This window comes from Larus michahellis, chromosome 3 (genome assembly GCF_964199755.1).
Source record: "Larus michahellis chromosome 3, bLarMic1.1, whole genome shotgun sequence".
In the NCBI taxonomy this organism is placed as follows: Eukaryota; Metazoa; Chordata; class Aves; order Charadriiformes; family Laridae; genus Larus; species Larus michahellis.
In genome coordinates this window covers 82,721,809-82,859,883 of record NC_133898.1, presented here as the reverse complement: position 1 = coordinate 82,859,883, position 138,075 = coordinate 82,721,809, and the positions used below count along the sequence as shown (strand labels likewise).

Below are 138,075 nucleotides of genomic sequence, written 5' to 3'. Positions count from 1 at the left end.
GTTCGTAATGAAGCTTTGGCAGAGAAAGAGAGACATGTTGTAACCATTAGCAGAGTTTGCATTTAGAATTTATCTCAGAAAAGGACAAAGGATAACTCAGCTCAATAGAGTTTTTGTGCAAATTCGGGTCTCCACTTTCCATTGCAGTACCAGTCCTGGTCTTCACCACTGTCTTCCTCTGACCCAGAAAAATTTGATCACGAAAATAATGTTAGTTAGAAAATAATGGAACTGATAAGTCATTGCAGGCACATGTGCGTCTCATTATACATCAGTTCGGTTTCACTATATATTTTACACTATGTAACATAAATTTCACTATGCGCCACAAGTATTTCAATATGTGATAGTCAGAAAGTGGCAGTTTACACTAAAAGTTTCAGTATGTGGTAGGATATTTCAAATACTATAAATTCTCCTTTTAAACGAAATGCATTGTGTAGATTAGTAAGAAATGCAGTTGTTTTAGTTTACCCAATGTGGTTTTCTTTCAGAACAGTATTTAGTACTGTGCTGTTCAATTGCCATGTTTATTTTTATCGTACATATTAATGGATGATTAAGTGAAAATTCATTAAACATACACCACACAGGACTCAGGCAACCCGAGTTCCGTTTCTTAGATCTTTTACCTCAACTCAACTTATACCATATTAACAAATACACTATATTTATGAAGACTATATTAATGAACAAAATAAGCTTCCTGCATGAGGCTTGTGATCGACCTGGGTTTTTTTGTTGTTGTTTTAACATGAATTCTCTTTGAGCGAGTAAAATTTGAGGGGCCCGAAATCCCCTGTAAGGGTGAATTGTTAAAGCAACGAACAGGTATATCAAGGGGCTGCACTGAATCACCATTTATTGCAGACGATCACCATTTCAGTCGCACCCAGCAGCAGAGGCATCTGCGCTGCCAGCCCTGCACTGCTGATCATGGCTTTGAATCTGTTGATCAGTTACTACTACACCAAAAAGCTCTGTCATACATTAGAGTTACCAGGTCATCATATTTTCACACGTGACATCCTTCAGCACCAGAGGTTACAGATTACCATTAAAAGATACTTGTCATGAACCGAGAGCATTTCAAAAACTATCATGTGGCTTAGTAAAGCCAAGGCATATCTGCAGCAAGGACCATCTGCAACCTTGGCCAAAGCTATACTAATGCTCCCACACTAGTGCAGCGAAGCAATTTCCCCACATCCAAAATGCAGAAATGCAGAAAGAAGAAAAAACATTAGGTTAAATTTTGGTTATGAGTCCTCCCTCATTCTTGTCTCCTCTAAACACACGCTACACCAAGAACAGCTCCATGCAAAGTTCTGTTTTATTCAAAAAGCAGCCTCAGCAGACAGCACGTGGCAATGCTGAACTCTCGCCCAGGAGAGAAACATCAGCCAGTTTTACCTCTGCTCTGGCTTCTGCCCCTCAAGATATAATCACACAGATAATTTTCTAGCAATTTTCAACGGATAATTTCAAAATGCTAATGATCTGTACTAAAGTTCAGTGTTTAGAAGAAGTGGAGGCCTCATCTACCCCATCTTGCACTCAGAAGACAGGAGTGACCCTGCACCCGTGTGACTCTGGGCAAGCCACTTAGAGAGTTACAAAGGCCCTGGATTAATTAGAAACTAGGTCCTTTAACGTAACTCCTTGCCCCATCGCAGGCCTACCAGACCTCTCTGGCGCCCTGCCAAATGGTTCAAGCACCTATTAACCAAGGAAAAGGTAAAGAGCTTGGGTTGTAATGTGCTGGATTTCAGCCCAGCAGTTTCAAATCTCCTAACCCGCAAGAGCAGCTTATCTATGTTTGGAGGTCAAAGACCTCAGCAAAGCCCTGTCAACAGGTGCGTGCTGGCACTAACTCAAACGCTTGGCTCTTCAGATTACAGTGATGCTTTGGTTTCTTACAAGTGGGGCAAAAAGGGCCACCAAAGCTGCCAGTGACACACTTGGGGGTGGCCTAAGTCTGCTTACGCTAACTTTTTTGGCAAAACACATCACCACAAGCGCTTCCTTGGCTCACAGGAGCCAGAACTGAATGCATCAAGTAGACAGCTCGGCTACCCTACTCTTCCAAAATTTTAAACCAAGACCCACTCTACTCCTTGTTTGTACTCTCTACCTACCATAAGAAACAAATTCTGCCCCAGACACATCACAAAGCAAAGCCCATGAGTTGCGTCAGATGTTTCTCAGCGACTGGGTTGAAGGAAACAGGAATGTTTGTGTCAGACATGAGGCATGGGGACAACCTGGAGAGCGGCGCTTTCATCCCAGATGGGGGCTGGGTGCAATGGTGCCTTCCCATACCCAGCCTGAAACTTTGAACCATGGAGTTTCCCCTGTCCCTCCTCCAAGGCAGCTTGAGAGCAGTCCTGCTGTCTGCCAGACTGTCCCTGCGTTAGACCAGATAAAACATGGGCTCGTCTCTCCATTCAATAGGATATTTGGGATGAAATAAAGGCAATACGTTTACCCTTTAAGCGCATGTCTGCTTTCCAGCATGACCATGTTCCTGTTTAAGAAAAGGAGAAGAGACAACAGTGCAAACTTTCCCATATTCGCTTACTCCTGTGTTAGATCTGGGCTGAGATATGTACAAAGCAATGTATTTATGCCCTAGATTCCACTGCCGATACTGCCAACAAAAGCTAAATTACAATTATTTTCCTGTAGCCAGGTTGGTAGTCCAACAAGTTTTGGAAGGAGGGAAATACATTACACACATCCTCCAAGTCCCCTCCTAAGTACTGTCACGCTATAATTTTAGCTTACTCTTATTACTGAGCATGTATAATTGATGTTGAGCCATCCTTTAGCCATCATGAAAGTTACATTATGTAAGTTGTTGCGTTACTTTCACTAACCGGTCCAAAGTTTTTCGTATTTCTTGACTGAAAAGGCAGAACACCAACAGAAGTTCATCAAATACATACCAACTCATTTATTGCATCCAAACCTTTGACTTTGACCTGATTAAGTTTCATTTGTAGGCTAAAACACATGATTTCAGGAAAAGAAATTGCAGGGTAGCTTGCAGTGTTTGCTGTTGTGATTTCAGAAGCAGTTCGCATTGGCTTGAAGACTACTGTTTCGTGTGTACTAATAACATCTAACAAAGGACTTTTCCACCTTTGCTGACTGAAGAAGTAGGACCATTTGTAGTGTACAATTACGCTGTTGAGTTTCCGTTGTTTTGAATGTGACCTACCTTTTTTCCTCTTTACTCAGCTATGGCTGAAGCTAATATCCGTTCATCAAAATCCTTCTGTTTTGAATCAACGTATCTCCATTTATATGCAAATCTGAGAGGCGAAATGCTCACAACACAGTTCATATTCCTGATAGCTGAAACATTCCCGTGGAACATCTCTGCCACGTTGGCGTTTTATGGCCATCTTTCTGTTTGAAGTCAACTTCTACAGGTTTTCACACAGAAAATTTTCATCAGCCTCATTTCCTCCAGCTTTAGCAGCAAAACATTATCATCAGCACGCAATAGGCAAGAACCTTGCAAAGTGACACCCTAAAGAAAAGGTTGTCCTGGCACAGTGTGAATATTTTCCACATCGGCAGCTTCCTGCATTATTTCCGTTGATTTTCTTCAAATCAGCCTTTCTTTCTTTTTTTTTTTTTTTAAAAAAAAAAAGAATAAGCATTGGTGTTTCTTTTAGCTCTGATTCATAACAACTGAAGATTTCAACAACGTACCGTGGCAAATAGTATTCTGCTGATCTTATGGAAGGAAAAAGACCAGTTAGACCAAACCTTCTCATTCATTCGTTGCTGCAAGTCCCTGCCTCTAACCGATGTTCTCTTCAGGACAGGGGGAACAGCTTGAGAGGTTTTTCTTTTTTTAAGATTGCTTGAGAGTTTTGATGGGAAAAAGGCCTTCCCTCAGTGTTCATACTCTGGCTTTTATGCTGCGAGACACAAAACAACTGCAAAATTCAGCATCTGCTGACTTCTGCCTGCGTGGACAGGGAGGCATTGCCCTGTTCTGGAATTGGGGTTTGCAATATTGTCTACAAGGATGGCAAACCCCCTCAGCTTTCATTTGCAAAATGCTCCATAAATACAGATGAAAGCCATGAAGGAGACTCAGCAGTCACTTTTGTTTCTTAAGCAGGATGGCTAAATTAAAATAAACAGCTTGTTGATTTAAAGAAGCACTCTTGAGAACTCCTCTGCGGCAGCACAATGCATTTTACCTTCTGGACAACTGCAGAAAATTAACAAATGGCTTGTTTAATGCTGGATTTCTGTACCTAGATATTTGCTGGTTCCCATTTCCCATAAGCATAGGATAAAACTGAGGATAACACAAATGTCACTCTACTATAGTAACAGAAAACAGCAATCAAAAAGAAGGCAGCACAGAAAGGCATACTGTAATCAGCAGTTGTCTTCTGAGGTTGGCATATCTAATAATTTCCTCATGTTTTAATTTTTTTTAATTTTTAAATTTTAACATTCTATTATATCCAGAGAGGTGGCAAACAATTGGAGAGGAACAGAACAAATAACTTCATACATGCAGAAGCATCAGAGGATGCCGCAATCCCGGAATATGCTTAGGAAACTCAAGAGCTGGGGAAGGTTTCTGCTACATGGGGGCTGTGCCTGGGATTAGGCACTGAGGCACGGCCTTTGGAAAGGACATTGCTCAAACGGCACAAACCAGCAGTGGTGTAAAGGAACCTCACTGGTCTGGACAAACCCCCCGAATTAGCACAGCCCATGCAAAAACCAAGCATTAAAAGTAAGAGTACTCTGAATTCATTCCCAACAAGTGCCATCACAGATCAGATTCATGCCTTCCCTGGAAGGTGACATTTGGAATTTACATTTATCCCTTAACAGCTTATGTGGAAATAATGAAAAACACCAAAACGAAACTCAGAAATCATAGAATCACAGAATGGTTTGGGTTAGAAGGGACCTTAAAGATCACCTAGTTCCAACCCCCCTGCCATGGGCAGGGACACCTCCCACTAGACCAGGCTGCTCAAAGCCCCATCCAGCCTGGCCTTGAACACTTCCAGGGATGGGGCATCCACAGCTTCCCTGGGCAATATGCGCCAGTGCCTCACCACCCTCACAGGAAAGAGTTTCTTCCCGATATCTAATCTAAATCTCCCCTCTTCAGTTTAAAACCGTTACCCCTCGTCCTATCCCTCCACTCCCTGATAGAGAGTCCCTCCCCATCTTTCCTGTAGGCCCCCTTTAGGTACTGGAAATCAACCCAAATTCTCTTTGCACTCCAACTAGGCATATCCTAAACCCTGGGTGGAGAGAGAGGGAAGCAGCACTGCCTTTTTTGTGTTCAGATAGCAATGCCCCAGAGCATACGGAAAGCAATTATTTCCATCTGCCACACACAACCCAGGAACCTGAAAATTGTTCTGCTAGTAGAAATCTAATGCACCAGTGAGTAACCAGAAGCAACTGACTGCTTTTGTTCGTGAATGGTCACAATGTTCTGGAGATGACACAAGTGCAGTTCACTGTTCTGCTATGCCTGGTAGGGTGGGTGTTTATTACTGGTCTCCAGAGCGAGTAGTATGTCAAGCAGCAGGTGGAAGAGAACAGAAGTTCTTAAAATGCTGACCCACTGCAGAAATTACTCTTTCCTTTCAGTCTGCATTTGAAAAGTATTAGATCAGTCAATTTTTCCCCTTCTTTTGAGGAAAAGCTGGTAATGACACAATTAACTACTTGCAGAAAGATAACTGCTTTGAGATTATGAAGTTCTTTATGTAAACAGCCACCGTTTGTAATAAAAAGTAATTTCAGAATAAACGTGTAGGACTTCAGCAGGTACAAACATCAGTTTAAGTAGTGCCGTTGCCATAGTTCAGCCCATAAAATCCCCAGGTATTTAGCTGGTCACTGATACTGAGATTATCGACCACTACCAACGAGAGCAGAGGTGTCACTCCATCAGCACACCAGCCCTGCCCCTCAGTTCTATACATCTGACTTTTAAGCTGCTGCATCCGCATGTCTGCACCATCCACTCCCCTTTCCAACAGGAGCACAGTGCTGGGTGGGGAGGAGAAGGGCAAGGGAAACTAGCTGTCAGCATCATTTCTGTGGCCATTTAAGCCCTAACTATGTGTTAAAAAAAAGACCAGCCCAGTCTCTTTGTGCAAAACACTACAGGAAAAGCAGAGTGTTATTATCTGAAGGCACAACTTAACCTTTGAACAGTGTGCTAGCTTTCTTCTTAAGCATGAATATAGGACTACGTACACCCATCTCTGTCTTCCATAGCATGGTGAATAGCTATGAACATTGTATCTTGATCAAAAGGCCAAGGACAGCTACGCAGACTCCAAATCATTATAAGACACAAGCATGGGAAAGAGGGAAACAGGTGACCTTTCTTCAAATGACATGGATGAAGTCTGGTACCTGGCTTTCTATACCCAGGCATAGACTCTGGATGCACCCGAATTATCAGTCACCCAAGCTACGTGGTGCGACCAGCCAATCCTCAGCAGTTAAGACTCAGTCCCATGCACAGAAGACGAGCTCAGATTTGAGTTACCTGGCAAAGCGCGAGTTGCTGGTTTAGGAGGACTAGCAGAATTTTAAATTAAAGATAAGATCACACACCTTTTTTTTTTTTTTTTTTTTTTTAAGAGCAGAGTTTCAGTAGCAAATGCATAAAGCAAAGCTCTCATGTTTGCTTGAAAAGTGATTTTAAGGGATGAAAAATCTGCAGTTACTAAAGTTGTCACAGTATTCCCCATGAATTTCTCAATCACTGAGGACTGGACTGGCTAGAAGCAGACAGGCTAGGCAGCCACTCTCCCATTGTTAAAATAATTGGGATGTCTCAAGATTCTCAATTAAGATAACAAAGTAACTCTTGTGGTCTGATCTTGTTGAAATATTTTGGATATTCTCTGTTTCCGACAGTCCAAGGAATTCTATTATTTTGTTTGACAAAAGAGGCAAAACCAGTAGATCTGCAAGATGACTCCCCATGTAATCACCCTCCGAGTCAGATCAAAGAGGAGCTCTGTCTCAGACTGCAATTTCATCCCCCTCTTATTATTTATTAGGAGATGCATTTGCCAGACCCAGTATTTTCCAGAAGGGAAAGTAAGATCCAGAATCTAAAATACTAGGAATGCTGCCTCCCCCTAACCATACAGACTAACCTCAGCCTTATCAAAGCAGTTGAGAAAATCTGAGGGTGCTCCATTGCATTGGTTCAAATTAAACAAGCCAAGCAAAAGATTTTTTAAATTTTATTTATGAGATGTGAAAAAGTTGCCTTCTACTCTCCAAACCATAGTGCTAAATACCAAAGACACTGTGAAAGGGGCGCCTCTATTATTCAAAAAATATTTGTGTGCTTTTGGTAGATTAATTGCATTTAACATTTTGGTTAAACACACAAACAAGCACAGCTTTTTGTTGTTGCTTCAAATGAAGCCAGAAAGAGAACAAAAGGCATTCAACTGAACCAATTTAGGTTTATAAACATATTAATTTTAAGAGCGCTATGTGTACACTTAAAATGAATTTAAAGCAGTCAACCTTTGCAGTATGATGCCCAGTTTCGCTGTATCCAAATAATCCATAAATCCAGATGCAAGTTGTCACAGACACTTCTTTGGAGAGCTCGCAAAGTTAAAAGTCAATGTTTCCTATTAATTAATAATTGTTTTCAGCTGTTTTGGCAAGTGATTAAAACAAAGTGTCTGCCTTTAATGTTACAATATAAAAGTTTTCTTCTTTAGAGGCCCAAGCACCAAGCGGGAATTACCTCATTGGCAGGAAGGTGTCATACTTGATTGCTTGGAACATTTGTAAGCAAATAAGATGAAGAGATATTGTACCTGCCAGTGCAACGATTTCCATACCGCGTCCATTAAAACTACCCACTGAGCAGTTTCAGAGGACCATCAGCTGAGATAATTAAAACGGTACTTCTCATGTTAATGGCGTACCATGCTATGAAGGACTCGGCACAAAAAGAAACCGTACGGGCTGTGCATCATTTACCAAACCGTGCTGTCTTGTGAATTCAATCACACGCCCTTTAAACTTTGCTCTGCAAAGCATGACAGCACCTGACCCTTCGGAGCTCCAAACCATCACCAAGATAGTACTGACAGGCTCGCTCCATCTATCAGCCGATGGTTCAACATAACCGCAGTTGTGGCCAGTGTCTGCTCCACAGCAGGGTTAGACTCGGCTTTGGGAAGGACCTTCTGCCACAAGTAGCCTTCTAAGCATCATCTTTTATTCCCAAACTTCTGCCAATTCATTCTGCCAGTAAAACTGAAATAACAGTTCTCCTGGAAGCCGAATTTCCACATCCCTTTAAAGGAAGGACAGCAGATTTCATGGCACAAGCTGAGAAACTCTGCTTGCAACACGGAAGGTACTGACATTAATATAAGCAGCAGTTTGATCCCCAGTTATCTTCCCTGTCTGGAGACCGGACAACTCATTGAGAAAACTTTCTCTTCTGCTGCATTGAGATGCTTGTGAAGTGATGAAAAGTGCAGGACTTGAGCTCCTTTCTTTCTGGTACATCATGGGAGTTGCTGCTAGCTCCTCCTAGCTCTTGGCTTCTGCCTCTGGTTTTAAAAACTTTTAAGATATTCTTCCTTTGTTGAGGTAGGATTTTTTTTAGACCAAACAGCACACTTTATCTCTGCAAGGCAATGCATCCAGATAAAGCTGCAGACTGTGCTGAGCAAGCAATAATGTGGCTGTGCTCAGGGAGCGGATTAGCGACAGAATTCAGAAGAACCACACTCTGGTTTAGGTCAACCCTTATTTTGGGGAAGGAGATTTTTCCACCGATACAACACCCTTACTACAGGATCGGAATGGCAGAGGGATACCTCAGCGCTCCAGGCAAACAGTGACCCACCAAAACACTCAACAGAAAGACAGCACAAGCAGGAGCGTTCTCTTGTTCCCGTGATCCTATTTGACATTGCAAAATAAATTCCAATAATTCTCAGGAACTTTCCAGCCGCACCATTCACTCTTAATTGCATCTCATTGCACAGTGAAATGAAATAAAAATCCCAGCCACTGATTTGCTTCAAATAGTTAGCACCAATGCTAGTCAATGAAATGATCCCTGAAAACCCTGTTTGATATCAATGACAAAATCACTCAGAAGAAATCCTGCAGGTAAAGATGACCACTGAGATTCATTACTATGCACCTGTGGTTACAAAGCATCCGGCAAATCCACAGCAATTATTCATCCTCATGTTCTCCCTCACTGGCCAGCGGCAGAGAAAGCACCCTGCTGCTCTCAGAGGCACAAGCAGCCTGTTTACCCTGGGACAACAGGAGGTAAAAGTTGCCTATCTCGGGGCAGCTCTGAAAAGCTCACACCCTTGTTTATTATGTGGCAACTGCGGCACTTGCCCATACGTTAAGATGTTAAGGATCTTCTCCTTTATCGATGGTATCTGCATCCATTTCAGCATAGTGCCTTACAACCCATTAGGATCAAAGCAGAACACCTAAATATGTTACATTTCATTTCAAGTATATATTAAAGATGAAGAATGTGGTTTTATCCCATCCAGACAATACCTTGCAGCAAAGATCTACTTGCTGATGCTGCACACGCAATGCCTTTGATTATTTCAGCATCTTCTAATGATGAAGAATAAACTCCCTTTAAAAAATAAACATTTTTTTTTTCTTGAACTTGCAAGCCTCCTGATACCATCAAATGGTGTTTTGGAATAGGAGCCACATGTGGTTTTGAAGCACTGTTAATTGCCTGCAGTGACACAAGCAAGGATTGACTTGGGTGCGGGCAGGGAGAGGAGAGTTGTGCAACAGGCCTCTTCCATACGCCATCGCACAATCTCGATTAGGTTTGATTTCTGAAAATATACAGAAAGCTGATTACACAGAGACAGCAAAACAAGTGTGAACGAAGGTAGGTATCAGCCTTTGTGGATACTTCCATTTACCTGAGCGCCAATTTTTAAAGAGAATTTCATTTACACCTTGAGTCACACCTTGAGTGGTTACCCCAGACCAAGTCTGTGTTAGAGGTGTGGCTCAAAACCCTGAAAGACCTAAATTTCAGAGCCCCCTGAAATGATAGTTGAAGAATTAATCATTATTTTATATGATGTAGCTATAATTCATCTGCTTCATTGTTCAAAGCATGCCACAAAAAAAGGAAGGTTCCATTATAGAAAATTGTGGCATCTAGTCTGGGGAAGGAGGGAGGGAAGAATGCAAGTAGGAAGGCTTCAGGGCACTGAAATATTTTGCCCCACACTCCCAAAAGACACCGAACTCAACATGATTTATGGAGGCCAGAGGGGACACAACTCCTGCTGCACCTCCCTGAGGAAGCCAATCACAGCAGAACTCTTGAATGCATTCAAGTTTCAGTAAGAGATAAAATAAAAACCAAATAGTTCCTCTTATTGGCATATTAATTAAAATATCACAATATATTTCAAGGAAATGGTAAGCTGGCCCATTAGGATTGTGCCCTCTTACCATCAAAATAATTGAATGCACAACCCGAAGCAGGACGTCACTAATTTCACTAAAAACTGACATTATGATTTCTTAGTGAAGGACATTCCAGCAATAAATTAAGCTGATTTTTTTTTTTTTTTAATTGCCATTATGGCTATTGTTCCAGTCATTTCCTCAACAGCTGTCAAGTATAAATTTATATACAATAAAACAAAACTGGACGGTCTCCATAAGGGAGCAGATCCCCCAAATCAGTGGAGAAACTGCCTGGGTGGTTCAGCAAAAACACGCCTCAGCAGAAAGGTAAAGTCCTTCTTGTGTCTTCCTACTGATGGGTGTCAAGATGTAAAGTGCAGAAACACTGATGATTAAAAACGACATGTCCTTTTTCTCCTGCCTAATAAGACCGATTATGAATATCAACATATTTTTCTACAACTAAGCCCAATACAATGGAATCTTATTCTGACTGGAAAATGAAACAGAAAAGCCTTGTGACCAAAACTGGGTTTGGTATTTATCCCACACGTTGAAAATGTATTCTGCTGTTCTCTACGAAACATTCATAACAGTATAAAGCAAAACTTCAGAACCATGTAACAGCAATTTTCATGACACAAAGGTGCTCGAGTGACTCCATCAGCCATTCCCTGAATAAAAAAAGCAATGCCGGCGACTCGGCTTTCCACAGCACGACGTATGAAAACAGCAAGGAGAAGCGCCCATGAAACCCCACCACCATTTTGCACAGGGCCTCCCGACGCCTGGAGGCCCAGGCCTCGGATGTGCTGCAGAGGAAGATGCTCTGAAACAATTCGTGTAAATAAAGGCCTCCTGAAGCAACGTGCTACAAGAACAAAAGTAAATAGACCCTTTGAAGCGTAGTGGCTCGCTCCAAGGAGAAGGCGGCTATGGCAGACGGTGACACCAGAGGTGCCAGACGTTTGGCTTTGCAGGTGAAAGCTGGTGCACCGCCCCGTCCATGGAGAGGATGGAAAGGAAAGCACAGGGTGGGAGCCACAAAGATGATGAGTGAATGAGAAACCTGGGCGAGATCAAGAATCCAGCTCTGTCATTTCACTCCCCACGAAGGGTTTGTTTTTTTTTTTTCTCTCGAGCCCCACCTTCGCTCTTCGCTGTTTCCCTCTGCCCTCCTCCTCCGCACCTTGCTCTCGCTGTTTTCCTACAGGCCTGCCCAGTTTGCGGTAACAGCCAGCAGAAACGAACTCACGCCTCAGATGTCGAAGGAGAAGCTGTGCGAGAAGGGTCACGGAGTCCTCCGGCGACGGGGACATTAGTCACCCTCGCCTCAAAGGCGAGACAGGGGCCACAGGGCCCAGCGGGGGCAGCTCCAGCCTCGCCTCCCCTCAGCTGAGGATCAGCTAGAAAAAGAGACGCTGCAAATTAAAACAAAAAAAGAGCTTGCAAGTAAGGGACAGAACTCGTAAGATAAAATTGCGGCGGTGGAAACAGTAAACAAGCCGTACAGAACTTCCTGGGTCATGCCGGGACTTCGGGGCGTGAGGGCTGCTCCCACCGCCTGGTCTCTGCCTCCCATTTGCCCCGTACAGACTTGGATAAACTTTAAAATAAAGGAACGCCAGCCTCTTCTGCTAATTTTGAACTGTGGAAAAAAAAATTCAGTGAGGGTGTGTGTACATATGAGTGATGGAAATCAAACCTCTGAAGTGCAGATGACTTTAATTACAGCTAGAAGAGCACGTAAGGTGCAAGTTTCAGCCAGATAGTTTCCATTCTGATCTGCAGTCCTGTAGTGATGAAAATCGCCTCTCTCTATCTGAAAAAATTACAAATTGTCTTTTTTATGGCAGTGGGGACACCACTGACCCTCAGCAACAAAATCTCAATATACACTGGGAGAAATTATACACATATTCTGCATGAAATAATACATCACCAGCTTTCGTACATGCACTCTCTCCACATGCCTCTCACTGGAAGGCACCCACTGCAGGGAGAGGATTAGTGAACAATGCTATGGATTTTTATTATTTTTTCCCCCCACCACAGCCTGGTTTTCTTTGAAAGAGGACCTGACTTCTAGGAGCTTTTAAGACGTGCATGTGAACTTGCAAAACGCATTCAACAAAGTCTAGCAAGCGATCCTCCAGGTTCTGGCAGATACAAACTATATCACGTATCGGCTTCACCCTTTCCACTGTACAATACTCACACTTACTGTGAATGCTAAGATGAGAATACAGCGTGTATTACTAACTAGATCACACATTTGTTCCCACAACGTATTCATTTTATTGTATCTGTTGACCTATATTAGTGAAATGATGCAAGGTTTAAGGCTTTAAACCTCTTCAGTGGAAAGTGCTATTTTAAAATCTGACGCATTTTGGCAGTTTCAAGTGCAGTAAAGTCAGGCTCTTCCAATCCTAACACAGTGCTTGACTGCCTCTCTTTCTACCTTAAGTGTTTTTTATCCTTATAAATACTATTAAAACCACGTGGAAAACCATACCTTTAAACTTCATATGATTCCTAGTTACTTTATACGTACAAAAACCTGAACTCCACAAAACTCCTCTTCATGTATCTGTTTGCATATAGCTGTATTTGAAAGAAGTTTTGTGTTCTTTTGTGTTAATATATTGTTTAGAGAAACTGGTGTTTCATTTCACAGTTAAAAGGACTTAATTACTCGAATCGTGGAGACATGAAAGGCAAAGGAAGGAAAAAAACCCCATCTTTCATTTTAAACTCTTCTTCCACAAGCTAATTTGATAGTATAACTTGAAAGTACAGAAATCTGAAATCTACTTCTGAGCATTTGAAACTTCACATCTCTTTACCTCTGTCTCAAGAGATATTACTCAGGTTTAGTGTGACATTTTGAAATGTCACCATCCCTGTTTCAAAACCAGAAGTTTTAACGCAGAATAGACACCTACCTGCTTTAATTCAGAAATCTATTCTATATGTGATGTCTATATTCTAAGAACCTCTGTGCATACCCTTTCTCATCCTAAGGAAAGAAAATAATCTCTTTCCTGTCCAAATAAATAGGGACTGCTAAAATCAATGGCTGAAGTCACATTCCAAAAGCCTTACTCTTCTGATACAGCCAGAAATTTTGAATCAAAAACATTTTTTTGTGGGGGAAACATTTTCCCCTGAAATACGCTTTTGCCATGTCAAGAAAATAACATCATTTTCTCACTAAAGACAGAGAGTAATTTTGGTTTTGCTGGAAGGCTGAAGTTGGAAAAAGTGGTAGTACTTGCCAGAGATTCACTCAATCTCCACATTTCATCCACTTGCAGCTCCAGAACCGCAGCACCCACAGGAGCCCTTGTGATCACTAACGTGGTTCTTTCTAGCATCATTTGATAATCATCGCTATTAATATTAGACTTATACAAGAATGCAATCAGTTTTAACATCTACATACGGTAGCAGATGAATAAATACATTCTGTAAGCTACTGCTAAATTTGGAAGCAAACTAATATCTAGGTTTCTTTGGAGAGTTTAGAATCATTACATGTAAAAACGTTCGATTTGGAAAGTACCTATGAAAGGGATTAATCTATCATTTTCTTGTCCAGTCCCTTGGTTTGGCAAATTATTGGTGGCGAGCTGTGAATTTGCTATAAACATTCTCTAATATGAATAGTCATTTTTTAGCCCTAGAAGTCTTCTAAGAGTGTGCTAATACACTTGCACAGCCAAGATGCAGACTTTCCTAAAGATCGAAGCTGAAAAAACACCAGCTACCGTCAGTGCCATAAATAAGGAGCTGTCATTTAGACATCATGCACCATATAAGGAAATTCAAACAAACAAAAAAGGCCATAATTATTATGCAGGATACAAATAATAGTGGAAGTGATGATCAAGAGTCTTCATCAGCTGATCGGTATCTGGCTGGCAGAGCGAAACAAGCAGAACACGGAACAGACAAGACTTTCCCAGTCACGGAGTCCAATGAGGGCTATCACAGGCAACCAGCTCTTGCCCTTTTCGTTCGTAACTCGGCCTTCGCACCAGCTCGCTCCACAGCTCCAAAAAATCTAGTGGAAAAGTAACTTGAAGTAGCTGAATAGTTGTCCTTTCCATACATTTATTAATGGCTATTTCGTACTGCGTGTTCCCGTGCCTGACGTGTCCTTCGGATTTAATATTTCATCACATTCCTGCGAGATTTCCCAATCACACTGATACACGTTCCCAGCAGTATTTGCATTTCTGCCACTAAGGCAGCGCAGTCCCTATCCCAGCCCAAATCTCTCCTTTCCGCACATGGGCGTTCAGTCCCCCCCAATATTCCACATGAGAACTGCTGCCCCTGTGGACAAACAATTCCCTGCTCTTTCCTGAATTTCCTGTACCTAAGGGGAACCTAGGATTGTAAGTGCTTTAGCAGCATAATGCACCATTGTACGAGTTCTGTTTATTTCCTAGCAGAGATCCTTCTCCTTAGTCCTTCTGCCCACTCCATATATTCCACATCTTTTCCCATTCTCCAGGGTTACCAGCCCTTCAGATGTCAAATTCACATTCTTCCCTGTAGTGGCAATATCATCCGACTTTTTACCAGTACAAATTTATTTTATGTAGTATGCTTCTATTTTTTTCCCCCAAAGAATTAATGGAACTTAATTTAAAACCAAAAGCCCCAATTTCTATCTCTTAATGAAAGGGCATCACCTTGTGTGCTGACTGACGGCCAGTGGTATCAAAGAAATGATTGGAAAATTAACTTTCTTTACAGAACACTCAAAAATGGAGGCAGACATTGATAAACAACATGAAATACAGTGATGACAGCAACAAGTTCTGTGTTTTGCACTTTTTGTAAACTATCATTTAACTTGCTCACCAGATACACCAGATTCTCAATGCAGAGGAGTGTGTGTGTGTTTTTGGCACTTTTCCTTAGCATTGAAATTAATTTACTGAGCACTATGTTACATTCTGACCAATTTAGACCAAGTCTGTTTTTTCCAGAAGTTACAGCTTTTCAAAGTGAAGAAAAGTATTTCATCAAGCCACAACCGCCTTCTGTTGCTATTGTTATTCACACACTAAGTAAAAAACCCTACAAAAATGTGATTTAAATCAGGTAAAGCAAAGGCGCCACTTCATTTTCGTGATTATGTGCTTTTCTTTAGAGGTATCACCCAACCAGCTCTTTAAGGAGCTCCTACTTCTTAAGTATTAATTAAATGTTTTTGTCACTCCATGACAAAGATCCTTATTTAGCTAGAAATAAAGACAGAGTCAAACTTTGTTTTATTTTTTAATAAAATTTAAATAGTTAAAATAAGAGGAAAGAGTATGTTTTAAAGCCAAGCTATTCCTTTGTTCCATGCTAGGCCTTAAAAGTTGGATTTACTAGGAAATACGGGCCACGAGAAGAGAGCTATATAGTTAAAATGCTGGTGTAGAATATATTAAAATAGCCAGTGACTTACTCCAGCTTACCTTAAAGCAAAAGAAACACAGTCTTTTCAGTTTTTTAAATGTACTGTCTCTTATCCTGATTAATGGAAAAATTATCCATAGAAAAGACTTTTTTTTTTTTTTAAATAAGAAGACTCTACAAAATATTTGCTTTATCCATTGGCAGGACTTTGAAATTCTCCAGAATATTTAGATGTGCCTGCCTAAGAAAGTTTATAAGTGCCAATCCAACACTGTAACAAAAATTCTAAACAGAACTGGAAATTAGAATAACTCAACAAAATCATCCCACTATAAGAATATTATATTTCAGCACGGTTTGTTTCGTTTTAAAAATTCTTCATGACCAGCAGAATACAGGATAGCTTTATTTTAGTATTACCTTTACCCTTCCATTTCCTTAATGCTATTTCCTCATTTACATTTAAAACACGATCTAATTTGTTCTACTGACTTCTTCTGCCCTCAGGGCTTTTTAGCCTCAATTCTATCCTCACCCAAGGAGATCCTTCCCCTCTTGCTTCTCAAAGAGGTTTTTGTTTGTTTGATTGATTTTCATTTTCTTCTTTTTCAGATACAGGTAAGTATCAGTAACAGCACTGGGAGTTACCAGGACATTCGCAAGCCAAGACTTCGAGTAGGAACTTCAACGGCTACTATATTTGAAAGAAAAATATCATGCTTTCTTTATATTTGATAATATTTGACATATTTGATAATATGTCTACTATAAACATAGTCTTGTGCCACAAACCACCACAAACTGCAGACAAAGGATTATGGCACACTGATGAATTCGGCATAACACAAAAAAAAAGGTAAAGTCCTAGTAGCAGCTGCAATGGTAACAAACATTTAGAAACCAAAGCAATTCAATAACCTAAAAATACATCTGCTAAACTCAGGGGAAAAAAAAAAAATATAAAAAAATCTGTGTGATGAGATTAGAAGCTTCCAAATTTCAGACTGATTGCTCAGGCACCACAGTAGAACACTAAACTAAGATCTAAGGAAGTATTAGCTTGGAAAAGCTTTAGCCTTCCAAAATTCAAAATTATTAAAAAGCAATACATCTGTTCATCATTCTATGATTTAACTGTTTTCTAGTCTATGGGAATAAACAGCAGGATACAATAGTTTGCAACATCCGTTTACTTTTTTTTTTTAAAAACCTTTTTAAACTAAATTAAGAAAATACTCTTACAGAAAAAAGAAATTAGATGAGCACAAAGAAATGCCGTGACAAATCCTGAGACAAATTATCCTACATCATTGCTAGTCTATGAAAACTGGTTTGAATAATAAACATACTGTAGTATTCAGTGACAGCATACAAATCGAAAGTATTTGTAAATTATTAAGTTGTGCATGTTTTTAAATGACAAAACATGCTCATGGGTTTACTCTAAAATCTCTCACTGCTTGTTATCAAAGTTAAAAGATCATTTGCATACCAATACACATACTGTAAACATGAACTTCTCATTAAGGAAAGATGGGTTTACAGTAATTTGATCTTTTACAGAAAGCCATTGGTAACTGAATCTCTCAGTGTCTAACTTTCTAGAAAATTAAACCAATGTTTCCACTCTCAAAGTTGAAACACTACCGCTTTAGGAAACAGCCCTGTTTATTTGTTAATCAGAAATACAATCAAGTGGCATATTTCCATTTGCTCTCCGGCTGACAGTTTCAGCTTCATTATATTTTACAAGAAAACAGCAGACTTGCAGAGGTCCTGTAAATTCTTTCATATTGCAACTGATTTAATTACAGCGGTGAAGAAAAGCAGCGGTGATGCAAAATAAGATCAGCCCAATTGCCCTTATCTGATGATAGGATCTCTCTTCCTGTTTGGCTTGCAGCAGTGAGGACTTCTTGTTTTGTTTCAGTTTTTGTTGGTTTTTTTTTTTTTTTTTTCCTGGTCAGGCTGCCTCCGTCAAGACTGACAGAAGCAAGCAGTTGACATGCCCTTATAATTCCAGCTTGAGAAGGATCCTCGTACCCATATAGCTGAGTTTCAATCTGTAGGTCGGGGAATGATACTAATGTGGAGAAAATTATCTGGATAGCTCATATGTTCACTTAGCCACTGTATGGGTGTTTCCAGCATTGGCTCAATTCCATGAATCATCACTTGAGTCTTCTGCTCTCCATCTAATTCAAAGAAAAAGAGAAACCACTAGTACACCATTCAAAGTTCACAGAAAGATTAAACATTTACTTATACTTAATTTACAGTAGATTTAATTGGTGTTACAGAGTTTAACATTTAACAGAACGAAAAGCAGGAAATATTGGCATGGAGAAAGCTGAGATTTCTATCATCTAAAACAGAAACTATGAGTTAAAATTAATTCCAAGAAAATACTGGGTTAAAATGAAACTTAATGAAAGTGCCACTCTTCTTTTCTTTATTAGTTACGAGGTTTTTTTCCTCCAGTGATCACAGCTGGGTGTCACCGCAGTTACGGCATATCCATCTCACCGGCCACAAGCCATATGAATTTTACACAGATCATGCTTAAGATGTTAAGCTTCCTAAAACATACTAGTAAAGTTGTATTGTTAATACTGTGATCTTCTGAAAGACCTGGACTATATGTAACATGTCACACATATAATATATGTAATATTCCTGAAGTAATTTTGTCATGCTAAGAATAATTTACTGAAGTCTTTAGCAATACCTCAGAGTTACTCAGAAAGCCGAGCTGGCACCAGGCTTTTTCTCACTTAGTTTCATCTCTTGGAAAAGCTAAGTTAGCAAATGATTCCCAGTATGACAAGAATATTTTCTAAGAATATTTCAATTCTTTTTATTTATACTTGTCCCGGAGGATGCAAGTACTTTGATCCTTTGATTCAAATGATGGGAACCAGCTAAAGCAACTGACATAACTGTCATGAAATGAACTAAAAAAAACAAAAATGAAAATTTATTTCAGAGCCTTGAGATGAGAAGAGCATCTGAAATATGCTCCAAATAATGGCTGGGGGGGGGAAAGCAGGCAGTGAAGTTTTACTGTTTTTATACCATACTCTGGCATTCACACATGGACCTACCACAGTGAAATCCACATTCAGTGCTCAGAAATATCACTGCCTTCTCTAATCGGCATTTTATCCCCCCACAACTGTCTATATTACAGAACAAACCACCGCGCTGCCCAGGAGTTGCACGGAAGAGAGCAGAATCTAGAGGTGAAGGTACCATGACTGGCTCTTTCATTCAGCTCCCCCGGTTGTAGCATATTTCCTATTTTATAACGTAGATAAAATCTTGTTTGTCTGGTAATCAAAATGATTTGACAGCTGCCTGAAGAAGTTTGTATTATACCCGGGTATCTATGCCAGCACTGTCTAAATTAGATGAGGAAGAATCATCCTTGAATATGCTGTTGACTTTAGGCTAGTAATAATTCTTCCTGCAGAAGCAGTCAGTTATGTTTGCCTAAAATAAAGCATTATACATTAGTTACATATTATCTACATATGGTATCATATTGTGTACGAGTTCTTGATTAAATATAAAACTTGATTTTCTAAATAGCATAGTATGCACATTATCACAGTAAATTATGCACAAACAATTGCTGGTTTCTGGTTTTATTGCAGACAGGTCCGAAAAATGCAGCACATCATTTAAAAATAAACTTCTGCTATATCCAAGCAAAGCACGTATTTACTGAGCTGAAACATTGCCAGTCAGATCGTCAAGAGTATAAACTCCAAAAGAAAAGATCTCAGAAACCGAGTTTTTATACCGAGAAGTTAGGGAACCTCTAAATATTTTTAATATTAAAGTAACTTCCAAATATACGTATTTAACACTTTCAAATTAAAATCTACCTATGGTATTCCATAAATTGGCTACAGAGTTGGTGACATTTATTTACATTTCATAATATTATTTAGTTTTCAGAAACAACTAATTTGCATACACAGACAGATGGCAGAACACTGTTGTGGCATTAGTACTGTGTTATCCATCTCCACGTAGCCGACTCTTCTTAGCAAAAACTTGTACAAAAAATAGATTAAAAGCTTTAGAACCTCATTATCATTTTCGTGTCATTGGAGGAAAGGCTTATAAATGATAAACACTTTGACTCTTTTACTGTAGGACAGAACATTTTTGGATGTATGTGCAGGTGCGTACTAACTTGATGCCTCTTACTTAAAAATGAAATGCAGTTAATCTGAGTGTCCCTGTTCCCTGCTCCCTACCCAACTTTGTCCCTTTCTTATACAAATCTTTTATTCTGTTCCTCAGCAAACTGAGAAAGTCTCAGAGGTCAATGAAGAATTTACGGTTTAATTAAAGTCTAAATCTCTGCATTAGCATTGTTTGTGCCTTAGTATTATCTCTGACAAAGCATCACTTCTCCTTAATTCCTTTTCCCCTTGAGGCTTGACTGAAGAGATCTTATCTACCAATTCTGTATTTACTGTAGCCTTCTTTCACAAAATCCATTGTTTTTACTTCAGCATTCTCCCCTCCTTTTGTTACTAGGGACCATAAACTCTCACTTAAGTCACATTTACCCAAACTTTCCTCAACTTTCATGTTTTCAGTAACTTCCCCATTTTGAATCACATACAGCCTCTCTCTCCTATAGATAGCTCCTCCGCTTTATGTAGCAAAAAATTGCCAACAAACACACTAAAAAAATTACTGGAAAATATTCTTGTTTTCTCAACAGCTCTCTAATTCATATCCACCATTACCACTGTGATCTGGGTTCTTGATGATTTGCTAGCTAACATGAAAGCTTCATCCACCTGGTTTATAGATATAATAGATTTACATAATATTTTTCCCTCCGTTACTGTTTATAGTCTTAAGAGAGTTGTAGCTTATTTTGTACGCATTTTGACACACTAAGTGGTGTCCTCCTCTTCTCCAGCCCATATTCTACGGTAACAAAAAGTCTTTTTACACTGACGAAGTGCCTCTGTAAAAGTGTGTAAGTTGCTAAACACAACATAAACGTAAATGAATGGCGTAAGATTTAAATGACTTAATTACACAAGAGATTACTGCCATGTCCTTGGATGAGGCCTATAAAAACTAGGGCAAATAACTCTGCTCACCTGCAGCACATGGGGTCCAGGCCTGATAATATCATTACTGTCAGTACCCATGTTACCATCTTCAGTTATGTAGTAAAAAATAGGATTTCGTCAAAATCAAGATCAAATTTTACAGTCATCTCACTGACTTTTTTCCTTTTAAAATCATGATAGAACTGAGTTACATGTTAGCTATCATATGACCTGAAGACAGTTTCTTGTACTTTGTTGCATATAATTCTCAGGAAGAAGATAAAGTGGAAATATTGGAAAAATAAAAGCATAGCAATACATGTTTCATAGGAAGTTTTTTATAGTGTGTACATAGTAACTATAAAATCAGAGTATTTTTATATTACTGAAGTCATGCACAAATAATAAATATTGTTTTGGCATTTACAAAAAAAAAGCCTCAAGACCAATGAAGTCATCTCCTATCTGAGTGAATGTCCCAGGATTAAATAATTTTTCTTCACTTTCCTGGTGGAAATCCATGAATATAGAAGGCACCATATCCCCCAGAAATCACTAGTGGGAAGTGATAAGCACAGATTATAAAGCTTTTTGGTAAAATTTAACAATATTCCATCTTCAAAAGGCAGACAACTGTGCTTACATGTTGTGTACTAAGACATATTTGCAACATTTCAGATCACTTAATTTAGACACTAAGTCAAAGACAGCAACGCTTAAAGTAGGTACCCAACCCAGGCTAATAAATCATACCACATAAAGTCAAAAGAGTTGTCCAACTCTGTACAGCAAATGGAGAGGAGCAGGCAGCTCTGAAGTGAAGGATTCAAGAAGAGGTCTGCTTCTCTATCATCTATGGGGTACCTCGGCGTTCCTGATCAGGAAACCACTTTGATCCAGCCAAAGAAAGTACTGACAAAGGACTCTTTTGCAGATAGGCATCTGCTGGAAGGAAGCCAGAGACAGTGGCTGTTGCATCTCAACAGAGTCCTTGAGGCAGCGGCTCAAAGCCCTCCTCAACCTGAGGCAGCTTGTGCCCACTCTCCCTTCTTTATGGAGAATGCCCTACTACAATATTTGCTGTTGCTAATCCCAAGCTTCCTCTCAAAACCCTCAGTGTTCAAGAATCAGTGAGATACAGAGAAAGAACAAAGAAGAGAAAAATCTGTAGTCTTCAGAGATGGTAGGAACATGTGTACGTCATCATATCACACGGTAAGTTTTTTTTTTTTATTTCCTTTAGCTATGTGAGTTATTGCTTGCAAAGTAAAACACTCAATAATAGGAAACTAATTAATTAGCTTATTCAGCACCAGAGTGTTACACATACCCCTGATGCAATCTAAATACATTTTTCTACTGAATTATTTTTGTGTTTAGAAAGGAAGAATTAAAGATGGAGGGAAAAGACGACTGTTTTTGAGACCGATTCAAGTGCCTACTGACAGGGCATTACTTCTGGCAAAAGTAAGCATTTCAGACATTTCTCACTCAGATTAGCATCACAATACTCACCAATGTTGCAGCTGCATCCTTCCTTTCACCTACACAAGATCACCTTCTCTAGCCAGACTACATCTGTGATGCGCCACTTAAAATTCCTCAGTGGGATGAAACACCTTCTGATTTGTGACCTCTAGCAATCACCTGTCAGGACAGTTTAGCTGGCTTAAATTCTTTCACTGACAGACAATACAAGATATTCAGGATCTAGCAAAAATTTCCCTGGAGTACTTCAATTAAAAATCCTCTGTATACAAGTCCTCTGCATAGCAAGTCCCAGAATCTGCCTGTAGTCATCAAAACGGACAATGCAGAAACCACAGCTTCTTATCCAGGGCAGCACCACTTAGAAAATTGTCTTTAAAACCCTAAAAAGGGAAATAAAACCTTGTGCTACAAACTAGGAGCAAACAATGAACTTCTTGCATGATACAAGGCCTCAGGACTATATTGAACAAGGACACTAAAAAGTGTAAACATAACCACGGCAAGTGTCATGCAGTAGCAGCCTTACAAATGATGTAACAGACCTAGTTTCCATCTTTTTTCAGCTGTGAAGTGGTTCATAAACGTTTTGCTTGCTTGTCTTCAGAATACATCGTATGTTCTGGATTAGATGATACTAAAGGTATTCCTGACAATTAGTTATATCACACTGTAGGAAAACTCATCTTGGGTCAGCATCACAAGAAGAAGAGTCCTCCTTCTGTGGCTGTGGTGGGCTGCTTTCCTTTCCACATCTCCTGCTCCTCCGATTGCCAGGCAGAAGAGGCCTTTAGGTTCATGTGCCTTGAAGCTGCCAGAGCACTCCTTGACAGCATGTGCGCTCAGCAGCTGGTGCCTCGGACATCTCTGAATCTGAAGAGACATGTCAGTATCTTCACCAGGAAGATTTTCATCTATCTCTTAAGGATCTCTTAGGAAATTACAGATACACAGCTTTCAGTAATGTGCTTCACGTGTAGATGCAGCCACCAAGTTCATTACTGACATATTGCTGACTCAATTTTTAAAGCCTAAAGTCAAAGCTGGGTGGGGCTAAATCCCTGGCAAGCAAAGGTGAAAATTTCCTTCTTGAAAGCTAGACTTCTGGTCTAGCACAGCGGATTGCATATGAAACTATGCGCAATTATTTACAAAAGACTACACCGTATTAGCAAGCAAATTCAAAGACTATGGTCTAACCTGTAATCACAGGTGGTAAAAAAGAAGCGGACCGTATCTGAAATTATCCTACCCCTCTGTAGGCACCTCAGGTTGGACATTACAGGACATAGAAGAGAGAGCCCCACACAAGCCTCATGGTCTAAAGAAGTTCTCCAGTGACTTCTGCACCAGTAGTAGAATATAAATAAACAAGCACTTGATCAATGTACATCACTTTTCACACTTTTAAGTAGGTAACATCTCTAAAAAATCCCAAACCTCAATATTGTCAGTAATGGTTCAATTTTATACAGGGATCTTTCAACTGCTAGTGCTGAAATTAATCAATAGCATCTAGTTCTTCAACAGCAGCCTGTCCAAAACTGAAAACAACTCCAATGTCTGATATTAAAATTGGCAATGACTGGCTATCATTTACAAAAAAACCAAGCTTCGAATTATTTTCGTTGTATGTGCTACAAAAATCATGTGCTCATAAAATATCCATAAACATTTTCACATCACTTTTGTAATAATTACTTTAGCCAGTTACCATATCTTTTTTAATTTATGGCAAAATATTTTTTTGCTTAGTGAGCAAGCTTAGCTACAGAATTAATTCAACACATCTATATATCAAATATTCATGCTTTGCTTTTCTTAAGTGTCTCTTTAAAAAATATTAGAAGTTAAAACATATTATTTTATGCTTTTCCATTCATAAACTCAAATCTAATTGGAACATTGCTGCAATCAGTTTCTGGCATGTGTATGTGTAATAGCCACCAAAGTACAGAAATATGACAAGATGTTCTGATTCCACAGTAATGATGAGCTCAATATAGAGGTCTCAAATAGAAAAACAAACTTGTACTTTAAGCAAATCTTACCTACTCAGCTGAGTACTAGCAACTGCTCAATACCTATGCAATTTTATAGGAAGCGCATACAAAAAAAGTTGAGCTTGGTCAAATCTCTTGGCCAAATGATCACTTGCTCTTTGAATTAACTCAGCACAAGTACTTCAGACAGTGAATGCTTCAGTTCTCTTTACCAATACAAAATATTTTTTATTTAAGAAAGGTCTATGGTTACTACACATTGTATAGAGCAGGGATTTTTTAGTTAAAATTTTTAAAATAGGAGTAAAATCTTAGTATGAGTTTTCAGAAGCTTCACAGTAGCTTCTTTCAGTCGTCATATCCCAGGCTTTCCTTATTTTTCTACAAATTCCACCCTATTGCAAAAAGCACCCTGCTTGTCACAGTAGTAGACTCCATTGCCAGAAGTGGCTCATTTTCCATAGCAATCTTAACATATTTTTCACCGCACCTCACTTGACTTGCACATAAACTACCAAAATCCTTATTCCCTTCCTCTCCCCTAACTTGGAATAATTAGCAGTTTAAACAGAAACACAGATGATACACTGGATCACAATCAGCAAGATATCTGTTCAGTATCCTCTGACCAAGAAAACATAAAAAATTCTGCAAAGCCGACTCTAAAATAGCCCTGCCACAACAAAAGATTCCTCTGACCTCGAAAATGTAGAGGCTGGTATGTGACACAAAAGCGCGGGAATGATTTTTCCTTCCTGCCTCCATAACTTGCCAGCCCTGGGGAAAGCCACTGATGCTGATTTCAGGTAAAGAACTCGCACACAGAAATACATAGTCAGTACAACACTTAGGACGAGTCTTGTCCCTCAAATTGATTCTGCATCTGGAATAAACATTGTTCCAAACACAAGATGTGGTTTGGACAGTAAGAACTTCAGTTCCTGGATATAATCCAACTGCCCAATATGAATATAAATAAACAATTAGGTACATCTGGTTAACTAGCAGCAACATGAGAATATCTCTCATTTTTAACCATTGGTAGTAACATGAGATCAATTGCTCAAACTGAAGGTCAGAGTTTTCCTAAATATGTGTTCTCAGCTCTGGATATTCTTGATATCCTTGATATCCACACAAACATCCTAGACAGCTTTTAACTGTGGCAAGTTCCTGGCACCAAAGACAACGGTAAATAAAATCCACAACTTCATATTTTAATTAAAAATCTCTTTTAAAATAAATGTTATTTTTTAATAGGTTTACTGACCGACCCCTTACAGATAAGGGAACAAGGGTGCTTAACCTATCTTTTCTAGCTTGTTACTTTGATTTTTTTTTTTTAAATTCTTCTCCAAAATAAACACTTCGAAATGTAAGTCTCTCCATCCTGGAGTGTTTCATCATCTATCTCGTCTCAATTTCACCCTTACAGCACCTTAATGTCATCCTACCAGAGCCCCTCATAAGAGCTACTGCTTCTCAGTCCAAAATGCTATGATAGAACTAGACCTGTATCGACCTCAGTGAAGTCTGTTCTTGCAGAATACTTGACTACAAAAGCATAACTCCAGGCAAGACAACTCAAGTACTCCTCTACTGCAACCCTGCTATGAAGCCCACATTCACTGATTTGGCTTTAATTACTGCTGTATGTCTTTACATGGTTTTGACACAGGCCAGTTGTCTGATCTCTACATGATGGTCTTGTGGTATAAACATCTCCTACCTGAGTTTAGACATCTGTGACTAAGGAGAGTAAAAAAGTTTGTCACAGATCTTAGTATGATTAGATTCCCTAGATTATATGCCAGCACAGTCCTAGCTTTGTCTGTCCCCAGAGTGAAAGTAGAGGAATATACAACATTATCATCTACATTAAGTATCATTAAATACTGAGATTAAATCAAATACTTGGCATCTCCCTTATTAATGATTTTCTTCTCTATGCAATTTTTCCTCTCTTGTTATTTCCTGTCATCTTCTACTTCAAGTCTATCTTCAGATTAGATAGCCACATTTCTGAAACATAACAAAAAATGGAGATTAAACTAATCACCTCAAGCAAACGTTTATTACACTTTGGAGCAGCTTATGAGAACTTGATTTACACTCTCATCTCATAGCAGCCAGAAAGTACATTGAAAAATTTTTTAGAGAAAGTAAATTTGGCTTCAAACACCAGTAAATCTAGGTTGCCTGAGCAGGCTATTTTTAACAATTCTCCATGTAGTCCAAAACAGTTAACACCCACGGTAATGTCATCTAAGACAACCAAGGGGATTTTTTCTTCCGTAAAAGAGTTCATGCAGCCCAATGAAAAACCAGATGGACAATGGAAATGAAAGTTTTACTTAACTAAACTTTGTTCATTTGTTGGTTTTTTTTTCATTTTATTTTTTATTTTTATTCTTGTATATTTCATAGGCGCTTTTTAATGGGGTTGTTGTCATAAGTCCCAAACTAATTTATGACAGAACCCTAAAATACTTTTCTTAAACATCTAACATTTTAGTAATTAAAGGGTTTTAGTAGATCTTACAATGACTGAACCTGAGATGCTTCCCATCAAACGTCTCGCTTCAGGCAGGAAGGAAAAAAAAAAAAAAGAGAAAGAAATTTTATAAGATGAAACTCCCAGGAAATACTGTTACACCCCTTCTTCCTGAGTGTCAGTGCCTTAGCCTCAGCCCTGAACCAGCAATAAACCTGTGCTAGTTTATAAAAGACTGGGGTTAGCAACTGAAGCTTATAAAACAATTTTCTGCAAATCGTTTCAGTTTGGCTATGCACATGTGAACAAAGTGGCAAAGTTCAATGCAAATCATGCTGCTGTTCGCTGTGACAAGCAAGCACACAACACATTCATACATACAAAGAACAGGCAAGGTGTGCATTAAAGAGATAAGCACTTGAGTGCATGACAAATTGAGCCCAACTCATCCATGCTATGTTTTCCATTGTTGAGGGAAAGTTAAATCACTTTTAGTTGTGTAGCTTTTTTAAACAGCAGGCATCTTGACTTACAATAAGTTAACCCTTTCCTGCACCATGCCCTCTATATTAGATTTGAGGTTTCCCTTCCCTCTAAACCGTGTACAACTGACCTTCAGAAATTAAGGCGCTCTCTGTCTACAGCCAGGGAGCTAAATGCAATCGATATGGTTCTTGAAAAAATGAAATACCTGATAAAGATTTTTCTCTGTAAAGACTGTATAAAGCAAATCAATTTGCTGCAAAAGACCTCTTGTTGCTGATAGTTTGTGAGAACTTTTATAATGTCATTGTTTTCAAAACACTGTTATGCCAAACAATTAAACAGCAAATTCTCTATACAATTTTATTATATATTCCCTATGCATATGCACATTCATACACTTTTAAAGGTTTTTAATGGCATTCTTGAACTTTCAACCTCTATTTTATTTCATTTTCAAGTTACTATAATTCACATCATGCCTGCAAATATTCTTCAATTCCAACGGCCGTCCATCTTTTATAATGAACTTTTCAGCTAATCAAATGATGAACTATTCCTAGCAAGGCAAAGCAAAGACGGATTACTGTTGTTGCAAAATCATTGTCAATACAGAAAAGACCAGCTAGTTTGTTTTCATCAATTCATAATGCTAATTTTTAGTTTAACTGCCCAGTTTAATAAATCAAATTCAAAAGTGAACATTCGGACATAATTACAGTCTAAAAACATTTGCCTGAAAAGTGATAAGCGATATGTACAGATCAAAGGCTTAATGGTTGCTATTTTGTGTTTTGTACCTTCCCCCATTTAACTGGAGAAAAACAAACTGGGTTTGTCTTTTTTTAAATGCTACTTCCAGCAATATTATTATGACGTTTAATGAAGTAAATAACTTCACAAGCAAACTATACATGAAAATGGAGGTGTGCTATATTCAATTAACCCCAAAGTATGGACAGTTTTGTTCCATGTCTGACAAATTCTTCAACCTCTGCTAAGTTGATCAGTAAAAACTCTGCTAATTGAATCCATCGATGTGAAAAACCACAGGCTCAAGTCTGTACTGCATACATCAAGCTGAAGGATTTCTGCTTCAGCCATGGCGGTAATAGTCAGTGGGGTCAGGTCAAAGAGGGTTAAAGTGAGTCAGGATATAGCCAAAGGAATACATCAAACACTGATTTTAAAAGGGCAATTAATCTTAGACAGAAATGCTTCCTGGGGAATGAGATCTCAATCTTAAGAGCACACTACATGATGTAGCAGTAAAAATGTACATATACAAGCTTAGAGAGCTTTCATCCTGTGATCACAAACAGAAGGGGAGTGCTGTTTATCAGAGAAATACAAACCCTTGCTAAAATACTTACATTAGCTTCTTCCGGGCCCTTACTTATTGAAAAATAAGTTCTTTAATGAGAAGGCAACAGAGTTTGCATACATGAAATATCTTTTTCTGTACATGTATTGTAAGTTCTTTTGAACAGCTACTAGATGACAGTATTTAGAGATTTCTACCAAAGTAAAATTAAATAATTTAGTCTTGAAAAAAACAGAAGGAGCAGATAAAGGAAAAATGGAATACCTGAAGGGCTCTTTACACTGAACAGTAACTTAAATTTTTTTTTTTAAGCTACCTGTTCAGAGTTAAGATTGAAAGTGAATTTTCAACTGAAGTTCATTTTAGTTTTTCCATTCCAAAATATGAAGTGTTAGCTTCAAAGCTGATAGATTATCACATAGTCTTTATTTTTAAAGAGTTTGACTAGTTCAGAAAGTATTTTTCCACTTCAGAAGAAAAGTGGATCCATAGAACTTACAACACATACATACAGCATTTGCAAACAGTATTTGCTAAGTTAGTATCATTAATTAGTTAGCAATGTTACTGGGAATCATCAGCTATGTGGACAAAATACTGCAGGTACATACCTCTGAAATAAGTTACAGCTAATTTCGCTGCATTAGTTTACAATTTTAAAGATAGCTAGCTTTGCAACCACTCTTCCATCTGAGGATACTGATCCCCAACATCACAAGTGGCAGAATGGCATCTATTTGTGTATCTGTTCCACACATCTGTCTTCTTTGCCAGTGAGTAACACTTTGCATTAAGATACTGGACTTAGCGAAGTTTCCTGAAGTGTAGACACCCGCTGCATTTTGCCAGTGTAAGTGTGGTGATGATGCATCAGGAAAAAGGGCAAGGAGCACAAGAAGCATTCCAATCTTCAATGGCTATAGCACCTCTGTGCACATGCCAAGCCTCTTTTGCTTTTACCAAGGAAAATTTTTACCTCTATTTTCTTACAAATATTCTCCAAATCGCTACAGGTACCAAATAAAATAGAAAGTACAATTTATCCACTGCCTGTGAAGTTAGCAAAATCTCAGATTAAAACGAGGTATTCAAGAAGGGGACAACTACTATTGTACAAGTGCTGCTGAATCCTTAGAGAAGAGAGTAGGACACAGTGTTTATCAGTGGATTACTCTGCTTTACATTATTCGTAAGGCTGCTACTTTTCTCCTAATTATTTTCTGTAGGTCCTTTAGTTTTGCAGGTTCTCTTCTTTTTAGCCCTGTAAGATGTTTATATCCTGGGAAAATCAGGTTATGCTTATATGCATCAAGGCAGAATAGAAAAGGACCACAAGAGAGAAGGAAGACGGAAATTATTTTACTCCCCCCCCAAAGATACAGTACATATACCTAATTTAAAGACCAGAACCCACTCTCTGGACCTCAGGGCAAGTGCCAGAGAACAGCTCATGCCTATTCAGCTAAATTATCTCCTCCCCATATTGCTTATTGAGCATAGTCCCCAGACCGTTAATCCAAGAACAGTGCTCAGATTTTCTGGGAATGTATTAATTGGTCTAGACCAAAATTATGCCAGAGAACTGCTAATAGTCATACAGCACAAACACAACATGTTCTAGCCCTCTTTTGTTTACTAGCATAAATAAAAACACTGACACCACAATGTCTAAATCAAGTTGTGCACTGCAGCGTCCTGGTTGAGAATTTCACATTGCAAGTCTTCACGGAGGTTTACTGCTGCCTCCTGAAAGCTTTGGTAGACCCACTCAAGTCTCCAGTTACAGTTGCACCAGTTACAGCAGTAAAGGTGGCAGTGCTGCGTATATAACATATGAACATTAACAGGATGATGACCCCTACTGAAAAAAGGAATTTTGGAGCATTCTCACATTTTCTACGAAACTAACCTTAAAAACTATCCCGTAAGTCTATATACTTTGTGTTCTTTAGCTGTTGCTAAAACGGTTGCTTCTGTGAGCAAGGATATATGAGAAACTAGGAGAAAGGTTTGTTTTGGGTTTTTTTGGTGAAGTTTTTGATGGCTCAGTCATACTGAGTGACCTCTGTGATCTCCTTGGTCTGAAACAGACTGATTTAGGTCAGGATCCAAGAAAAATCAAACTCTTAACTCTGCTACTGACCTCAGTGTGACGAGGTGCAAGCCACATCACCCCTCTGTGCCTCTAATTTCTCCTTCCTTTTTGTCTCTCTTCACTCATCTTTTGTCTAATGATAAACTCTGTGGGAATACACTGCAATGTCCATACAAGTGCATAAAGGACTTAAGGTTTCCTCCTAAGACACACAAAAAAATATTCCTTTTAAAACTGAAAATTCACCACAACCAAAGCATTTTGTCAAGATGCTTTGATTGCAACAGTTTGCTTAAAACTCATATACACAGCAGATTACTTGCCCAACAACTTGCCCAATTTCTAGTAATCTTCCGCAATCTTTTCTTGACTGCCTAGATTGTCAGATCTGTAGCGTTCCATCAGGGATTTGTGAGTATGATGCTGATACGCCCAGGAAGTGCAAGCTCTACTGCAGCCCATGAAGCAGATCACTCTAGGATGAAAAATCCCACCTCTCTTCTGCAGAGAATTCTAGAAGTGCTGGCTTGTGATTTCCAAACTGCATAAGCTAAATTTTGAAAAAGTTATTTTGCTCTGTGGAGGATTTTACTTTCTCCATTTCATACTATTACTGTTAATAATAGACTTAAACTTTGTTGTGCCTGAATAAAGTCATTGGCCTTCTGACAAATTTAAAGAGAATAGCCTGGAGCCTGATACTAATAAAACTTATTGGGTGGCCGACAGAACAAATTTAGCTGTAGCTGAACAAATTTCCAAAGGCTTGTCCGAGAAACAGTGCTATTTCCCTATTTTCTGTACCTCTTTCTACATTCTACCCTCTTGAATGTGCATGCTCAGAAACCACTTTCAAGTCACAAAAAAGAAAAGGCACATTACTCTTGTGATATTAGGGAAGTTGCTGGATAGAAGAGGAAAGACAATGATCATCTAGTCAGACTGCCTGACCAATTCAGGGCTGACCAAAAGTTAAAACATGTCTTTAAGGGCATTGTCCAAATGCCTCTTAAAAACTGACAGCCTTGGGGCATTGACCTCCTCTCTAGGAAGTCTGATCCAGTGTTTGACCACCTTCTTGGTGAAGAAATGCTTCCTAATGTCCAGTCTAAACTTCCCCTGGCACAGCTTTGAGCCATGCCCATGTGTCCTATCACTGGATACCAGAGAAGCACTCAGCACCTCCCTCTCCACTTCCCCTCCTCAGGAAGCTGCCGAGAGCAATAAGGTTACCCCTCAGCCTCTTTTTCTTCAAACTAGACAAGGCCGAAGTCCTCAGTGGTTCCTCGTAGGACATTTCTTCCAGCTCTGTCACCAGCTTTGTTGCCCTCCTCTGGACACATTAGCGTACCTTCACATCCTTCTTAAATTGTAGGGCCCAGAACTGTACACAGAACTCAAGGTGAGGCGTCACCATTGCTGAATACAGTGGGATAATCACCTCTTTTGACCAGATGGTTATGCTGTGTTTGACGCACCCCAGATGTGGGTTGCCCTCTTGGCTACCACAGCACACTGCTGACTCATTGAGCCTGCTGTCGACCAGCACCTCCAGATCCCTTTCTGTAGGGCTGCTCTCCAGCCACTCCTCTCCCGATTTATACTTGTGCCCAGCATTACTCCATCTAGGTGCAGAGTCCGGTATTTGGACTTGTTAAATTTCATCCCATTTGCCACTAGGAAAGGGGCAGGGAGCTCACATGCTACTAAACAGATAATCCTCGTATACTCGATTGAGGTAAAGTCAGAGCAATCCTTAAAACCAAGTTATGTTTGCTGTTTCCTGAAAAACTGTATGCAGAAAGATCACAACCAGCCTCAGATCGCCACCATGGTTTTTTTTTTTTTCTTTTCTTTAAAAGCAAGCCAGAACGTTCTTTATACACAGAAGTCCTCTCTGAATATGCTAAGAACTTGTTTAGAAATGAGGATTGCTAACAAGAAGCCATATAAGCAGCACAGCTGCCACACTACTAACTCTCAGATTATTTGCACCTTTCTGTGTAGTCATGACAAACTAATTCTATATTAATTAATTCTGTAGTCATGACTATTAATTCTCTAACCTCTGGACTTCCACCTCTTTTGATCAAAAAGAACTACTAAATGAAAAGGCATGCAATTTTAACACAGAAGAAAATATCTTTCCACTTCAACTTAAAAAAAAAAAAGTAACTGGGGCAGGTAGGTGTGTGTGGGTGTAAAAAAAAAAAATCAAAAAGTCGGAAGTCAGACCGATGAAAGGCAGATGCAGAATGATAATCCAAGCAGATGGCCTGCTTAGGAAAAGATAACAGGCACAAATAATGACTCACACCTGAAAGGAGATGTACACGATGACCTCCTCTAACATGGAGAGCACCACTGAGTCAAGGACACAAGGTGGGTGGAAAAACTCAAGTAGCAGGTCCAAACTGAACTTCAGACCACAAGATGACTCTCACAGTAGAGGAGACAGTTCACTAGAATTCATACCACTGGTGAGCTTTTAATAATCTTTTAAAGTGCCTGCACACTACAAGAGCTCTAACCCTTCACAATACTGTCATATCCATGTGGGATGATAGCATGGCTAATAAATTGCCTAAAACTGACCAGGGCTAGTTACATTTCTAAATTTAGGAGGTCTGGAAAAAAAGCATTTCAACACTATACCTCCATAGCACTGAAAAGCACAGACCAGCCTGTAGAGAGCACAGGCAGTCAGACTTACTAGCTAGACACGGGGAGCAAAAGCTTCCCGAGTTTGCTCACCACCGGAGCAGCATGGACAGGGATGGTGCTGTGCTGCTCCTCTCCTTGCTGTGCGGCTCCCACAGTAAACCCCAGGTCCAGCTCATTCTGACCTCAGACAGGGCAAGCCCAGTTACGTTTCGTGTCAATCCAAAGACATTCACACTGCATGCATTTACTTCCTTCTATTGCACTATTTGTCACTTGCATCAAAATTAGGAGCCAATGCAACAAATCTAATCTAAATTCAATTTTCTGTTTGACTAATTTACTGGAAGTCAATGCTTAGAAAACTGGGGGAGAACAAAAACAATTAATATGTAGTCTCTCATACAATATACATTAAAAAAAGCTGAGAGTTAATTGAAAACAGTTGGTCCCTAATTTTACAAAATCATTCAGTACAGCAAGTCTTAAGAGAAAAATCCTGGAAGTCTTTTTGATCCTTGTTTTATTTCTGAAAGAACTAATGACATTGCTGCAGAAAGAGGTCAGTTCACACAGCTTTTCTGAATGAACAACAATGCTGTGAAAACTGGGATTGATTGATAGCCTACTGTTTGCGTCATTATGTCCAAATGTTTACCATTTGAGTCTTCAAGGAAGCATGAGACAAAAATCAAAACAAGTTTTATGAAGACTTCAACAACACTGGCAAATTAAAATTATATCCAGAGTTGTTTAGACATGATAGCAGTGGGAGAAAACTGTTTCCTGCTGCATTATACAATTTTTATCTTTGCGTTATGCACAATGTCTTAAATTTCTGGTGTGGAAGAGGAAAGAAGTCTTTCCCTCCCCCAGAACAACTCTGTTTTCTATCATTTTAACCCTTTGCCTCTTCAAAGCATTCTGTTGAACTCGACACTGTTTCCTCTTGCAGTTGTTGCTCTGTAGTTATGTAAGTTCATGGCGTGTTCATCCCCTTCTCCTAATAAGATGAGTCACCATTTCTAAACGAACTGTTTACAATATTAGGATGTTCTTTTACAGGAACCTCATAAATGTCTACTAAACAAATTTTTGTTTTTTTAAATTGCTGCGAATTATTCACATGGGATTTTTCAAATTTGATAAACTCTGAAGTTCAGAACTGGTATCACTACTTCTGGAAACAAAGGTCCCTTAATTGGCAACAGGAACACCTATCATCAGATGCATAATACCATGGGGAAATGCAGCATGAGCTCTCTAGCAGCAACAGATAGATAACAATTTTATTTATCTGTCATAAATTACGTTGTTGCTGTAAGCAGGTAGCCTAATCTACCTCATCTCAGTAAGACAGAGGTTATTAGACGGTAGGGAAAAATAGTCATGGTGCTATCTCCCTTCAGGCACAGATAATTAGTGTTGTTATTAAGCAGTTTTGGGAAGAATCCCCATAAGTAACATGTTCTACCATATCAGGTATCTGACCGCATGCTATCTTTGCAGGCAACGTGATCTTAACACCTTCTCTTCCTTACCTGGATAGAAACTATAACTATGCAGTCTAAGAGACCACAGGCAACATCAAGCTTCACCTTAGCCTGTTCCTCCATAATACACTATATCTTCTCACAAATAGTAATAACTCTCAAGTTGTTTAAAAGACTGACTAATTTTCTGGAATTGGAACTACTGCTGACAATTCCACTTTACCACACAAGAACTGTCCAATTAAAGGATCAACTTTTGTCTGTGCAAGTGGCATCCACAAGCATAGGAAAAAAAAGATCAGACAGCGAGTTTACAAGCTGCAGCATGAGTAATCAGAATAATTTGATTCTAACCCTGGAGTCCTCATGAATGGGTGTTTCGTATTAAAATAAAAAAAGACATCTGTCATGAGCTTAGATTTAAAACTACGTGATGCAGTCTATGAGAAGTAAAACTAGGACTTTGGACTGTTGGCTGGAAAGGATCTTTGTACAATTTCAGGAGTGTAAAATGGTGAACGAAAAGGGGGACAGTGGAAAATTTTATTCTGGTCTTCCCTGAGTAACCAGGGCATTAGTCTTCTTGGAGGACATCTGAAAACCGAGAGATCTAAACTGGGAAATGGAAGAATGTTGACAGAGAGACATAGTCTCTAGGTATATAAATATTTTTGATTTTCATATACAACAGTACAAAAAGTTGTTGGAAAACTCAAAAGAAACTGAAGTATAGATAATGGAACACCACAGGAGAAAAGGATGGAAAGCAAGAAGAAAGAACAAAGCAGAAGTGACAATGATTAACTATTTTCCCTGAAGATCTAGATGTATTTCTATTAGGAAATTAAGGTTTGAAAAACTACAAAAATAGTTATCTAAATTATGGTGAGCTTAGGCAAAGCAGAAGAACCCATTTTAAGGGATGCAAAGGCAGCTATTAAAAAAGTAACAAAGGATAGCAAGAGTTATGTATGATTAGAATAGAGGTATTGAAGGAACATGGTGGAGGAAAAAGAAACAGCTGTAGAGCCACTGACATGAAAGAAAATAAGATGGGTCAACACAAGTTGAAAAAAAGAACTGAAAAATACGTGTCACTCTTCCATGATGCTAACATCAAGATCAGAAATAACTGAACATTGCCCAAAAGCTAAATGACCAGCTTGCTTCTAAACACAGTTTAATATGCTCACATTGCAGAACTTGCAAAGTTTACTTTAAAAGGCTGAAAACTGAAATGAAATCACACATCTTCTAGTAAGGATTCCCAGTAACTCTAGGTGGTCAGGGATAGCAAGCTAAGTATTATCTATACAACCACATAACTCCCAAGTTCTATTTCAATTGTATTCAGCCTTTACATGAATTTAAGTAAACAATAATTATGGAAACATAATAAATAAAAAAACCATACTAATACACAGCATAGGTTTACCCACAGTAAAATTTCAGATTGAGGTGTCTTTCTTTCATTTATGAACTGATGTGTAACTGATAAATTGCAATTTATTATTGCAATAACTAAAACCCAAATAATAACATGCCTTAATATTACAGTAGGCTGCAATACAGAGTGATTACTAGATTAGTTTGTGTTTGAAAATATTAATTTTAATATTTATCAAACACGACAAGGACAATTTCACTGCTTCCCAAACTTGATATCAACACAGGAGGATCAGAACAAAGAAAAAAAAAAAATTGAAATAAGTTAAATGCATCAGTATTAAACGCAAGGTGATGCACCTTCTGTGATGACTTGGTCTTACTATTTCTGTTGCCACGTAACCACAACCACTACCTGTGAAGCGGCGAAACAGGCACCAAGAAAAAAAAAGGAAAACTCAGCTAATGAGAAAACACCTTGTTTTACACAGTTGTGTCTAAATACTCATTTACACAGAAAGTTAGGGAGGGTTATATTACAGCCGTTCTAACCTAGTTTTCTGGAAGAAAGTACTGTATGGTACTGCAATAGGAGTACTGGAAGGTGAAAAAAGAGCATCTTCTCTGAAGGTTCTCTCAACATTGTATTATTCTTAAAGATGTTTGCTACTAATAAAGGTAGCCGTTATCCTTGTTCTAGAGGAACAGGGTATCCTTTATAGTCAAGATAATTAATGTAATTGCCAAAAGTCTATAGAACTACACTGGCTTCTTAGTGCTTGTTCTAATTTGAGGTACTGCTTTTCCTCACACTTTCTGATCATTATAAAGTATAGTAAAGTATAAATTGCTTGATATGCGTTTTGACAAATGGGTTCCAAACTGCTATACTCTCTGCAACAATTCCACTGCAGTGATTAAGGACAAAAAAAACCAAATCAAGCTAACGTGCCTTGCTGTCTGAAGAGTTAACAGATAGACTATGAGAAGAAGCCACTCTTTCCTTTGGTCTAACAATGCCCATGACAAAAAGCCTCTAACTTTTATCCATCAGTTTTCTTCTGATGAACAGTTTGAGGTGAAACCATTTAGCAATACAGAAAGGTGAGCGTTGTACAGCATTCATTAAGGAGGATAATATATACGTAATTGAATGAAGGACCAGTCTGAAGAGAAACAGGGAAGTATGAGTTGGGATAACAACTGCTCAAGCTTTTATTTTTTAGAGCACTTAAACAACAAAAGACTCGAATAAATAGCTTCATAAGCTAATTCAAATAAAATGCAGTATCTAAACAGTTACCCACAGTCCGTAACAGTCCAAAGTAATATTGACACAGTATTTTACAAAAACCATTTTCACTATCAGTGTTTTACTGTCACTATTCAACCTGTTCTACTTCTGACAATGTTCTTTACATCATGTTTTCAACAGTTGGTAATCAACGTACGTATTCAATCCACATATATATAAATACATTTTTCATGGAAATATTTTTTTCTCAGCACAGTTAAAAGAGAGACTTAATTATATCCATGTTTCCTAAAGCAAAGGCATATAGACACTGTGGGTGGTTCCTGAAACCCTTCCCTCCCTCTTCTTGTGGTGGTCCTTAAGTATCTGGCAGCAGGAACAGCTCACATATATGGCTACAAATGCTGAGTCTGAAAATCATATAGTCCCTGCGTTCCCACGGCACAAAGCTCAGTTACGGATGTCACCATAGACAAGCAATCACCACAATTACCATGAAGCTTCCAGTTGAATGAAAAGTCATTGGAAAAGAGAAAACCATAGAGGAAAAAGGAAAAAAAAAAAAGTTCAACAGATGGAGAAAAACAGAAAGAGAAGCTCATATTGATAGCGTTGTGTTGACAAAAAAAATGCAGCTGATGGCACCAATGCTTTAATTCACTAAAGAGAAATATTCCTGTAAAAATCTTTAAATTACTTTTTGAAAACAAGAGTGAAAAAGGTTGAAAACAACTTGCTTCACCAATATCTATTATGTCTTTAAGCATATCTGATGAGATACTTTTTTTCCTTTGTTCAGAAAAATTAAGTAGATCTAAACTTTGATAACGCTGAGTAAAGTCTGAAAATCCACATGTAGAAAAGGTTGCCATCGTTTTCTAGTATACCTTTAATAATGTATTCTATTTTGTTACAACATTATTTTAATGCCTTGACCAGAATAAATACAAGTTGTAGATTAAGACGAAACATATAAGTTTACAAGAGCAAAAATGAGAAGATATCAAAAAGGGTCCAAAGAGGACAATTTTAAATATAATGAAATACAGTCTTTACCATAAGCTATTTTTCCTTCAGAAACTGTTTCATCAAGATTTTCCTGTAGAAAGAGACTGTATTATCATCATTTTATAGATCACATACAGAAGTCAGAGAGATACTATGGCCAGAAGTATCCATTTTTTGGAGGGTGGGAGAGAAAAAGAGTAATGAGAGGCCTAGAACTTGACTTCAGAGAGTGCTTGGCGTTTGCACACTCAAAGTCCCAGAGCTCTCGCTGATTCTAAGTACAAGCAAGCAAGCTCTTCAGCAGAACACTCACGGTGATCACTGGATTTTTCTGGAGCTGCTCTCTATAAAATGGGTGGTTTTCTAACACTCAGCTTGCCTAGTATCACATATGAATGAATTCCCTAGGGGAGAAGAACTGAATTCAATTCCCAAAGGCAGTATTCAGCTGTCTAAATTACACTACTTCCTGAAGTACATTAATTTCCCATCCATCGGGACAATGATTTTTCACTACACAGCCCTGAAATTAAAACATGTCCAGCCTGTGCAGGAAGACAAAAGTCTCACAGAAAACAACAGGAGATGAGAGGTGGAGAGCGATTATAAGCCATATAGCGATCAGTATGCATGTGTATGGAAATGAAGATTGTACAGGCAGTCTACAACCCTGAGAGACCCGTTAAATTTCAAGTATTCAATTTCAAACAGATACAACTTCTTTAGAAGAAAAACATTTACATGTAGTTTCCCAGGTTTCCAAAAAATGCTTGCAAATAAAAATCTCATATGCCCATAAAATGGACAGAAACACTCAGCTCTACAATCTCCTCTGCATTTTGAACTGATGGAGCATCTACTGGCACAGGAAGCTTGGTAAATTCTCAGTGAACAGGATCAGAGAGAAAATGAGTGGACTGAGTGGGTTTCATGGAGACTTCAGCAGCACAGGTGTGCTGAGGTTCTGCAGTCTCAGGAGTATAGTCCACTTGCTAGAAAAGGGAGAACTTCATCCTTGGTATGGCTGCTAACATTTCTATAGGCAAAACTTGAAAGCGGAACTATACAGTCTGGGTGACTTAGCAGGGTTTTTTTAACAGCTCAAAGCTGTATTAGAGCGTGAACACTTAACATGGTGCACACTACATTTGAATAATGCATGAGATGAACAGATTAAGCCAAACCAAGATTAAGCCAAGAGAATAATCAAAGTTCACTTATTGGCTAAGTTGAATCATCAGTGAACAGAGTATGATGAACTGAAGCAGTCAAGCCTAAACCAGTGCTGCCCTTCACACCTCTTAAGTGCACTGAGCTTACCTGTGCATGTTCCTCAGCAGTAACAATCACTGCTGTCATGAGCATCCATCTTCTCAGGTCTTTTTCTGTAAGTCTGATCCTTTCTCTATCATCCCTCCATTTTGTCCGAGTTCTGCATCTTCCTGGGCTATCTCCTAGGTCTTTTTTTCTTTCCATGTTGCCATGCTTAATTTTCTACTTTGTATTCCTCTCTGGGGTGCACTCTATTTGTACAGCAAACCCTGAACAAGTTTTCCCCAGCCCCTTATCTATCCCCAGATCCACCTGACCACCTATCCACCTGCATCATCTTGTTCTGCCAGCACAAAATGCCCTTTTTAACTTTCAATTCAATTTGTTTCTCCAAACAGGTCTCCACACCATAGGAATGACCTCACCAGCAGGACTTCCACTCCCATTCTTTCACAGATGCCTTGCACAATCTCAGCATATGATCCACATGCAATATGCTGCTTTTCCTCCCTCATCCTTTTATCATCTCCTAACTCACTTACTCTGTCCAGGTGTTCACAGTTGTTATGTCAGTTTTTGGCTCTTGCCCCAGCCTCTTTCATCCTGCCACATTGTTTATAGTCGCTCCCCCCATCACATTTAATGGCTCCCAGATCTGTCATTTTCTTCCAAATTACTCGTTCAGCCAGTCTGCCTCCCCCTCCACTGGCTCTATGTATCAGTCTATCCCCATATCTCTTCAAGAGTTCACAATATTTTCTATGTTTCGCTCAGACAGCTTTCCTTCTGTTACCTACCAGAAGAGGAGGAGAATGCTCAGAATGTAAGAGGAGCAATTGAACAACGCAACAATACAAAGCTGCATTACAGGAGAGATTCTGCTGAATCCTAGATAGCTCACACCAATGTGAGTGATCGCATTTATTAAACTCAAAGTTTGCAAGTTGCTCAGTAGAATCCTAAGGATCAAAGCTAGGCCAATTTTAAGCAGATTTATACAGGAACAGACAAGCATATTCCAATAAAAGGAAAACCTTCCACCAAATTTCAAATCGCTCCTCCTAAGTGCAAGGATAGTACCTATTTTAGTTTATTTTCTTTCAAATAATCACCATTTTTTGCCCCCATTGAGTAAACATGATACGGCTTTTTTCAGCTTTTAACAAAAATGAAGCAAGCAGTTAGCATAGCACATTTCTATCCTGCTATTAAAGGTTGGTGCATGTGTCAACATCTGAAAAGGTCTACTAATGGGAAGCATCAAGTCATTGGCACTCAGATGAAATTACATTACATTCATGCTTTTAATAAAGGCAGTAACTAGCACATTCCCCATCTGCAGCTTTAGCAAATCCACATAGAAATTATCATCCATTATATCCTTGAATAACTTCTGCATAAATGCTTTTTGAATTTCTTTCATTTAATTTGTGCTCTGGACTGCCTTCCAAGCCAAAATGCATCCTCCTCCTTACTCTCTTTTTTTAAATTTACTTTGTACCATTTCACTTGTATCTGTGGGATCCTCACACTTAAGGACTTAAAGATGGTTAAACTTGCTTGTGCTAACATTCAAGTATCTATTTGTATCTTGCTTTATCCTTTAGACAGTTAGTTGAAAGCATTACCTAAAAGTATGCTCTAAAATTTATACTAGCTTTAGGAAAAACGGACGCATGGCAAGCAACATTCCATATTTTTCTTACCTTTTGTTATTTTTTGAAATTGTTCCCATGTGTTAAACAAGTATTAAATGGGGGTAAAAAAATACTTTTGAGATTCCAGTCTATTTTTAAGATGACCATACTTAAAGAAACCCATGACAACTGCTTGATTTTGAGTTATACAACTTCTGTGTACAGCAATATCTTACAGATTTTTACACTGTTTGCAAATTAGTGCTTTACTGTCAAAAGGTGCCGATACTACACCAGTAAATTCTGTGCCAAGATCATCTCCAGAACATCAGACGTTCTCAAAACAAATTGCCATTTATTGACTGAAAAGTTACTTCTTTACAGGTACTGGTAAGGCAACAGCAAGAACAAGATGAAAAACACTTCACATTAAATAATTCTGATCTCAATTTGCAGAGCACATAACTTTTACATTTATCCCACCTAAGAAGTATATCAGAGTTCCAATAGTTGTAATCTTTGAGGCTAACATCCAGAAATGCTTATTTTTCCGTATAAGTGCTGATCAGCAAATGCTACTGTATGAAATAATGCTACATGAACTAACGGGTATCATGTCACACAATACTACTTAGTAACCACACATAAAGTTTACATACTTCTAACAATCTCTTTCTTTTCTGGTACATTTTTAAAGGTTGGGCTTCAATAGGGAAAAAAGTATTCTGAAAACATCTTCAATTTCTATCAACTTTGGAATTTTACATATTAAAAGTTTACGCAATACAAAATCAAAGGTAACTTAAAACTTCTATTGATGTTGCTTTAAGAATATTTTTTAAAAACACAGAAAATAACACGTGATTAACAGCGTGATGGCAAAGGAGCACAAGAATTTTAAAATAAAACTTCCAGAGATTAATTTTTCAGGAGTGCCTAAGGACTCAATCTTACCCTTTCCAAACACTGCAGGTGATGGGCACGTGTAATCGGCACGCTATAGGGCAGGAAGGAGTGAAATCTGAAACTGTGGTACTGAGACATAGTTCTACCTCCAAAATCCCCATATTAAAAAAAAATAATGAAGTCAACAGAAAAAATATCTTACTGGACAAAAGTTATTTCTACAGTACCTTCCAGGCTGATAGCACTAGGACACACATCTTTTAGTAGATCTCCCAAAGTATGCAACTGTCCTCCGGAAGCAATTGGACGAAATAGCTTCTGTATAAAAGGTCTCTCTGTTGTTGCCTGTTTTAACAACAAAATTAGCAAAATCAACAATTTAAGGACCATGCAAATATATACTATTACTATTTGAAACAGGCAGAAGATAGGACAGGACAAGAGGTTGCAGCAGAAGCAACATCTGGCATTTCCATTTTTTTCCCCCCCTTGCATTCCATTCATATAATGAAATGCAGGGGAGTTTTTGTTTGTTAACAACTGAAAGTAAGCTGACACTCCAGAAAACCGTGAAGATAATTTATAAATAGTGTCATGGATAGAAGAGTGTTAAATCCTTTTTATTTTTTAATTTAAAAAAAGCCCCTTCTGTTATAGGAATGAGATCTGCTTGAACAAAACATTTCAATATATTCCAAATTTTAGTAAAACAAGCAGTAAGCACAAACTTAGGAGCTCAACGTACACCTATATGTTTTGTTGAGTAAAAGCAAAATTGTAAAAACTATCTAATACCTTCTGCAATAGTCTGTCTTCCTTGTTTTAGAAACACATTAAGCACTTTCAATGGCAAACAGGTACCTTATAGTTCAAGCCAGGTGCATTTTTTCCCAGTAGATTTTATGTTAAAAAAAATCAAACTATTTCATCAACAAGAAACAGAGTACAATTAAAAAAAAGAAAAAAGAAAAATGTGTTGTGCTTTGACAGACAACCTAGAGTCCTCTGCCTACTTATGGAATTAGTCAGACATAAAGAACAGTTATGCCCCACTTCTGCTGCAAATATCCACAGGAATTCAGAATGATTTCAACTACAGGTCCTGTTAGATCTTGCACATCATCATAATTTCTTTTGGAGACAAAAAAAGCAAATCTACTGCCAGTCACTACTGCCAGTCACTACTGCCAGTCACTACTGCCAGTCACTACTGCCAGTCACTGTCCACAACATAGGCAATAAAACTCCCAACACTGCAGAAGAAAAGTAGCTTATGGGATCTACAAATGCACTTATTTAAGAACTGTGGTTGTGTTAAGGTAATCCCATTCTTTGAGTATGTGTATAAGCAACCCCAGGCTCAGCAAGCATCTGATATTGAAGGGACAGGAAAAGCGTTTTTTTCCCCTGACAACATGACCTCTTCTCCCAAACTGGGACACCTGAGCCAGAAAACAGAAGTTAAAAACCTCATATTCAACCAACCCAAAAGTTTTAATCAAGCTCTAAATTGTTGCTGACAAATTTCTGCTAGCAGCTAACTCCTGAAAGCAGCTGATGTGGCCCACATTCCAGGTGACTGGGCTCCAGTAAATTACACTTTCATCACATGCTATCTTAACTGGAAAAAGCAATACAAGCTACTGCCACTTCCAAATTTAGTTTTCTACCCCTCAGAAAGTGGTTCCTGTCCTGCTACGGTACTTCAAGAATAGAAACAAGACAACACAACTCAACATCAAGAAGTATTTTATCTCCTGGTAGAGATTTTTGGGGAAAAAAACAACCAAGTATTGTAAAAATTTTGAAAGGTAAAAATTAATTTTGAAAGGAAGTTACAATGTGGTCTCTGTTACCTACCTACACGTAAAGCCACAAGCAGCAGATTAACCGTGACAACTTAATTGTCATTCACCTCTCTGAAACAGCAGGGCAAGGAATTTTTTCCTAAGAGTGGTACACTACCTCAAAGTAATTCCAGGGCAGCACAGTGCTGAACTGTTGACAGACAGCTACTTGTTACTTCTTGCCAACAGTCTCCAGAAATAGAAAAATAATCTTTTCCCAGTTTTTCTTATGAAGACTGATCAGAAGGAGCTGACTAGCTGCCGTACTCAATTCTCTATGTCCTCAGGGTAGCAGAATGTGGATACAAACAGTGCTAATGAAATGTCTGAACATTTGAAAAATGATGGGAGGCACACAGCCCGCAGGATCCACCTCAGACAGATCCACACTTGAGAAGTGAACTCTGGCACATTAATGTTTTGGATGTACATTTCTTCAATATAAAAAAAAAGATGAAAACTCTAAAACATCGTTAAAGTCAAAACAATTTTCTACCACTTTGAGTTTATTTTTAAAAAATAAACTCAATTATTCACAGAAGTCTAATCACAGCTCCCAAGTGCTTACCATCTGGAGTAGCAGAAGTGGAAATAAACACCAGAAGGATGCAGGCAAAAGTGGTTATCATCAATAGACATTTATGATAAGAATTTCCCAAGTGCATTTTGCAGTTTCTCATTATTTAATAATAAATTACAATCCATTTTTTCCCTAGTTATCATAACTTAATGCCATATTACAGCAAGAGGGAAATGCCAATGATGTATTTTCTAAAATCTCCCACACAGTTGCTGACTGCTGCAAAGCAATATCCTCAGTTGCTATCATGAAACATTATACAAAATTAATTCAATTTTATATTTTAAGTGTTGAGCAATACAGATATGGTAATGTAAATAAAAATCACTGGTCTCCATCAATGTTAAAATGATAAAAGTAACTTCATGTCATTTATACAAAGACTGTGATTCACAAATATAATTCTATGGGCAGAGTATTACCCCAACATGCTTACATTTCTCCCCCGTCATGCAGCAGATGCTTTATGCCTTGAAAAAAGTCAGAAGTGCCATCTTACAAACTAGAATGTTTACAGGATAACTTTTCAAAGTATCTTAGTCATGTAGCCGCATAAATCATCTTAGAAAAATCGTATTGCCGCCCCTTTTGAAGTGTGGTAGCTAGTAATATAAGCCAAACTTGACTGCAGCTTTCCACTCTAGTATTTACTACACCACCACATGAAGGAATAGTCAACATAAGTGATTACATAATGTTGTGTTTTGTACAATATTTGCTTAGTCCATCATGCGAGACAGCACTATCTGCAATCTAACCCACAAAGACATCACTGCATAACTGTTAACTAACAATGATTTGAAATAATCTACGTCAGGTCTAAAGTATGCATTGTACAGGATCCGTCATTTTTTCCTACTAAGATTTTTATAGCTTCAACAGAATATAGTGCTTTTAAGATGATTTTATTTTTCAGTCTAGCCCCAATGCAGCTGTGAGCTGTTCAAAAGATGCTGGATTCATTTGCAGGGTACAACGGGTGAGAGTCAATCAGTAATTGCTGATGACAGATCTACAAAGGAAAAGCCTCCAAGTATAAGAGCATATCAAGATGTGGCCCAAAATTTGTAGTGCATTTTACACTGGTCATGTCCACAATTTAATATCAAATCATCACATTTTGATGAAAGCAAATATTCACCTCTAAGTTAACACATTTTCTAGAAAGTTGGACTTATTTATTGCAACTGAAATTTCTTATTCTTCTGTACTACTACATAGCTCCACAAATCTTGCAGAACAAATTGAGACTTTACTCTTTTTAAAGAAAGTTTAAACAATGACAGTGATAGGAAAGTGACAGCGAAAAATTACACTACAGTGAGAAAAAAAAAAAATAGATTAACATTTCCTATTCAGGTATACTGGCACTGAGAAGAGTTGTAGGTGAGGGAAAGTGGACACTACATCAGTGGACAAGGGAAGAGCTATGGACGTCATCATTGTGGACTTTTGTAAGGCTTTTGACACCACCTCCCATAATATCCTTTTCTCTATATATTGGAGAGGTATGGATTTGATGGGTGGACTGTTCGGTGTGTAAGGAACTGGTTGGATGGTCACATCCAGAGGGTAGTGGACAACGATTCAATGTCTGGATGGAGACTGGTGACAACTGGTGTCCCTCAGGAGTCTGTATAGGGACCAGTCCTGTTCAATATCTTCATCAATGACACAGTGGGATCAAGCGCACCCTCAGAAATTTCGCAGATGACACCAAGCTGTGTGGTGTGGTTGACATGCTGGAGGGAAAGGATGCCATCCAGACAGATCTGGACAGGCTCAAAAAGTGGGCCCATGTGAACCTCATGAGGTTCAACAAGGCCAGGTGTTAGGTCCTGCACCTGGGTCAGGACAACCCACAGCATCAATACAGGCTGGGGGATGAAGGGATTGAGAGTAGCCCTGCTGAGAAGGACTTAAGGGTACTGGTGGATGAAAAGCTGGACATGAGCTGACAATGTGTGCTCACAGCCCAGAAAGCCAACTGCACCCTGGGCTGCATCAAAAGAAGTACGGCCAGCAGGTTGAGGGAGGTGATTCTCCCCTTCTGCTCTGCTCTCGTGAGACCCCACCTGGAGTACTGCATCCAGCTCTGGAGCTTCCATCATAAGAAGGACATGAACCTGTTGGAGTGGGTCCAAAGGATGGCCACAAAAATGATCAGAGGGCTGGAGCACCTCTCCTACAAGGACAGGTTGAGAGAGTTGGCGTTGTTCAGCCTGGAGAAGAGAAGGCTCTGGGGAGACCTTATTGCGGCCTTTCAATACTTCAAGAGAGCTTATAAGAAAGGTGGAGACAAACTTTTTAGCAGGCCCCTGCTGAGATAGGTCAAGGGGTAATAGCTTTAAACTAGAAGAGGGGAGATTTAGATTAGATAGGAAGAAATTCTTTCCTGTGAGGGTGGTGAGGCACTGGAACAGGTTGCCCAGAGAGGTGGTAGATGCCCCATTCCTGGAAACATTCAAAGTCAGGTTGAACTGGGCTCTGAGCAGCCTGGTCTAGTTGAAGATGTCCCTGCTCATTGCAGAGGGGTTGGACTAGATGACCTTTAAAGGTCCCTTCCAACCCAAACCATTCTGTGATTCTATGAAAGTTTTAAGAGGCCCTTTAAGGTAGCATAAAGCCTCACAAGATCAGAGACAAACTATATAGTTACATATTGTGCTAGCAGTTGTAACTCTTTCTTCCCTATCATCCTGCCAAAAAAAAAAAAAAGTGCAGTCAGCTTGCCTGGTCCTTTTCAGAATCAACAGAACATCAAACACTGCATGAAATCCACAATTTAATTAGTCATATATTTTTTACAGGATGCATCTTAAAATGAAAAACATGACTCATGAACTGCTGGGTTTTAATCTGGAAAAATCACAGAGTTACCAGTGTTTCCATCTACAGGAAGGGATTTGGATTTTCTGCCTAAAAACACTGCTGCTACTCTAACAGTATTTAAACAAATAGAAGTTACCATACATATTGAACCGACAAAGTAAAAAACCAATTTCTTAGGATCCCCACATGGGAATAAACTGGCAACCTAAAACCGTAAAACTCCAGGCTTTACTACTTACTGCCTCATATTTTCAGTAACTTTTAAAGTTCATAGTCTGTGCTGTTTGGTAATGAACCACTTTACACTAAAAAAAACTCTCAAAATTTAAATTTATCATTTTGTTTAAACTGATTTAAACTCAACCAAGAAGCTTTAAAAGTAACAATAAGAGTTTCCATAACGATTTAAGTTATTTTATTTAAAAAGCACAGGAAAGTTAACTACTCCCTGAAAATAAAATTAATTATATAAATTTTATTAAGTATTTACTCAAAAGCCCATTTTCTATATATTTTTTAAGATGTCTTCTCTTGTTTTAGAAATGTTTTCAATTAAAAATCTCAATACACAATGAAAAAGTGACTAATTGAAAAGACGACAAATTGCTGTAGTCACAGAACCATCACAATACCACGTCTGTCTGAAAGCAAGATACTGCAAAGCCCCATCTGGCATACTGCTTTTTCACTGGAGCTGAAATGCAGTTTTTCTGCTGGTTTGGTTTTGGTTTTTTTTTTTTTTTTTTTTTTTTTTTTCATGGGTGTGTATCTTTGGCATCTTTTTGTTTAATATTAGACACACTGAGTACTTCATTGTGGAAAAGGCACAAGGAGTGTTTCTGTTTTGTTTTTTTTTAAAAAAAGAATCCACTCACTGGAAACTAGACAGGCAGGTTATCGGACTGAAAGATTAAATGGAAGCAGCAGCTAAGACTGATAATCACCAATAAACTCAGGTAAGAAAGAATGTGTGTCAGAATGGGAAAGAACTATTTCTCTGTGTGTAGAAAAAGCAAGATCTAAGGTCTTAGCCTAAGGTGACCCTCCTGAACCTGCCCTACCTCTTGTCCCAAGTTTTATGGTTTTAATAATGTTATCTTATCTACAGTTGCTTCAACTGCTGCATATTTTGACTTCCATTCAGAAACTAGTCACATATTAAGATGGCTTACTTGGCTTTTAAGCTCATTTCATATATCCTGATACCTGCAGAATAAGGCCAATAGAAACATTTGACTGACTTCTGGAAAAAAAAATCACCAACAAAAAAAAATACCACATCAAAGACAGCTTTTACATATGTAAACAGCTAACATTAGATAGCCAAAACAAGCCAGCAAGGCAGCCTATGCAACAAATAGCACCAGTGATGTAGGAGGGAGAAGAACATTTGAATAGCAGGGCAAACATTGACTATCATCATCTAGAAAACAAACAAGTGACTATACAGTAAAGAAATCAGTAAAGTTAAACTCACATTCATTATTCTGCATTATTGTACTACCTGCAGGCTGATTAAGGTGGTGATCATAGCAGATAATAAAATGTTTTATAAGCAAAATTGTGTGTACGTAGACCTTTAATTCTTCCCACACTGTTCAGTGCTGCTGTTTTAAGCTTCCTATCTCCAATCATGCTCATTCTTAAACAAAAGCCAAACTAAAAATCAATTATTTGCTTTTGCAATGGCCAGTGTAACTTATAGTTTAAATCAACTTTATAAGTTAAAATTAAATGTTGCAAAATATTTCTGTATAAATAACAAGCCAATATCTATAGCAGTCCTTTTTTGCACTTTCATGCGTATTTCTTGTTCATACAACTTATTTAATATTTTGAGGTATTCATTTTGTTCCACCTATCAAAGCATCTTAAGCTTATGCTAGGAAGACAGAAGAATCTAGTGCGATACTCACATCCTAATTAACTCCACAACAGAGTAAAGGTGATCATGTAGCTAAAGATATCAGTACTGCTTAACTGATACTTGTAAGTGATTCCTATTTCATCATTTAATTAATAAAAGCTTACAGAAAGACCTAGGTAAGCATGTATTGAAGGAAGTACTACAGTAGGTACAAACTTGCTATGTTAAACTTCAAATTTTCCCTTTCACTTCCATTTGTAATCTCAAATTAAAAAACACAGGAGACTGCATTACTTAAATTGATTTGTTCTCCTATGGTCCGATCTTATTTTTAACTTGTTTTTAATCTCAAAATATTTCCCTATTCACAATCGCTGCTATTTCCCAGCATGCCTTCTAGTTTATGCTTCTAAATAAATAGATTCTGAAAGATTTGTGTCAGCTGGAGTCTCAGTATTTTACTTCAAAAAACATTTCAAAGTTTTTTATACTCTTATTTCTTCATTGACTATTTTACAAGCAATCACTTTACGCTTCAGTCAGTATAACCCTGAAACAGTATTTTCCAAGCGTGCTAAGAAATAATCCATTTATATACTCTAAGGCTAGAGATTCGAGTTACAGCATAACTAGAAAGCGATTATTTAAATGCCAACACACAACATCATTCTCTATGAATTGTAGTATAGTATACCGATGCACAAACACTACATTCCAGTAAGTTAGCCACAAACCTACAGGTTTTAAAAAAATTATGTAAAATAATCCATGTTTGTTAATTACAAATAAACTAAATTGTGTGCACTTCCCAAAGAATTCAATAAAAGGTCATTTATTCATTTCAACACAAATAAAGGAAGCCTTTTCTCAACAGGCTGCCATTACTCAAAGAGCAGTTTGAGAAGCAGAAGGAAAAAACCTGATTCCTCTCTGATATAAGACATATTTAAAGCAAAAACCTGATTCTTACATCTTCATTAGATGTTTGGAAAAAAATAAGGAAGTGATACGTTTCTTCCAACTTCACATCTTGTACGATAGCAAACAAGACTCAAAAATGGCTACTATGTCAGACAAAACTACTTATTATGATCCAAAGACAATACTTTTGACTTCAGGTCTTAAAAATCTCCATGTAAGATACAGAAATCTTACACCGCAAAATACATCTAACATCTACTAAGCACGTTACCAGCTAGAGGCAAAACGCAAGATCATTTAAATGAAAATTCTGATACAAATGGTTCGCTAAAACAGAGGGAGACTTCCCATAGACTCAAATTATCACAAAGATTTCCAAAAGAGGAAAATAATTTTAGCCACCATGTATGTTTGTTAAATTATACATAGCTTAACATCGTGTTTTACCACAATGAATGTGATAAAGCCAAACATGAAATAAATGCATTACATTCAGTGTCCTCAGATAATCGGAGTTACAATACAAGAGAGAAAATACAATGTTAATATACTGACCAACTTAAAAAAAAATCTAATATGAGAATGTTAGTTTAATAAATGCCCCTAAAATACCCCCTTTTTCTTCTTAGTCCAGTATTTTTTCTACACTAAAAGGAACTTTGATCACTGCCCTTAACATCATTGTCTTATTCATCACAGACTTGCTCCAGGCTGTATAGGTGTTGTGGTAAGAGCAAAGCTGACTTCTAGAAAAACAGAAATTTAAGTAAATAAGCTGCTCAGAATATTCATATTGCATATCTTAAGAAGTTAGCTCAATTTCTGCATTAAAAAAGTGTAATTACTATTTCCCTAAGTGATTATTTTACTTCAGCATATCGAATTCAATACTAACAGTCCACAGACCAGGAAAAAAAGAGCGTATGGAATTTGTAATTCTGCTAAACCATTTTAACTGACTTATCTCTGTTCCCTCCAAAGATGCTGTATGACCTCTTAAGCTGCCAGAATGCAAGGGGTTTCAAGAAAAGCTATTCCCTCACTGTCTATGCCCACAGGTTTAGAATGAAACAATTCCAGTGTCAAAACCAATAGCGACTTTCAGAGAAAGATGGGCTCAAGTTTACAGCTTTCTTTTTGGCTTAGTTTGTAAGGACGCAAGGCAACTATTTCATAATTGCTCCAATGCCCAAGCCTGCACCACTCTCAACTAATGCTTTAAGGGTCTGTTTGCAAATCACTGCTTTCTGATGACAACAGACACAAAAGGGAAGAAATTCAAATGCTGATAATATTTATTCCACTAGAATATTGAAACAAGGTATTTCTACAAGGCTGTCCCACTTAGCAAAAGAAAAAGTAAATCGAACTTATTTCTACATACAGCCTAATTTACAGCTGTAGTGCAAAGGTTGCCACTCTAGAGAACAGCATTTCATGCTATATGGAACTTTGCAGTGACAAAATGAGAGGTTACCTTCAGGAAACTCAATGCTCAACTAGGATTACAATGAAACACACTAAAATACCTGCTTTTACTTTTATCTTTTTTTTTTTTTTTTTCAAAAAAAAAGAACACAATCCCCTTACTTCAAATATTCTCCTTAGAAGCACTTGCACTGTTGCCAACATAAAATTTATCCTTGCCAATTTATTTGCTAGAAGGAACATACCATTCTCTTAGATAGTCCAAACTGCACTAATATTCTAAAGAAACTCTCCTAACAGTAGACCTCACAAACTGATTACTTGCATTTAACCTTTCTTTTTAAACCTTTACACAGACTCAGCTAAAAAGCAGTAACAGCTCTCCTCCATTTCTCTCAGCTAGCCTTCATTTGAAATATTAAAACAGTGGACTGTAAGAGGCATCCACAGAGCCCCAGTAAAACAAAGTAAATGAAAGTGAAAATCTCTTCCCCTGCATTGCAAGCAATACCCCCCCCAATCAAATCCCATCACAAGCAGTCAACGACTATATGAAGGACAACTGGCTAAAGTTAAACTCAATAAGAAATACATATACACACTGAAAGAAGCTTCAAAGAACTCGTTCTTCCTTAATCATCTATTAAAAATCTACAAACTTCATTTATTCCGTAAGGCAGCAAGTTCACCCTTGACTTTCAGCTCAACAAGCTAAAGTACACACATACAAACACAAAAAAAGGAAGTGATCTCTTGTTTTATCTATTTGAAATCTGTCACCTTTCAAATTTCATCAGTATTTTTTGAGCTTCTACTTCAAGAGGCATAAAACACAACAGGAATTGTCTTTACATCTTTGATGATTTTTCTATTTCACTTACTCTCCAAGTTGTTAGGACTGGAACAATGTTCCAAGAAAACTCTGTTTCTAGTATTTCTTTAATTAGTCTCCGTAAACTCCATTTAACAGATTAACAATGATTTTGTGTGCTTTGAATAAGGCTGGCACTGCTTTTAATAGCATTCAGAGTTTCGAACAGCCTACCTGCAGCGTCACATTACTGTTCAGAGAATAAGGTATGTCACATTATGAAATAAAATTAAAATGTTTTAAATAAAACAACTAAGTAATGGTTTTTTATGTCCAATATGTAACTAAAAACCAGAAGACAAAAAAGGAGTATGAACATGCTCAACACACCTATCTAGAATTACCAGAAAAATTGACTCACTGACAGGATGGGATGCACATTGCAGGACTAGCTGTGAAGTCAACATACAGAATAAATCAAATTACTTGTTTTTCCCAAAATACATTTTAAGTTGATACAATAAATTACATGTATTCAGTGGCTGTAAAGATTACAATATATACCCTGATTACAACCTATAGAAAAAAAAAAAGCATCCTTTTACTTTTTGAGTTTGTTTTAGGATTTATGCTGCGAGAAGGAAGCTTTGGTTTCCTCACGAAGTTAAGTCTTTATGGTGATGAACAGGAACTTCATATTCCCTAGTATTTTTAAGAGGCATGCAAAAAAAAAGGAAAAAGAAAATAGAAACAAACAGGCTACACTTCATAAATTTAATTTACACTAACAGCAGTCACATAAATTAGTAGTGCAGAAATATATCACCAGATTGAAGCTTAAGATAATTCCATGAATACCTACCTGTACATACACTTTAATATGGTCATGACAAATGTGTATTTGAATACACCTTTAAAACTGCTTCAAATCCTAAGATTTGAAATAACATGAAAAAAATATGAAAATAACATATACTGTTAACAGAATATTGCATAACATGAAGGACATACAATGGATCATTTTTCTCCCTTAGAAGGGTATATCCACATTACCTCAAATTGATTTTCCTACTTTTGCATACTTCACATGATGAACGAAATATAAACTTGTGGTCAAAATTATAACCTGTACACACATATCAAGTAAAGTGAAAGTTTTGTTATTCTTGAAAGCATTCTTAACAGTATTACATAAACTGCAAATCCTTTAGTTCTTGAACATCAATGATCACTGTTTTAAAAGCAAGAACAATTATATGATGCATTCCCTTGGTGGAAGCTTTAACTTGTTATGGTCTGTTATGTGGCAAATGTTATGTCAAGAATTGATGGAAGTAATATTTAATGCCAGAATTAACTAGTATCTTAGCCAAGACCGTAGTCAAATTAAAGCCACAACTAGAATTATAAACACATCTGGAAGAAGGTTAAAATTTTATGTAGTAGGCCTTATTACAGTTATGTCTAGACAATAATATTGAACAATTTTGGGTCATGAGTGGTTAAGGACTATTCTCCTAATAGTGCGTGGGCAAGAACTCATGTCTTCCTTGAAGTCTTACATTGAACAGAGCACAGTGTATGAAGCAACTGCAGTTCTATCCTAACTTCCTACACAATTAACAATAATTTAGCATTAGTATAAACTTACAAAGAAATACCGCAACTTTCAGTTAATTCTCCCACACATGTTGTTCAGGGCCATTACTTGCTCATCTTTAAAAAGACTGAAGAACCATTTAAAATACCACCTTTTTCCATATTATTTAAACTGGCAATGTGCTTCCTTATGACCTTTTAGAACAAGTGTTATGTAATAGCAACCAAATGAGTTATTACAACCATGTAAAACATTTGAAAGTCCTAGCACGTGTTCTACTAATCTGAAAAAGATACGCTTAGTTAGAACACATCCATTACCAAATTCAAGTGATTAAAAATTTAATGGGTTGGCTAAATCGTAACACTTCAGAATAGAATTGCTTCAGTCTCTTAACTGTTTCTAAAGATGCATCAGGCTGTCCACACTGATTTTGTGTCTGCATCAAAAATATTCACATCACATTGCGTAAGGGCATAAAGGAGAAAAAAGGCACAAATATATCTCAGATCCTTCTAGGAATCCTAGATTTTAGCTTTGTAGCATCAAGTAGGAGCCTGTCACAGAATTCATAAGAGCAATGGTGCCTAAGGAACTATTTAAGCTTCTGTGGCTTGAGAGAACATCTTTTGGGTTTTCCAAATGGCTTTTCAGCATGCTAGCATGTTGATTCTGAATCACAGAATCTCAGAACGGTTGAGGCTAGAAGAGACCTCTGGAGGACATCTGGTCCAAACCCCATGCTCAAGCAGGGCTGCCTATAGAGAGATACCCATGTCCAAGAAGCTTTTGACTATCCCCAGTAGTCAAAATGGGATGGGGACTCCACAACCTCTCTGGACAACCTCTGCTAGTGCTTGGTGACCCTCACAGTAAAGAAGTATTTCCTGATGTTCAGATGGGAGCCTCCTGTGTTTCAGTTTGTGCCCATTGCCGCCGGTCCTGCCACTGGGCACCACTGGAAAGTGCCTGGCTGCTTCTTTTATACAGTCGCCCTTCAGATACTTATGCAGATTGGTGAGATCACCCCTGAGCCTTTCCTTCTCTAGGCCGAACAATCCCAGCTCTCAGCCTTTTCCCCCCCTCATATTAGATGCACCAGTCCCTCAATCATTCTAGTAGCCCTTTGCTGGACTCTGTCCAGTAGCTCCATGTCTCTTCTGTACTAGGGAGCCCAGAACTGGACACAGTACTCCAGGTGTGGCCTTACCAGTAGAGGTGAAGGATCACCTCCCTTGACCTGCTGGCAACACTCCTCCTAAAGCAGCCCAGGATACTATTTCAGCCTTCCTTGCCATAGGTCCCACTGCTGAACTCCCTGTACTCTTTGAATTCAAAGGTTATCTAGGAGAACCTTCACATTTACGAATGTAGACACCGAGACCCTTATGAGATGTTCAGAGATTGTACTCTCTTCCATCTGATTAAATGAAGAGTGAAGCACCACCAAAGTCACATTATTTTGGTTTCCGTAATGTGACAAAAATTAACAGATGTGTGAAGGATCTCCCTAAGTCTGCAAGGTGGCCACTAATATTGCTAGAGCTGAATGAGACTCAGCCCTGATCAATACTTGCTTCTACCCTGATCAACTCGGACAAGATTCTTAACTGAATATGTGGTTAAAAGAAGCTGTGTTGAAGTGGCTAGTCCTTTGGGCTTTTTGCTAAACAGATGAAGAACTCTCCTAAAGGACTCTACACAGTCAATGTCAAAAGGTAAAGTCCACAATACACCAAAAGCATGTAGCAAAGCTTCAGTCTGGGATGCATGCAGTTATGGACAAGACTCTGGCAACACAGCACCTTGAATATTGACCTGCGAAAACCCTAAGTATTTAGGATTGTCCAAAACACAGTATTCATCCTTGGAAGTCATGAGATATGGTCATAAGGCAAGAAATAACAGAAACTAACTAGAAGAAACAGTTCCAAGAGACAGTTTTGTTGTGCACTGAGAAGACAAAGACATTTACAACATAAGCATGGCCTCAAAGTATTAAATTTCCTTCCCAGAAAAGGATTCATATTTGCAATTGGTAAAGTAAAGGTATCTGAACAGTCAGTGACAACAAGTCAACAGTGGTTTTCACAATTGCAGTGTCTTATGCACATATGCAGACCTAAGGATCACATAAAAGTAAGAAATTCAGTAGCAACTACCTATGGAGCAATCAATTGTAGAAGTGGATTTACATCCACAAAAGCAAACATGACATTGTTTGCTTAAAAGCAATGAATAGTACAATACTTCGTATAACACTTTCAATCTACTTCAAAGCATTAAAACCAAAAATACTCTAGTTTTCTACAATAATGATTAACTAGAAGAAGCTCTTATAGTCAAGGACAGCAAAATTTCAGAAATTTACGTTTGTTAATTCATAGTGTTTTCTTAGAGTGTACTGTTGTATCCCACTTCCTCATAGGTTCATTCCATTCCACACTTAGTTGTGTACAATTTGCTTTCAGTCTTCTGGAAAATGCAAATAGAAGTCTTTGTACTTTCCAAAAAACCGAACACTTTCTGTATTTTCTAGTCCCCAAATATGTCCAAAAGTTAGCCTGCTTTATTTACCTATTTTTCTTAAAAATAAGGAAAAATAAGATGGCATACTGACACCGACGAATTAAAACAGGTACTGCTGACTTTCATCCATGCAGAGTTAATTTTTTGCATCACCATCATAGGCTAGGCTTTGTTCTAGTTTAATTCCTAAGCAATAGGCACTGCATATGCTGCACAGCCACAGAAATAACTCTTGAAGATGGCATTCTTCATCCCTCTGAATTAAAAATTCCATCTCTTTTTCTGAATGCAAAGCAGTTCACCAGCTGTGGGGTTTTGTTTTTTTTTTTTTTTTTTTACTATTATGTCAGAGTACAAGAGTCAATCTCAGAGGAATACAGCTCCGGATTGCAAGTTTCAGGTAGCAAAAATCCCTCTCGCTACAAAATAAGAACCTTACCACATAATGAAGCGTGTAGTGAAAGTGGCAAATCAGTTTGTGTTGACTAAATCGAGTGAAATAGAGAAGTTAAACGATCAGGTCTAATGATCAAAAGGCAGCAATATACTAAAGAGCACTGCATTTGAATTACAAGATTGAACAGTAACTCTACACAGACCTAATCTAACTGAATTACTGCTTCATTCATTTTCTTCATCCCAGCCTCAACATATTCATATTCTTAAGAATTAACACTTAAGGTTGAGGTGAAAACTGCAATTATTTATTTTTTAATTGCATACATATATTAACTTTCATATCAAATTTAGGATTATATATAAATATACAGGAGTATAACCTTAATAAAACAGTTTAGGGAATTAGAGACACAAGAATTCAAACCTCTTAGTTTAAATTAAAATTTGTAGCATGAACATTTACGTAAACTTATTTATATCCAAGTTCATGATCATAAATCAATTCAGAGAAAAGATGACAAGTTAGAATTTTATAAAAAAATAATTTGCTAAAAAAGTAACTACCAATTTGTGATTAGGGAGTGCATAAGACATGGTAAAATTAAGGCATTTTCAAATTAGGAGCAGACAATTTTTTTTTTCCTACCAAAAGTTTTCATTATTTCATTGTAGCTCAAAATGTATCTTGACTTATCTTTTGCTACCAAAAAAAAATATAACTGTTTACAGAAAGTTAATTTATTAACTACTGACATGCGACTGGTTTTTGATACACCTAGATTCTTCTAAGATCTAGCAGTATGTGATAAGATAAAGAAGGATTTTAAAGAAAATACTACCCAATTTTCCCCATATGCAGAATCTAGTATACCCCTAAATTGTTTTAAATTGTATAATGTAATTCAGAACCTCAACAAACTATTTTTCCTAAAAGCAAAACTACTTTACTCTTTACGTACAAGCTACATCTACATTCAACTGACTACTGTCACTCCTATTGACAAGCCTGAGCTAGCTTAAAACTACCCACCTTGGTAACAGTTCAACCATTGCTCAGAGAAAACACCTAAATTGAGGTTCTATAGTCTCATCTCTTCTGCACCTCCTTCCCTGAGCACTATGCAACTTTTACAATAGCTTTGAACTAGGCAGGCTGACAGGTTTACAGACAACTTGGGCAAATTTATGTACACTTTACTCACATATCTGACAACAAATACAGTTGATATCAGAATTTTTCTTTTAAACTCTGATTGACAGCCACCATTCTGTACTGAGATTCTTGAAGGCATGTGGCTGATCTTGCACATGGGTTCCTCAGTTGTTTGGGGTTTTTTTGTTTGTTTGTTTGTTTTAAGAACTGCGTGGATATTCGTTAATACAAAACATGCATAAAAAGTCATCTTTAGCAGCATTGGTTTGAGCTAGCTCATTTCACTTTGCACTTAGATGGACCAGAAAAGCTCACGAAATTATGGCACCACAACGGTGGTGACAGTGACCTTCAACTCAAGGTGACAACTTGTCAAATTGCTATTACTTTCATCACAGAACTAAGCAATCAAGTTCAGAAAACAAATACTCATAGCAACTTATGGATCATGCTACCCATATGCAATACTAGCTAGAAGGGGTTTTGTTTTGTTTTTTCCCCCAATAGTAAGGCACTGGGAAAAATATTTGCCTAACAAAGCTTTTAAACTTTCCCACTCATACAGCTTGATTTTGAAGTAATTTAGAACTGGTGAAAGTGTGCTATTGTTTCTTCAGTGCTGAACCATCAACTATTAGAATAAGTCATTCTGTGTACTCAATTGATGATTAATCAATTTTTCTCTTTTCAGCACAGAAATTCAGCTGAACACCACTGTTACACAAATCAGCCATCATTTCGCGTTACTCTCCTATTCAGTCACACTTCCTCTTTGTAAAATTAAGGTTTTTTTAAAGAATAAATTGGTCTATTTTCAACAGGACCTTTATAAAAATGTCATGTTTAATAAATAAGAAAAAATTAAAAGGTATTATTACACGAGTTTATTCAAGAGCATTTTGCACTAGCCAACAAGATGCTGAAACTTGCTGTGTTGTGTTGCCCTCTTCAGGTCGACAGCACTTATATTTTCTAGTTCTCCTGCTTGACAAGTCATTGCAATTTCAACTTCTGTCATAAAAACGTTCATATTTGCAGTTTCAAGTAGCAGCTAACTTTGCTTCTATCCCACCACTGCTTGAAGTATTTTTGATATAAAACCCTACAAAAATAAACTTTATTTTTGGCCTCTACTTCTCCCTAACTTTAATACTAACCTTGAGGACTATCAAAATATCAGCTAGTGTTTGAAAAGATGACTAAAAAACCCACCTTCAGCACTGGTAGGCAAGTCTCATGACAAGAGGCTTAAAGAGCTCAATTGATTCAGCTTACCAAAGAAAACTGAAGCTGCGGAAATCACTCCGTAAGTGAACTTGGAGATTAGAAAGTCAGATGACTTTAAAGTGGTGTAAGGCAAAACAAAAATCTAGAAACTGCAGTTGAAGTCAGGTAAATTCAGCCCTGAAAGGCAATGAAGCTTCTCGCCCAAAAGAAAAAAAGATGTTAAAAACCTACTAGTGCAAAAGGATGGATTCATTATTACTTTACAGGCAGACCCAGCATCTTTCAAAACAATCTGTTTTGATCAGTTTTTGAGTGGTTGTCATAACACAGGCCAAACTGTGATGCTGATTTGCATACTTGTAATGGGTTTTGCAATTGATTATCTGTGCTCTGCCAGTTAATGTGTAAATGGGTGTAAACCAGCCTTCCATTGCTAGGGAAGGGGCTGTGCTGGGCTTCTGATTCATACATTGAGCCAGATATTAATATCATCTTAGAATATTTCATTTCCTCCTCCCACCTTGCTATTTTTAGAGGACAGGTCATGGTAGACATTTAAATCTATTTAGACATCTCAGTACTATGACTTTTACATAAAGAGCAAAGATTTAACTAATGTATTATTAAGTATGAAGAATTTCATTCACATTACTAAGGCAGATAAAATAACCATTTGTGACTGTACAATTTAATCACAACATCTTAAGGGACTTACGATAGGAAAAATCTTTCAAAGCTAAGGCCTATTACGTAATTAGCCAATAAAATTAATAACCTAATCAAACCCCTTAGAAAATGGAGGCAAAGGAAATGCTCATTGCAGTACCATGGCATGTCCCAGTACCCAAACAAAGGAACAAGCAAATAAACAATCCCTGTATCCCCTCTTGGGCTGGCAAACACACAACAGCCACCCTGCCTTTAGCCAAGTGAGACTCCAGAAAGGCTCAGAAGAACTTGGTGCGGATAGTTTTAATGCATTTTCTTTCACACACTTCTGTAATTTTACTCTCAAGAATTAAATGCTATTTACGACAAATTTAATTCCTATATACTCATTGAGCAGACTGCAGAGAAAGGGAGGGAGACTGACAGGGAGAGAAACAAGCAAGAGCAAGTGGGTGAGCATTACGCAGGGAGGGAGCAAGATACCAAAACTCAGGGATGAGTAGAAACTAAAGTGCACAACAACGCAGACTATGAGTGCTCCCACCTGCAGTGTCAGACAGCGGGTAGTCTCTATCAGCACACAGAGACTCCTCTCTGGTGCCTGAGTAATATGCCCCATCACAGTGCCTGCAGCCCAGGACTGATGAAAGCTTCCTGCCGTCTGTCAGGCATATAGCTTGTTCAATTAGAAAGTGCAAAACCAACTAGTCTTATAAACATGGGGAAAAAGTCCTCAAGCCAAACAGGCTCTAGTACTGTACAAGAAAAGCAGGACTCTTAAATGCATAATAAACTCAAAACATTACTATTATTTTCTCTCTTGCTATTAAAGAACAAATGAAAAAGGCACTCTATTTAACAGTACTATGAAACGAAAAGGCAAAAAGTTTTCATGCAACTACCAACTGAAGACACAGCAGCTTATAGCTCTGAAGTGATGAAGTGGGGCTTTTTTTTTTTTTATGTGTGTAAGTAAGTGTCACCAAAATATAATTACTTTTTTAAACCATCTCTAGTAGAAAGAGTTTTCACCTATGTCAAAGGTTCATCTGGTGCAAGTTCCATATGACACAGTGGAGACTACGATAGCTAGTAATAAAATCTCCAAGATCTCCTAGCTAACACTTAAAATGGCAAATGAGTTTATCCTTAGCAATACTCAGTCTTTTTCTTAATCTTTTACAGTAGATGCCAGGATTCTGGTCCAATCTTAGCTGCTACGCTTAAAAGAGGTGGTGGTGGACAAGGGCTTTTAAAATTACCTGTGGTTAGTTTAGTTCTGACTTACCCAAGTACAACGTTCATATTTTTACCATCTCTTTCTCCCACACACACCATCAGATTTGGATACCACACGAGATATGATTCATATTATTCTTTAGAAATGTATTTTAATAGACAAGCTTTACAATTGAAAGAGCGTTTGAGTTTTGAAAATATCAGGCCTTCAGTGAAAAGCATGTCAGATTACTGTATTGAATGCACTTTTTTCTGCAGCAACTTTTCCCAGTCACATTTAATTGTTGCTAAATTGGATTCTTCTTCATTGACATCATAATCTAGTATGTTTCTTTGAAGGAAAAGAAATTCATCCACCTTATACTGCCCAAACACAATCTAGGCAGCTCCCATCACAGAATGTCCTTTTAATAATTTTGGGGCAATGGAAGGTAGGGAGACTAACAGGAGAAACTCTCCCCACTGAAGGCAATGCTTAGTAATTTCCTCCCATCCACCTGTATATCCTTAAGTATCTACAAAAACACTATGTGAAAACACATAGGGAATAAACATCCACTGTAACACAAACCCAGGCTAAATTTGCTTTCAGGTATTTATCTAGGGATACGCAAGCAACCAACTAGAATGTAAAGCTGACTTCTCCCAGCACTAATGGAAATTAAACGCAATCAGGGTGGGGGTTAAATACATCTTAAGAATACTTTTGAATCAGTTACTTCAGCACATGCAAGTCTGTCACTAAGTACTGTAAGATTATGTTAAAACTATGGGAATTAACTCCTTTCTCGAATCAAATCATAATCTCACCCTTTTTAACACTTTCTGAAGATTCCTTTAAAAACATAGACTTTTATGATGAGCAGTAATCAGTGCACAAACCAACAAACTAAACAAAAAAAGCTAGAAACACCTGCATCCACTTTTTTAAAAAAGGGGAACAATACTGAAAATATTTAGAAATATTAAGAGCAGCATTACTGAAAATAATATATACCAACCTTCTTAAAGGCTGTCTCAGCATCATCTGTATTTGTGTTTGGTCTTCTAATCTTAGTTATTTTGTGTTTAAACTACAGCAAGTAAGGGTTTCCAATTGAAAAGATAGTGTACTTATAAAGATAAGTACTACTGGTTAAAGGGATAGACATTACTGAATTAGATTTTTTCTTTGGGTTTTTTTTTTTTGTTTGGTTGGTTTTTTGTTGTTGTTCTTTCTGTTTTAAAAGCTTGACTAGCATGAAATCATGTGGTATTATGGAAAATTTCCCTCGTGGCTTAAAGGTCTATACCTTATTCAGACAGCAAAACCTTCACTTCCCAAGCCCATTTACATGATTTCTATTAAAAGACTTCAAAAACCACCACTTATTAGTGAATAAACAAACAGCTTTTACCAAACAAACAAAATGCTGTGAGTGAACTACTTTTCCTGATACAAACTTTTTGATACTCGTACAAACCTTGCCATCTGCTATGATCTTTGACAAAATAACTGACTTCCGTTCTCAATCTAAGGTTTCACTATGATGGTAAATGTCTTATATTTAACATTAAAAGTTACTTCAGTCCCATTGCAAGATTGTATAGGTTTGTATAGTCATTAAAACCTGATATAAAATAGTATCAGACTATTCAGTACTATGAATAAAGGACTTTTTTCATAGTTACAGGTGCAAAACTTAAATACGAACAGATGAAAGTATTTCAAAGACAAAACAGAGCAGAACAGTTTAATTTACTGAGAGGCTACATGAATTCTGTATAAGTTTTTAACCATACTTAATTCCAAACTTCATCATGACCTTAATGTTATAAAAACTAAGAGGACATAGAAAAATTGTAGGATTCCAAGTATGTTTCCAAATAAACTGCTGAGAAAAACAGAGCACTGGTATATTAAATCAGAAAAAAAATATTCAAAGCTAGTTTTGTATTGTAAAACATACAATTAGAAGACAAAGGTAAGAACTAGATGCAAGACCTACGCCATTACTTTCACCTTATGCCAACAAGAAAAGAAGCGTACACAGTGGCTGAAAGAAAAGTGTTGCTCCTGAAATGTTTGACCTTTCAGAGGGCATTTTGCATCCAAAGCAGTCTTCATAGTTAGCAATTATTTTTAATGACAGAATTAACTTTTTTAAAACAAACAAACATCATCTATACCAGCCTCAGCACATTGTCAAGTATTACACACAACACAATGAATGGCAATTACCTATTAGCATAAATACAGTCTGTTTTGTCTTTGCTAATTCATACAACTCAAGTGTCCAGGAAAGATGAACACAGAATTTTATCATAATGTTAGAAAAGGGAATGTATGATTCTGAAAACAGATTATGATAGATGACATCTCAGTGGAAGAGTCTGGTAAAAGTGGTTTTATTTCATTGTCTCCTACCTGATAAATTCTAAATGGGATGTATCGAAATCCACTATCTTCTGGAGGATACTCCATGAGTTTTCGATTTATTGCCCAAAACTGCTCAAATTTGTCTGTAAAGGTAAAATCAGATTTTGTTAATATTAATAACATGAGGGGGTTTTTTGATAAAAGAGGTAAATGAGACAATTGGAACAACATGAAAACTTTTTTTACAGAAGCATGACCTGTATGAATTTATTTTCCCCCCATTTCTCTTCCCTACTTAGCCTGAAGCCAAAGGTTAGTCATCTGCATTCTCCTATGAAAAAACTGATGCAGCAGCTTATTGAACTGAAAGAGAAAGCAACTGGAATTCATATTGTATCTCCCACTGTTAGGGAAATATTGGGCCACAAATTATGGATTTCACTACCTCGATTAACAGTGATTCTTTCTCCCACTCTCTGCTGCTACTGGTCCACACTGTCTCACAGTTTGTTAAAGACATCTAGTTGTTCTTAACTATAGATGATCAATAGGTGTAAAGAGAAACTAATGCAGTAGAAAAACTTCTTGAGGGGTTTACATTTGGATATGTAAATCTTAAAATAATCGGCAACAATTTATGATATAACCAGAAAATATGTATGTTTGAAACACATTTTTGTTAATGTTATCCAAGTAACTGGGTTTAGTAAAGTAGCCCAAAGCAGCACACCATTTCATCCTGTTCAGACATTACACAAGAACTGAACAGTTTATTGCACTTAAAATGTATTAAGGACAGCATAGGTCTAGAGCAGTAAAGGTTTTTATATCTGCAAATCAATTATTCAAATCAAGCAAACAACCAATACCAAAAGTGACAGAAAGGAACATGAAAAGCTAAGATGAACAAAGCTGCCGCGAGCCTTACTGGAGAAGGCAGCTTTAGAAAAGGAAGAGCAAGGGATGCATTTTCTTACAGGCCCTAACTCTTCAAGACACCAAACACAGCAGATGTTTCTTCAGAAGGAACACACAGTCTCCAACTTTCTCTCCTCAGCACAATGTTTAGCCAAGCCTCAAGAAGCCTGGCAGTATAACTGTTGCAGAATTCAGCCCCCCCAGTGCAAAGTAAAATTCAGAAATCTATTTGCCCAACAAAGGTTCTTCCCACTTCCAAAACAGCTAGTAACAATTAAAGGAATTGCAGAAAATTAAAAGATTTGCTTCACTCCAATGTACAGCACAGATGCCCGTCAGTGTGCTAACGGACATAGTTAATACATATTGCAGGCTTTACAACACATTGCAGGAATTTCCAAGAAACAGTAAACAAGCTCCTGCCAGGTATTCGGTAGGAGCATTTCCTGATACTTATCTCAGAAAGCACTTCCACACCCTTGTTTCCTGATTAGCAGCAAGCACTTCCTGATAAGCGCTTACCTGAGCTGTGGTCAGCACCGTCATGCTAAGAGCTGCCTGGACACAGGGTGCTCCCCCCACAGCTCACCCGCTAGGAGGCTCTGCCGGTGGCAGGGACAGTGATGGCCCTGGAGCTGACTGTGCCCAAGCAAGCCTGCATTTGGGAACCCCAGCCTATGGAGTCAGAGGTTTGCTTTTGCAATGTCTGACACAAAGAACAACTGCATTAAAAGATTTAGCGTATTTCCCTCATCCTTGGCGACAGCGTTGAGAAGGGCTTACAGCTTTTGCTACAGATTGTGTGGACAGGCATCAATCGATTTATACTTCAATTACCACCTGACTATGAACTCAGCTGATGAAACTATTAGTTATGGTGATACACAAAACAAAACAATCAAGATCTGCTGAAGCTAGCGAGCTTCACCGGACTCTTAAACAAGGAATCTACATATTTGGAGACGTCCTACCTGAACAAAAATAAAACAAAGATTAACTTCATTTACTTTTTTAATGCTCATATTACAGTAACTAGGGAAGTTGGGTAAACAGCTTACTGTCCTCAAAATTCAACAGAGATGAGCAACACATCTTATGGATCAGAAGAACAAGAAATTCTGAACAAATAACAGACTTATGGTAGGAATTTAAGTACATTGTCCCTTGTGGCATACATGGCAAACCAGTAATCTTTGAAGGACAAAAAGAGTTAAACAGTGGTAATGTACAGTTAACTTACTTCTATTCTTCATTCCATCTTCCTCACCTCCCAAATCATGCAGGTAATCTTATTTAAGGCAGGTAAATTTGCCAATTTATACTTCCCAGATTATTCTCTGAACACTCAGACAATACTCAAGACAGTCTATTGTTCTATCAAGATGTTTAAGTTTCTAATAGTTTCGTAGTTTCCAAATATAACAGCAATAAGTCTGCAACAGCTGAATGATGAACTTGTTGCATTTTGTAATCAAGTACGTTCTGTCAATCCACCTGATATCACGGGGAATGAAAAACTTTCTAGTAAATTAGCTAGACATAATGGGGTCAGACATGTTAAGACACGTCTCCACAGTACAGCACTGTCTGAAGACATCTAAGCTAATTAATTCTCATAACCTTGTATTACTGCCCTCCAAACATCATTCCACAGATCCAATATTTTTACTACAGGAAGTTAAGTTGTGTGCAAGAAAATTAACACAGATTTTTAAAGCAAGCAGCAGGAAAAGGCTATCCAGTTTGCATACTGATATATATGACCTGTCAAGAGCTTTTATTAGCATTAGGAGCATTGGCTGAATGCCAGAATCCAAAAGCTCCAACACACAAAATCCAAAAATAACTGCTTTTGCAGAACCCTTAAGACTCAAAGCTTAAACAAAAAACCCAACACCAGACAACACTTCCCCTCCTCCCCCAATCCCTTTGAAAATACAAGTGAAAGGATTCATCCTTCTCCCATTTGTGTGTGCCAGTACCTCCTATTTATGCAAAACAGAATTAAGGAAGCTATTAATGCTATGATGAGCTATAAGAACTAATTAGTGCTTTGGCTAGACAGGACTTACAGACAGAAGGTGCTGGCCGGAAGTTTGACAATCAAAACAAAACTGAGTTTTCATCAAGCCAGTAAACAAGGAAGAGTTCTCTGTCAGCAAAACCACTTTACACACTCATCTCCCTCCCTCGTGAAAAGCTTATGCAGTCTACATGATATCTAAACTCCCGTAACAGTCAAATCTGATTACTTTTGTTTTCCACAATCCATCTGTTTTTAAGAAAGTGCTTGACCAATGTGTTAAAGAGTTTCTGTATTAGCAAAAAACAGTACTTGCAGAAGGCAGATGTTCATATCTGAATAACAATATTTAAAGTAATGGCAATAAGATTTGAACAGAAGTGAGATTAGTGACAGTATAAAAGTTTCAGATGACTTTACTAATCATGTTTCTTAAACACAAGAGGATGGTTGCTATATACCTCTGTCTAAAGTGAAATATAAAAACTTCTCTCTGTATTTTATGTCAAAGATCAGAAAGTTAATAATGAAATAATGGAGGATAGAGACAGTTGAAAAAAAAAGTAAAAATCTATCAGCTGAGTCACTTGTATTTATAAATATTCAGTTATTAGAAATGCAGTCACTGAATGCCCAAACACCAGACAAACAATAGCCTTCAGTAGTACAGAGATGCACAGAATTTAAGGAGAGCTTTGAAAATATCTATTTACATATATAGTTTGAGTTGGTATAACTACAAAGACTTAATGTCATCCCTAACAATAATCTCAGTACACAAATTTTAGCAATCATTGAAATTAATCCAAATTTATAACTGTTATATTAACAAGTTGTTGTTAAGTCCAGTCATAGTTTGTTGTTAATAGACAGTAACTGCTGAACTTTTTACTACTAAGCAGTGTTAACTAAAGGTTTGTCCAGGATGAAATTTTGAAGGCTGCACCTCTTTCTCAGGCTGAGACCCGAGGACAATATTCTTCAGACAACCAGAAACATTAGGTTTTGTCGTGCTAGTGTCTTGTAGCCCTTCTCTGAAACTCAAGTGCTGTCACGCTTCAAAGAACTTGTAATTTTGCATGGATCTTGATGTCAGATGCTTCTCTTCCACCCACCTGACTCTACAAAAATGGTAACCAGGATGGATCACTGAGAGGGTAAAGGGCACTGCTCGAGTGCTTGCAATCAACATATGCATTTCAATGCAGCATAGCTTTAAATCAGCATACAGAAAGAATATGGGCAATTATTACAGAACAAGAAATTGTATCTACAAGTAACTTGCCATAAGTCACAGTGGTCACAGCATATGGCCAGTTAAAATGGAGTTCCCACTGTAGAACAGTGGGCAAAAGAACTAAAAAGCCTCACCCTAATCTTAAACCTTATCAATAGAATATCTTAATAATAAGGAATTCTTTTGTTTCTGTATTTGACACTGATGCAACTGTTATCAGAGTACTGACTCCAGAACTGGATATATTTCAAGAAGACTGTGGAGAAGGTTTAAACAACAGGAAGAATTAATGCAAAAATGAGGGAAAGATTGTTTAAATTTAAAAAGGAAAAAAGGTAATTGAGGGCTTTTACCTTCCAATATCTTTTTAGAAAGTCAAAAAAGTGAAGAAACAGGTGTAGCCCTCAGGGTAGCATATACGCACAATTTTTTTGTCTGGACTATTCACGGTTTCTTCTTAAAGCCATCTAGTAGTATAAATTTAAAAAAAAATCCTTGGAATTGAATTGTATCTCTAGCTCTACGCAAGCTATACCCATTTGCAGCTTGCATAAAAACATGTCCAATCCTTGAGTTTAAAAAAAGGCAAAACTTTTGTCTACTCTTAGGGGTTCACCACTGTCTAATAACTATATGAACCATAGAAACGATGCACAGCTAGAAGTACTTGGGCAGAACCAACCATGGCATTAACTGAGACACCAAAGACTCTCCAACTGATGTATCAGAACCATTAGATTGGAAGTGCCTTTGGAGGTCAAGCTTTGGAATAAAAGCTCCTGCCCCCCCCAAAAGAGCTGCCTACACAAAGTTAATTGAGTTTGCTCAAGGCCTTGCCCAGTCAAGTTTTGACTGTCTCCATGGGTTTCCACTCAACCACTTTCACTCCCTCCACCCTAATATCCCATCAGACTTCCTCCTGCTGCAACTTGTAACCATTTTCCTTTGTAATTGGCCAACTCCACTGCCAATGGAGGCATGTTTGAGGAGTCTGACTCCATCTGTTCTACAAGCCTTCCTTTTAGGTAGTGGGAAGCCGCTATTAAATCCATCTTCAGCCTCCTCGTCTTCAGGCTAAACAAGGCAGTTCCCCCACTCTCTTCTACCACAGCATATGCTCCAGCCGCTAATCATCCTAGCAGCACTCTGCTAGGCTCTCTTCTGTTTGCCAACATTTCTTTTGTCCTGGGGTGCCAAAGAGGACACAGCATTCCCTGCACAGCTTTACAAGTGCTGAGCCAAGGGAAATAATTACTCACCATCTGGCTATGTTCTGGGGGGCACAAGGGCTAAAGCAGCTCCCTGGTTAATCTTCATTTCTGCAACACCACACAACAGACGTGTTCAGCTTGTTGTTCACAATTACCCAGTTCCACAAAGCTGCTTCCCAATCAGTCCCTAGCCTGCCCTGATGTATGGGATTTTTCCTGCCCCAGTGCAAGACTTTGCACTTGGATCTGCAAGCTTCAGAAGGCTCCTGGTGGCCTCCAGCTCGTCATGGTCCCTCTGAACAGCAGATCTGCCCTCCAGTATGTCAAACACTCCCTCCAACTACTTCTTTTGGTCATAAACAAACTCACTGAGGGTTTAATCAGTGGTATACATATAAACAAATAAACTGTACTGTACAGACAGCTACAGATGCAAGTCAAGGATACAAAGTATATTTTCTTAACATTAAAGCAAGTATATTTTCTACTGACTCATGCTCTAACAAGCATGGCATTTTAACTGCTCAAGCCAGAAAGGAGTCTTCTCAAAATTTAGTATCAATTCTACTTCCACATTGTTTCCAAGAAGACTAAGACTCTACATGCAGACATAGTTCTGCTGACTGTTGAGCAATTTTAACCAATTTTATAAAAGGTTAAATTTTGTGTGGTATGCCTCAAGCATGAAGCAGCTTTGTTGATGAAAAGATAAAAATTTTAAACACTTCAAAACTAACTGTACCATGCTATTCAGAAACAATATTTACAGCTGGTTACTTTCATTTCTCAGATATTTAGAGACCTGTCTCTAAATGACTTTAGGCCATCTAAACTCATTGTTCTTATTCTTGTATAATAAAAACTTAGATAATTATGATTGTCATACATATTTGACTCTCGCTGACTACTACAGTTCAGTGCCAGCCTTTTGAGAACACAGTTTGAAATACTGGTATGGCACCATTAAAATGTAACTTTATTTTTTTTATTCTTTTCTACTTTACACATTGCTACCATCCACAGTTAAAATGTTCTCACTATTAAACACTTAGATTACTTGGGTATTTTGACAGATCATAGTCTATAATACAAATCCACAACTGAAGAGGGCACTCAAGTTTACTAGTCTTTTCAGACTATCTTCAGGCAAAAGTAACTATCAGATGCAGAGAGACAAGACCTCAGAACTGTTTTCACTTAATGTAAGTGACAGAAGCTAGCTATAGAAATATGTGGAAATATTCTTCACGTCATAGATAGCAATGTAACAGTATTCAACATGAAGGTACATATCTGAAGTAGTCATAATTTTGCCTTGTAATTACACAACAGTCATTACCTGAAATACATCCACCACATGATGTGCCTGTTAATCTTACATACCCTCCAAATTCGCATTCTGCTGGCATGTTACTATATAATACCACAGGAAAGTACAGATTGTAAAATTTGAAAGTTAGAAACAAATATGCTTTACCACTTGGCCTGCCCATGCTAAATAACACATGGAATCACCACAAAAGTAAACATCATGCTAACTAGCTCAAGTACTAATAATAGTCAAGTACAGTGCTATGGGCTTCAAGGTTGGCTACCTAGGTCTGTCACTCCCTTTTTAGTACTATTATTGTGTAAATTAATAAGTCAAACTCTGCTTGCCTATATGCACTATAACAAGTTTCCAACAGCAGTGTTTACAAACAGAGAACAACTAGGAGAAACTTCCTTATGTACAGTTAGCCATAAATTCTAGTTTAAAAAAAATATTAATTCATAAGCCACACTAGAAATTGAGCTATGGATGCAATTAATGAAAAAAGGGGGTATATCTCCCCTAATACTATTTGAGATCAGTGTATTTAACACATTTATTTTTACGCTGTAATTTATCCATTAGTTTTTACAGCTTTTATATAGTTTTTATGTCCATTAATTTTATCTGAAGATAAAGAAACAAAGCATATTGCTTAAGTAGGACATTTTGAAAACTGTATGACAAAGCAGCATTTCCCTCTTCAGACTATCTGTCAGATATAAAAAGGCCTTTCCCCCCTGTTTTATTTCAATATACACAAGGAAACCATACCTTACCAACCTTTTTTTCACTTACTAAACGTACTCACGAAACAAGTTTCACTTTAAGTACACCATTTCCTTAACACCACCTCCCATTATTTCTAGGTCATCAATTTATCTGGAAAACGTTCAAGGGAGAAAAAAAAAATCATCAAGACAGACTTTCTTTCCTTTATTCAAATATGAAAATGCATACATCCTACCAAATTTAAGCTTTCTGTGTAGCATAAAAGCAGGTGATCTCAGCAGGTATTATCACTTAAGCTGAAAAGAAAGCTCTGATGACTATTAAACAAAAATGTGTAACTGTAACCCATTTTTGAAACACATAACCCACAGGTTGTGTAGGAATAGAGCAGCAGGGCTTGTTACAGACTTCCCTGAGCAAGTCAAAGAGAAAAGGAGTCCTGACAGTTTTACCCATCCTTCAGTTCTCTGCTCCAAGTCTAGATAGCCTGGATATTTTAATACCTTCTTTGCCTCTGATTATGCTCTGTTTACATACGTGAAAGTAGAGCAGCACATCCCCATATAACGGACTAACCTACTTTGCTTTCCCTGTAGTATGCTTTGTCTAAAATACAGCTTTTCTTAAAAGTTAAGGAACCTTCATATTAATACATTTGTGAAATTCAGGAGTTTACTAGCAGAAAGTAACTTAGGAGCATTTCAAATTACAAAGTAAAAAAAACTCAGCAACTGAAGAAATTTAATTTTAAAAATTTATCCATTTTTTAGAGATAGTTTACTCTGAAATTTAGTTAGTCTTTCAGGAAATGACATATTTGGAGGGGGAAGGGAAGAACGAAAGCAGGAGGTGGTAAAAAAAACAGAGGTTCTGCATCACTTACACCTAAGTAAAATACGTTTAGAGAAATACAGTCAAAGATTCTCTCAATCTGAATCTAAGTCTATCAAATATCTGAAAAAGATCTACAGAAGACAGGCACAGTGAAGGTAGAGAACCAGTCTATTTGTGATTTGGGTTGAAGATGAAAGGCACACCTGCTTCAGCAGGAAGTCTGGAAGGTGTCTATTTTTCTGCAGAAATGGTAATGTTCCAGGAGGAAGAGGACAAAACATAAAGCCCTTGAAACTGCAACAGGTATATAAATTCATACTCTCCAATGTATATGAGTAGGCTACATGGTTGGCAGATTACCTGTGCCAAAGATGCAGATACCTCCAAGCTTGCCCCCTCAGGGTTTCACAGCTTTCGTTAGACACATGGATGTCTACCATAACATGGTGAAAACACTAGAAAGCATTTCTATCTCTAGGTACCTATTGTTAGACAACCTCCTCTCATGGTAGAGACTTCAGTATAAAGCAACATTTTGAGTGCTGGGTTACCTTTTGCTTTCCTCCCTTTTCTGCCTTTGTGCAGTTCATGAGACCATTGAGACCCACCGACTCCCACTGGCCTCATGAACAAAACAGCTCTGTTCTGCCCCCTTGTTGAGAGCAGAGCAGAGAAAGCCAAGGGTGAGAGCAGAGAAATTCAGGGTGCCATCGATTCCCCACCTTTGCACTGCGACAAAGTGCAGCTATGCAAGCAGGCACCGGGCCAGCACGGAAGAGTAACAAGGCAAAAGCCAGTTTCGGGGGGGTAAGAGTTTAGAATCATGATACCGTACCCATTGGGGTGGAGCATTAGTTTAATCATTTGTGCAGAAAGGTTAACAAGCCAGTAAACACTGCAGAACTAACCCCGAAGTCTAGGTCACGATCCATCACCAGGAAAAAACCCACAACCAATCAAACCCCAAATCAAAAAACACCACCACCAAAAGAAATCGCTGGGAAGGCCTGCTCTGATGCGTCTAAGTCATTCTGCAGGTCCAGCCTCTCTGAACCCAGCCCCAGCTCAGCACCAAAACAGCACTGGGCCGACATGGTGCAGAGGTATTTGAATCTGTCTGCACTGTACCCCTTGGGTTCCATAATATCAGCAACTCCAATGTTTGGTGTACACCATGCTATCTTAACTGCAGAATAAGCAGGTATTGACACCAGTTATAAGAAAACTTGATGCGTTTCCAGAAATTTTTAACCACCAGCTTTTTTTTTTTTTAATCCGCTTTTAGCCAATACACCCATTTTCAAAGCTCAAAAGAATTGTTTAATCTTTTTCTACAGATAGAATATGGAAAAATATTACCATTCTGGTAGCCATACAGGGAGAAAGAAAAAAAAGATGGCTTTGTAATTTAAAAAAACCTGACGGCTTGTTTGTTCATTCGTTCTCCTGTTAAATTCCTGAAGATTTTCTAAGTACATATTGCCTAATTTAAGTTTCAAATGTCCAGTTGAGATTAGAGATTTGTTCAGCTACCAAAGCATGCTCATCATCTCAAACTGATGTAAAGAACAGCATTGCTCCCATCAGTCCTCTACAAAGAGGAGAAACATACATACAAAACCTGAGTGGGACATGTGTACACAGCACAAGAGAGATGCTGATAACGTGTGACTTTCTTTTTAGCAGTTCAAACATTTCTAAACAGAAATGTGGTAACACAGAAAAAACATGACTCCTGCCCCTCAAAAGTCCAGCACTGGTTTAGATATGTTTTAGAAAAAAATGCAAGAAAACACAGTCCTGATTCTGTCAGTAAGACAAGAAATAGATCACATGCACTAAAAGATAAAAATATTGCAGATTCTGACTTTTCTCCTTTAATGAGAACAATTCAATACAGCCACTTAACTTTTGGTAAGCCCTACAGTATGAATGAGCATTACATTCTTTTTCCGTAATATTTTCAGTAAAATAATGACTTCATTATATTTTATAATATATAAAGAAGCCTTAAAAACAGCCATGAGTTTTTACTGTGTATTTCCCCCACTCATGTATCAGAAATACCAAGACTAGTCTCCACCGGTTATAAAGGATGCCTGTGAAAATTTCAGGGTATGGTTGCTTATATCTCTCCACAACTGATGAAAAGCATCTGTGTTGAATCTAAAACCCCTCCTTTATCAGAACCATTATATACTGAAGTTATAGATATTAATTCTTTGAACCATGCGAAAAATATAGCTTTCCCCCTAAAAACAGTTGAGATTTCATTTGTTTGATCCCGAGTCATCACTAGGCCCAGAGTCTTAAGGTTTCAAAGCTGAAAGCCTTTATTTTTCCACACAAAAGGCAAGAAGAAAAAAAGCCACCCACTTGAAAAACCTCTTTATCCATGATAAAAATGGCCATAACGCTATTAAACTAAGAACAGTAGTAACATTTTCCATTAATTCCAACCAAAGAATTTTAACAATTCTTACAAAGGAACAGAGGTCAGTATAGCTATACAGCCTGTCTTTATTGCTTCCCTACCACAATCAGACATCCACGATGCTGGTCAAAACTAGGGCAACACAGACATACCCATCCCAAAGTAGTGTTCTAGCTAATACCTGGTTTATGGACATAAATTGGCTAACTGAAGTCTGAAGAACAAGCAAAACCACAGCAGAAACAATAGACAGAAAAGTATGTTTACCTTCCTGATTTGGTACCAGATTAACACAAAACCAAAAATGGTGGGAGGAGGGATGTAAAGGTTGTTATGAATACCTACCAGCTGTTACCAGCACAGAATTTTGCCACAAATTCACTGTTACAGCTCTTCCCCTAAAACTGAAAAGTTTCTCATGATATCTGTTTAAGAACTTCCTTTTTAGCAGAAACATTTATACCAAATTACACTTTAATTGGTAGCTACATTTCCCCAAGCAAGCAAAACTGGATTTTTTTTTTCAAAAATCCTAAATTTAATAGATATCCTGTAAGTATTGCTATCACTTGTTAAACAAATAACACTTCCTATATTTAACAACTGAAGAAAATTATTTGAAGTTTCACAAAAAAAAAAAAAAGACTGCAGATGCATCATTACTTACAAGGCAGTTATCACAAATGCTACTTTCTTTTCTTTTTTGTGGTCATTTATTCTGTTTCAAAGAGGTTTAAAATTAATACATCTCAAACGAAAGCCTATAAAAACATACTGAAAGATACAACATGCTTAAAAAGAGTTTTCTTGGTTTCACAAGTTTTTCTTGTTTCTCTTTTATGAAGAGCTGAGAAATTAAAATTAGCATTTGAAAGTATTTAAAAGATTGTTTAAACTTCTCATTTAGGTGTCAGATTCCACAGGTGCAATTTCTCTTTAAGTACAGTGAAACCTTCTTGAAATCATCCTTGCTAGGCAACCTCTCTTCTTAATATTATAAAGCAAGACAGTAAAATTCTGGTTTCCCTACAACTGAAGATACTCTTAGACAAATAATCAACTAAAAGACAGAGCCTAAGATGAGCACGGAAAAAAACCACTGCATATCTGTTCTCTTACCTTACATATTGAGGGTATCAAGGTTCTATAATTTCTGTTCAAAAAAAGAACCTTAATTCATACCATTTCATTGTGTAGTCAACTCTTCTGTCATTATTACAACTCATTATACTCATAGCTCATGTTAGAGGTCTTTTAGTTTTAGTTTTAAAAAGCATTAACAAAAAGAGGCCATGAAGTGCACTGCTGGGAACACGAGCACCAGGACTAAGTGACAGGATTTCCTTTTTGCAAGAAAGCTAATAATTCTTGAAATAGAAGACAAAATTATGGTGACATAGCATTTTGCTTTTCCCGAACCAAACTGCTTGCAAGACAAATACTATTACAGCAGAATACTTTTTTTTTCCACAGAATTATTGAAATTGCAATTTAAATTGACTTGTAACAATGTAAGCTTTAAGGAAATGTCTATTTCTATACCGATTCTGGCCTCCACTGGACCAGAACTCATCTACTGCTAATTCACAAAAGTGAATACATTGTCAGTCAGTTTGCTGACTAATATCTATACAAAATAGAATCTCTCAAGAAGTACTTCGAACTGAACCAGATAAAGTGCAATTTCTTATTTGATAGGTTTTGCACATATGTACAGCATCCCTCAAGATCTTACCACTCAAATGGCAAATTAAGATAAACCCTCGATTTCTAACTCTCCCCCCATTAAATAAATAATAGAAACCAGAGTTTCTAATAAGCACTCAATCTTCAAAATTATTACAGGAGTACCTTTAATGTGAAAGGCAGTACCACTAAGCAACAAAAAAAAAAAATAATTAGAAAACCCACACTCTCACTAGATACACACATTAAACCTGAACCAATACGGAACCCCATTGCCTAGAGCAAACACATGCCTCAAGTCTTCTTGCATTCAAAGCTTCTCCTGTTTCATTTAATTTTCCTTATAAACATATGGGAAGATGTTAATTCTAAAGTGTTTAGTATTTTGTATCTCAACACAGAATAAAGATCTTCATGCTTACACTTCCGTAAAATAAATTTACCAGTAATAATATAAGTGACAGCTCAGGAGATGAGGAAAACACATTGAAAGTGGCCGTTACCACACATTTCAGATAGCCACTTCTGAAATACTTACAAAGCTTTTCAACTTGCAGGTCTCTAAGAACCATGATAAGAAAGAGGAGACACTCTTTCAAAAAACTCCTTCAAAAACAGAAGTTATATTTTGTACTGCAATATAGATTCATGCCATCTGTGCAAAGTAAGAACACTACTTATTTTAGAACATCCTGTTCTCAATTATTTTGCTGACTTTTTCAAGTCAATACTTATTTATGTAGAAATCTTTCTGAAAGCCAGGGTAGTATCAGCAATAAATAAATAAAATTTGGCAGAGGGAAAAGTAAAATTATTCATCTACTGGGCAACCTTTTTTGGAAGTTTACCTGTATCTTTTCCCTTAAGCATTAACTAGAGGAGGCAATCTTTTTTTACTTTACAGTCCAAGATCATTAATACTAAACAACACCCCCCAGGTGTCTCCCAGATAAAGACCATCAGTTGCATAGAAGTACACAAGACAAAATTTATCTGTTTATTTTGTTTTGTTGCTAGTTTTGGTTTGTTAAAATAGAGTCATGACCCAATTTAGTTCCTTGAATAACTCAAGCTACATTTGAATTATCACATAAATGGTGACTTTAAAATAAATAAATAAATAGATCTATCTTTTCCATGATATTAGACTGAAATTCTGCAGAACAATGACATCTCCAGAGGTCCCTTCCAACCCTATGATTCTATGATTTTATATCCCGTCCCATGACTAAAATTTGAAGAAGTTATTTCTTAGCATACTAGACCTAAATACAATTAATACTCGATGGACTGTATTTACCATTCTGTAATCCCATCCACAGTTGCTTATGATCCTTTTTTTGCATCTCATTGATGACTTGGCTTTTGTGCTTTAAAGCATCTGCTTCTTTTATGCAAGCCATAAAATGAGCTTCAATCACATCCTTAGAATGGCAGTGTAGAAGATCCTTTTCTGGAAAATTCTACAAAGAAAAAAGATCAAGAGAAATAAATGCATCACACACCTTATAGAAGGTAACAACCATTCTCTCACTCTGCTGACAAGAAAGATTTTGCAGTGAAAAACACGCCAGCAAAAATAGAAGTTGAACAGTTTTCTGTAAAAATCAGAAATTACTCTAAATCACTCAAACTCAACTTGATAAGTACATTTAAATACATCAGTGAATGTATTTATGCCCAAAATTCAGGAAATGAAGAGTTTTAACATGTTTTCAAACAGGTGTTCAATTCTCTGGCAACGACGAGGAGAAAAGGGGGAAAAGCAAGTGACCCAATTCCTATTCACTCTCAGTGGCAGTTTAGCACCCATTTCTATGCAGGCCTTTGAAAAATGTTTCCTCCAAGTACCATCACCCACTATAGCATATATGAACTATGGCATATATGCCATTTACAAACGTTTTTCTCAAACTTACTGGAAATCCCTGTAAACTCCAACTTTACCTAATACACATGCCTACTACTAGCTCGTGTGACTCAATTCCACTCCAAATAAAACCCTTTTATCTGGTTAGAGTTGGCACGCTGCATTCAGCATTGCTGATGCACAGTGACTACTCCTCAGGTAACTTTCTTCACCTCAGTAAATGACAACTACTATTCCTATTTCGTTTATTAAGGAATTATAGTAGCAAATCTTGCTCAAGTGCAAAAAGATTTATTTGGAAATTAACTGATCAGAAGTTCAGCACTGTATAGGTTAGAGTTGTTCTTCCTCTAATTTTTCTTTTATCAACACTTAGTATCACTTGCCGTCTTACAAGAATACAAGCATTCATTATCACAAATTAATTGTCTTTAGTTTTCAAAGGTTTAAAAACCCAGCATATTTTATCCTCTCCTTATTCATCTTCTTTTCACAGTTGCTTATGACCATGCTGAACAGTGCAAACCCCCAGAGCCAAACCAGAGGGGCATCATTAGTACTCTCCTTCATAACAATTCTCATCTGTTATTCTACAAGAGGACCTTTCCTCTTAACCCATTACAAATCTGCTATTTAAAAAAGCTTTTGTGAGGGACTGTCAAAACCACTTTGGAAATACAAGTACATATAAAGGGATATTTTTCAAAGGCTTTTACAACATAGTTAACATGTCACAGTAGGAGCAATATAATGCTGGAAAACCCCATACCTTTCCTCCTCCACATAAAACCAAGAAAAATAGTGAAGACTGCTTCAAACTACAGGAACTCAAAAAGCATCCAAGAACCGCTACACAGCTGGCAATATGAAAGGGAGCTGGGGATTGCCTTACCTGAAGGAAATTCTGAGGACAAGAATGATAGTTCCCTCTTCATTAGGTTATTGAAAAGAGCTGGAAATTAAATCATGGAATTTCATGTAGTGATCTCTCCTTATGACAGTAAACCCAGACTCTGGAAACTGTGGATCCAAAGGATGAGTATCTTCCAAAAACAGGAGTAGAAGGGGAAGAGAAGACTGCTAATACCTTTTTCACTGAAGTATACATGAGTTTGGTGTTGGACTCACAAAGCAAATGCTATTGTTACGTAGGACTGATATATGTGCAGCTGACTAGAAATCTAAGGACAGAGACAAAGCTTGTTTGTCATCTGAGGATGGACAAGTATAAAGACATTAAAGAGGACAGAACAGAAAGGAAAGCGCTCCTTCTAGAGTGGGCCTCACTCCCTTTCTACCATCCAAAGCCGAGTGTCTCAGCATAATTGGGCCCGAGATGAATGGAAAACATTACTGGGATTGTTACTTGCCAGCTGACATCTGCATAGGCCTGTAAAATACTTTTAGAAGTTTAACTTACTTGCTCAAATAAAAAAGTAAAGTCTGATAACCTATCCAGAAGAAAAGAACAGTCAGAAATAGCATACTTCGAGATCAAAAAAGTTCTTTACATGCAAGAATTCAAAGTGAGACACTGGCATCCCTCAAAAACAGATGAAACAGTGGAATGTACCTAATGCCAAGTAATATAGGAACCTAGAAACTGACTTGCACAGTTAAAAGCTGAAGTTTTAGCTAAACTTATGAAAACGACAGTTTTGTTACACAAATGTCTAAACGTTGAGCTGCAGGGTCTTTTTTTTGGACATTCCTGTGTTTCTACAGGTAGGCATCTCCCTCCTGACTTTCTCTAAATTAATTCCAAATTACAGGGAATGTCACTCCCTGGGGATGTGTTCCAGAGAACATACACAGTGCGGTCTGCAGAGTACCAAGGAGATATTCAAAATTGGTCAAAGCTAGCGGAAAGAATCTAACCACAGTAGTACAAAGGTGTGGTGTGATTAGTTTTCCCAGCTTCTAAGGGATAACACTGTGGCAGACTGAAAAACACTCCTACAATCTCAGTGCTGTTTACTCTTCTTTTTAGAAGAAAAAGACTGACACATTTCTATGCAGTGCCGTGAGTAGAAGCTGAAAAACCTAAACATCAAAGTGATAACCTAGGAGACAACACTGCTGCATGTCTGCAAGAAGCACATGAAACAGTTTCACCTACATGAGACTACCAACAGAAAGTATGGCATCCCCACTGATTTATAAGCTAGGCACAGAATAATAAGTTTTATACTTAAATATAGAACACATATGCTTGGGGTTTTTTTGCTTGTTTGTTTTAAATTCTACTTGAGGAAATAGTGATCAAACATACATAACTTTTTTCTGTTCCCTGAAGAAAGAGACAACTGTAAACAAGCTGGTAGTCACCCCTGGCTATACAAGTATGAGATTTGCAGAAAGTGTTAACAGACCCCATAAGCAGCTTTAATTCAAGTACTGCTATTGGCGATGCCTTACTCCCTCCATGTTCTGTATCTTTGAAAGAAAAGTTATTAAGGGTTGACTCTGATTTTCTTAGAAAGCTCAAGTAGTACTGGTTGTGTTTCACATACCAGTAGACACTTGCAGCATAAATTTGGTCATAAAGAAGTAGGTATAATCTGTACAGACAAGAGCACGAAATGACCTCTCGCATAGAACTGTTCCAAAAACACGGTAGGCAATTTCAACAATCTGGTTTCATACCTCCTTTCCACCCATATTTATCTATCAGTTCAAGTTCACAAAACACCTGTTTATACTGTGACAGTCTAGTTGCATTAGGCTACATGTACAGAAAATTATACCAATAATAGGGCATTAAGAACCATAAGGAACATATCCAGTGGCAGGGGGAGTATCCATATATTTGTGTTTAGTTACCAGCAGTGGTCTTTTTTTCCAAAAAGATTAATTTAAAAAAAAACAAACAAAACCCTCATTCATACTTCTGCCTTCCACAACCTCTCTTAGAAGTTACACAATTTATCCATGTATCCATGTACATGGAAAAGCACTTCCTTTTCACTCCACCTAACCCAATTTTTTTGCTAAGAAAACCAAGACAACAGCTGTTATAGAAGAACAGGTGTAGTCTCTCCTTCTCTACATCAGGTCATGGGTGGAGAGACAGGCATCAGCAGGCTTCAGCAGAGGGAAAATATTAGCCTTTCCCCTGGCACACCCGATTTCATCTCCTCCAATAAAGAGCACTACCATTTCCAGAGCAGTTCACCACCACCTATCTACTGCCCAAAATCTGGAGAGTTGGTTACCATGCTGAGAACATGAATGGTGCTAAGCACGCCGCAGAGTAGCATGAGGTGAATTTAACAGGAAGGGACAGAGTTTCCCTCCTCCCCATAAAGCCACACCTGAGTAACAAACGCAACTTCACAGACTATGGCTTCTCATGAGTCTCAGACCTTAGTATTCTGTTCAAGCTCGTCCTTCTATGACTATTTGAGGCAACTGTATTTCAAGTTTACTAGAGATATAAACGCATGCTATTTTATTGCATACCAAAAATACAAATGAATAAACTGTTTCTTTAAAGCAAGCAATAAGCACATTTATTATTTAGTCTGCATACATAACACAGGATGACAATTACAAGTTTCTGTCAACTTTCAAACTTCTGCTGAACAGAATTAAAACTTTTAATGTTTTTAACTTTAAACAAAGAAAACTGATCGGGGAAAAATAGTTAAAACACACTCCTTACAGATGTTTGAGATATTTGTTGTTGACCACATGCTTTGGTAAAAGAAATGAGAAAGTCATGACAGCAAAAGTTAAACCCCAGAAAAATCTAACACTGTTCAATTAAGCCAAATAAAAATTATAGCTCTTTCAAGAATAACTACACACAAATGAAAGGAATAATCCAGGCAGGAATCCCACACCTAAACTATTTAGCTATAAGAAACTGTTAACATGTGAAAAAATTTCCAGTATTTTGATGTACTTTGATATGCTTCAGTTATGTTTTGCCTTTAAGGATCAAGAGGGGTTTATTTAAATAAACTTTCAGATTACATCAAAAACAGGAAGAGAGATTAAGCAGGTGCTTAATCCAAGGTGTTGTATTTTTAAAAACTAAATTACATTGGCTTTTAAAATAATACTGCCTTAGCAGTAAAATACTTCTGCTGATCTTTAATGTATGCCTTTGAGACAAAGCTAAATTAGATGATCTTTTGGCAAGCAGCAATATAAAGACATTAAAGTCAGTTTACATTACTACATGAAATTGAAAAGCACCGTGGTGCTGCAACTTATTTCTCAAGATGGCTCTACTTTGGAATGGCAACATCCACACACTGCCACTGTTAATCTCCCAGAGCTCTCAGAATGTATAACAATTAAATCATGATTTATGAAACTAGACGCCCTACAGTTTCTTCAAAACACTGGAAGTTTCTTCATCCCAGCTCTCTCTGACACATATCAGACAGAAGTGTAGCAATCACACTTCAGTGGTTTCAAAAACATCCCCATCTTCAGATTCATTCATTCAGTCAATCACTTTAAAAGTTTCAACATGTGGGAATACATATCATAAGAACATACGATTTCAGTGCACACTTCCAAAAAAAATTAGACAACTACTGTTATCAAGACCTTTTCTAAAACACCTTAAAGAGAAGAACTGTTTGAATGAAAATGTTCAACACAACTGCTTTCCAGTATGCTTTTCATTTCATCTCAAATCCCACGCACTAAAGTCAAGCCTATTAACCTAGCGTTTTCTTTTGGATCAGTTTTCCTGTTGCATTGTTTCTTTTATAATACAGAAATTAAAGTTAAATACCATGATTTCTACTTGTGATTTTGACTTCCAAACGTACCTGGGATTACCATCTCAATACATTTCAGAGTATAAAAGAATCCTGCACCAAAGCTAACCCTGCACAAATGCTCTTCTGAGCAAAGATCAGTAGTGCTATGAAGTCATACCTAATGGTTTTACAATGTGTAATCAAAATAATGTCTCTCCTGTGACTAAGCTGTCACAAGACCAAACCCATTTCACTCAGTTCTCTACAGGGGACCCACGTAAGGTACAACAGCACACCCTGACTTCAAGGATTTCTACAGTATCTCATATCCATGTTAATGTGCCTAAAAGGATGAGCACTTCTCAATCTGCCCAATCTTCAGTCAACTCAGGCTGACTGAATTAAAAATATTACAGAAAGTTCTTTCCTTGTACCCACTCAACTGCCCTGACATAAGTCTCATAACTTTCTCTTGAAGAACAATTTTGGATTTTCAGATTATAACAAAATCATTTTCAAAGGAAGGTAATTTGAAAGCACATACAATCTCATGCAGATTTACAAAAAACTTTAGATGATACCTGAATAATGAAGATTCGCCCTTCAAGTCACACAATTCACTTATTTCTAAAACAATTATGAAACCTTTTCCTAGCTTCCAAATTTCATATAATCCCAAGCTCACTTGTTCTGAACTAAAGGTGTACTTCAGTTTTACCTTGAAATGCACTGTGATGCTCCAAGGAAGGGCTGTATTTGATGCATGGAGATCAAACAGCAAACCAATTGGGTAATGCCTAAAAATTAAAGAGATATTAAATTAACATAAACACTGTGTATTTAATTTTACACGTAACAGTTAACATACCTGCATTTACATGAAAAAAATAAGCTGTTTGACTCCCACAATTAACATTCATTATTGCTTATTCAGAAAAGTTATACAGGCAGGTATAAATGACTGATGGTTTCTGGCAGAATCAAGTCTGGAATTTACATGTTCAACACCTAAACCAGCTGTGCCCACAAAACACTGCTGGTTTTGCAACAGCATAAGTTGTTCTGTGGAATCTTTCAAAACAGGATTTTTAGTTAAAAAGCTTGATAATGGTAGGAATAGCTGGTCTGACAGAAAAGTATACATGCTTTCAGATATTTAAATGCCATGGGTTTGTACCATGCTCCTTAACATCTCTTCCCTCTCCCACCTGCCTGATGTCATTGTGAAGAATAAGTAGTAAAGTAAAAAATTACATATCTGTAAAAGGGCTGAAAGAGGATAGATCAAGAGGAACTCTGTATCTTTACTATCAAATGAAAAAGAATGGAAGAGAAAACGGTTAATTGGAGTTTTGTATTTCAGTGGTATTCTGGATTGAAGGAGTTACACAAAGAAGCTGCTTCCTCCAAATAGTCACTTCTGTCTTATAGCTTTGTCTCCTTTAAATTCATTAGAAGATACAGCCTGCAGCAATATAAGGAATATATATCACATACACAAAACCTCCACATGCATTCTAAAAAAGATCTTTCTGCAATTTTATCACAGGCAGACACTGGCAAGATTTTTGATTAAAAAAAAAGTTTTTGCATTCAGCATACCAACCTCCATTCTCTTATCTTTCAAAAATCTTAACTAAAAGAGCCTTACTAGCTTTCCATCCTGCAGAGGGATAAACACATACTTAACTGTAAACTCAGTAGCTTCACTGAATTAAATGTGACTGATCACAGGACACGGAGCCAAGCACGTACAGAAGCTCTGAAAGTCCAGAGCGCGATAACCGAGAGCATTGCTCTAAAAGCACCTGTGCCACGCCAGCTTCCTGACCCGCTGAACTCTCACACAGCAGTGCTTTAGCACCCTCTACGGGTCAGCTAACGCCAAAGCTAATACAAAGTCACTTCACGACAGCAAAATAAAAAAAAACAGAACAGTACTACAATTCTTGAACATACCTATTGCATTTGTAACTTCTTAAAAGGAACAACAGGGGGAAATATCAAGAAAATATCTAGAACTTGTTTTCCTGACAAAGGGAATAAAGAATGCAGATAATGCATATCCGGATTTATCCTGATTCATTGCTAATACTCAAGTTTTTACCACTAATACTTTTTATTACTAACTGCCAATCATGTCTTCAGTACTTCAACAGGAATTCAGCAAGAGTTCAACGAAGAAGTGGTTTTCCAGATGAACTAAGTAACAAAAAAATCAGATTTCCTTTGATAATTAGATGAACACTAACAATGACTTTCAGTTACTTTCGATTTATACACAACAAAATATATAGTTATAAAAAAAAAAAAAGAGAAAAGCATCAGTTCTTGGCCTACCTCTATGTTTTCTAGGCACTGCAGATTACAAAAAGTTCGTGTACTCAAGCTTTGTTCAGTAAAATCCTTGTACTTTGCACAGTTGATATTTGGTTTTTATTTTGAAAGAGGCCAGCCCTAAATTAATTTTGTTCCATAGCAGAACACATGAGATTAATGAAGACAGTGGACCATGAGCGAAATATTTTTCTATTCAGAAGTGCAGCCTTCCATTAAGAGTAAAGGTCACAACAAGAGTGAAGCAATCCTGAGATATAAGACATGGCCTGCTTCAAATTCCAGTTCTCTCACACTGGCATTTAATCTGAAGCCAACAGAAGTCATAAGTGATGCCTGTACATAATGCTATATTTCACTTACTTTTGAGATATAGTTACAAGCATTTTTTAAGAGTCTGGGAACAACAGCACTCCATATAACAATACTAAAGCTATTCTTAATATTTCCTTCATAATAAAACCTGGTGTCTTAACCAGGATAGAGAATTATGGGAGGCAAAAGAGAGAAGTTGAGAAGAAAATAGGATTTGTCATTCTGTACATGGAATAACTCCCCCCAACATTCCCTCACTACATTCTTAAGCATATATCTACCTTGTGCTATGAGACAGTATTCTCTCACTAAAGATCTTGTTTCCAGTGGTACTGCTGCAATGCTGTTTCTGAATTTCTATTTGAAAAATAGGCATTGCAATTAAAGAAATATACAAATGCCCTCTAGAACCTACAGTAACCAAAAGAATGAAAAAAAAAAATTCAAAACCCCAAGAGAGCCTTTAAAGATTTGCCCTCCTGAAAAGAAAAGAGAAAAAAAAGAGAAACAGTTAAAGGAAATGTCCAGCCTAGAAAGGTATTATTTTGAAAGAATATTATTGGATTGTTGAAATCAAACTGGTCTTAAGTAGAGTGGGAGCCAATGACAGGCAGACTGTGCAGAACTTTCTACAAGGAAATAATGAGAGAAATGCCAAAGAGAAAATCTCTAAGAGACCACAAATCTTTTGTTTTTGTTTTTTTTTTTTTTTTTTATAGGTTGAAGACTTTCAACCTATAAAAGTGTAACAGCATCTCGACTTCCAGTCATTTTCAATTTATTACTGCTTGTATTGTTTCACAGAAGGTGGTTTCAGAGCGTGAGAAAAGTCCTGGAAAACACCACATTAAGTACCTAAAATCCTTTTGAAAGTGACAGATGGACAGTAAGGAAAATTACTACTTTTCTAACAATTTCTTTCTGAACCCAGGACAGAAAGTGACCACACGAGCTGGTACATTGTTTTCAGATCAGAATAACTTAGTGAAGTAAATCAGTAAGACACGTCACATGAACTGATAATTTCAGGACAAAAAAAATAATAAATCCTATACACCAGAATTGTTTGGGGTACTAAGTATATCAAGTGGCCAAAATCCAGTGTTTAGGTATTTTTTATGAACGAACGTCTCAGTGAGAGAAATTTTGGCTGCACTGGAAAATAGTCTTACCTTTTCCTTTAGTAGTCAGTAAGAAATAAATTTTTCTTAAGCAAAGCAGCATTTTTCAAACAATATGTCAGCCACACTTGATCAAACGGTGGTTTGACCTTTTTTGTCTTCCACTGATTCTGGCTTAGGAAGGGTCAAGCATCCATCCAGTTCATACTAGAAAGACACCTATGCAACTACTAGGGCTACAGCACAATCCACAGAAAAGGGACAGAAACTCTGCTGAAGGCCACGTGCAGGTGCTCAAATGGGATGGTAACAAGCTATAGGGTGCTGTCCCTTCACATCTGCTGAAGAAATCACCCCTGGCACATCAGAGGCTTTCACTCAGGCAGAGCTCCTGAGAGAGGATGCAGCTCTCCAGGTCTCAAGGTGCGAGGAGAGCCCTCTCCTGTGGACTGAAGCAAGCAGAGTTTCTTTGCCTAGAGGAGGTGTGTTTTAGTGGAGGAGCTATGTCACCAAGTTAAGAAACTGCAGGAGGTCAGTGGGCTGCACAGCATCAGGGAAGATAAAAAGATTGATGGCATCCTCGCTGAGACCTTGCAGAGCTGAGAGCCTGAACTCCCAACTGCACAGAAAGAGGGTCTGCAGTCACTGGAGTGGTGAATGGAGACTTGCAAGATGAGTTAGGCCAGAGTCTTGCAACCTCTGGCAAGAGAAGGCAGGCTCCTTCTCCACCTGCAGTCAGTGCCTCAACAGCAGACAAGGGGCTGGAAGCTCTAAGGAAGCATCAGAGCAGCCTGAACAGCACATCCACACCAAGAGGTAGCAGTCATAGCAGTAGAAGGCTCCTTCCTACAGGGGATAGAGCCCTCCCCCCATCTGCCAATCTCACTTGCTACTTGTTAAGAAGTTGCAGACTGACAAGGTTTGCAAGGGAACCCTTGAGCATATCAAGAGTGACTATACAGCTCCAGGGGCAAGGTAGCACCCCTACAATTTTGCAGAAGGAGAAAGGCTCAGAGAGCTACGAACGCTGGTCAATAACTGCAGGTCAGTAACTGTTTTTGCAGCTGGTGTGACAACAGGGACTTGGCTTTTACAGCCACAGGACATTCTTTATGGACAAAGGACTGCTAGGGAGAGATAGAAAAGTATCTTTGCCTTCAGGTTGGCCAGCCTCGTGAGGAGAGCTTTAGACCATAAACAACAGGGTTGTGAATAACAGCCCACAGACAAGTAGAAATTTAATGGACATGGATGGAAAGCAAGTGGTGAAAGGTGACTGCTACGAGGGGGAGCTCAAAATGATAAAAGAGGGTAGAAGAGAGCCTACCACAAGTATGTGTATATAAATGCACAAAGCTTGGGAAACAAGCAGGAGAAACTAAAGCTCCACATGCAGTGACATAACTGTGACAGTGTTGGGCTACCTGAGATACGATGAGACAGCTTGCACAACTGGAATGCTGTTGTGGATGGATGGACGCAAGCTGCTCAGGAAAGACAGGCAGGGCAAATGAGGGAAGAGGGTTGTCTTCCATGTGAGGGAGCAGCTTAGATGCATGAAACTTAATGGGACAGACAACAGGTTGGTTGAGATTTTGTGGTTCAGGATCAGAGGAGAGACTGGTAAGTGCAACATCACAGTGAGTTTGTTACAGATCACGCAATCCAGGTGAGGAAGTAGATAAAGTCTTCTTTAAAAAACTCAAGAAGTTTCTGCATCGCAGACCCTGGTTCTTGTTAATCTCTGACATCTGCTGGAAAAGCAACATGGTGGGACACAAGTAGTCAAGATTTCTTGATACAGGAGGGACCAGAGCTGACCCACAGCTGATTCTGTTACCAACAAGACAAAATAGTTCTAGATGTGATAATTAGTGGCAGCTTTGGCTGTAGTGACCACGAAATATCAGAGTTATAGGTCCTGGAGAGACTGATAAAGGAGAGCTCTCTGAGAAGATGTGACCGTTTCCGTTTGTAGTCTTCTGATGCTGCACAGGCTGATGACTGCAGCTCCTTAACTTCATGACACAGACCTTCCCCCAGCACACACCTCCTGCAGGCAAGGAGACCATCTTCCCCTGCCCCAACAACCTTGGCGGGAGGCCCCAGGCTCCTATAACTCCACACCTGGAGAGATGCATCCTCCCCTTCAGGAGCTTGGTCTGAGTGCTGCAGACCATGAAGTTGAAGCTATGTTTCAGATTTCCTCCAAACCCTCACTGGAAAAGGAGCTGCAGCTGAAAAGAAATACACTACATTCCAACCAGGTATGAAACCACACAGACTGTACGCAATATGACCTCACAGTGCAATATAAATAATTAGAATAAGAAATATTACTAGCAAGTTCTATTTGATTCTGAATGCCAAAGTTAGACTTCAAAAGATTAAGCATTAATGCTATTATTTCTCTACAAACTACTAGTTCAATCTGATCCCCAGTTCTCATATTTGGGTCTTCCCTGGAACAAGCTTCAGCTATTTAGGGGATTACCATTCTCCTAAAATAATAGTTTGTAGATAGCATTTTTCTTAGAAAAGCAATTCCACTGAAATCAGTGGAGCTGTTCCTGGCAGAATATGCTTTGATTTTCTGAAAGATCAAAGCCTTAATTAGCAGATCATAATTACACTATTCATTTTCACGTCAATGTTCAGTTTACTAACTCTTCACTTAATTTTAGAATTATATATATTCTTTTTACTCTATACCTATATTCTGTAATTTATTTTTTTTAATTCTAGTTTAAACATCATAGTATTTAAAAACTTACAGAAAATGCAGATCTATTTTTGGTTGAAGTAAAAAGCTTTTCTTTCCTTTCTTGTTACAACTTCAGCAAAAACTTAAAGTTTCCTCCCATTATCTACCTAAGATTATGAACTCACTGGGACAAGCCTGCTACCTTGCTGTTTATTCAGACCATATCCATCATGACTCAAGACCACTATAGCACACCAAGAGACCAATTATTGTTAAATTGCAGATAATTTAAATAGGTATCTAAAGCTGGTTTTGCCAGCCAGTTTTGAAAAAGTGAAAAAAGCTAGGTTTTATGCTTTTTTCATTTTTTACATATTACTATTTTATTAATGTAATATTACATATAAATGTAATATTACGTATTACATTTACATATTACTATTACTAAGTTGGTTGCAAAGAAACAAAAAACTAGAAAAGATCTCCTGCATCACCAAGTCTAAAGGGACTCCATGATATGATGCTTGCTAATCAACAAGACAATGCAGGTTCAAGAGGTGGAAACAGTCACTGGTAGTTTTCTTTCCTATTATAACACAGAAAAAAGAGATACAGTATCTCTTCAGTGTCCAAAATACTAAGTACTTTATGGAAAGCTGATGCTAGCTCGCAAACTTGTCAGCTCTCAAAATGTTTTGGTTTTTAACTCTTCATGGCAGAAATAGAAAGAAACAAAGTCTGATGAACAGCATTTATGAAAACTAAGTAAGTGAAACAATGGCAGTGTGATTCCTCAACCTCTCAGGAAAAAAAAAAAGAAAAAAGGCTCTTTTAATAGACCAAATAGACCACATGATAGAACAAAAATAAAAACAATAGCAATTAGTTCAAGAAGTTGAACTAATTGAATTCAAAAAGAGCCTATGTATCAGCATTAGATTATCTGTTTTACAGAGCAAGCACATAACACATCACTGAAGAGTGAAGGTTATGAATGTTTATTATCTTTAAGCATGTATCCTATTCACATTCAGACTGCAGAAATAATACTTCCTATCTATGATATTAGGCATCTTTTAAGAAGGTTGAATAAGCTAAATAAAGATTTGTTTGGTGATTCTACTGCAAGAAACAGGAAAGCCAAAAACACAGGCATTTCGTATTACAGTAACAACTAGAACAAAAACAATAGGTGCAGCATGACCTCCACATCATACATATAGCAAGTACAAACAGAATAATAAAAAGTATGTTCAACATTAAACTTTCTTCTCTGTCTCTGGAGACATTCAAAACCTGCCTGGACGCGTTCCTGTGCAACCTGCTCTGGGTGACCCTGCTCTGGCAGGGGGGTTGGACTAGATGATCTCCAGAGGTCCCTTCCAACCCCTACCATTCTGTGATTCTGTTTTTCACAAACAGCATGCTTTCCTTATTACCCTCCTCTTTTGCCATCTTTGAAACCCAACAGAGTGGTTAGTTTAGGAAAAGTACTGACACTGTGCTGAACTTGGTAACTCTTTACATGACAAATTGAGTAAAGGTACAAAGTTAAATAAACTCACCATTTCAGTGGTGTACCTTCATATTCAAACCATATTTCACTAACTTCCTCTTGTCTCATAACTTTCTGAAAGTGTTTCTTCACTTTGTCTGTTACCAGCGTTAAGTAGCTTATCCTTGGCAAAAGCAACTGAAAAAAATTATAGAAGCTTTAAGTACACATAACATTTACTAAATTAGTAAAAATCTGTAACAAGTATGCATTTTCATAACCAAAATTCAGTCTGCATTCTTTTTTTATCCTTTTTAAGGTAAGATGTCTTTTAGACAGTTTACTTATTAATGGTCAATGAAAGGCTATAAAATTATATACTCAGAAGATGCAGAATAGCAGTATCCAATATACTAACACAAAAAAAAAGTAAAAAAATAAGTTCTTGTCTTGATTCTTTCAATGTGGTGGGAGGGAGAAGAATGGAAATTAATTTCCGCTTTTCTGTATTTAAGCAGGCCAAAGAATTAAGTTTTTAACCTTTTTCATATGAACAGCTGGGAACATGTTCTAACTTCTTATTGAATATAACAAGCAACTGTGTATCAGCTGTTATTTCAAAATGCAAATTCCTACAGTCTTTTTTAAAAAAGAATGAAAGCTAGCTGGTTAAGGGTTTGTTTTCCAAGTGCATTTTGTACTTCCAATAGCTGGCAATTTCCTTTTTCTTTGCACTGGGTTTGCCAATTCAACAGGTTATAGTCAGGGCTACTACGATTCTTCCACCATTTAACCTTTGCCCAGCTACTAAAATCAGAAAGAAAACTGACAATATTTTATCAGTCGAAACAAGACACCTTCTTACAGCTTTGTGGTATGCTATCTTTTTTCTCAAGTGTGATGTTATGCCCTATCTGAAACAGAACGCCATATTATTATTTTTTATTTGCACCTCCCCCCCCCCCTTTTTTTTTTTAAGGTCTCATGCCTAGTAAAAGTGGTTAAGCAGACTGCATCCATGTACTGACTGATGACTGTATAGTGCATTTACTTAAGATCAATCAGTCCATAAGCTTTAACGAACAATGCTTTCAGTATTCCAATGAGAAAAGATTAACTTTCCCATAAAATAACATTTAGCTTTGGAGCAGGCATTTTAAAGTAATTGTATCAATCCTGTAAAGTTATTGTCATTTCCTAATTATTAATAAAATAGATGTGTCTAAGGAATAAATATAAATAAATTTTTACATATTTAGAGAAAGAAAAACATTTGTTTTTCAGTGTTCCTCATAACCATTGTCATTTCTTAAAATATTTTCTTTATAGTATATGGATAATGCTAGGCCTTAAGTGAATGTCTATGGTACAGACATCCCAAACTATATAACGATATATTTTGCCTGACAGAAAACTTGATCTCTGCTGCAACATTCTTCCAGAATCTCTCCATAAATTAGACCACATTTTGAGATATAGTAAATAAAGAGTAAGTTCGTATGAAAGAGAATGGATTTGTCTTTTAAACAACGCTGCACTAGGTTACTAATCTGCATACATCTGTGAAAAAACTAAATTTTAGATTTACATAAAACTGCAAAAGATCAAGACTCACCACTGTCACAGTCATCAAGTCAGTTAACACTTGATCTTTTAGGTACCATATGGGGTTTTTTTTCCATCTGTTGCTCTTATTACCATCATCATATTGTTTCTACCTTCTTTCATGGGAGCCTAATTCAGCAAGGTAATTAAGCACAGCCTTCAGTTTTAAAAGGTAAACAATCTTACTAAATTCAATGAAGTCATATACACACTCAAATGAGAATTGTTTGGTACCCCAATGACTTAAACAACAGTATCATTTTTTTCCTTTTTTCCTTTATTAACCTAATTCCATATATCTACACTGATTGTTCTTGAGACAATATTGTCCAGGCTATTACAATCAAACACAAGTATTTTTGGTAATAATTCCATATTATTTCTGCATGATATTTGCAGTTAAATTGCTGGTATATTCTGATAGGAGACCCATTTGGACTGTTGCAAAAGCCAATTTTCAGCATGCTGCATGTGACACAGCCATGCAGGAATTGATAAATATGTTAAAGCAGTATTGATTGGAATACTGTTGACATAACCCTTTCAACTACATAACTAATTTCCTCTGTAAAATATTTTACTTTAGTTTGTAGTGTGGAAGAACAACACAATTTCTATTTCAACATAATCGGAGATCACAGACAATAACCAAACAGCATTTAACTGAACTTAACAGAACATGGCCAGCATTCCCAATGGGCACCTCTGGAGTACAAAATCCAACGGTTAATTAGGTTAACAGAGATTGCCTGTTTGTCAGAGATGCTGAGCATTTGCAGCACCCAATGAACTCTTTTTTTCGGTCGTCCCACATCTTCTACCTTGCTACATTCTTCCCCTTCCATGGGAGACATGAAAGAATCTAATTCTATCACTTTTCTAGCTCTAATTATCCTAGAGATTTACAAGTATATCAAATATGTTAATGGAGACCTTTAAAAGCCTAGTTTAAAGACATTTTCCATTTGTTACCCCTTTTAATATCCCTTCTCCACCAGTTCTCTACACTTAGTGAAAAACATCAGTTAACACATAACATTTTTACTCCAAAAATCCTGTAATTTTTAAATGCTATTAGTCCTACATTCAGGTTGCTGTTGTTGCATTATTTGCGTTGTTGGATGTGTTTTATTTTTCATTTACTGAGTATTTCCAGGGGAAAGGTACTGATATTTATGAAAAAAACCCAACTGTAACATATTTAACTATATGCTGGGCTTTAGTCAATCTCTCTGAAGCAGAATCATGTTAATTGTTTTACAGAGGCCTCTATATGAAAACGGGAATTCTACACAGTCACTCACCTTCCAGACTATTAGACACTCACAAGCTCCTCCACCACTTTACCCGTGTGGCAAGGAGCCTTCCATTTAAGCAAAGCCATGTTCACCAGAATGACATGCACAGGTACTTTTTGCGACTGACTCCTAAGCCAGTCCGTGCAGGTCAAGGAACTCTTTCACCCTTTGGCTACCCTACAGCAGTATCTCTAGATACTGCGAATGAATGGCCATGATTCAGTGATAATTCTTGGTTTAGGGCTGTAATACTTAATTAAGAAAAAAATCTGATAATCATATGACACAACATACTAAACCAAGTTAAACTCATTCCACTAGGTCAGATTTGCCTTTTTTTTTTTTTGACAAATTTTATTTTTTTGACAAATAACTGTATTAGCAGACTTTCTGCTAAAGGTTAGAATAATGCCATGAAAATAAAATACACCCAACAATGCAAGTAATGCAACAACAGCAACCTGAATGTAGGACTAATAAATCACTACATAACACGCTAAAAGACAGAATGCCTGTCATAAAAATGACCTACAGTACTGCATGGGCAAATATACAGACAAGGTAGTATTAAAGCTTTTAACGAATAAACTGAGTGCATATTTAGCATAGATTCAATAGCTCTCAATTTTAATTGTACATGAGATAACTAATAGAAAAGTGCATGATATAACACACAAGGAATTAAACAGAAGAGAATCCCAGTTTTGATTCAAGTTGTCTGGCAATTGACTCTGCCATGCTGTTCACTATGCTGCATCACAAAGAAATTTGAATGAAAAACCCCACTTTCAGTTGAGCTTTGTGACTCAGAAGGAGCCACATCTGTCTTGCTCCCTAGAAAGGATGGACTTGTAAGAAGATTCAAGAGAAGTCTAAAGCAATCAGTGCGTGAATGATTTGCTTTTAAGCAGCAAGACCAAGAAAGGATTCCTGAAACGTTATGTGAGGCTGGGTGCCTTTCCCTCCAGCAACCAGTTGTGTAAGTTTTCTCCCACTCAGTATAAAAACAGAAAGCTGGCATAAACTCCTTCAAAGTAGTCAGAGTACACAGTATAAAGCCAAGTAGATGTTCACGACCTGTTGGGATCAGATTGACTACTGCAACAGTAATGGAGACAAGATAAACAAGTCACTCAGTACTAACAATCAAAAAAAAATACCATTTGAGAACATGAAAAAACCCTAACATTCATATTCTCATCTGAATTCATAAGACAATGGCCAACAAATAAGATTAGTCCTCCTCATTAAATTAAGAAAACAAAAGTAAATCTCCAAATACATTACCAGGCAGAATAAATCCTAGTAGTCTAGAATATGCCATCCCCAAAATTACACAAACCACACCACCTTCCTTTCGCATGTTGTCTGTTGCTGCAGTACTTAATCACAATAACCAGAAATGCTTTCTGTGGAGGTTAAATGAAATGCAAGGAATTCCTAATGCCTAAGGAAACACTTGCAATGTTTTTTGTGTATAAAGAGCTATCTCCACAGGTTTTGCTGCAGAGCAAAATACCATTTTACATTCAAAACAGATCATAAAAAAATTTTAATTTTATTTCTAACTGTTGTTTGCACCAAGAGACAGACAGTATAATATTTTAAAATAAAAATTGTAACAATTTTAGGACTAGGAAAAAGTCGGATAGTTCAGCAACAAAAGTAGTTCAACCTAGCTGTTCCCAATTATGCCTCCACTCAAAACATAGGCATCTGTAGGAAACACAAGAAATTTGACACATCCACTTCCAGTGTAACTCTGCAGAAACCTACAGGGCAGTGTTTTACCTGAGCTGCTTAGTCTTTATGTCACCACTCTTTCCAAAAGACAGACAAGCTCACTTTAAATTAGCTCTGTTACTCCCATGCAGTGCCATAATGTGATACGCACATGCATCACTCCTGAGCTGTGATAACACATCTAACAGACAAGGGTCTCCTGCCGCACTGCTCAAAAACTGAAATCCATCACACAGGTGCTGGGTTGTTTTTCTAACCCCTCACCCTCTAGGCCTATGTGTTCCTCCATCTTCATAAAGCAAGTTCCTCAGAGCAGAGGCTTTGTTCCCTTCGTAACATAACGATGCCAGTGTTTCCTTCCCATGCAGCCTCCCCATTTATGCAAGGCAGTCTGAAATACAGAGGTTCTATATATATTAACAAGTACTGAGGTGTGGTAAGAGCAGACATATAAAGCTGAACAGCTGGTGTTGAGAGCTGGGAATGTTTGCTACATACACTTTTTTATGTTTTTTACTTCAGTTTAGCTGCAGTTTGAGCCCACACTAAATGCCAATTAGCAGCTGAAGCATACCTTCTGCTTCAGCTTCACATGAAAGTGATTCAGCTTGCGGGCTATACGACTGCTGTGTGATACAAACCTGGGCACAGTAAGTGGAAAGGATGAAGACTTCCTTCAAAAACGCACTCCAGATCTGAACAAAAACATTAATATAGACACACTTCGAAACCATGAGAACTAAACCATAATTTAAAACTTTGATTGCCGTTCTACCTTTTACTATTATAAATCCACGGTCTCTTCAAGAAGCAGAGCTATATATCAGCTCCAACATGACCTGAAAAAGGAAGACGCTAAAATTTCAGAATTATGATCTGTGTATAACTAGATTTTGCAGAAATAGAGAATTAAGCCTTGAGAATTCCTATGTATACTTCAAATGGAGTAAATAAAAGAGACCCCACCAGTTTAAAACTATCTCCTTGGCTTAGAAAGTTGGCCATACCATGAAGATAACATGGTTTCAGGGTTTCCATGCTGATGTTAAACAGATCGAGACTGCATGTCTCTATAATGAAACTCGTACTTTTCATGTAGCTGTTATACAATATATATACGTACATTTAAACTCATATATATATAAAAGAAACTTAAAGCCTCAGACTTCTAGATAGTTCAGATGCATTTGGCAATAGGTCAACCACATGAAGTAAAAGTGCTTCTATTTTACCAGTGGTGAAACTAAAACATAGGAAGATGAGCACCATCATTATGGAATGAAAAGCATTAGTGCTTTATTAGGTTTCAAAAAACCCACTGAACACACATGGAAATCGAAAACTGATGACATAAAGAAGCTGTTACGCACAGCAGATGAAATACTTCTATCCAGTAATATTTTGAAAATGAGTGGGATATGACAGATTTTAGGATTTCAGAATCACGTAAAAACTCACAGTAGAAGATTTTCCTCCCACATACCTGTTACATCAAGTTTACATTTCACAGAATCAACTAACATTCTCCATCAACCAAATGTCTATCTATTAGGTGCTGAAAGGATGAAAACTGCTGAGCACACTATAAATAAATAACACATAGTTATAGAAAGCCCTTCCAATTTACAGCTCAAATACATCCATCACCCTCATTTTCATCATCAGCTAGCAATCCAGTTCAGGCACTGTACTGTTAAAACATTATAGCTGCTTTTCCTATATCCAAGCTAGATCTCTGATGGCTGCTAGCGTTTAAAGAAAATGAGCAGAAAAAGTCCATAAGCAGAAATACTGGAGTCAGTGTTGACTATGAGTTTGTGTTACACAGGTGACTGACCTTTGTGTTTAAGACTGCACAAAGCTCTGACTGAAATTAGCTCTGTAGTAAGGTAACATACAAGTTCTCTCCCTTCTAGTCATTATGCAAGAACACCCAAACTCAACATAAGTACATGGAGAGCCTCCTCCTTTTACCCAATTATTTATTGACTTTTTTTCTTTTTTCTTTTTTTTTTTTTTTAAAGATCTTGATTAGCTACGGTTAGTTTATCTCACTGGTGAAACAAGCTTGAAGTTTTAAATCTGCTGTGAAGAGAGACAAGTCACACACTGGACTATCTGTGACTACCTTCATTATACTCACATAGTAAGGTTCAGCTTCCCTTTCAGTTATCTCATCCTGATACAGAGTGAAACAGGTTGGTATTCGGCCAAACCACACATCTCGAAGTACATCTTTGTCATCTGTCATTCTTCCAGTGGACAGTGAAGCACATGTAGATCAGCTTGTTTTCTTCAACTAAAACTGCAACCCCGCTCCCCCCAAAAGAAACAAGTCAGCACTGCTGCAAATACACCTCGTTAAAGGTTCTCCCGTAACTACACTCCTGCATGATCAACGCTGTGACAGAGATGTTAAATGCATCAGTTTGTACAAAAAACTGACCGAGTTAAGGCCTCCAAGTTAACACTTTCCCAATTACAAACACACAGTAAATGACGAGTAAATAACCAATAAGCATTTTCTAAGCCTGCATCACGCCCCAACCGTAGAAGCAAAGGGACCTTTCCGTTACCGCCTTGCTGTCACCTCGCAGCTCCCGCCACCCCCCGAGGCCCCGGCTCTACCGCGGGCGAGCGGCCCGGGACCCGCGGGCAGCCAGCAGAGCCGGTGTCCGCAGACGACCGGGAGGACGGGCAGCGACGGGGACGACGAAGCGAGCAGGTCTCTCGCCGGCGGGGCCGCGGGCCGGCCCGGGGAGGGGGGATTCACCGAGGCCTCAGGACGGGCCCCAACACCGCCCTCCGCCGCGCTGAGACCCGGGTGCGCCTCGCTGGCCCAACGCCCGCCCGCAGGTTCGGGGCGGCGGCCGCCCTCGGGTGCCAGCAGCAGCAGCACGGCCCAGCCCGGCCAGGCCCGGCAGGGTCTCCTTCCCTCCCTCCGGGGCGGCCGCCCGAGGTGAATCAGCAGCGCACCGGGCCGGACCGAAGAGCGCTACAGCGGCGGCCCCCGGCGTGCTCTCCCCGGGCAACGGCAAGGCCGGGCTGGGGCGGGCCGCGGCGGCCCTGCCCCAGCCCACCGTGAGCGAGTGGCGTTCCCCGGGAGGAAACAGAGGAGAGACAGCCCCACCGGACCGGGACGGGAGGGGGCAGCCGTTACCTCAGTCGCGAGCGGCACCACCGGCCCGCGCAGGGGGGGGTGCGGCGCTTCGGGCAGGAACTGACCCTCGGGCCCGCCCCCCGCCGCGGGCCCGCCCCCAACGACCCGCCTCCCCGGCGCATGCGCAGTCCGCCGCGAGGCTTCCGCCCGGCTCCCGGCTTCCCAGCCGCCGCCGGAAGCCGGGGCGGGTTTGAGGTCTCTGGGCGGGAAGGCGGCGCCGGGCACTGCTATGCCGGTAGCACGGAGTCGGTCCCGCAGCCCTTCCCTCCCCTCGAGGAGGCGGTCGACCGTGCTCCCTGAGCGGCAACGGGGCCGCTGGGCTGCAGCTGGGCCCGACGTGGCCCCGCTCCTGTGAGGCGTCCGCGGAGCCGCTCGGCCGACAGGCGGCGCTTCTGCCCGCGCGCAGGAGCCGGTGGACGTTAACGCCGGGAGCCTGGGGTGCTCGCGGGTGTTGAATGCGTCTCTGGGGCTTGTGGGCACGATCTGACCTCGTAAAGCCCCTGTTCCCTCCTGCCCGACTGCTCTCCTCTCCCGTTCTCTGTGTGGTAGGCGTTACACGCCATGGTGTTACACCACGGTCGCGGGAGGGTGAGGAGCCCCTGACGTACCGCAGCATCGCCCTGCACCGGTTTTTGCCGGCCGAATGGGTGCGAGCCCACAGCGATTTCCATTTCTGCATTTTAAGGAACGTCTCCTGCACTTCTGTCGCTCTGCAAACCCCCACCTCGATGTCCTACAGCTGTAGGAGTGAACAGCAAGGACATCGCTTCCCGGGTGGGAGGGCACACCATGATTCCAAGCAAGACCATCGCTTCCTTGCTGCTACGTGTCGCCCACTGGCAGTCGTCAAAGCTGCTCCCGTGGCAAGACGTACAGCTGCAGCGAACTGGTATTTTACAGCTGGTATTTTGGCAGTTAACCTTTGAAAGAAAACTGATAAAATGTGGGTTTGCCTGACGCGGCTGGCGCGCGCCGCAGTTTCAGTAGTGCGATGTGCTTGCCATGCTGGCGTTCGGCCACCAGATGTCGCGCAGCGGCCACTGCTGCTGAAGGTGTCTTAAGGAATTCAAGAACTAACTAGTTATCGCTGACTTTTTGTGGGTTTTACCCAAAGACTGGTATTTTAATGAGTTTGTATGTTCCTGATTCAACCGCATGACTTGGGGAATTGTGGTACTTTTTCAGTCATATGAAAGATTAGAGAAGTCTGAAGAGCTTGTTTTATTTTTTTCCACTTTAAGTAAGCTTGTCATTATAACCTTTGTTTGATAAAACATAATATTCTGAACACAAACCCTGTTATAAATTATTAGGAAAAAATAACTTTTTTGTTAATGATCTATAAGCAAAAAGTTTAGGCTGTGGCACTTCTGTGATTTGGAACATAAACAGTGAAACTTTCCCTGTCTTCTCTCCAAGGGTTTTTGTGACATGTTAATTCAAAAACAGGTAAACTGGTATAAACCCGGAGTATTTGGTATATATATGGAGTATTCTTGTTTGGTATGGTCTACTCCAAAGCATAGGGAAAGTCAGCACGTAGCCCAGGTTATATTGCAAGGGCTTTAGGCTCTCAAATGACCAGTTTCCTTATGCTCCTAAATACAGGCAACTTACACTTACCTTGGGTGCAGGTATTGGGCATCACCTCTAAAGGGCATGCTAATGCTGAGATGATGGAAGGGGAAGGGTTCCTCCAGAAGTATTCCCTGTGCACTCACTGGTGCAGAACTGGTCCCACAATTACAAAGGCATCCATCCCACAGGCACTGGTCATTGCTACAGGCTTCTCTAAGGATTTGTGCAAGGAACCCCCTTAATGCTGTTACAGGTCCGTTGAAACCAGTCTGATGAGGATGCATTGACTGGTGGAGCTGCTGTGAGGTGCCAGCACCACTGAAAAAAAAAAAAGTAGTTTTCCCTGGTTACAAGATTTACAAACCTTCAGAAAGCTTTGAATATATGGATTTCCCTACAGGAAATCAAGGAGAATTACATATTTATTCTTTGCCATTTCTTCCTATGAGTTCCTCAGAGTTCTTCGATAGAAAGAGTTGTTTCAGTAGTACTGAAGCGTTTGACTGATCATTGTGACGGGTTTGACTGATCATTGTACCAGCATCACTGAAGATAATGCCAGCTTATATGGAAAAGAAAATGGCCTAGAAACATCCATTGGCACAACTGCTCTCACTCGTTTTTTCTCATGAGCAGGAAGAAGTCTGCCAGCGCTGCTATTAGCAATAATAGTGGTAGTGTGTATCAACTGAGGATGTGACCTATTCTTGATGCTGCCTGTGCTTACGTCCTGAGATCTTACTTAACCTCTACTGCTACAGCTCTTGAAGCACACCATTGGCAGCTAGACTGTGTAATCAGCATTCTGTTGATTACAATTGACAACTACCAAACATGTTAAACATTTACTTTTGCATTATTCTCTCATATATAGCATAAGAAACATAGGCATCTGACTAAGGCATATGAATTCCACTCCGTAGGCTGAAAATTGAACACCATTGAGTGCCCAAGTCATTTGATGGATCTAGATACAACATGCTCGGTAGAGAATAAAACACAGCAAGTTATAAAGTGAGATAACTTGCTATTTAGAGTATCTTCCTATTAAAACTTCTTAGCAAACTGCTGATGTAGTTACCAGACACAGATGCAGCAAGATACATTGTAAAATCTGTGTGAGTTTATAAAGACAATAATTCTATAGGCAAATGAGACTCTGATACTGAGATGAACTTGCTTGTAGGTAGATACATGGGATGTAACTACTGAACAAGTGAAGTAAACCTGAGGTGAATGCCAATTTTGCTATTAATATGACTCTAAATAATGAATCTGAACCCAAACATTAAAAATAATTGCTAGGATGGAATGTCAAAACAGGTACAATGAAAAAAAGAAGCTACCTCCTTTGGCATATTGCTTTCCACATTGTTATCTAATGCTTCAGGTTGCATCATCACTCAGCAGAATGGACAAGTCAAAATTGGCAGGGGAAGAGCTCAACAAACATATTTCTAATGCCAAAGATCCTCAAGCAGTATTCCCCCAGTTTAAACGTCATCATCAGGCAACGCGCAGTGAGTCATTGCCTAATGGCACCCGAATCAGAACACCTGTTAGTGAGTACATATGGAATGTGAAGATGCTTGTAAAGAACAAGATTATAATTAAAGATGCATTAATTCTAACAGAAATACAAGAAATGGAACAGATGGTTTACATAGTTGTGGGCAGCTATGTTTTTGTTAATGGTAGTGGAGACGAAGATTTGTAAACAGATTCACTGTATAATTTAGGTTGGAAGGGACCTTTAGAGTCCTTTCCTGACCTCTAGGCTAACACCTCTTCTCAAAACAGGAGCAGCTACAAAGTTAGATCATGTCGGTGAGGGCAAATAACGCCAACATTTGTCTGCTGAAAATCTGCCTGAAAAAAAATGTGAAATAGTATTTCCCTGTATATTTTGCTATAGCTCAGAAAACTAATATTCATTGCTCTGATCACATAGAAAGAATTTAATGCTGCTTTCATAGAACCGTATGTTATGGCACCTACATATACACAAAGTAAGGATCATTCATATGTATAACAAAGAACCCTGACAGGTGGACAACAAATTCCTTTTATTCAGGCCTGGCTCCTCTTTGTGTACAATCCTGACTCCATTACATCAATGGCAAAACACATAAATATGTGTGAAATTCAACTTATTCCAGTGTTGCTTCATTAAGAACTGCTCAGCAATCACTATTGATGTTTTCCCTTCATTTCACTAACAGTTTTCAATAGAGAGCAAAACATATTTTGTTTTAATTTCTTAGCTATTGTCTTTTGAGTATGTAAGCAAAAACAGATTGTGAGAATCATTAATGTGCACCTTTTAACATGCAACAGTGAGTAACAGTCAAATTAAAAACTCATAATGCTGCTATTTATATCTAGCTAAATAGTTGATTGTTGCCTACTCACAGTGAAGAATTAAGTTCATTAATTACATGAGAAGCTGATTCATTCATCTGAGACCTGTCTGGAAACATTACAAGATACGAGTACCACATTTGATGTTTTCCAGATAAATTTTTAATTTATATGTTTGTGGAAGTAGAAAATCACTCTTACCTGGATAGAATTCTCCTTTCATGCCCTCTTCACCTTCTAGTATTTGCCTTTTATAACAAGTGAATGGGTTTGGAAATATTCTAGACTGTTTTAAAACTCTTTCTTGTCTAAATAACTGAAGTGTCCTGACAGCTGTCCTAGTTTTCCCTCACAGTAGTTAACTCTGGTTTACTTTGCTGATTTCCTATTTTAATTCTGACTTAAAATTCCTAAATGGTATTTCAGACTCTCAGAATAATCTTTTATTGCTAAGACAAGTGACTGGACATTAGGAACTCCTAGTTCTGAGTCTGCTGCGTATTATTTACCTTGAACAAAATTTCTTATGTTTGCTACTTTGTCACAGCCCCATTAAGACATCTTGGTCTTAGTGAGGAGGGAAGGAAATACCATTTTTTAAAATTTCACAATAAGTATGTATGGAGATTTCTTACGAATCACACCATAAGCTTTCTTTTTTAATATATTAATAGTGACAACAGACCTTTATTCACCTAGCTAGATTTTCACCCCTCTGCATGTTAACTAATACTTATTCTGTCAAGTCTTGTCACTTATCAAAGAGGAGTGCCTGGTACTCAAAAGGCAGTAGATGAAAATTCCTGATGATTCCCATTTTTTCTGCTGGGAATACTGAAAGAAAGGTTAATGGCTTTGTCAGTACTATCTCGGTTTGTGGCAGGATTGGCTCCATCTATGTTTGATACATAAATTTAGCTATTTATGACTGAGGATCACCACTAACTTAGTGGTGAATCATAGCATGGCCAGGAAGTAAAATAAAAATATAAGGAGGATAGTATAATAACCCTGTGCTGTTTGGCCATTGGAACAGCCTTTACGTTGTTTATTTTTAGAAGATGTTTCATCCTTAATCCGAACAGAAACCTTCCGTCAATGCTGTTGGGATGTCAGCTTCTGAGACAAGGGCAGTCCAGTCCTCAGAATAAGACGACATGAAGCACCCCAGTGTCACCCGGTACTCAGCAACTCCAAGAACTGAAACTAGCATTAACTTCTCTTTATTGACAAGTAATCTTTTATACCTTGATAAGAAGACTTCTTGCTGTACAGCTTTAAATTAAAATCCTTTCAATAAGGGTTTAATTCCTTTCCTATGTTACATTGCATAATTTCAAGCATCTGGGTTAGACATGGTCATCCACAGATACTCATTACAACCTAGTCTATTGGCTAATTTATGAAGCCTGGCATACTATTGCAACAAAGTATCAAATATCATAAGGGTTCGTGGACAACAGAGTGCTACCTGTGTTTAGGTACAGCAGGCCGGATTCGCTGCCCATGCAAGTCACCACGGCTTCAGAAAAGTAATTTTCTCTTCTCAGTAAACCTGTGCGTCTACTACATCTGACCTAGACCATGGGTTTTTTTTCTTAGCTTTCTAAAAGGAAATACTTCTGGTTTGTAATAAAATACAGGTTTTCTCTATTCCAGACAAAACTGGTTTTGTGGTATGACTGGATGATCTTCAGCAGTTTTACCCAGGGAAAGAATTTTTCTCAGTTATTCCAAATTCACTTTGATCATTTTGTAGTAATAAAGTCTTGATAACTCCAGTTCTGAAGCTCTGATATATCTTTGTTTCTCTGTTAATTAAGTGTGTTAAGGAAATTTACAAAAACTTTTTAGTGAATTTAAAATCAATAGTGGATGCGAGTTCTTCTGTGTTGTCTCTTTGTTGTATTTGTACAATATGTGTTATATGAGCTAATTGTTAAATCACTCCGATTTCTCAGGAAAAAAAAGAAGTAAGCATATGATGCACATGAAATAGGAGCATGGATGTTAGCGTTGATGGGGAAAAAAGTAAAAATCCTAAAGTCTATCTGATTCCATACGAATTATAATTAACAGTGCTGAGTCAGGGGGGAACAATCACTTCCTTTGACTTACTGGCTATACTGTCTCTAACATAGCCCAGTATATGCTTGGCCTTCACTGCTGCACGAGAGTGTGCATTTGCCTCTGTTGAACTCCATGATTTTTGGACTCCATGGCTCATTCCTCTCGTTTGCTGGGGTCTCTGTGAATCCCTGCCCAGCCTTCCAGCATATCAACCACTTTCCCCCCCCAAGCTGTATCATCCAAAAACCCAAAAAGCATGTGTTCCAGCTCATTGTCCAGGTCAATGATAAAAATGTTAAGTGGCACTGGCCCTAGTATCGATGCTGGAGGAACGCCACTAGTAACCAGCTTCCAGTTAGACCTTGAACCATTAACCACTACTCTCTCAGCCCAGCAGTCCAGCCAGTTTTTCACCTACCTTGCAGTGTACCCATTCAGTTCACATGTCCTCAGTTTAGCTACTGGTATACTATGAAAAACTGTGTTGAAAGTCTTACTTCAGATAAGCCACATCTGTAACTCTCCTTTCATCCACAGAGCCAGCCATTTCATCATAGAAGGCAATCAGGTTGGTCAAGGATGATTTGAGCTTGATAAATCTCTTCTGGCTGATTCTAGTCATCCTTCTGTCCTTCACGTGCCTGAAATGGGGAGGACTGGTTCCTTGATTTTCCCAGGAGATGACCAGGTTGTAGGTCTTCCTTCTTGGCTTTTTAAAATACCGATGTGACATTTGCCTTTTACCAGCAACTGAGGAATTCTCTCAGTTGCTACAGCCTTTCAAAGGTGATAAAGAGGAGCCTCACAAAGACATCAGCCATCTCAGCTTCCATGGATGCATCTCATCTAGTCCCACGTCCAGAATTACTTAAATTCTCCCTAACTTGATCCTCCTGTACAGTGGGCAGTACCTCATTCCCCCCTAGTTTGCTACTAGGCACAGAGACCTGGCCTTGCCAGTAAAAAAGAAGGCATTAAGCACTTCAGCCTTTTCCACATAGTTTGTCACTAGGTCCTTTCTAGCTTGCCTGCACTAATTAGCAGCGAGCTTACGTTTTCCTTCATCTGTCTTTTGAGGCTGCTTACCTGTAGAAGCCCTTCATGTTGCCCTTCTTGTTGCCCTTCTTGGTGGTTTCATCCCCAGCCACGTGTGGCTTTCCTAATTTGACTCTTGCACGCCTGGGTGATGCTGCTAGATTTCCTGGTAGCCTGTCCGTGCTTCCACTTTCTGCATGCCTCCTTTCTGTGTCTGAGCTCAGCTAGAAATTCCCTCTTCAGCCAACCCGGCTTCCTGCCATATCTGCCCATCTTCTTCTGCAATCACGATGGGACATTCTTGTGCTTCAAGGAGATTTTATTTGAAGATCAGCTCTAATGGGATGCTCCCCAGGGATTCCTGCCCACCTGTTTCCTGACCAAGCTGAAGTCCACTCTCCTGAAGTCCAGGTCTTTACTCTGCTACGTACCTTCCTCACTTCCCTTAGCATCTTAAATTCAACCTGTTTCTCCACTTCTTTATAGGCTTTGATCTCCATACCCTGATGAACCTGCTTAAAAGCCTTTCTCAACAGATTAGCAAGACTGTTGGGAAAGATGCTCTTGCCTCTCTCATGCTGGTGCCATCAGTCCCCACCAGACCTTGCTCCCAGAAAACAGTCCATGGGCACAGAAGCCAAAGGGGCTGCCCGTGACACCAGCCACGCTGGCTTTGATCTGCAAGATACATCCTCTCCTACTGAGCCCATCTCCTTGACTGGTAAGATCAAAAAGGAACAGCACCTTGGCCCCTTTACCACAGCGTAAAGCACAGCAGTCATCTTTGATCTGTTCAAGGTCTCTTTTGGCAGCAGCACTCGTGGCCAGGTGGGCAAGCAGAAATAGACAGCAATAGTGCAAAGACAGTAATAGATAGTAATAATCCAAAGACCCCATCAATCCTTCTGTGGTGTCCCACATAGAGGCCCGGGACAAGCAATCAGCTTCCCAAAAGCAGGTCTGACCTGCAGGTGGGTGCTCTGGCCCCTAGAGAAGGGACTCTCAGCCACTGTTACCCATTACTTCATCCTTATGGTGCTGTTTCCAGCCACTTTGGGATTTTCATTGGATACCCTTGGAATTCCCCATGAATTTCTCTAATTGTAGCTATCCCCCAAAACTTTCTATCCTAGGTAAATTTTACTGTCTTGCTACATATAATAGCTCATCAGTAAATATTTTAAATAAGAACAATCTTACTGAAGATGTTAAAGGAAATCCATAGCTTGTTTCATCTCATATTGATTATTCTTACTCTTTCTGTTGCCCTGTGACAGCTCTTTTTTCTCTCAACCCCTGCAGTTTCCTTGATAATCTATTGGGAAGGGCATGGTTATAAAGACTGAATAAATTCCAGCTTACTCATTCTTCTTCATCTACTTTTTTGTGGACCAGGTAGTAGATAACTCCCTAATTATTGTTTATTGGCAGCAGAAATTCACTGACCTGCATTCTCAGAGTCGCTCTCTGTGCTTGTTTTAAATATTACGTCCTTATTCTCTGTGATCGCAACTGATTATCATGGGAAAAGCAAATGCTGACAAACAGCTCTGCCACTTCATGCTTCTACTCCCTGGGACTCCCGATAACTGGTTTGCTTCATCAGGCTGTTTCAACACCTCCTCTTTTGGATAACTTTTCATGGGGCAGTGCAAGGTTTAGATTCATCCGAGAAGAGGACAGAGCTGATGGCTGCACAGAGCGGTGCCGGCTGATGGATTTCACAGGGTCTTCACGCAGACAAAAGGGCTTTGTAGTGTACAGGAGACAGGAGGAAGAAGTGACTGGTAAACATAACTATGAACAGACCGTTTCGATTTCCTAGTAGTGCTCCTGTATTATCTGCAGATATACAGGAACAGTTACGCTTTTAATTACATCTGGTCAGCTTAACACTTAATTGCAGATTCTTTAGCACCTAACTAAGTTACAGAAGACTGGGTAGCTCTTGGATTTGTCACAGGACACTCATATCCCATAGCAATTTAATCAGCTGTGCTTACGCTTCAGTCTTGAGCATTTTGGTTTTAGACTGTAAATTGCTGAAGATAGAGACCTGCCTTCCTGCATGCTTGTACCTTTCCCAGCTCACCTGTTAGTCAGTGTAAATAATAATAAATAACCAATAATTATGTACTTAATTCCCAGGGCTACTGATTAAGTAATATACTTGGAATCTCTATAAAATAATTAATTTAAAATTTCCTGGTAGATTCTGCCTTCCTTCTTAAAAATTAAAAGAAAGAGATCCTATCCTAACTTAAGCCATGCTGGCTGGTAGATTTCTATGAGAATATGATGAAAACACAATAGAATGGCATTGCTGATTTAGTCAAGCTTAAATTAAAATTATTCTCTAAGGTGACAGGTTTCCAAATTAATTTCAACCTAGAGAATAATTAAAATTTAGATCAGGATGCAAAACAAGAACACGAGATATAGCTTAGCTTTTGGGCAACCATGAAAGTATAGCAGTACTATGGACACTAACTAGTGGAAAAGTGGAAAGCAAGAGAAACAAAGCCATAAAATATTAACCTGGAAATATAATCATTGCAGCAAAGCTATACCTACTCAGGAAAACCTAAGCACATCTTCATATTAAGCAGTAAATTAACAATTTGCCAGTATTATATTCCTAATGCCTTGTTATTATGTACATTTTGGTATTTTTCAGTTGATTTGGTTTATGGTCTTATACGTATACCTTTAAATTGTGACTAAAGGAGGACAGAGTGCTAGAATTAGCATTCTTTTTTTTTTTTTTTTTTTTTTTAAAAATCAAACTCCAGAGGAGCCTGGAGCCTCTGATGGGCAGAGCAGCACGATGCTGCCTATCAGGGGCGTCCTGCCCTCACGAGAAGCAACATCTCCCACCTCCCGCTCAGTTTGATCAACCTACAGAACCACCAAGGTGGGAAAGAAAAAGAAAATTTGCCACAATGTGGAATGTTCTTTCCTCTAAGTAGCATCCACAGCATTTCTTTCAGTCTAGTTATAGAGTCTGTTTTCTCATAGCTATTTTATCTTCCCCTGTTACAGTTTCAGGAAGGAAAAAACTACTTATTGAAAGACCTCAGACACCAAACAAATGCTGTAGTGAATCGATGTTGACATTAAGGGAGATGGTATAAAAAACATAGCATACATACTGTGTTTACAGATTTTAGTGTTCAGCTTGAGACCAGGCACAGAATCTTTACGTAAACTCTTTATTCAAACTGGCAAGTCCAAAGATTGAAAGCTTTCAAGAAACTATGAGATGAAAAACGTACAGAGGAAACATTAATCTTTTACAGGGGGGCAGAAGAACAAAATACTTGGATACTCAGCAAGACTGAAGTGGGTTGTAGGTGTTGTCGTGGCTTTGTACTGACACTGCACTTCAATGAAAGGTAGTTATCATTAAGAGAAAAGTAACATCGGCTTGTCATTAACAGAATGAGAAAAGTACTTAGCAGGTAACAAAGAAGGAAACCCCCAAAAGAAATGTTTTCTGTGGGACATTTTTTTTTTGGAGAAGGAATGAAAACTACTACCACGGTTGCATTAGCAAGAATAAAAGTGATGTCCTGCACTGGGAACTCCTGAACATTTCATAACTGAAATCTATTTGGCTATCTGCCTGGACTCATGGGCTGCACCTAGTTGGCATTAAAATCAAACAGCACTCTCACTGTTAGCATCACGATGGGAGTATTATGTGGAGGTAGTAACTAATGCAGAAGTAGTTCACTTCTACATGAAAAAAAATAGGATGGCTGTGGATAGCACTGTAAAACTCCGTGTTATAGTTAAAGAACACATGCTACACCTTGGCCATGTTGTGGGAGACTTTTAATGGTTAAGCACTGAAGTTACACAACCCCATGAACTACATACATGACTTATTTTGATTCCTTCCCTTGAACTGCAGGATTCTAACGCAAAAGCCTCTTTAAAGGCTCAAAGATGGGTTGCAGGACTCTTTGAGTAATTGATAGGAGGTGTGTGAGTAGCAGAGGGGGTTCTATATTTCACCTTCCATCTATGTGAATATATATGTGACTCAAAGGCTCAGATAAATTGTTTGCATTTTACAGCAACAATAAGAAACCATGCTAATACTGATTTGAATAATTGAATATGATAATTTCACATTACAGATTCTATCCAATCCTGTTTGCTGTGGACTAGTCAGTTTAAGGAATAAAAATCTTAGAGTGTCAATGGGTTTAGCAGGACTATCAATGAATAACAAATTACAAATTAAGTCAAAGCTATCAGAAGAATAAAGGTGAAATCTTGACCCTGACAAGGGTCACACACGTATTTGACTTGATCTGATCAATAACTAAGCACCTAAGAGATGGGCATTACATGCCCAAGTACCAGTTCACAGACAGAGTTAAATGCCAAAGATCCCAAATTGGACCACGATGGGAAGGAGACACCTTGAAATGAGACCAAAGGCATCCAACACAGAAAGCTAAAGTACTACCTGAAGTAATCATGCAGTGTGTACAAGAAAGAAGAAATCCAGAGCATGAGGTTATGTAAATCCATCCCCACTCCAAAACATCCCTCACACCCTGAGGTACCTCCATCTACTTCAGCTCCAGCACCTGTGTGCTCACCTGTGTGTCTCCCCAGGCAACCCAGCCATACGGCCGCCAGACAGACCAGGGTACGTCATGGCAACTGGCACGCCAATAGCGTTGACTAAGTGAAGATTGCCCTTTAAGCCTGATTGATGTTTTGCCCCGCCTAGCAGGTACATAAAGCAATCCCACAAATTCTTCTTGGCTTTCAACTTTACTTCTTGGGTGAAGCTGAAATCCCTGGCTCTTGCTTTTAGATTCCTTGGTCCTAGTCTCATTTGATCTCTGCTTGCTATTTTTCCAAAGTCTTTCCCTGTGACGTGGACTTGATGGGTTTGCCCTGCTATTTGTTTTAAGGGTCTCTTGGCTTCTCTGGCTTCCTATTTATTGCTGTGGCTGCAATTCTGGCTGGGATGTTCCCGAGCTAATTTAGTTCCTAGCCTTGGCTTTCACTGGTCACAATATTTGGTTGCATTTTCCATTTTTAATTCCAGGCTGTCTTTAACCACCAGGAATGACCATCCACATCCCACCATTTTGATAACTGAGGACATGTATTTATGCCTTTTTTTTTTCAAGAAATGGAGTGGGTCTCACTCCTCTTTTCAGGTGTACCCACGGAACCTCTATTCTTGTTGGGCCAGAAAGAAAACATTAGTGGCAATATGACTGTGAGGTGGAACGTCCCATAGTAGGTAGGGTGTTCCTAAATTAAGGCTACCATTTCCATCCGTATTTCTACATCATACCTGGAACTCTTGGAAAGAAATGGAAGCCAGTGCAGCATCTTGTGCAGAGCCTGCTATTATTATGTGTATTAAACAAGGCCCAAATACGCCAACCACAGTAAGTCCCAGTGGTGATTTAGGCCCAGCAATACCTAGTTTTTAACTCCTTGTCAGACTTAGGCAAGAAGCAGGCACACAACACGCAGCCCTGTGAAGACTGAGGCAGTTCTGGACATGTGGAGAGGTGAATCCCTAAGTACCTGAGGCACTTTCAAGACAAACAGGGAGGCACCCCTGGAATTTAGGTGCCCGTAGGGTTAGGTGTCAAATGAATGTGGGATTTCAGGACCATAGTTTGTGTCTTACGTGTTTTATGTGTGACACAGGCAGGATTTTGGCCCCTGCGTACTTCATTGCTCTTTTACCACCAGCTCCAAAGTGTGGGAATCCAAACTGCTCTTCATATATTCTGACAGTGAATTACCTGAATCTCAAATGGTCGCTCGTGTGTACTGTTTCTGGAGGAAATTGCAAACCTCTATTGTATTGGAAAGGAAGATAAAATATTTAGTGACAAAGCTGATGATAGTGCATTCCTATTTTTCTATAATTTGCTTATGGGCTTTAGATTGTTTTTTCCACATATATTATGCCATATATTGGAACAGTTTTATATTAGAACAGTGTTTCTGTTTTGAAACAACAAAAAGGGAGGACTGATGATTTGAATAAATACTGTTATCTCAAGTTGTGTGTTATTTAGTTTCTGTAACAGCTTCCCAGATTTTGAATCTGTATTTGTCTGATTCTCATAGTAATTCCAAAATTAACATGTTTCTGTGTTTTTTTGTAAGTCTCAGATACAGTGTGCAGTCAAGCTAGGTGGGTATTAAATATGATAAAGTCTAATCTAGATACTCAATCATCATCTTTTTCACCATGTTGGAATGAAACCAAACAGGAGAAGGATAATTTGTTGCATAATATCTTCCTATGATAGGAATTACTATGAACTGTTGCAAAACTGTGTTGGTTCAGATAAAAGCTAGACTGACTTGTTCTGTTGTATGTGTCAGGACTGCTGACATAAACATGACCATCATTTAAAGTTCCCTAAACGACTGGCTAATTCTAATGAATTTCTGTCTTAACTAATAGTCTTAAAAATGCCTTTCCTGAAAGAAGAGGTCCAAATCTTCTAAATAAGCCGAAGAACAAGTACTGCTACAAGTACTGAGCCTCCACAAATCTGTTTGGATCAAGATCGTGTGTTGTTCTGATCCTGCCATATTTAACACCGAGATGTTAACTTTGACCAAAGTTAGGACAAGTATTATCAACCAAATCCCTTTCACCTACTTTTGCGATCAGGATATTGTAGTGTATGTTAGCACTGAAGCACAAATGCTGAACACCTCAAAGCTGATGTTGCATGCTTATTTCTTACATGTGCCACTCCAGGGTGACTTAATTCTGCACATTTTCTAGGTACTCAATGTTGCTAATGCTGATCCAAACCCTGCCAAGGTAATCTAAAAGGATTTGAAAAGACGAATATCATGCACTTCTTTTTTTTCTTTTCTATGATTTAAACTGCATGTTTTCAGGCCGTACATGTCTTTTTGTTGGCGTGGAATGAAGTAGCACCGGTTGCTGAACATACCCTCTGGCCTGCCAAGAACTGCGGGTACCTGCTGGGTACAGTGGCAAAGAAAGGGGACACTGGGACTGCAGTGGCTCAGACTCCTTTCTCCCCAGTGCTGTTTAGCTGAAGTGGCTCACCAATACCAATTTTATTCACCTTTGCTTCAGCACAAGAGAATCCCAATTGTAACTGAGACCTAAATGGAAATATAGTACACATACTTAGTAATCCATTTATCTGGCTTCTTTAATGTTGAATGTCATAAAATGCCATGGCTATGCCAGTTGTGGGACTCCACTCAAGGAAATAGACAGGAATAATTTTAGGCTAAAATAAGAGAAAAGGTATAGCTATTTGGATCTTTACAGTGCATAGCCAGTGCCCAAAAATTCTATCCAGATAGAGGAAACAGGGATCTCCTGCTTTGTTCCTAGCCACCTGTCAAGGACGGCATGCTACCTGTCATGAGGTCTCCTGTCTCTGTCCTTGGAGATACTTGAAACCCAACTGGACATGGTCCTGGGTAACCTGCTCTTGCCGCCCCTGCTTGAGCAGGGGGGCTGCACTAGACAACAACCTCCAGAGGTCCCTTCCCACCTCAAATACTGTGTGGTCCTATAATTTCCATGCTTGTATAAATTGCTTTACCAAAACTAACATATTTTTTTGATCCATTAGGCATTTCCTGAGGGTACAACCAACCACCTTTCCAGTTCTGCCCAATTTTGTCATGACACATTGTTAATTTTGGGAAAATTCACTTTCTTCGTGGGTTGATCTGTTTACTTAATCACTAGCCAAGTAAATTACACACCACTTGGAAAAATAACTGAACTTGCCCCCTCAACAGGTGTACATATTCCTTTGGGTAAAACAATAATATACATAGGGCTGAGCTGCTCAGCCAGACCCCTTCTGTGTTTTGTCATCCCCTGCCATTCTCACATCCTTGTCCACCTGCTGTAAAACCCCCAGCATTAATTTATGCCCATCTCGATTTATGTAGTGTTTGTCAATTATCAGCTGATTATGACCATTTTTAAATAGTGAATTTACAGTTTTTCCAGTACACAGACATTTTTATTATCTCACGTTAGCCTTTTTAGCAGACAACTATAACCTCCATGTCCCATCAGCAGCAAGCAAAATCCTGACAAAAATTCCTCATACCAGCCAAACGCTTGCTGGTTAGCCACAATTTAGGACAGGCGGTATCAGCCAGCGCAGAACAGTTAAGTTTCCTAAGGAAAGCTGGAGAAGACCTCAGGCTCATTTAAAGAGAAGATACCTAAAGGCCCCGGGGAGACACGTTGGACCACCACGTCCTGGCAGGAGCTGGTCACGATTGGACCTGAGATGATCCTCCCCGCTAGCAGCCGGCAGAGGAGCGTGTCCCAACCTGACCCTTCCCGCGGGAATGGCTCTGCCTCCCCCACGGAACCACTTCGCCCTCCTCGGCGGAATAAAGAACCGGCGGGACGGTTAAAGCCACTTTATTCCCAGGGAGGGGGATAATTAATTAACGTGGCGGGCACCGGGACAAAAAGCAGCGCTGCAGGCTTTGGGGTGTGCGGGCTCCCTCGGAGGCCCCTCGGCTCCCCGGGAGCGGGGTCGGGTCGGGCCGGGCCGGGGGGTGGACGAGGAGCCCCCTGCGCAGCGCAGTGCGGTGCCGTGCGGGCCCGCAGCCTTTTCCCCGCCGCTTGCACAAGTGTCCGGGGCGCGGGGCACACCTGAGGGTTAGCAGAAAACAACAACAAGATAATGGCCCCTAATGCGCACCCTGGGCACGGATCACAGGCGGGGCCGCTCCCTTTCCTGTGCGACCGGCGGGCAGCCTGCCGCGCCGCGGCTCCCTCGGCGGGGAGGGACCGACGCGGCCGGCGGTGGGCAGGGAGGGAGGGAGGAAGGCAATCTCCTTATTAAACGCATACGCCGAGGCGGGCGGCTGCCACCGCTGCCCCGTCCATGCCCGCCGAGAGCCCGCAACCGCCGGCCGCCCCGCGCTCCTGCCGCTGCCGCTCCTGCCCCGGCTGCCGGCGGGAGGGCACCGCCGCCGCCCGCAGCCCCGCCGCCTGCCGCCGCGGCGCGGAGCCCGGCATGGCCCGGCGCGGCCGCTTCCAGCGCCTCTTCGGACGCAGCGAGTCGGAGGACTCGGAGCCCGAGGGGGCGGCCGCCCCTCCAGCCCCCCGCCGCCGCCCCTCCGCCGCTGCCGCGCCCAAGCGGCGCTCCGCGTTCCCCCACTGGCGCCCGAAGAGGAAGGAGCAGCATCCCCGGGGTGCTCCCGCCTGGACCACGCCGCCCGCCTCCCCCCTCGGCTCCCCGGCACCGCGGTAAGCGTGACCCCCGCGGGCGGGTGCGGTGGGCCGGGAGAGAGGGCGGCGGTGGGGGGGGGGGTGTCCCGGTGGGAGCCGGCGGTGCCTGAGGCCGCCGGGCCGGGCTGGAGGCCAGGTGTTTTTTTTCCTCTCCCGAGGAGGGAGGCGGATGTCCCGCAGCCGCCTTCATGTCCAGCCTGTGCCCCAGCCTTCTGGCGGAGCGGCGCCGAAGCGGTGTTGACAAACAGCAGCGCCTGTGTGAATAAGTAACAGTCACCCTTGTGCCCCAAGCAGGGGGAGGCTTCCTGGCCCCAAACTGCCTCCTGAAGTGTGGCTGGCGTGTGTGAATAGCTTTTACTCTTCTGCAGCAGTGGGCTTGCTATGTGCTCACTTTTCCTGGGTGTAGTAAAGGAGGGAGGGAAGAGAGAAGAGCTTGACACCGCTTTTCTACAGTGCTCCCCATGGCTGTTGCTTCCCCAGTGTGGTTCGAAGTCTGCCGTGAGTAATGACCATCTAATAATGCACGCTGGCTTATAAGTTCTTGAGGACACAGGCATTCCCTGGGGTCTGTTTACAGCCTGTGGCCGCAGCATGGGGAAGCTCAGGGAGACTGTGGGGTTGCGGAGCAGTAGAACCTTTTGACATGAAGGGTATGGTTTCACGGCAGGGTATGGTGAACTTGGGGTAACGTCAGGTGTTGGTTTGGTTAATGCTGCTCAGATTTGTATAGCAAGACTCAGGCAATGAGAAGATGTTAGTGCTACCTGGATTTAAAAAAAGAAAAAAAAAAAAAAAAGAAGTTGCAGGTTATTCGTCTCTCAGGTGTTTGGTTCAGACTGAGAAATCTCTAAGTTAGAGAAGGTGGTCTGTGTGCTTTTATATATATATACATATATCAGTTATATAGAAAATGCTAGTACTTGGCTAAAAATAGACATCATGTAGATGTCTGGACTTGACTGAAGGTGTAGTCTAATGATGTTTGTATTTGGTATTGAAATGTATTATTGAAAACTTTAGACACCAACACCTTTTATAAAAGGGGAAAAAAGTGCATATGTTTACGTATTAATAGGAAAAAGAAAATGAAGTATGCTTTTCAGAACTGTTAAACCAGGAAATGATGTATTTCACAATGCGGTTGAGTGGTCAAGCTCAGGGCGATGCTGCAGGTGACCTCAACCAGGAACAGATTCCTCTTCTGCCTTCCAAAAGCCAGATAAAAACAGAAGAGCATCATGGTGTAGCTCAGGTTGGAAGGGAGCCCCAAGCATGGTCAGCTCTGAGTTCAAACCCCAGTTGCTCAGGACCATGTCCAGTTAAGTTTTGAAGTCTTCCAAGAAAACAGCATTGGGCAAGCTGTGTCACTGCGTATGTGTGAGAAAGTTTCTCCTGGTGTAAGGTTGGAACATCTCTTCGGAATGTTTATAGCCTCTTCTGCTCCTGCCATGCACTACTGAAGAGCTTTTGGCTCTTCTTGGTGACCCTCACATGCAGATTGGTAGGCAGATGCTGGGTCCTCTCCGAGATCACCTCTTCCCCAGGCTGAATCCTCTCCCCCAGCCTCTCCTCTCAGGGCAAGTGCTCCAGCCCCTGAGTATCTTGGGGACTTATGCTCAACTTGCCCCAGTTTATCAGCATCTGTTTTGTGTTGAGGGGGCCCAAAACTGAAGAGACCATCTAGACGTGGTCAAATGAATGGCAAGAAAAGGGGGATAAGTCTTTAATCTAGTTGCAAGATCTTTTGTCTTCTGGATAACTTGCTAGATCTGCAGTGCCAGACCAGAACAGAAATGCTGTATGGGATTTGGAGTTCAGTTCATATACCTGAAAAAAATGGAGGATGTTTTTGCTGCATAAATTTGTTATCTAGTCCCGTGCCTTAAATACAAGTGAAGTCTAATAATTGCAAGGCTTCTGAAATTATAGGTTTGTAACTCCTGCTACAAAATACTGTTTTTTTTGCTTTTTGTTCAGGGAACCAATCCTTCTACTATTGATAACAGGTTGGGCTTGTGCTTCAGCACGTGAAGATACACGTGTATGTCACCATCATTAACTGCAGTCGGTCATCTGCAGAGAGCACAAACTTCTCTCGTTTGTGTAGCTTTCTACCACCCTTCTTTAAAGAAAAATGGAATAAACAGTCTTTAATACATAGCCAAAACCACTCAATGCGTTTTTTTAACATGTTTTTTATACATTGAAGATTATGGTAGCATTTCTCAAAAGAGGTTGCTTGAAGTATCTTATTTTTATTACATGGATGGTAGGCTGTAATGCATGGTTGCAAGAATGCTGTGTAGGCCAAATATATTATACTTTAAAAAGTGGTGATTTTGAAAATTAGTGATGCTTAATAAATGGCCAAGACTTTTGCTATGAGGGAGACTGGGTTTGGCACGTAACTAGCACATCAGCTGGCAGTTTGAAGACACCTAGTTATGCGATGCTCCAGTTTAAAAATTATCTGATGAGCTGTTTTGCTCTTCTGACGTTATTTTTTCAGGTAGCCGGTACTTTTCCTTGCTGTTAGTTGCTTATCTTGAAGAGCAGTAGCCAATATGGCATAAAAAAATCTTACCATAAAAGCCAAACAAGCAGCCCAACTCCTTTAGACTTGAGGCTAGAAGTGTGCATTCTCCTGCCTCGATGAAATTGGTGTTGTACTGCCTCTGCTCATGGGTATCTGGGGTTAAATCAGGGAAGGCAGATGAACTCCTCTGGTCTTTTTTTTCCAGCAAAAGCTTGTAGAGTCTCTTTCCTGGGAATAATTGCTACATATTGGAGCCTTTACACAGAAGAAGGTGCAGTGAAAGAGAAGAATGAAAAAGAATGATAGCTGTCACCATGCCATAGAAACATACACTATATTAAGAAACCAATTTTTACTTGATCCCTTGAAAGTCTGGTCCCTACAAAGTTGTCATGTCTTGGACAATGAATGATCTCCACCCAAGGACAACTTTAAAAATGAAGATGATGACTTGGATTTGAACTTTGAAGCAGGAAGTTGACTACAGGAGGAAAATTGTAGGTCTTTGGGGTGTGATGGTTTAGCAGTCTTTCTCACAGTGTGTGTTACTCTATGAATCTGGAGCTTTTGGTATTTGGTGGTCAAGACCAGACAAGTTACTTCAGTCCAGTTATGACTTGGCTAACACATAAATGACAGTAGCTAGATTCTTGCCCAGTATGTGTCAATGAAATGTCAGCATGAATGTGTCAATGTCACCATGGAAAAAGAGGACGTTTTTGCTGCTTATTACTTCCTCAGTTTCAAGAAACACTCATAGTTTGGTGTTGGCCTCAGTATGGACCATGCTAGGACTGCTACCATCAGCAACACCCCTTGTCTTTACCATTTTCCTCCCCCCGATTAAATTTAACTCAGCTCGTCTTCGTCAACGTACTAAATACGTGAAGGCAAAGAAACTTACGTGACTGTTATTCTGCAACAATTTGGCAGGGAAACAAAAATGAATTAGGGTTCAGTAATAGCATAAAAATAAGTAAAGGGAAACAGCATTAGGCTATGTTCAAGGAAAGTTGGACTGTGAAATAGTTATACCTTATCTTGGAGAGGAGCACACACATTCAGGAGATATGTTGGCTGTGAAGAAATGTTGTGTTGCAGGCGGAGAAAGTGGCGGTGAGGCTGAGATCTGATATCTCTTCCCTACTTTCATATTCTTCGAGTTACTCTTCTTTGACTCCTGTATTAGAAGAGGTGAAGGAATCGAGCTTCACAACCCACATGTAACATCACATTTTGGAGAAAGGTGAAGAATAAATGTTTCACCCTGTGAAAAACAGAGTTTATAATAACACAGAATATTAGTAGCTTGATTGGTTGACGAGAACAAAATGTAGAAAACTGACATACTGCTTCCTGTATGTGTTAAATAGTAAAATACGAACCCTCAACTCAATGTACTTTACACCTGTAACTTTAAATTTGTGCATTGTTTGGTTGAAAGAAAAAATGGAATTGTTCACCTGTGTTCTTTGCAAGATTGCATGTGGACATCTGCAAGCGTTCCTGGTTGCACTTACTTTATGGGAGGTGGAAATGGAAAAGAGTCGTTATCTTTGCACTATAATTCTTGGTACTCTATAATGTAAGCATAATGCCTTAGGAATAAAGTTTTATTAGTTTAATTTTGTCTTATAGAGGAAAGAAGTTCTCTTAAACTATCATGATCAGATAATTAAATGCAGAACGTTTTTTGCTCAAATTTTGTCATTATTAATCAGGAAATCCGAGCTTATTAAAAAAATACGTTTCTAGAAAGGTACTAAGATAAGAGGAATGGCATGCTAAAACATTCACTTACTTTGTTTGCATTCTTAAGAGGTAAAAAGTACTGTCCTGTGAAAATCTGCATAATGACATCTGTGCCATGAAAGTAGTAATCTGTCTCTTCTGCATGAGTTTAGCAACAGCTGCTGTTTCTGTGTTGCTCATTTTGCAGGTTTGGTGGCTGTGAAAACACCAGTACGGAGAGCGCTCTCCTTTTCATTTTGTCCTTTTAAAAATCAAATGATGGTCTAAAAAATCTGAACCAGTAAGGCTGCTGCTGCCTTCCTGATCAGCCCGCTTGGATGTCAGCGGGAGGGTAGATCCTGGTAGAGAAGAGTAGGATCTCATTCCCAACCTCTGTAGTGCAGCAGAATTGCTGACTTTCTTTATTTGTGTTTTTTTTTTCCCTTAAATTAGAAAAAAAATGATCTTAAAAATAAAGTGAGTCAATGCCCTCCTGCTATTCATGGTCAAGGGATTTTTCCTTAAATTTTGGGGTGCTTCTATGTTTGTTGCATGTTTATTTAGGAGGGATGGTGTACCCTACTGTACTCAGGTGAATCTGATCCATAATAGTGTTGAGTACTATTAAAGTGATAGGAGTTCTGTACTGAAGAGTTAAATGTCTATTAAAACACGGACTGTTGTGAAAACGCAGGTTCTAGCCCACTCAAACTAGGTGCCAGTCTTGACACCTTTGGTTTTAGCGTGTCAGATCCACACTCTGAAATGGTGACCAATAAAAATATAAAGGTGTTTTGAGAAATTATTATTAAAAAACACCATTGTGGAAACCACCCAGGAGTGTGCACAAACAAAAAGTTCATATCGAATGCAAGTACACACAGTTGGCACTTAATTATGCATGGAGTGCTAAAAAAAATATTAAATATTGAATGCATACCAATTCAGTGAGTACCATTTGTCTAAAAGTGCAAACTGCAGGTTTCACTTTCTCCTCTTTCTTAACACTGCTATCCCTTGTCTCTTCCTTTTCTTCTTGTTACGTTCCCTTGTTTCTACAACTCTCCATCCCATCTTTCCCTCCCTTTTCATCCTCTCGAGATTTGCAGCACTTCAGCCTTCATTCTCTAGTGGGTTCCTGCTTGCGTGGAGCAAACAGAAGAGTGATGCTTTATTGTACCTGTGATGGCCTCAGGGCATAGGCAGGACAACACTTGTAGGAATAAATTAATATGTTATTGAAACGGTGAATGTAATTATTTTGACTTACTTCATATAGAAGTACAAGATGGAATCCGTATCTTCTAATTTCAGATACCTACGTCTGAGCTGTTTACTCCCTTTATAATCAAGGAGGGCAAATAGGCACGTCTGGCGTGCAATTCATCTCACCCTGAGGTGAGTGTCTAAAACAGGGTAAATGAATTGCATCTTAGAAGTGCCAGTTTTTCCTCATTGACTTTAAAAGCCGCCTGAAGGCAGCGCCTCCAACATCTGAATTTTGGCAGCTGAACTCCATCTGTTGTACCTGATGAGGGGGAGTCTACAGGCTGGTACTCCCATGCAGGAGATACTGCAGTGCAAAGTCAAACAGTCACGAACTTCAAAAAGTATATTCTGATTTTTCATGTGCAACTTCAAGGCACCTTCTTTGTTCACAAGCAGTCTGCTTTTAAGGACTCATTTTCTGCAGAATTTCTGTGTTAATCAGTTGATTGTGGTTAAGAGTTTTCAAGGAACTGGGGTTGATCCCTACTTCTGCTGTGTTTCCTAGGGAAAGCTAGGCAAGTCATGGGAAAGTCATGGAAAACAAACTTTTCACAGATGATTATGGTGAGAGAACAGAGGAGACAGGAGAAAGAGGAGGGAAGACTCCTTGACCTAGGGTCTGATTTGCAGAATTTTAGCCAAAACAACAATGCTTAGGAAAGTTAAAGGCTGCTGGGAACAGAATCTTATAATGGGAAAAATGGGGAACTGATAATGGTTCTTCCTTTAGCAGCTTGCATTTTAAAATAGAATAAAAACATGAGGAGCTGCTCTATCATCAGAGGTTCCTGTGCAAAGGAACAAAATCCCTTCTTCAGCTTTCAAAACAGAAGAAAAGTCATCAATGGTTTGCGTGCATGTACTGTATCTGATGATAGTGGATCTTTGTATATACTATTCTTGTATTAGTCACTTCTTACACCTAGCAAACTTTCTGCTGTACAGTTTGCCTTCTGACACGTGTTTCTTCATGCAGCCACATACTGTGAGCTAACACAACCTATCATCAAATATTTCATCATTCAGTGCTCCTTGAAGACAAGAAGGGAAAGATAGGCAGACTGATCAATATAAGGGATTAATTGTCTCCTTTGGTGCCCTCTGCAAAAATAGGGTTCACTTAGGGAAAAGAAATTAATATCTTGTCCATATCCTTCATTCCCAAGCGTGCAAAAGTACTGTCATTTTTCATCAGCCGCAATTTGGAACCGTACTTGGAAATTCTGCTATGAAAAATGAAAGAATATTAGTTGGGTAAAATAGTACTTTTTGCTACGTGAATCCTTTATTCGTCTAGAATTTACAGTTATAAAGGCAACCAAACTAAGTTTTAAATGAATGTCCTGAACTACGAAAATTTGTAAAACAGACATATTTGATGAATTCTCCAAAGCTCGTGTTTCAGGTAGGGCCCGACACCAGAAGCCCAACTGCTATTTTGGCCAAAAAAATCTGGTTTTCCTCAGTAAGGACACCTTATGTTGATTATAGTACTCCTCCTACTGCTAGAGTCACTCCATAAGTACTTTAAGAACTGTAGGCAGGCAGAGGGGCCACAGTGCATCCTTTAACCAACTTTTTTATAGTTATTGTTTCATCTTTGTAAGCTACCATTGTATTGTCTCTCGAGTATTTTGAACTGTTGCTGGTGCTACAGCTGTGGTGCTGCTGTTTGAGGCAAGGCTGTAGGTCAGGAATGCTGCCCGATGCCATTCGAATCAGTGAGGATCAGTGCCCAAGCTCACCGAGCTCAGTCAGGCTACAAACAGCTGAGCAGAAAAAGTAGGAGTTACCTGGTGGTAACCGTCATTTTCCATTTGTACCTTCTTCTGTGGCCAGGAGCAGGTGTCACAACACAGTCTCTAAGGGCTCACATAGAGTCACAGATGACTTCTAATTAATGCTAAGAAAGTGGGAGAGAACTTGTAATACCAGTGGGCTTGTGAGGAGAGGCTGCTTTTTAGGAAGTGAGGAGGTTGTATGTTTTTTCCTGGCAGGAAATGAGCAGAATGCTCTCCTCATTTATACCATAGATACAAAATAGGTTGATTTAGGTTGGAAGAAACCTCTGGAGCTCATTTCGTCCAACTCCCTGTTGAAAGCAGAGCCAACTGAGATGTTAGATCCCACTCTGAAGTTAGATCGGGTTGCTCAGATCTTTGTCTAGTCGTGTGTTGAATATCTGCATGGACAGAGACTCCACAATGTCTCTGTGAAGACTGTGAGAGTTTGTCCTCAGGTGTAATCAGAATCTCTCAAGCTGCAACTGATATCCCTCTGCTCTTGGTGTGTCCCTGGGCACATCAGAGGAGAGGTTGGCTCCTGTTAGGTAGCCAGTTTCTACTCTTCCAGGTGCTCCTCGTGTCTTATCCCCCAGCACCTAAGCCTCTTGGTAGCCCTTCTGTGTACTCACTCCATTCTGTACACTTTTGTTTTACTGGAGATGTACAGGTAGCCTTCGTTGTCACTGCTGATAATGTCTGATAGTAGAATAACGTGAGAACTAAGGACTTGCAGAGACTCAGCACTGAGAAGTACAAGGTAATTCCAAGTGTCATTGTGAACCTGTGGATTTTTTGGGGGAGTGCCTATAGTTTCTTATTCTTCGACTTCCAGAAGGTTTTACTGATCTGTTTGGTTTGGTTTCCATAATTTTAATTCCTTGAAACCGCCAGTTGGGATTTCACGGTGAACATTCCACAACAGCCAGGGAGATACTCTGTGATTAGCAGTGCTGACACGTTTTCCTACTCTTGACTGGGAATCCTGTGCCATTTATGAATCATTTAGTGAGTAACCAGTAATTCTTGAGACAGAACGTATATTTAGAAATTTGGGACAGTATAAGCATGTTTGGCAAAAAACCAAACCATATGATTACTAGTAAGAGTCTATAACATTATAGTGCCATCTCTATCTTTAAGGAGAGTGTTTTGATGATGCACCCATAGTTACCAATTTGCAGATAAACCACAAATAATTCATACTCCATGGTGGAGGGAGGACATCTGGAGATACATGCTGAAACTTACCTGTTGTCCCCAGTTGAAGCATCTTTGTGACCTCCCTTAGCTATGTGCAAAAGCTGAAGCAGTAGGGGAGAAAACAGGCATGGAAATGAAAGGATATCTGCCTTATGCTCTTTCTATTTGAAGAATATTTGTGTACTTAGCAAAGAGGAAGAAATTGTCAAGTTTGTTTTTTCTAAATATGTTTGACAGTAAGACTAGATAATTCAGTGGCAGCCCTCATGTTACCTTTGGAGTTAGCTCTGTATTCTTAACTGTGCAGACTAGGTTGCAGTAAGAAGTATATACTTATGCATATTCAGTCTTCCTGGGTTAGAAGTTGTCTAGGAGTAAGGTACCTTCTGTATGGAAGCAACCTAGACCGGCTAGTATAGCTAGCATAGACACAGATAGCTTACACTGTCACATCCTGTGGGGAGGCAGAGTGATTGATTGGGCTGATAGTTTTTTTTTTTTACGGCACTGAGAATAAGCTCACATATGAGCTTATTTGAAGACAGGCTGAGATTTGGGGTTATTCAGCCTGGAGATGAGAAGGCTCTGGGGAGACCTTATAGCAGCCTTCCAGTGTCTGAAGGGGGCCTACAAGAAAGCTGGGGAGGGACTTTTTACAAGGGCATGTAGTGATAGGGCAAGGGGTAATGGTTTCAAACTGGAAGAGGGGAGATTTATATTGGATATCAGGAAGAAATTCTTTCCTGTGAGGGTGGTGAGGCACTGGAACAGGTTGCCCAGGGAAGCTGTGGATGCCCCATCCCTGGAAGTGTTCAAGGCCAGGCTGGATGGGGCTTTGAGCAGCCTGGTCTAGTGGGAGGCGTCCCTGCCCATGGCAGGGGGGTTGGAACTGGGTGATCTTTAAGATCCCTTCCAACCCAAACTATTCTGTGATTATATATTCAGCCTGAAAGGACAAATGCGCAGACACAGCACCTAAGTAACGTAGTGACATGGCTTGCAAATGAGAACTGCTTTTTACCTGGCTGATTTAAACTTGGACACATTGAACACACACATCTGCCTCACCCCACCGTGTAGACATATTCTGAGTTAACCCCGTGGGATTCTTCTGATTTGAGGCTGGATTCCTTAACTTATTCAATGGGAGGCAACCTTGTCTGTCTTTAGTTTAGGCAGTAAGAAATCTTTTTCTCACACCTTTTGTCTGTGTTGTTAGCTTACTGAGTAGTCTCTCCCAGGCTGTGGTGGCTTAGGCTGTGTGTTTGTCAAATGTCTAGAATAATGGAGTCTGATTTTGACTATGGCTTCTATATGCAAATAGTAAATAACAGCACAAAAGACCAAAAAAAAGTTGGCACCTTTCAAAAGCTGTGAATGAATACATATCATTTGCAATTTCAGAGTGGAACTCATCAGGCTTTATAGTCCTTGTGTAATTTAAAGGGTGTGTATGAGGTGAAGAATTAAAAAAGAGGCTGAGGCCTATAAACATTCCACAGGGGTGTATTTTAAATACAATATATGTGACAGTCCTTCAGGTGATAAGTCTGTTCACGTGAATTTGGCTGCCTGGTTCCCAATGAACAGCTCAATACCCATTTCTTTCACATCTGATGGAAACTGAGCACAGCCAGGGCTTCAGGGAAGGTCTCATCTCCTGTATTTGGGATGAAACCTGATGATGTTTTCAGGGAAATCCTTGTCTTTAAAGTTCTAACAAATCTGAATTATGGAGGTTTCTGTCCTCTCTGCTGGTAGAGTAGAAATCCAAAGGCAGGCAGAGTTGGACCATTATTTATGTGAGCCTGTCTCATTGTTTGCACTATCTTAGGCCACTTATCTGTGGCTTGGAGCGACTGGTAATTGAACTAACCAGTTCTTTGTAAGATCTAGATGATATCTTCCTTGCTTGGGACAAATAGATGTCTTGACTATATAGAGCCTTTGAGGTAAGATAGAGCTAATAGTTTTAACACAGGGGTTTTTTGGTGTTTTATATGAGATAAATTGATGAGTAAGCTAAATTCTGTGAGAGGGATTTCATGTTTTCACTATAATTCACTGCGAAAGGGAAAAAAATCGGTAGAGATGTGACAGCACTCTCTACTGGCTCATTACAGTTAACAAAATGAAAAAAACTCAAACCCTGAAGCCTGAATGCTGCTTTTTCTGTCAAGATACCTGACTTCTCATCTTGACTTTGAAGAAGTCTTTGTTAGCGCAAACATACTATATTTGGATCAAAGCATAGTTTAGAAAATGTTTAACCCTTATAAACTTAAGTTCAAAACAAATCAGAGTCTTATCCCAAACAACTTTTACATGTGTGCCAGTGTGCTAAGAATGTCTTATAAATAAAAAAAAAAGTAGAAAGCACGTACTTCGTAATATAACTTTTTGGCAGAAGTAAATCTAGTCAGATGACAGACTAATCTTTTTTGTTATGCAGAAAGTCCCTTTTTTCTGTAAATACTGAATACAACGCGATAATCAGACTTCTAATTTGAAAACATGAGCAAAAAGTGACCTTAATTATAAATGTTTGCTAGTATGGGAAACTGTGTAGTAATTTAGACCTGAGTGTTTTTATGAATGCTCTGCATCCCAAACGAACCTTGTTTAACTGGGATATCTCTCTTTTCTTCCCCCTTTACAGTAGAGTGCTCAGAAGCTGTGCGAGAGCCCGACAGGAGCCGGCAGGCTGCTGGGGCTGGAAGAATGTCCCACTAGCTGCTAAACCAGTGGGGCAGCATCAGAGGGAATAATAATAGTTCAGGGCTTACACGGCAGTGTTCGAGCGCTGATTACACCTTGTGGAGGTGCTGGCTGTGGCTGCTGAGGAGGGACTGAACAGGAATTATCTGGCAAAAACTTGGCAACTTTAAATTCTCAAATTCTGTGTCTAAATGAGCTCTAGCAAGTTCAAATATTGCGCACAACAGTGTTTTTGATGACATTGTAGCATCGCCTGATGTAATCAGGATTTTGTGATGGGCATTTGTGTTTTAAAATTCTGGCAAATTTCTTTTAAAACTACAAAATACAATTAGTCCGTGAGGGGTGTTTTTTTACCATTGGAAAAGTATCAAAGTATCTACATCACTTCTCACTGCTGCTTGCCTGTTTTCTTTGTCGAGGTTGTCATCCTAGGTTTATTTAGCAGTTGTTTTCTTTGGAATTGTTTTCTTTTTCTCTTTTTTTTTTTTTTTTTACTAAATATGATCAGGGTGATTCCTTAGTAGTACTACAGTTGTAGATGACTAACTTGCTATACTCTACAGTTCTGTTTTGCTTGGTTTTGTTTGGTTTTAAAAGAAAAAGAAACCTCTGCATACCTGTTTGGACATGTCTAATCTCTTCTAAGTTAGATCAGAGTTATTTGCCAACCTTTGGCATATTTCCTTGATGTAATTCTGTTAAACAATGTTTTCTCCCCACGGTGTTTTCTGCAGGAGTAGTGCTTTTCCTGCATCCACCTTAAAGCAAGTGCTTTATGCTCTGAAGACTCCACATTTTGATAAATCCTTTCTTTGTGGTTTGTAAGATTTATCAAAGTCCAGAAATTCTCTTTTCCCATTGTTCTTTATTATGGTCCATGGAATGCCTTCTCTTCCAATGACAGATTGGATATGCTTTTCCAGTTGAAGTTGAACCCTCTGGTCATTAGCCTGGGACAGTTGCCAAAACAATGAGCTATTATCATGTATTCGTTTCTTCCCACAGTGAGAGGTATCAGTTCTGACTTTGTTCCACAGAACATAAGAGTTGATAGAGTTTAACGTTTATTTCCTGGTTATGCCTCTCTGTAACTAAGACAGACGTATTTCTCTCTCATCAGTAATACTGCTTATTTTTTACCAACATGCGATTCCTTCAGTTCTTCTTCTGGACATAATATCCCCCAGGCTGTCCACCATCTGATCTATTTCTCTCATAATTCTGAAATATATTTTTATCTCCTTCCAGAGGACTCACTGATTTACAGCATATGTTGCGCGTCGGTGTGTAGAGTAGATTTATTGGATATAAATGAATAATTTGTAAATTAATTTTATATACAACACATAATACTTGTTTTCATTCTAACTTACACACTTTGGTTCATTGACTGTGTTTTCGTACTAGCAGGATGTCCTTTACATTTGAAGGTGATTATAAATAAATTTTGCTGATGATGACAAATTAGGTGTCCATGTCATCTAATGAAGCAGGCATGACAAGCCATGTGTTGGCAGTAGCAGGCCATGGTGTACGTGAAATACACGTGCTTACTTTTTTTCCTTTCAAAAGCAATCAGGGTGTGATTCTCCAAGGGTAGATTTTGTTGTTTCACGATGGGATATTCCGTCTAGTGGTTGAGTCATTTCCACCTTTGAAAAGAGTTTTGAACCCTCTTCCAAGTAGTATCTTACTCAGTTTGTGGAAAGAACACAAGCAGTTGCCTTTAGCTCTCCAGTCGTGCTTTCCATATTTATGAGGCAGTACAACATCCCTGTCTCCTTCTAAACTCTCTTTGGGCGTATTAATCTCTCTCAGTAAATTGTAGTATTGTTGCTAAGTGTTAGTGTATCACTTTGCTTTAAAAAAACCCTCACTTTTTTGATCATCTGGATGCCACTCATAAAACTAAAAAATTCCCACACTGAACTACTTCTTAATACTATACTTTATTTTATAATGTAAAGAGTGTCAGAGGAAACAGCTGTGAAATAAATGATATTGACTGTCTTGAAATTAAATGCTATCTAAGTGGTTACTAAAATGTAGACAGACTTACTCAACTTAGCATTTCTTTTATCTGCCCTGGGTTGCCCTTGCTTGCCTTTCATTTCCTTGTAATTTTAGCCTGTGAACACTGATACTTTGGAGAATCTTTTCATTATTCTGTTTTCTGAACTTTAGGGTCAGGTTTTTACAGAAGTTAGAAGTTGGTCTAAAAGAGAGAAACAGTTGCCATGAATGGGTCCTCAGAAAGAGGGTTTGGCAGAACCTTTTATTTCTCCACACATATACTCTAAATTGACTGGTTTGATTTTGAGCAATAGTCCCCATTCATGTTCAGGTGTGGATGTGGGTGTGCTTACCGTGCTCAAACATAAGGACTTTCTAATCTATTGGTATCCATAGGTATCCATAGATCTGCTGCTTACGCTTTTGCTTCATATCAGAGGAATAGAGGGCTAAATGTCTTCAGGTGTTTCAGTCACTCCTCAGCCTTGGTGCAAGCTTCTTGTTCTTGGGGAGCTTTTAACTTCAGTTTTCAATAATTTTTATAAGCCTGGGTCCATTGGTTTAGGTCCCTCATCAGAGATTTCACAGAGCTGAAGGACACGTGAACAAACAAGGCAGTGATCGGGGGCATCTGGAGGAGTAGCGAGCACCTCCCAAAACTGGAAGCGTGAATATATTCCAGAGGTGCTCATGCAGCTTCTGATGGTGGTGACCTGCTTCCAAAGTGCCTGGGTGAGGAACGAGTGCTGTGGTACTGCCGGTGCCTTCTGCTTCTCTCCCAGGGTTGGATCACAGGCAAAAGACAATAAAGAAACAGTTTGGACACCCATCCTTCCTATAGCATGTTGTTATCTGCTCCTTGTTAACCACTGTGGCATTCGGTATCAGTGCTGGCTCAGCCCAGGGTGCCAGGTTATATTCGACAGAGAACCCAGGGTATGACAGGGCATCTGAGCAGCAGGTAACACTGACTAATGCTCCAGGACTTGAAACTACCTTGATGACGGCATTCAGTTCACATGATGTCCCTGCTGCCTTTGGTGTCAAGGCTGTCGCTGTGGAGGAAGGGTGTTGCCTTTCTCTATGACTCCTCGCCATTTGCAGGAATCTAGGAGGATGTGGTGGATGTAAATACTCTGTCTTTGCCAATGTGAGTGGGTCCTGAAAGAAGAGGTAATTTCTGAGACATTCGAGGAGTGCAGAGTGTGGTGGACAGGGTGGCCCTCTGAGGGACCCTTCATCCTCGCATCCACCCAGGAGCAGTCCCCAGAGCAAGAAGATGTTTGTAAGACAGTGACTGAGTTCACAGGTGTTGGAGATCCTGTTCACAGCTCATCCTCTCAAGAAGAAGTGGTTGTCTGTAGATGAGCACCCTACAAGTGAAAAGATTTCGCAGAGCTAAGGTCTAAGATGTGATGGAGCGTATCACCCCATCAAAGAGCCAGCCAGCGTTGTCGGAGGTTCAGCGAACAGCCTTGGGAACAGTGTCGGTGCCTATAAACAAGTGACCTCTGGATAATGGATTTGCCAGACTGACCAATGCTGCCGGGGCTGTGGAAGTAGCACCTCCAGCAGGGTTAAAAACGGTATTTATCTTATTTAAGCATTCCAAAGGACAGTTTTACAGTTTCATATTCATAAAATACTACATGGTTTCTCAGGGCATCCAGATTTGATGGTATATTCAGCAAAACAGTCCTTGAAGTCTCCCTTCTACTTCCCACCTCTGAGTGGACTGATTATTCCTTTGTAATTTTTCACATGTGTGCCTGTGGACAATCACAAATAGAGGAAAGGATTTTTTTTTTCCAATGTGCTATTTAGCTTTCCTGAAGATATGTTGTCCATAAGCACCTTCTGCAACCACTCTCTCTACAGATAAGGCAACCAGGGCTCGCATGCTCATGAGGAACCTGAAATTTTGGGCATGCTCTACCCTTTATGACAATGGTGAAAAAAACATTAAGCTACATTCAAAGAACATCAAATGCATAGGTACTGCTGCAAAAAGCTCATCAGGTCTGAGTATTTGTGACGGGTTGACCCACCGGTCCCTCGCACGCTCCCCCCTGCCAGTGGGATGGGGGAGAGAATTGAAAAAAGCAAAAGCAAGCAAATCTCATGGGTCAAGATAAGGATAGTTTAACAAGCAAAGGAGAAAAAAAAACAAAACAGAAACAAGTGATGCACAATCATTCACTCACTCACCAACTCCCACCAGCAGACTGATGCCCAGCCAGTCTCTGTGCAGCAGCTACTTTGGAAAGGCACACCCCGGCACAAACGCACAGTTTTTATTGCTGCGCATGACGTTACATGGTATGGAATATCCCTTTGGTCAGTTTGGGTCAGCTGTTCCTTCCCAGCCTACTTGCTGGGGGGACAACATGAGAAATGGATAAAGCCTTGGTGCTGTTCAGGCACTGTTGAGCAATAGCTAAAAACATCAGTGTGTTATCAATGCTGGTTTAGGTCACAGTTCTAAACCATAGCACCATACGGGATGCTATGAAGAAAACTAACTCCATCCCAGCCAGACCCAGGACACGCTCTTGGGTGCTTATCCATAGTTAGTGATTTGTTGTCCACTGAAGTATTTATTATATCAGTTTGTGGATTGTCTTACTAAAGGCATGGCTGGACCAAAAGGTTGGTGGAAGAACCATGATAGTTAGATGTGTGATGAGTTTTATGCAAATACATACTCTGGAAGACTGAGAAAAACAAAATAGCCGTGACCCAAAGATCAGAAAGGTCTGTACAAAATAACCCAAGTTACCAAAGAAAAGGTGAAAATATATTAATGTCTTCTTTATAAATACTACAAACAAGAATGTTTTATATATGTTTAAAACCCACACAGAATCTTTAATGAAAGAATCACCAAATTATTCAAGGAAATCTAAGGCCAATTTTTTTTTAAAAAGGAAGAATAAATGACACCGCATTTTGACAGCTCTTGAAATGAATTGCCTGGGGTGCCCATGAGGTCGAATGCTGCAGCTTAGTTTTAGAAAAGTCCTGGATAATTTTTACAAATTAAAACATTTGTATTTAGTAACCTTACAGTAAGAAAAAAATAAATCCTAGACTTCAGAGCTTAATAAGATTGCCTAGGGAAGACAGGAAAGGTATTTTTGCCCAGTATTTACTCTGTTGCCTAATTAGGGGAAAATTTTCCCCACTTTATTTACAAAATAAATTAAATATGGTCTTTTTAATGCTTTAATGAAATGCAGATTTGCACATTAACATTATTTCACTCTAACTTTTTCTTGTGTAATTTTTCTTTTTTCCTTGTAGACTCTGTAGACTTTTTCTTTTTGTTGGAAGACTTGTTGTACTTATCTGGTGGTCATTGTTAATCCATGTAAACATGAATTTGAACACAAATCTGTGTCCAAACAAAAAACTGGACATATTTTACCACAATGTGACATTCTCTGCTGTCCTGCGTCATTGCTTAGCTAGTAAGGAAGTGCTATCATTGATACATCTGTTATCCTGGAGGTTACGAGAAATGCCATCAGGGTTGGGTGACCGTCACTATTGTCCCGTGATCTTGATTCGAAAGACCACAGAGGTACGTGTGTTGTGTATACCTTGTGTGACTCCCAGGAGCTTGCTCACATCCTATCAGTTGGCTTTGATGTTCACACCTGCTGTTACCTGGTGTTGGTGCCTCCCGCCACAAGTCTTCCCTGTCAGATGTTGGGTCTTGGTGGTGATAAATCTGGTGAAGCAGCTGCTCTTCTGAAACGGTTATGATAATTGCAGATGTTTCAGCATAATTGTTCCCTTCCCACTTACTAGCCATACCCACTTTTTGGGACAGGACCTACCACAGCGAGACTCTGCAGATTCTCAGCGTAATTGCAGTGTAAATAATACTAGATTTTACTTCCTATGCCCTCTTTTTTGTCTTTAATATGGTTTACCTGTTGATTACATTGTATTGCTTAATATTTGAGTCTGAGTTTTTACATGGCGCCTACACAGCATGTATGAAACAGAAAATAACAAATCGCAAAAGCCTGAATCAGTACAGACAATTTTTTAATGTTTATACATATTCTTTTTTCCTAAAACTATTTTCCACTTCCTCCAAGAGTAAGAAATACATGATTAAAAAATGGCTTGAGGAGACCATCTATTAATTGTTAAAAAAGTCCTTACCCTCCTTTCTTTTTCCTTTCTTAAAGTACCTTTCTCATCTCTCCAATTTTGAGAAGTGTTTTACTTCTTCCGCTCTGATTTCTGTATGTCTCATATGCCTGGAACAGTCTCATTATTTTCATCTGCTCAGTAATCTTTCGTCTCTCTAAGTCCCTTTACAAATGTGCTAACCAATTATTTTGGTTAGCTTTCCACCCCTCCTTTTATGCTGCTCCACTGTCCTTTAATCTAGACCAAATTACAATTTAATAATGAAGGTGAGGGTTGAGGAAAAGAGGCGGTTCTAGTTTCAAAAGTTAGCTGTAAAACAAAACCCTTCAGTCATCTCGCATCTTCTGTTATTGCGGTCTATGGTTCCATCCGCTCAGGCTTTTCAGGGTGCTTGTTTGTTTTCTTGTACGTGTGCACAGAGTGAGGCGCAGAAATACCGCTGTACACGGCTTACGAAAACAAAGGGGAACTGAAGCTTTTCTTTAATGAAAACTGCGCGCCTTTTTACTAGGGACGAGCAGAGCCTTTTAGCAGAAATAGTTTTCGAAGTGCCTGCCAAGGTTTCTATAGCAAAACTACTTTTTGAGCCAACTCTTGAATGCCGAGTAGAGCATTAAAAAACGAATGACGAAGGACGTAGAATTAAACTAAAACCAGCACAGAGTGTAACATAATCAGTTTGTTTTGCCCCTTCCTGTATTTAACTAGTTGAGGGCTTCTGTCTTTTCTTCTGCATCACTGACAATAACTGCTTTTATTAATTTGCCTTATGCCAATTAACATAGACAGGTGTTTGGCTATACTGGCTGTACCTTGGCTGTGTCTTTTTATTTTAGGAGACTGACATTGCATTTTAACATATTCTGTGACTTCTGATCAAACATCAATACTGAGAGGATAAAAGGGATTTGAGGTAATACTTAAGGTATCCAGACTTACGTGGTAAGAAAATAAATGAACAAGGTGGTTTGATAGTGAGATGGATGTGTAAGATGAAATTTGTTAATTCTAGGGTTTTGTGCTGAAATTTGTGAAGTTTCTTTAGTGTTTATTGCCTGCGTTTTCATTAGTCTTGTGACACATCTTTAAGGGAGGAGACTATTAAGCATGCCTGTGTAAGTTATTTTGTACAACTGGACTTACCCCAGAGATCATTGCCTGGGAATGGTAGGGTCTTGCCTACAAGTCCAGCCACTGTTGTTCTGAAGTTCCTAAAAATGTTATTGCATATGTTAATTAGTGAGACCTGAGTTACTAAAATGATGTTGAACTAGCTTTAATTAGTGAAACCAAGACCTCAGTGTCCTCTTGTTTCTGCAGCTCCTATTTTTCCCCATTAATTAATGGAAACATTAATAGAAAATGATATGTTTCATTTACTTTTTCATGTGAAAGATTTGTAATTAAGAGACTTCCAGACCTGGCTACAGTGTTGCCTCCTGATGGAAACATACTTCATATCAAGTCTTTTAGTGAGGTCATTTCTTTATGATGCTTCGGCAAAATCATACCATTTTATTTTTACTATATATATATGTGCTTTATCTATAATTTAGCAATTTACAACATTTAAATTATGATTGATTTTGAAAATGAACTTCAAGTATTTAGCAATTATTTGTCATTCTTGGTTGCCTTTTTCTGATCCATGGCTTCTTTGAACTGAGTGTTATCTCATACAAAGACAGAAAAAAATACAGTTCTGCGTTATGGGTAATGACTGTCTCTTGACAGAGATTTCAGAGGCTTTATCTTTGCAGGAAGAAACTTTGCAGCCCTAAAGGGCTGCTGCCAGGTTAACTTATTTTCAATTGTGGATTTACTGTACACAGCAGCCTAGAGCAGGCTTTCAGAATGCTTGAAGGTCTGAGTTTGGAGACCGAGTCCAAAGATTTTGAAATTATCACTTGTTTCACTGTGTATGTAACACAACAAGAACATGACTACTTCCTTTCTTTTCCCTTGCATAGCCAATTCTAGTAACAAAGCATTGATTACTTCAGTTGTTTACTCTTGCTCTTTTTTGGGGGTTACTTAGGGTTTTGAAAAGGAATCTATGCTCCTTTAGTTGGGAGAATGTTTTTTAAGAAAGGAGGGGTTTATGTAAAAATCATCAAGACAAAATACTCTGCAGTCTGAAACCTGGTACCAAAAATGTTTTGCCCCCAAATCCCGAGGATTTATCTGTGGGAGATTCTAATTTCTTTGTCCTTTGTGAAGGAGTTGCCCCATCTGGGTCACAAATGACAAGATAAATGCCTTGTTAAACTGGTTCTAGCCCTTAGAGGGTTGAAAGTAGGCAAATGCAGAAATTAAAATAGAAGGTTTTAGCAGGTAACTACAGAGTTGCTGGCAGATGACTCTGTAGTAAGCTATTGTAAATAGGACATCCTAGGTGACTTAAGTCAGTCTTTGAACTGGCTCCAGAATGACTTGTATTTCATGAGTAAAGTCCAAGACTCATAATACATTTGTACCAAGTGATGCTTTAGGATAAAGTTTAATGTGTGAACCTTTTAAAAATTAAAATGTGATTGAAATTGTAGTAGAATTATTTTGCGTGATTTGAGATGTTTACTAAATTACTCTTTGTTTACTAAATTACTCTTTGTACTCAACTGTCAATAAGATGTCTTGCGTAAGACCCAAATCCAAACCGAGCTGCCTAACCTACTGAGATGGTACGATGGTATAAACTCCTTTGGTTCCAAAGGAACACCAGAAAACTTTGTATGTGGTGCTTTTGTTTTGTTTGTTTGTTTTTTAAATGGTCAGGTGATCTTTTTGAGACTAGAAGCTTCCAGGAGCTTACACACCAAAAGTACGTAAAGTATTAGAATCGCTGAGGTAGTATGCATGCAGACTTGAACGGTATAGTTTGTCACTTAGTGCTGTCCCAAAAGAATTCATTTCTTGATGACACAGAACTGAAGTATGACACTGAGACAGGGAAATTACTTCCTTCAGCGAACAGCGCGGAGGTTAGTCCTGCTCGGTACAGACCTTATCACGTAGACGTGGTAAGAATATGTGGTGCTATAGCTGCAGGCTAGTAAGAGCAAGTTCAGTCCCTGAAGTTTTTCTTCTTAATTCGTCTTCAAACACAACCGTAGTAATCTTATAATTTTATAGATGGCATCTTTAATTGAAGATAAGGAGGACTCTATCTAAATTTGCTCATCACGTGGAGAGGGAGATTTCATTAATAATAGACTTGACCCAGTCAGAAGAGTAGGTGTGGCTGAAAGTTAACGCTTATGGTGGACAATCAAACTTGTTTTCACTCAGAAGTGCATGTGCATTGAGATTAGACACCTCTGCTCTGGCTATCTGTTTGTTAAATCTAAGAGACAAGATAAATGTATTTCTTTTATAGAGGTGTGGCCAGAGATCAGTACAAGAGATAGAAATAAAGAGTTTGTCTTAACCAGCTTCCTCAAAGTTAAAAACTTACTTAGTTTTTTCTTAGGATTTTTCTTTTGATATAATGATCTCATTATAGGAGCACATTGGTTTTACTCATTACAAAGAGTCTCTGCCTGCTTTCCTGTGTTCAGAACCGCTTAGCAGTCTGCAGTCTCCATCCCAGACATTTAATATAATTAACTTGAAGGTGTTTCCTGCTCAGGAGGTATTTAAGCATCCTAGGATGAACAAGCATTGAGGTTGGAAGATGAGCTGTTCGTAACCAATAGTTGAAGGCCTCGTAGTTTAGTAATCCAGAAGAGGGCTGTTAATGAGCAAAGTGGAAAGAGCATTAAGTAAGTGTACTGAATTGTAACAAAATGCTCATAATTTTAAATAACAAAGCCTTACACAAAATTAACTGGGCTGTCAGTGTCCCAGTTAAAAAAATACTCTCTCTAGTTTGTCTGCCCCTCCTTTCTCAGGATCCTCTGATGTTCATTTTTCATTTCCCTCTCCTGTTTTTCATATCCTTTCTTTTACCTTCCCGCACCGCCTGCAAGATCACTTTCAGTAACTGTGGAAAAGGGAAGGAGGTAAAAGAGGGGTGTGATAAATGGGTTTGGCAGGAGGCAAAAAGGCTGTCAGGAGACAACTTCTCATTCCTCCAAAGATGAAGCAGAACAGACTCTAAATGTGAAGCCCATGGTCTGCTGGCTCCATAGAGTTAAGATGCAGAGGTGCAGGTAGGCTGCCTTGCCGCGAGCTTGTATGCAGGACGAATCCTGAAGCTTGTTGCTACTTGCTCTGTGAGTTAGTCCTTCCTAAAAAGCCAATATGACTTCAAAGAAGCACTTCATAGTATAAATCGATGTTATGATGTCTGTTTGAGCTGGCAGAAAGCCTGTCCTCTGTGGAGGTATGAAGAAAGCCCATCCACATCCATGTGTTTAATTTGATGTGTAACTTCTGACAATATAAATATCTGTATTCATTGCTCTCAAAAGATTATAAGAATGAAGACCGCTGATAATGATCTGTAAGGCTATAGGATGTAATGTGAAATGGTATCTCATGCTTGTGCTGTGCTACAGTTTGTGACAAAACCACTTTTTATGCTGCATCTGTGACTGCAGTTGTTACATATTGCTTGTGAGTCGCCTTTTTGCCTTCTGTATTGTTCTCCTGGCTTAATGATTCCCAGGATCTCTCTGAACTAATTTTTCTGCTGGACTCATGACTTGAAAAACCATAGCAAGTAGGAAAATAGATTTTTCAAAGTTGTATCTTGAAGTATGTCTGCATTTTTAGGGGTTTGGGTTTTTTTTTTCTCATAAATATAACTGTAAATACACATAGAACATGAAGATAGTTTGCTCTAAGACATGACAGCCATGGACCTAGCCTGTTGAATACATTTATAAATAGTGGTTGAGTATTCTCATCCTATTACTTTAAGCCATGCTTCAAACTTCCCTCGGTTGTTTCATGTAGAAATATGCAGAGAATTTGAATGAGAGTAGTTAGTGCTGTCTTAGACCAAAATAGTAAAATGTTAGGATTTATATTAAAATCTCTACAGGTGCGTGTTTTTAGACAAATGAGAAAATCTATATTAATATCTTTTGCAATGAAGTTATCATTATTTGAAACCTGAAATTATACAGTCCATTAATAAGTCTGGAAGCAACAAAACATCTCACATTACGTGAGCTGACTTATCTAAGTATAGCTTCGTGTTTTCCTATTACTTCTTACTGAATATGTAATTTTAATTCGATTTTCCATTCCTGGCATCAAAAATGGTTGCTCAACTGTTGTAATAAATTTCTTCCTTTCTCAGTGAAATTTTAATGGCCAATTTTTAAAGCTAAATTTCCAAGTCTACATTGTTAACAGGTGCTTCTATAGTGCCACTTTTTAAAAAATACATTTGCTTTTTTTTCTGTAGCATATTTGGAACTGCTTTATAGGTTTCCTAGGTTGGTGATACTCAGAAATGATGTAATAAACTCTTACATCAATGCAATTTGTAATCACAAGTCCCCATTGAATATAAGCCACAGTGATATTTTCTGAGCAAAACGTGGCTCAGCGCTTTGTTGCCAAAAGCCCGAATTTCAATTAGGCTTAGCATAATTGATGCGAATGTAAAATGGCTGGTACCACGCTCATTGGTTGTCTTTGTTCTAGACAGTGGGCTAATTTAGTTCATGAAA

At 39.0% G+C, this 138,075-nt stretch overlaps 1 protein-coding gene across 6 annotated transcripts; it reads right to left on the bottom strand.

The window, feature by feature from the left end:
* Positions 1 to 17,562: 17,562 nt before the first annotated feature.
* ATG5 (autophagy related 5) lies at positions 17,563 to 98,841 on the bottom strand. Of its 6 annotated transcripts, none has more exons than XM_074581021.1 (8): positions 98,722 to 98,841; positions 97,705 to 97,877; positions 90,986 to 91,113; positions 83,662 to 83,740; positions 77,653 to 77,815; positions 64,014 to 64,108; positions 42,732 to 42,849; positions 17,563 to 18,107 (listed from the first exon to the last, which is right to left on the bottom strand). In XM_074581021.1, exons 2-8 carry the CDS (start codon positions 97,810 to 97,812, stop codon positions 17,971 to 17,973), a joined length of 828 nt encoding a protein of 275 aa, XP_074437122.1. In that variant the 5' UTR covers positions 97,813 to 97,877; positions 98,722 to 98,841; the 3' UTR covers positions 17,563 to 17,970. The 6 variants fall into 6 exon arrangements, with proteins under 6 accessions (XP_074437122.1, XP_074437121.1, XP_074437123.1 ...); XM_074581020.1 differs by having other exon boundaries at positions 97,705 to 97,866; positions 98,722 to 98,828; XM_074581022.1 differs by lacking the exon at positions 98,722 to 98,841 and adding an exon at positions 98,538 to 98,681 and having other exon boundaries at positions 97,705 to 97,866.
* Positions 98,842 to 138,075: the final 39,234 nt, after the last annotated feature.

Bases quoted from the DNA above. Each gene is read 5' to 3' on its own strand.
- ATG5 (XM_074581021.1), bottom strand. From the start codon at position 97,812: ATGACAGATGACAAAGATGTACTTCGAGATGTGTGGTTTGGCCGAATA. The intron at 83,741-90,985 runs GTGAGTTTATTT...TTTAATTTTTAG, and splicing joins GAAGGTACACCACTGAAATG to GCATTACCCAATTGGTTTGC. The intron at 77,816-83,661 runs GTAAAACTGAAG...TTTTCTTTGTAG, and splicing joins GCATCACAGTGCATTTCAAG to AATTTTCCAGAAAAGGATCT.